Here is a 144,179-nt window from a genome sequence, read left to right as displayed (position 1 = left end):
AGGTATTACCTGCATGAACTGAGATCCATCAAAAGCAAGAAAAGGAATTTGTACACTGGTGTTGGGACTCTTGATGTACTCAGATACTAATACACAGGTATTTGTTTCTAGGGGTGAACAAATCCATACAACAGGATGTATGGAGCTGCTTAATTTAGTAGGGCAAAAATAATCACATGCCAACTCTGTGGCATATATTCACTGTACTGACAAATCTTCCTAGTGATTAGAATTCCTTCGTTTCCCCCAAGCTTCACTAGTTCTTTAGAAAAAAAAACTAGCATCATCTTGATATGAATTTTTACACATAGACCTTCTCAAACACATACTTTTGTTGGGCACTGTGCAGAACACATTACAAACATTAGCTCATTTAATTCCTGTAACACAATATGAGATAAGGTGGGCATCATTGTCCTATTATAGAGAGGAAGTGACTGAGCCTCAGCAAGGGTCAATAACTTGGTCAAGTCAATGTAGGTGTTCTGAGAAGAGTCAGGCTATAACCCACACTCCCTTCATCTCATTTTATTGCCAAATTGTTGAATCTCCAACTAGTGAAATATAAAGAAGTGTGACATCCATACTCGCATCTGTTATAATCACTTGACAAGACTCCGTTAGTCTTAAGACCTCTCACCATCCTTTTCCTTTCTTCTATGCTAGAAGCACAGATACTCTCTTATAACATGTTTAGATATTACAACATCTAAATTAAAGATCTATTACATATTGGGCCAAAGTACAAAACAATTTAATCAGATATGAGGCTTACTCTGCTGCAGTTTTTCACTGACATAAGGTGTGTGATGCTGAAGTGTGTGGAAGATGAAAATGTGCAAAAGCGATAAGAAAGTTTTTCAATGCTAAATTGGGTTAAAAGTTTCAGCACATTTCTCTTACTTATTTCCTTAAATAAATTTAAGAAATAAATGACCACCTCACCCTTTCACTTTTACTCTGAATCATGAACATTAAAAAATCTATGGCAAAGGACACTTGATTCTCATGCTACCCTTAGAATGAGAGGTGGGAAGACCCTCTTGTCCATTCTCAATTGTTGTACAATGAGCATTTGTCTCTCATAAAGCATGGCCTTTTTAATCTGAACGATGGAACAACGTCATCATTATTCTGTTGAACCTGGATTGGACACAGCTAAATAGCCACTCTTTTGGAAACATATATTGGTGGCCCCATGGTCTCACAGATCTCTGCAACCTGTTTCCAAATTCCATGGAATCCCTAATGATGATACAAATTGGAGAAAAATCATTAACATGGTAGATTGAATCATAAATTTGACTTAGAGTGACCCTCAATAACATTTAAGATAAAAATATATCATCTACTTAGAAACATGGGATGGACAAATACAATTTTACTTTTAGTTTCCTCATAAAACTATTGTGAAGATTGAATGAGGTAATAGGAATAAAGCATTTAGAGTTTCTGGCACATAGTAAGTGCTCAGTAAATGTTAGCAATGTTTTAACAGTGATCAGTTATATTCAAATATTTCCTTCATTTGGTCAGTAGCTTTTCATCAAATATTAATGACCTTGAGTATTACAGAGTGGCTTTAGAAAGTGGTTATTAGGCAACTATAGGCTGACTAACATGAAAATGACAGGCAAATATATTCATACCATTCATGTGAAAGTCAAGCTCATAGGCCTTTTTATAAGACACCTACCCAGAGGGCACAGAGTCAGTTTGAAAGTCCTTCCCTCCCAGTGGGAGTCTCATTTCTGGGACACAGTGGCCTGTCATCTCTTTCAGAGGAGCCACAGCAGGAAGCCTGATTTGGGCTTAACTAAAGGTGTTTTGGGAATTTCACTTAAATGGTCATTAATGCTTTGCATATATTTGCACAAGGTGAATCCATCCCATTTTTCAATAGGTCTTCACCACAATAGCCTGTGTGTTCATTCATCCATGTCACAGTTCAAAAAAGGTGAAGGTGGAATGAAAGGATAACATGGAGATTTCAGAGGATCAAATGCAGGGTCTGGCAGAAGTAATGCCCACTTCAGTGATGTTGGTAGGGTAATAATATGATTGTAATAACTTATAGTTTTAATTTGAACATCTCACCTTAAATATCATATGGTGTGCTTGAGTATGATGTTGTTATGTTGCAAAATTACATGATTATGATTTTCTAGTAAAAGATTTTATAATAGAAAGGGACATTACTTGTGCTGGGCCTTGTAGGTGCAAGTATTTAGAACCTAGACTGAATTATTGGCTGGATGTTGTTTATAGTGTTTGGTTAGGGGTAGAGGTGGGGGAAGAGTTTGTGACAACTTTCCTGATTAACATGCATTTATACATTTATATTTCACAAAATGAATTCCAGAGAACTACACCCTACCTTAAGTTTATTTCCTCATGTATATGTGTTGTACATAATAGCATTCTTCTTGATCATAATGCTCCCATTCGTTCATGCATCATGTATGTTTTCCCTGAACAAAACTTCACCTAAGTGTTAAAATTTATTTGCATAAAAGCTTGTTTTATAGTCTCTTGTGATTTGCAAAAATCTGTTTGTTTCAACAGTTCTGTTTTGATCATGTCTTATCTTGTATATTTTTGCTTTTTGCTTTATTTCTTGATTAAGCTAGCTATTGATTTGTCTATTGCTATTTTTATAAAAACCAGAATTTTCATTTATTCATTAGATATATTTCTGTTTTCTTCATTAATTTATTTTTTCTTTTTATTATTTTCTTCCCTGTGTTTCCTTTGGGTTTGCTTTGCTATTCTTTTTCTTGTTTTTTAAGCTGAGGTTTATATCATTCTTTCATTTTTACTGGTAAAAGGGTTTTATGCTATGGATTTTCCTCTGATCTCTGCTCAAATGCATCCTATATATTATGATATGTTGCATTTTTATCATTCTTTTCAAAAAATGTGAAATTTTAATTTATATTTCCTTTTTACTGAAGTGTTGATTAATAGAAGCTTATTAGTTTTCCATGTGGAAGGGCCTTTTATTTTTTGGTTTCATTGCTGTTGATATTTTCTAGTTTAATTTCATTTCTATCAATACATTGTTGTATTTCTACTTTATAGAAACTATGATTTTTTTCCTGTAACAGTTTATAATTAGTTTTTGTGAATGTGCCATGGTACTTGAAAAAGAGCTGTATTCCCTTTATCAGGGTGTGCAGTTTATTATATATCCATAAAATCTATCATATTGATTACATTTTAGATCTTGATCAGATTTTGATCAGCATTTAAACTTGTCTGATACTAAAATCATGATTTTTGTTGTCTTTTTTATTAGTTTTTCAATAAGATTTTTGCCAATCTTTAAATTTTCAATATTATGGAGTTACTTTTATATATGTGTGCTGTTGGCTTCCATGAATATAGTAGAACTGGGAGTTTACTTTGTGATCAAATATTCACATCTGAAAGTCATTTTCTTTGAAAGCATACATTTAACCAATTTAAATTTATTGATATGACATACATGTATGGGCTTAGTATTTATTTTTATATATCCCTTTTAAACAGTAAATGGTTCCCTGTGCTGTCTTTTGACATGCTTATAATTCTGATATCTAAGAAAAATTGAATCTTTCCTATTACCTTTATATTAATCTCAAAGCATTAGTCTATTAGGTGTTCATGTGAGCATATCTCTCCTCATCAACAAATCTCTTATATTTAATTTTATTTTCATGATCAGTGTTTAAATTTACATTTTAAATAAGTTTATACTTCAAGTAGTTTGACTGTATCACCCACCTATTTAACTTTTTCTTTTCTCAATTTGTGTTATCTGTGTAATTCCTATATTTTGATGCACATAATGCTTCTTTCTTTTCCATCACCTAGTTTTCATGTTTGTTTTAGTCACAGATCTACAGTTAAGTGTAGCCATTGCTACCGATGTTTTGCTATAGTTTCTGTAGTCATATCGCAATTGACTTTGGTCTGGAAGTAGCATTGTTAACCATTTCACATAAGAAATTGTTTCCTGAGTTCTTGCCTGTTAAAATCCATTTGTTTCTTGATGTTATAATTGATTGACATTTGATTTAGATATAAAACACTTGGGTCACTTTCTGTCTCCATGGAATTTGAAGATGTTGTGCCATTGTCTTCCTGTGTTGACGGTTGCTGTGGAGAAGTTGTGGCCACTCTTGCTTGCTTCTTTTTTCCACCTTTTATAAGTAGATTTCTTAATTCCCATGGTGCCAAAAAATTCTTTTTGATAGTGGAAGTCCAGTGCTTTTACTATGATATATTTCAGAACTGATCATTCTGATTATTCCCTGATACAGGTTCTATCTTTCAATATTTAGAAACAATAGTTTTAATTAAATGAAAGTGTTCTTGAGTTATATATTTCAATTCTTTTCTTGAGTTATATATTTGATTTCTTTTAATTTTTGCTTTTTATTTTTTCATTAAGTGTTTTGGTGATATGTAGATTGATTTCCATTATCTGTCTATTTTTCCTTATAAATCCTTTTTTACTTCTGTTTAATTTTGCTTTTATTTTTATTTCTATGTCATATAAACATTATTATATTTTATTTGTGTTACTTTCCATTATATCTATATATCTTTGATTAATTTTTATTCTATTTTATTCCTGAGCCACTTTAGCTTATAATGCCCACTTCCTATTATTGTCCACTACCACTTTCTTTAATTTATTATTGTTGTTGTTGTTATTATTATTCAACTTTGAAGCCAAGTTGAATATAATGTCTTTCTTCAATAATGGTGAAATATTTGGTCTACATTTTTATCTGTACCTGGCATCTCTGGTAGTATTCCTTTTCTTATTTGCCTTGTAATGTCTTTCTGTCTATCATGTTCTTGTTTCTTTTGAAAACCTTTACTAAAAGAGGTGAATTTATCTTATGTCAGCTATTTTCAGAGAGATCTTGTAGCAGTTGAGGGTTCAGAGACTTTTAGGGTAGAGTTGGGATTTTTCTTAAGATCTCGGTTTTTGTGCATGAATCTCTGGGATAGACAATTCTCTGAGCTAATAAGGATAGGTAGTTCTGTTGTTTCGTTTGTTTGCTTTTTGCTTTGTTTTTTTTTTTTAAATAAGGATTCTCTTCGCTTTAGTATCAAATTATTTTATAGAACTATGGCTGGTTTGTATGATTCTGGGTCTAGTATAATCATCTCTGCCTCCTAACTAAATTTATGGTGGGTCCTGTACCAGCCAACACAGAAAACTGTACTCTATTCTTTATTGAACCAGCACCTTCAAAATGCTGGTAATTACCAAATCCACTAAAATCACAAATTGATAAACTCAGTTCCCTGTAGGAGGTCATAATTTATCTTGTGTTACAAAGCACATAAAGAGAAGTGAATAAAACATCTAAAAAATAAAGTGGGATGAAACCTACAACATAATTTCAGAGAAATAAGGATCTCCTTGTCATCCTATGCCTGAACAGAAAAGATGAGATTGTATTTAAGCCCATGAATAAAGAAAAAAATAGAAAAAAATGAAATGGTGAATAACTGTTTCTTAGTAAGTCACTCTCTGCTGCATGTTTACTGATGTTATCTAACATCAATATCGTATGTGATTTTAGTTTCAGGTTGATATTTTGTAATCAATGCTCATTTAGACTTAGCAATACATTTTATTGATTTCTTTGCTCACTGCTGCTTCTTAAACTCCATTTTCTTCTTTAGGATCCATTTATTTTACTTGCTGGAATGTATGCTCTAGTAATTCTTTCAGACTTGAATTATGGATGGTTAAATATCCATGCCCTACAAAAAATCTGGAAATGTCTTTATTTTGCCCTAAAAATACAATAATAGGGTTCAACATAATTTTCTCTAAGAATCTTGAGGGAAGTGGGTTTCTTGCACGCAGTGTTACTGATGAGAATCGGAAGTCAAGAGAGGTTGCTTTGTTTGAAATCTTGTTACACTCTTTCTAGTAAGACACTCTTAGGGGATTATCTTTATATCTGTTTTCAAGTTTCATTGTGCTATTTCAATATGCAGCCTCCCTCCTTTTCTTCCTTCCCTCCCATCCTTCCTCCCTCCCTCCTCCCGGCTTAGTTCCTTTTAGTTACACAGTATGTGATGGGCTCTTTCAATCTAGAAACTTACATCTTTCTTCAGTCCTGGGAAATTTAAAATTTGTCTTTGCCTATTTTTCCCTCCATTTTCCTATGATCTCTTTTTAGAACACTATTTGCCATATGTCCAAATTTCTGCACATGTGCTTTTGTATCTCTGTCCTTTTATACTCCACGGGAGGGGGACCCTAAATTTTGCCTTGCTGAGAAAAACTTTTATTCTCTAGTATTTTGAATAGTCCACTAGTCAACTATTTAATTCACTTCTTTTCTTTAAGAATGAAGTTTTCAGTTTCCAAGTTTTCAAAATGAATCTTTAAAAAATAATTATACTACCCTCTTGTGTCTCTCAGAGGATTTGTTTAATATTTACTCTTGTTCTATTCACCAAATATATGTTCTTCCATTCACTGCATTTTCCGCCTTTCCTTCATGATGTGTGTGTCTCCCCAGATATTTGCTCATGCTTGGTTGTGTGTTTCTCTTTGTTTTAAGATCCACCGCTACCTTTCTGGTAACACTGTGCCTGTTTGCACAGACTGTGGGCTATGGGCCAGATCACACCACTGGTGTTTATATTGATGTTTGGGTAGAGTTGCAGCGAAGGGGAGTGAAAGTGTTCTTGGTGTGGAGTTACCCCATTCATCCTGCACTTTACCAGCCACACAAGTCATTATGACCCTGCTTCCTACCCTATGTGCTCACATTTATTATGATTGTTTCTGCATCACTGTCATTTATGGTTTAGATAAAAACGTGAGGGTGAGGAGAGATGCCATCCAAACTAATTCCCCTGCAATTGCTTAAATTCCACCCTGCACCTGACATCACAGTTTTAGAGCAAATTTCATTTTTTGTAGCAGTCTGGCTCAGGTTGTTTTCCATACTTTAGATATTATTCATGGTTCGTCACCCAGTGGATTTTGCCCTTCCAATATGGCTGTGGTTTCATTTTCTAATGGCACTATAAATTGGTGATGAAAATGGAGGCTGTGCTGCATGTGCTATCAACCCTCTTGAATTTGTGGAGGGATTAGATATAACACTCTACTGACTGATGTGGAGACATCTCTGAAACTTTCAGGATTATGTCACTTGTTGATGTAATGATTCTACCTAATTGTCCATTCCACTGAGAATAACCATTAACCCTTGAGAGTTTGATGTTTCAACCCTTCAACCTGAAAGGGACTGCTTGGTTACAAACGTTGTCATTTACTGAGAGACACTTGAAAAATCCATGAGGCATGCCCAGTGAGAACAATAATCTCCTTTCCTTCTCCTTTTTTAAATCCTCAACTACTGAAAGTCCTTTTTTTAAAAAAAAATAATCCTGTCACAATTAATGAGTACATAATGTAAACTATGCCCTAAATCCTCAATTCTTTAGAGCTTTTCTCCTTCAGTAAGTTTTCTCTAACCCATCAGCCTACATTAATTTAGGCAGTCTCTCCATCAGGGTTTCGAAGTCAGGAAAGGTGATGTTTGTAGGGGAGAGAAGGTCATCGTCATGCTTGTTGATTATGATCTTCCAGATGGCAATCTAATTGGAGGTTTTTCTTTTTAAATATGACATCACAAGAGAGGAAAGCTTTTGTAATGAATATGGCCCAAACTGCATTCAGTGGTGAAAATGTTTGCACTTCTTACTTCATCAATGTCTCCAGAAACAGGAGCACCAAACTCTACCCGTTTAGTCCATTCTGCTCTGCTCACTACATCAGTCCTGCTAACATTTTACCTAACTTAGTCCTTGAATATCTGTCATGACTCTTGGGAACCTGTGTCTCTGCCCTGTCACTGTTACTGCTATAAGCTTTTGTTATTATCTGGTTCAAACTTCTTCCTTAGCTTCAGGCACTGCACCTACTCCTGACATCACCTGAGACTGTGACTAATATGTACCCTGCATATCTACCTGGAAGGTATTTACAGTCTGTGATCAGGTCCCTCCCGAGCCTTCCTTTTCCAGATTTCAGCTTTCCCCAAAGGTTCTTGCTAGTTTATGGAGGTGTTTTCATTTTTTGTATATTTCTCTAGGTTTCTTAGTTCCTTGCTAAGAAAGCCAAATCATGCAGGATGTTCCAGGTGCTGTGGCATGTGGGAGGGAGGCACATGACCATTATCCCTCCTCACACTGTGTGTCCTCTTTAGAGTCTCAGAACTGATAAAACCGCACATAAAAATAAGCATAATCCCAGTCAACTAACCATGTTAATAAATCAGAGAAACCCGCCATTCACCGGCTGCTCCCGCTGCTCCCAGGGTCTCTGCGATATAATAGGGCATAATTCACTCCTCACAAACACTTAATACCGCATTTCCGCCATTTACAATCTGATAATATTCAAATACTATTGCTGTATTATGCAGCTCACAATTGCAGTTGCGATTCCATAACAGCCTCACACTTTGGCATGCATTATGTAAGTTGGTATAAAATTGCCTGTCTTAAAACTCTTCTTCAATTGCAACCCAATATCATCGTTTCACACACAGGGCTTCGGGAACATTAAAAATTTAGCTTCTTCCCTATTTAGCAGGTTCTGCAAAAGGGAGCAAAATAGACAAACAGATGTTCCCTCTTCTGAGTCCGCAGGAGGTCGGAGGCAGAGTAGAGAGACCCTGAAATGGAGACAACAGCAACGACACTGAAGATACATTTATTTGGATTTAAGGAGTGAGAGAGGGAGAAACTGTTTGTTTACTGTCTCCTCTGGAAAAGCAAGAGGGCTCTGCATTACACTGATGACGGCTGTTCTGAACGGAAGAGATTTTCCAGGAGGTTCTCACCTTATGAAACCAATTTCCCCACCTTTCAATTATTAACCAGTTCCGCAAGTAGTTTTGACGTGTACATTTTGTATTCTTAATAGCAGTTATTAGTAGCTCAGAAACTAGTGTCACAAAACACCCCACCCCTTCCTGCAATCTTCCCTGATGCTACATGCTTTGACAGGGACAAAATTTTCCATTCCACAACTCAGAATATACGGCTGAATATGAAGACACCCTCAGGGAAGGTGGTGCGAGGATCCTCATTCATCTTAAGTGGTGAAAGACAGATGTAAAACATTTTCCAATTGCAAGTTTTGATAGAAGAGGATAAAACCCACACTTCTGCTCTAATGTTAGGGAAAGCATATATAAAAGGCATAAAAGAGCATACTGTAAAGAGAAGATAATTTTTTAATAAGATACAATCCTAGCAAGAACACTAAATGAGGAAGGAGTCAGGATATGGAATTTCTAGCCCTGGCTGTCTTTTTAAGTAGCTCCACGTTTCTGGCCAAGTCACCTTGGGTCCTAAGTGTCCTTTGTGGGTAAGCTAGGGGACTTGGGTTAACAGCCCTCCCAGCCCTAGTGCACTAGGACGATTGTGTTGATGAGCAGACAAGAATATATAGCACAGAATAATTTTTTTGGGGGGAGGGGGGCTTAGATCAATGAGAATTTGAAAAGGAAAATTGTGAAGGTAACATAGGGAGATAACACATATAGACAGATGGTTTGCCAATTATTCATTAGGATTTGTTTTCTTTTCCCCCCTCTTGCTTTGCTGTCCTTTGCCTTTGAAGATGACTGTGCTAATGCAGCCAACTCTCCACTGTGGGTGTGGCTGAGATGAAAGAAGGTACAGGATACATTTCCCTTTCCTTCCTAGACCTGGTGGAGAGGATCTGTCTTCTCTGCTCCCACTTTGATTTATGCTTCTGGTTATTTGGAGACCAGTTAATCCTTAGTGACAGCAGCTGACCACGTCCACAGAACTTCAGAGCAATATGCCCAGCTACTATTTCTGGGAGGAGAGATTGCTCTGACAGTTTGGGAATGATTACCTTTGTGGGAGCGCTGCATCCGAAGAAGACGGGGAGAAGGCTGCTGCTACATTCTGATGGCTTCTCTGCACACCAAGTGAGGGCAGGGGAACTGAACGGGTGAAGCTAAATCAAATCTAAAACATAGGCCCCCCACCCCCCAAAAAAAGAAGAGGAAGAAGAAAGAAAAAAATGTAAATGGAGTGAAAGATTTACTTTATTTTATTTTTTAAATTTTGTCTAATTTTACCTGAAATTATCCACTTGCACTGTCTATGAAGATTTTTATACTTGGATGTTTTTCAATTTCTGGGCCTCAGTTTGCTTATATACATGCATTGCTAAAATCGATTTACTGTGTAGTGGAATTTGAGCATCCATACTGAAATGGTTCAAATCCTTCCATATTAATCTGCAATTTAGTTAAGTAACAACTAAAGTAAATTATTTCCCAAATGGTTGACTCAATATAACCATGTTTTACAGCAGAAAGAGACCTGGGTTGAGTGTGAGAAACCCCATGTTCCATCATTCCTTATTTCCCTGACTAACTATGAACTATGGGAGAATCATATTGTCCTGGGAATCTTGGGTCTCTAATCTGTAAAATAATGGTGCTTTGTATTTGGCCACTGAGAATCTCCCCAGTCATAGGGTTTGGACTTTGACCATTAACAGTCAAGTTAGCTGAGTAAAACTACCAAGGCAGTTGCAAACAAAGCAGAGAAATCTGACTGGATGGTAGAGAAACAAGGAGCACTAACTGTGCCACGGGTTACGGCAGTGGGTGATGTCCAGAGGATAAGCTGAATGCCACTGGTAATGAGACAGCAGGTGGTTGAACACTGACCATGTTTCCTTTTGTACAAATATGCCTAATGAAGTCAGACATCTCTACAACCTCATTCTTCTAAGTTGGAAACAATTAGAAAAACAAACTGTTTCATGATAAGTAAAAATTAAAAACTGAAAAAGCATACATATGAAGAAATCTTAAAATCTAAGATATTTTCTTAGAGGCTATGATTGATTTAACCATTTAAACTGTGCTGGGAACAGCACTTTAGAATGTGCTGTAGGAGACATTAAAACTAAGATGTAGAAGATATGAGGAGCTCAAAGCTTTTGTTTCATTTATAAGTCAAACTTTTGACTTCAAAGATACCTAGTTTAAAGTCATGTAAAACTCACTTTCATTGGTTTTTAAAATATGCATTTTCACCAATCTCTCCAGTACAGATAGAAATGAAGATACAGTGGCAATCTGATACAAACTCTGACACGCAGAAAAACCAAGAATGTGCAAACAAATCAATAGAGGTGGAGAAGGACTGAGTCGATAAGGTTCTTGATAGCTCCAAGGGCAGATTCAAATGAAGTGTCATGCAATCATTTGCTAAATCTAATAAAAATTAATGAAGTATTTCCATTCTCCATGCATTTATCAATTCACTTACTAAATAAGTATCGGTTAGGGAAATTAATTAGGTATAAGGATATCTCAGTGAACAAGATACATCCATGAGATAGACCCCTGTCTTCAAGAACCATATAATTTAACAGGGAGCATAGTCAGGAAGGAAGGATTTTCAGCTAGGGTCAGAATTGTGACAAAGCAAAGGGACAAGCAGGTTAATCACAAAGACAGAGAAGCGCCTCACCTTGGCTGTAGCTGGAAGGCATGGTTAAGGTGAAATGGGGATAATGGTGGGTGCAGGTTCCTGGGACCAGGTGTAGTCCATGAAGGAGAGCTTCATGGAAAGAAAGGCTGCTGCCTAGATTTAACATAAGCCAAAAAGCAAACTGTGGTATGCACGTGTGTATGTGTGTGTGCATATATGTGAATGAAATTAGAGGACAAAGAGAGCAGAATAAATGAAGTGACAGTTCCTCAGAGAGGTGGTGAAGCCCCCTGCTTTGCTGGGCCTTATCGTGTAATTTAGTAGACCTTCCATCGCTGCTTTACAGTAATTAGAGTACTGAGTAAAGTGCAGGCTCCGAAGAATTGATGTGAGTTTTAAGTACCTTATACCCTTGCAACCAAAAAATTGCAAAGAAATGCAGTCTGAAAAAGTTCACTATCAGTTGAGGATGGAGCTCCCCCAGGATGCACTTCAAGAACAGCTGGCCCTACTACAATGCACATCCACCCCACTGCCTTGATCCAGTCCGAGCTGCGACGAGGTGCGTCATTCCGAGCTGCGTCACTTTCCTGTGACGAGGAAAGTGCCGCTGGTTTTGTCAGGAGTGCCTTGTTCTAATGCGTGCATGGAGCCCTAAGAAAATCTCTAGTTAAGGTGAGAGATGCTCATAAGAAAGGGGGACTGGGTCTCCTTTCCAGGTTGGATGTCTACATAGGTAGTCAAATTATTCATCCATTCACCCCAGTGGTAGAAAAACAAACTGAAGAGAAGAGGCTGGCGGAGGAAGAAAAGTGGCGACTTTGATCCACACTAGTTGGCTTGGCAAAGGTGAGACGCCTCTAGATTAAGTGGCCACTGTAGAACCCTTTGGAATCTAGAGTTGACGCATTTTGCCTGAAGCCCACTCAACAGAGCTGCCTTCTGAGTGAATGTTCCCAAGTTGCGAGAAGCAAGCAGGGATCGAGGGTAGGTGGAGCATTCGGGCTGGGTGGTGTCCTGAGTGGCTGAGAGGCTACACTGGGCCCCGCGGTGGCCTGGATGAGCCCCAGCAGTGCGAGCAGCATATGGCCACATTCCACGCAGAGGTCCTCGGCAATGGCAGGTCAGGGCTAGGCAGAAAAGCAGCAGGCATCAACAAAACAAGATTAAAATTACCCCAGTATAAAAAGGACATTTTCCTGTGCCCTTCATTCTTTGGGCCTGTCCCTAATTCTTGGAAAACTGGAACTTAAGAAAGAGGCAATGGTGAGGGAGGAAATGGTGCCAGCTAGTCCTTGAGCCAGTAATAGCAGAAGGAGGGATTTAGAATCAGATAGAAGATCCTGGCTGGCTTAGCTCAGTGGATTGAGCACGGGCTGCGAACCAAAGTGTCTCAGGTTCAATTCCCAGTCAGGATACATGCCTGGGTTGCAGGCCATGACCCCCAGCAACCGCACATTGATGTTTCTCTCTCTCTCTTTCTCCCTCCCTTCCCTCTCTAAAAAAATAAATAAATAAAATCTTAAAAAAAAGAAAGAAAAAGAAATATTGAAAAAAAAGAATCAGAAGATGAAGCTTTTCATGTATACTAACCAATTTAATATCTGAAATAGCTAGAAAGCAATAGAATCTTCTCAGGATATTGTTAAAAGGCAGGAAAAAGGACAAGAGGAGTCACCTTAGCACAGTGTGAGGCAGTGTTTAGAAGAAATAAAACCATCTCATCTGATACCCAAGGGCAGTAAGACACCTTAGTGAAGAGGTTGGATCGAATTAAATGTGGCCATCCTCAGGATTCCCAGCCCAGACTCACCTCACTTCCTGCTGGCCTCTTGCTGCCGTCTAGAGTCAACTTGCTATTGGGAGAGATAGGTTATTGAGGTCTTCCCTAAACCGTACCTGGGCCCAGAAAATAAACAATTTGCCTAAGGTAAAAAACAAATATCCAGTGATGCCACTCGGCCCAGCACAAAGGCACTGTTTCACAATAAATGCAACAGAAATTTGGCTCCATTCTTCATTTGACAGTAGGGTCTTTGCTTTACATTAATGTGACCAAATGTCTCCTTACCAATTTCAACTCCTATGGGTTAGGTACCTTGAAAGATGGGGTCAAAGTTTTGCCTTTAAAGAATAATAAAATAGAATAAAATAAACTGAAAGAAAGAAAAATACAGTAAAAATCTGCCTAGTGTTTACAGTAACTTTTCCCTCAACCTCTTCTCTCTCTGACCATGAGCGGGAGTTGCAGAGGACTGACAGGTTTAACAAGCAAGTGCAATGCTGAACACGCTGAACTTGAGGTGGAGTGCGAACTAGGGGGCCAGACATTTGTACTTAAAATAGGTCTTTTGAAAAATTATTTTACAATTACAGTGGATGTAAATATTATATTAGTTTCAGGTATATAACATAGTAATTTGACGTTATATACCTTACAAAGTAATCACCCTGAAAAGTCTAGTACCCATCTGACATACAAACTTATTGCAATGCTACTGACTATAGATCTTTCTTAGAAATAGTCCCAGGAGTTCTCAGTGTATTTGTGGTGGCTGAAGCCACAGACATGGACGGCTGCCTGGGAAGCAGGTAAAGGATAAAAAAGGGGCCTAAAGTTATGTCTGAGTAAATTTTACACAAAAGAGCTGTTTTGTGCTTTGGCTAAAAACTTGTATTTCATTATTTTACTCTCTATAGGCAAAACAGACATAATGTTCCACCTTCTGTATTAGAAAATGGAGGCACATATGTTTAAATCTAAGTGGCAAATCCAAAAGGACAAATCAAACATCGTGTTTCTTGTCCTATGTCCTTTCCCATACAGCACAATAAATTTCCAAATTTTTCCCAGGTGGGGCAAGAATTTGAACTTAAATTCTCTGGATTATAGTTCTAAATCTTTGGTGGACTATCAAAGGAAGAACTTTTAAAAATCTAAAAATTTGTCTATAATCGATAATGATCTCAAGTATACTCTCATGGTGTGTTTGTGTAGCTAACTTAAATAAAGAATCGAATCTTTGATTTGATGCATATTCCAGGTGGTAATTTTAATAATATGTTAGGGTACCTTTTCCCATGCATCAGAGAATTCACAGGCATTTTAAACATCATTCTTCAACTACCAGCATCACAAAAGTGAAATACTGCCTCTAATGAGCCTAAACTCTGTGATCCGTTTAGGATACTACTTCGTTCAGCTCTATTTAGTACCAGTAGCAATGACACATTCTAGGCGTCCAGTCCAGTCCCATCCCCTTAACCCTAGCTGATGGGAATTTACACTTCAGTTCATGGAAGAACCCTGTGTTCATCATAAGGTCCTTGTTTCTATTCAAAATTAGGAGTGAAATGCCTTTTCCTGTATCAGCTGTCAAATTGTCAGAATGCACTGAGCTTGTTTGGATTTGGGGTATTGGAGTGGTGGGGAGACCATCTGTTTCTCTGACATGATGACTCCCCATATTTTGCAAGATGTAATTATTCAGTCCCTTGTACCCAGGCTTTCTCTGAGATGAGGCATTCAAAATGTCCACTAGTAAATGTTTTTTTTTTAATAGAAAACAGAATTTTATGATCCTGTAACTGTAGAACTAGTGGTTTTCTCCTCTTCAGCTTTTGTGATAATGTGTGTCTGTTTCCCCCATGCAGGCTATACTGTGCTTAATGTTGGTTCTGTAAAAAACTTTTTTTTTCATTTCCAAAGAGATCATGTCTGTGGAGGACATTGTATTTCCTGATAGAGCTACTTGGTCTTAACAGCACACTCTGCTCATCCCAGCTCTCGTTCGTGGTCGTTAGTATAAAAGAAGGAAACCAATTATAAATAAATCTGCAAGAAATAAGAAGGGAAGGGGGCAGATTTGGCATATATACAGAGAACAGCTGAGAAAAGGAAAATCTTTAAAAAGCAAGACATCTTATAAAATATTACTTAGCTACCAAGTTTGTTAGAATGTTATATATGCCCAGAGAGTCTTTGATCTTACTCTTCCAGACCATAGACGATGATCTAGCTTATTGCATAGATTTTAGTAGAACATACTATTACTGAAGTTAACTTTCTGGAACATAGAAGCTTGTGGATTTCTACCCACACAGAGTTTTGCAGTTAGAAGGAGACTGATAACCTCTTTTGACCTTTAGAGAGAGCTGTCAGCCTTGGGTGCTTCATTGTTTGTAATGCTTTGTATATATAAATGCCTCTGAAGGCAGAAGGTGTGTTCTGACACGTGTCCTCTGAATCTCTGTGACGGAGATCCTGGTTATAATGAGAACTCCTTGAAATTGCTCATCTGTGCCATTGTCGTGTTTGGCCCATTAAACCCTGAGCTCATGAAGGGAAGGAGTTACACGGAGTCTCTACTAGGTCAGGGGCATATACTTCCCTAAGAAAAGTGCTGGCTAGGAAGAAGTGATTGATTGGGTGTTTTAAAGTGTTTATATCAACACGTGAACTGGTTACATAGATATATTGTGCCTGTGGCCTGAGGAGACAGTAATGGAAGTGGCCGTCTGGCAGTCTGCATGCCGTCTCAGATTTGCTCTCTTGGAGGGCTGCTGATAGAGTTAGAGGTGACTTTCCTAGTAAATGAAGTCTGTGTGTACAAGATCATTTGTATTTAAGGCAAAGTAACCAAAGGGGTCATTTGCAAAGTATTTACTCTTTAGTGACCTGTTATTCCTCACTTACCTAGTGATGTGGAAATAATGCTCCTAAATATTAAAATGATTGGTTGATCACTTGATGATCTTAAAATGTGTTGTTTGACTTCCAAGTGAAACTGAAGCTTTTGCAGTCTCCACTATGGGCAAGTAGAAAACCTCTGCTCCCAGAGGGAGGTAAAATTGTGCTTTCAAAGCAAGTAACATGTTGTGTTCCATGGAGGAGTTCATGTTCTGCTGATGGGGAATGGAGGGAGGACTGTCTCCAACAAATATCATTCTCCTCAAGGCTATTGTAACAGCAGAGAATATCAAACATGACAACGAACAGCCACACAAGGACTCTGAGGTTAGAGAGAGAAGCTGTACTTAGATAAACAAATTAAGGTGCCATTTTGAGGTACATAATGAATTCTGGAAGCTGAGACTGACAATGACTCACCAGAGGTGATAATGATCTTGAAGCAAGGTGGTAGCTGCCCAAGGAAAACTTTCATGATACAGAAGCCATGTAGGACACAGGAAAACTTAGAAGATTCTAGAAGATAACTAACCAGATATACCCAGGGAAGATTCTGTTTTACTGCCACATGGGCAAAGATTTTCTCAGAGGTCTTTAGTGAGTCAGCAAAACAAAACTATATCACAAGTTTTACACATATCATATGTTCTGGGTTTGAGTATAAATACAAGATAAATATGTGCAAGTGTTCTGGGAAAAACTGTGTTTTAAATGTGTGCAACATGGGATATGTTACTGAAATGCTTCTCAGACTAAGGTAGATGATTTGTAACTCCAATTAAAAAATTTTTTGGATAAAATTATTTGTGGCATATATCTGGTGTAGGACTTGAAGATGCTGATTATTTATTTCTTTATGTATTGGAGTGGACACAGGTGAGTATTTATTTTTGGAAAAATTTTGGCTTGGCTTCACATCCCCACTTGGTCTATGTCTGTGTAGAAATAAAGATGTCATTCATGAATTAAAGAATCTTTATCATGCAACATTATTTTCTTAGAAAATAGTATCTCCACATTCTTCATTTCTTATTTAATTATATTCTCCTTATTCATAATGTCATGGTCTCATATTTTACATTTGGTAAATACCTACAAGGATAACTGCCTCTGTGACTTTGATTCTCAACCCTGATTCCTTCCTGCATATTGGAATTACCTGGGATGCAAAAGCCCCATACATACCCATTTCACATGCACATATAAACAGATATACATATATGACACATAGGGATCCACATATACACATGTATACAAATGTGTACATACACACGACAGGGACACAGAAAGAATCTGCTTTTGTATCACAGGTGGGGAACTGAACATTGGTATTTAAAAGTACTTCCCAGTGGAATTCTAATTTGCAGCCAGGGTTCAAACCCACTGGTCTATAGCATGTAGTAATCTGCAGTTTTGCTGAGGCACAAAATTGAATCACTTGTGCTTGGAGTGAGTGATTCAGTTGGTGAAGGAGGCCAGCCTGCTACTCAGCTTCCATACCTCTGGACAGCCTGGTTGTACTTTATCTGAGGCTTACACACACACTGACTCTTGAGAAGTAAATGCCAAAATAAAAATAAAAAACAAACAAAAGCAAAACAAAACAGTAATTTGTTTCCTCTCCTTTGTGGGAAATTGAACAGAAAGGGACAGTCATGTCTCAGACAAAAGGGAGAATATTATGAAGAAGTCTAAGAAAGCCCAATAATAGTAAATTTATTAAATACATTCTAATTAAGGAACTTTATATTACCTCTTCGACCCTTATCTATAGTATGACCCTTTTAGAGTTCTAATTTAATGCAAAAAGAAGGATTTGTTAGACTAGCAAGAAGTTAGATTTTATTAGCTTCTGGATGTCTAGGACACATTCATCATAGGAACTGAGCCTGGTTCTGGACTAACTCAATAATGAACATTCTAAGTTAAGTACAGACAAAAAGCAAGAAAACAAATAAAATGTCTTCTTTGTATTGAAACCACACCCCAAGCTATGTAGTGACTCACAACCATGACAGCCACCAATTGTCTCTTCATCTTAAATTAGATGTTTTTTCTCACAGAATTTTCCTTTATTACTATTGGCCCTTGACATTTTGAGACACTCACTGTTCATGAACTCTCAAGAATCTGAGCTAGTACATTTTTTAGAAACAATATTATGAAATTTATGTCTAGAAGAAAAAGTCAGGAACAGTTTTATTAAGACAGACTTTATTTTATTTTTTCTTGCTTGATTTTAATAAATCCAAATTCTATATTCTATATACAAAAAGACCCACTCTAAATACTGAATTCACACTTTTTGATGGACTCCCATTCACCTATTGCTTCTCCTTTCCCATTACTAATCATTCATTCACTGACTTTTTATTGGAATCGTTCATGGTCTTTGCACTATGGGAAGGCTGGAGAATTGGCTGACCCTATGTTTATGTTTCTTTGAGTCATTTCTTATCTTCTAGGCATTCTTTTATGGTATACATTTTGTCTCCCTAATAGTGCCAAGTAAGTAGATACATGAACCAACATGAGCCTCTTCATAGATATACCTGTCCTTTTCTTTCTTGAAAAAGTCCTTTTCACATGCTCATGAATTTAAGGTTCAACTGTTGTTCACAGTATTCAATTTAATTGTCAAATGACCTACAGTACAAGTTTTACTTCTAAAATCCTTACTTGGTTAACTGGGCACCAAGTATTTGCACACCTAACTGTTACAGTACTATACCTCTCCTCCCCACACCCATCACACATGGATTTGTCATATTCGGGAGCCACAAACTATACAAACAGCACCTCTGCTCACTGACGCCCAGAGACCAGCTCTTGGAATCCTTCCACTTAAGGAACTACATAAAACTAGCATCCCATGACCTCACCATCATCTATTTGTCCAGAACAGTAAGCAGCAATCTCGGAAAGGTTTTGCACAGCTCCCCTACTAATGCATAATTGCCTTCTGTCCTTGTTCTGCTTGTATTCAGCCTACATGTCATGTTCGAGTAGTCCTTGTCACTAAGACCAGTGAGACAATGATACCTCCATATCCTGTCCCCCTACATGTCGTTGACTTTCCTACTGCCACACTCAGGTAAGACCCATAATTGACCCTGATTATAAAAATGGCCCAGAGCCTAAAACCTCATCTGATTGCATCTGTAGTCCTGAATGTGGGTCTACACACAGCCTGTCCTCAAATGCCCCATTGCACCTGAATTGTGTCCACATTTATTTCCCAACTGAACTCCTTTGGGTAAATGGAACATGTCCAATCACTATTTGTATTTTCTCGAAATGATTTGCATATGATTTGAATGTAGTGGAAAATCTATATTAATAAATTTATGAAACCAAGTTATAATTTATTTAAATTCACAGTCCTCTCTGGGTACATTTAAAAATTTAGTCAATATGCCCCCACATACTCATATTTTTCCCTTTTATTTAGCTTAGTCATGTCTCATTTAATACTTCTGAAAACTTTCTTAGAATTTTATGATTTTAATTTCTTCTGAGCTGGAAAAACAGATAAGCAAGATTTGTAGAATTGGTGTTAAGTTAAATGGGATACACAGAATTTGTGGAACTTTCTTCTGTGCATTAAAAACCACCATTTTTGTAGCTGAGCTTTTGCATTAGGCTTTTTGGGTATTTGTGAGACATCACATACATTGCTTTTTCTTTTGCTACTTCCCCAATTCATTTCCTACCCCTCTCCTTCCTCCTCTTCCCCCCTGCCTTTCCTCTATCAACCCTCCTCCTCCTTCTCCTGCTTAAATTAGGCTACTATGCTTTAACGATAGGAAGCTGATAGAAATTTATACCTCTAGAAATATATCCCTTTATGACACTGATCATAAAATCTAGTGGTAACAATAGAATTTTTGACAATCTGAAATAGAGTAAAGAGAAATTGCAAAGGAGTGTAGAGGCTCCTCTATGTAAGCATCTAAATAGATGAATTCAGAACAAAGAAGACAAGTGAAAAATGTTGGCCTAATGTATTTCCTAAATATAATTCTAAATATCTTCAATATATTATCTGTGGTCCCTACTCCCTGATATGGGAATGAGTGAAGAGGATAAAATATCCTGTAAGTGATATTTAGTTAAGTTATTTTAACAGCAGTTTCATTACACCAGGCCATTGAAAAAGGTGGAAAGTGAACCCTAGGGATCTGTAATGACTTGACAAAGGTCATTTTAGCAGTAAATGACACAGAAAAGAGTGGTTCCCAGGGACCTGACCTCCAAACCCTGCCTCACCACTCCACTTTCCCCTGATACTGTCATAAATGCATATGTTATTTTGATGGTGACAAAACAATAGCATGCGTCTTACTTTATATTAAAAATGATAGTTTTTTGCTCAAATAGAGAGATATGGCAACACCTCAGAAACACAGGCATTGGTGAAATGTACCTGCCCCATAGAAAGAGACATAGAAACCTAAAAACTACATTCTTGCTCTGCCTTACAAGATAAAGTGTTTTTGCTTCTTTGGTCTTAAAAAATCTAAAAAACTTCCCAGTCCAGATCCCACACTAAAAAGGAAAAGGAAGAAACAAAGGAAGGAAATAAAGAGGGAAAGAGAGAAGAAATGTAAATGCTCATACTATTACCTTTCTTCATTTAGGACCACAGCTAAAAGAGTCAATATACATTTTGTATTGTCAAAAATGTTTTCAGCTCCCAACTGTTCTGGTCATTCATTACTAAACAGCAAAAATCAAGATTAAAAGGCATTCTCAACTTTATCTCACTATGTGGTGAGCCTGTGAGGTCCTCAAAGCATATTCCATAAGGAGAATGAAAGGCCACATCTTACCTAGATGTACGAAAGATGACAGTCACATGATACGATGTGAGAGGGAAATGCACATAAAACCCTGCCTCTCTGTTTATCATTCTCACATTATACATTTATTCCTTTGAAGTCTTCAAGCTTCAATGTAACTTTCTTTTCTGAAAGCTGCCATACTTAAAAGTCTTACTTCTATTTAATAGTTATCCCTTTAACTGGGAATTCATTGGCCAAGTAAAAACCAGAATTTGGCATAAATTTAAGGCATGATGTCTATTCACTTTAGGCTCAGATCCTAATCAGTTAGCTCACATAATGGGATGGGACTTCGGAGCAGGAAAAAACTGACATGTCTCAGTGAAAGAACACTTGCAAGTAGGAGCTCAGGTGCGCAAGTCAGTAAGTGCAGGTATTTGTGAGATTTCTGCCAGCCAAGTTGCCCAGTCTCTGGTGGGCTACAGGTGTGATGTTGCTGTAACATCCTTAACAGAACCCTTGGAAGCACTCATTTAAAGACATTTCTCTGTGCTGTGTTACAGTTAAAACAAAATAAAACAGAATCATTTAAAAAATCCCACTGTACATTATCTTCTTCAGAAAAACTCTGTTTATAGACAATCATAAATTAAGGAAGGCTATTGAATCACCATTTTGCTTTTTATTGGCTATAGAAACTCAATTTATTTCATTTTCTCAGGTATCCCCATAAGAATATTTTTTTCTGATTTTAGAAATGCATCTAATTTCCTATCTTTAAGTAATTATAATGGCAAAAATTCTAAACGTGAAATAATAAATTCAGAGAATGAGGGGATGGGTTTATTATATCGTATATCATGTTTCTTTATGCTATCCTAATTCCCACTGATATTTGTCATAATGGCCCTATATTACCAAATATAATTCAGCTAGAACTATAAGACAGCTAGAATTACAATACCAAATGCAAAATAGAAACCTGTCTTACCTAGAGATTTAAAATATACTTCTTGAATAGTTTGAAAAGCAGTTTGACAAATTCCAACTATCAGTGTATCACCTGACAATCTGAGTACCACATTGACCTAGAGTATAGAAGCATGAAGAAATAAGAAAGAATGTCTTAAGAACCTGAGGGTGAACTGGTCATTAGGCTGGGTCATGTGTGCTGTTGGACATGTTTTTCTTGCTCTCTAGTCTTTGGCTCCTGATGGGATGGCTCTTCTTGATCTCTTGTTAGTTATAGAGTGATGTGTCCAGTTCCTTGCAACAGGTTGTCAGCGTAAGTAAGATATCTGTGTGCCTATCCTAAGCCCTCCAGACTGCTTTCCTTTCTTGGAGAGGGCTCCAGAGTGAAGATAAAGCACAGAAGGTTATCCTCTTCTCACAGAATAAATATGTAGTATATGCAAGAAATAATCATTTTTTTCAAAACACTGATTTTTGTTACTGCAGCATGATCTAGCCTCTGCTGTCATGAGCAAAATCTAAACAACTATATATGGGAAAATTGTATTTATAATTAATTTATTGCATATGTATATTTCTTGATAAATATGTTAACTAAGTAGATAAAAAATAGACTTAACCTAAAACTCTGCCTATTTCAATCTCTGGGTCAGATATTCAGTGGGGCCAAATTCATTTGGTGGGCCAGGTATTCATCTATCAAAAATAATCAGACGTATCAATGGTAATAATTTCCCAGGACTGCCATAAATAGTTACCATTAACTGCGTGTCTTTAGGTAACAGCAATGTATCATCACCTCGTAAGTCTGGAGGCTAGAATTCTAAAACTCAGGGTTCAGCGTGGCCATGCTTCTTGTGAAGTTTCTAGGGAAGAATCCTCTGTCTCCTCCTCCTAACTGATTTTCTTTTGACAATCCTTGAGTTTATTGGCTTTAGCTGCAGAGATCCAATCTCTACCTGCATCTTTACATGGTCTTCTCTTTTGTGTTTGTAGTTACATGTCCTTTTTATAGGGATACCAGTCTTTCAATTTAGAGCCAACCACATTTTGAGGTTTTAGGTGGACATGGATTTTGAGGAGGGGACTATGAGACCCAATATACCAATAGTGCTCTAAGTACAGTTTTGAATTCAAATATGATCTATACTATTATTGGGTCAATGTCACAAACAAAAGACAATTCTGCCATTGAATTTTGTGTTTGTTCTTTTCTATTACTGACACTTTATATAGTGTAGAAAATAAAATTAATGACAAAAACCAGTTTTGATTCATTGTTGGCTTCTCCATGGTTAAAAGATATGAAATAAATATTTGTCAAATAAGTGGATTCAATACATAAAATTATTCTTGATCAAATGATAACTAGATTTCTAAAATGAATCCACAGGATTACTGATTGTATAATTCTGCTGCTATCTGAACATTAGAAGATCTGGAACAGGAACACAGTCTTGCTAATTTCTGCTGTAATTTTTTTATTTTATCTTGTATGCTATATTATTTTTTCTTTATGCAACAAATATAAGTATAGTTCAGATGACTCTATAAAGCTCTATCTGGAAATTGCCAATATCTGCTGCATCAGCATCATCATTAAATGTGAATTGAATATCTACTTAGTTTTGGTGATGAGCAGGTAGAAGGTGGGCAATTTGAGTCCAGTTTTGAAAAATGATCCACCAGATTCCATTAGGCTTGTAGAATCACACAAGACACAGTTATAAAGGTGGTAAATATACAGAATACAACTCTCTCAGAATATCATAGACCTGACATTAATTTCAAGGATTAGGATTACCATAGTAAGTGTCATTAAAAATAGTTTTAATTAGGACCTGGGTTAAGATGTTACACTGTCTGAGAACAGTAAGTCTTTAAGAAACTAATGCTTTATCTCATTTAGTTCTCTGACTAAATCTATTAGACCTTGAAGTAATGAGACTCAATGGTAAATTAATTTTGGTGAGAAGAAAGGAGAGAACTTAAAGTCCTTTTTGGTTATCAGAACCCTGAAATTTAGAATTGTTGGTTTCCACTAGATGATAGTTTAGAGACAAAAGGAGCTTAGTCAGGGTACCTGAAAGGAGAAGCTGTATGCCCTTGAATAAAATTTCATTTTTATTACAGTTTTGTTAAGGGCTGTCCTTAAAAGCTTCATAAGTCTTGGTTTCCTTGGACCTTATTTATTGCCTAGAGTAGTGCCATGTTGCACTCTCGTTTAGCATGGCACATCAGAGTGTATGATGAATTTTTTTTCTGCCTTAAATCCCTGCAGAGCACAATGATAGAGACATAATGCATTTGTATACACATGCAAGGTAGTTTGAATTTAATGCATTTCATATCATTAAAGTTAACATTTCATGTATTATATTTCCTTTTAGAATACACTTGCATACATCCATATCCATATAGATATATGCACGCACACACACAAAATCCCATTATGTAGATCAATTTACATGATCACAATGTTCATATCCATAAAGCAGTGAACTTCCCAAATCAGATGCATGCATAAAAGCATTGATGCATAAAATTTCCATCTTGCAAGTACAGAGAAAGTTCTAGTAGGCATTTAGTGCCATGACAGGTCACTTAGGTTATGACTAGCTATATAGGACATGCTAATAAGATTTAACCTTCTTTGTCTGTTGCTGAGGAAGGGGAAAGAGGGGAGGGGTGAGACCTTCTTATCTTTGAAGATATCAAAGAAAATTAAAAACAACCACTTTCCCTTTGATCTCTGTGGCTGAATGTTTTTGAGCTGAATAAATGAGGTATACACAAAAGGAATATATTTTTAGGGGAACAATATGAGATCTTAATCCATTTTCTACTGATCATAGCGTAAGTGACATTGATAAAAAAGAATTTGATGGAGTGTGTGCATAGAATTACTTCCATCTCTATACTTGATATGACTTTTCATCTAAAGTAAACTCCATTGAGATTAATATTTAAAATGGAAAACTAAAAACCCAAAGTGCCATATGACAACACTTAAGTGAAAATTTATTAGACTTGTCATTTCTGTTAATTATTGTCATTTCAGCTAATTACTAGCCATTCTTTTTGGTTATTAGATGTGTCGTTTCCCCTTCCAAACTGCCACATAACACCATCTCTGATTCTAGTTTAGTGCACACTCTCACGCAATGGGTCAGGGGCCAGCCCAGCAGTTCCACATTTCAGAAGAACAATTCAGAATCGTTGCCAGAAGACAGAATGCTTAGTAAAGAAATCCTTAACAGTTCTTTTCATTGTTGTGTTTTGTCTGATAGGGTGAGAGTGAAGAAGGTGGCATTATTTTGTTATAAACAGGACAACAAAAACAAAAGGTATTGTCTATAGACCAGAGATAATCTATAAAGAGTGTATCGATAACTTAACCAAACTTCCAAAATCTTCTCAACTCAGCAACATTCATTTCCCCAGAGTCTAACAATCTATATTGGACCGTAGACTGAGAGGTATCAGCTGAACAGTAGATTAGGAAGACCAGCCTGAGACTGATTTTTAATAAAAAAAAATCCTCCATCTGAAATGCGATCAGTGAATGTTGGAACACTATGTGTATGTTTGTGTATGAATGTGTTTATTTTTCCCCCAGGGAGTCATAACTATAATCTGGTAATGGGAACAGAGAAATTAATCTAGGAACTGCATCAATAAAATGAAATCTAGGTATCACAAGAAAAAAAAACAAGGAAATGCAGACCTACATTGGAAAGAAATGTCAATAGACTTAAGCATCCCTAAGCAAGCAGTATGGACACTTGACTTCAGTATCTTTAGGATTTGATTTCAAATTATGGCATGGTCTGCATGAATTAGGCCAGTTGTGCTATTATGAAGAATATTCATGGCAACTTTATTGGATAGCTGGATACATGCCTCTCATTACAGTTTGGTTTTGTACATAATCAACATAAAAATGGAAAATTAAAAAAAATATTTTGGAATCCATTCAATAGCCAAGCTCATCAAATAAATTATTTTGCTATGGATATTTTTCTTCAGCATAATCCAAATGCTCTATTATTCAGTTACTTCAATTTGCCATGTTAGAAAACTACCCTCCTACAAAGGCTGCACTGAAGCACACAACTCAATCACATTCATATAGACCCATCTCAGTTAATGTTATATCATTGGCTTCTCTCTGCAGGCACTGGACTAATGCAGTCATTTCTCATTTTTTCTGAAATGTGCGTTCAGTGTTAGCAAGGTAGCAGCATTTTGGTCCAGAGTATTATTACTAGTCAGAGTTCAAGAGCATCTTCCATACCTAGTGCAAAAGAAGGGAGGGAAAGCAAGGGAGTAACTAAGATCTGACATAGTCTAAAATAAACTCAGTGGGTCTAAATATACGTGTGACATCCTCGGACCTTACTAGATGCTTCTGAGGGAGCAGTGACAGTAGACCAAAGATGCAAGTGCCTTAGCCTGAAAAGCAAATCCAGCCACCTACTGGATTAAAATCAGATGCTTCAGAAAGTATCTTGTCCCATTAAAGACTGTGTTTCTACAATTGTCAGCAATTGAAACACTTTATAGAAGACAAAGATAGCAAGTAGGTTCTCGGTCATTAAAACAGTTGAAGTTGGTTTTCATTTCATATCCTTAGATGGCCAGAACTCAAGGATTGAGATTTGGATGCACACCATCAGTTTGCACACTGTGTGAGATTAGGAAACTCAGGGCAGTCTCTTCAGAACAAATTCACACAGACAGGAACAAATTAAACAGATGCTGACAAAATTTATGAAAGGTGCAAGAGCTTTTGAAGGCAGACAGGAATGTAATTGTTCCAAGGCAAGGATATCCATATTATTGTGGGGGAAAGAAGGTTACATGTAAGTAGAAGTAGATTTTTCTTGGGGAGGAAACCAGAGTGATAAGAATGATACTTTCTGAGTATATATTTTAAAAGTTAAAACCTACTAAATTCATGATAAAATTAAGTTTATATCTGGATTAGAGGCCAGTATGGTCATTAAAATGCACAATTTTTCTGTTCTGCTTAGTGTGGACAAAACAAAAGACAAGAAGGAGTAAGGAAATAATACAGGAATTTTATCCTAAACTTAATAGTTACATAATATCTAGGACTCCTTTCTAGACTGTCTCAAGAAACGAGAATAAATAACATGGCAAAGCAGGTGAAATTTCTGACTAGATGGAAATAGCCACTAGGCACAATTGAATTGTTTGTTACCTGCGCAAAGATTCCCCCTCAAGCTTGAGAACTTTGTTTCTATCTTCCCACCAAATACCTGCAATAGGCTACAGGTATTTGCCTGGAGCAACTCTGGGACAAATTGGAAAGGGAATAGAAAAATAACTTAACTGCACGTGAGTGTGCAGGCGTGCTTCACCACAATCAATCACATTTTCTCTGACATTGCTTCACTTATGGATTATTGAAAAAACACAGGAAGAATGTGAAAAGATAATGTTGTAAAGCCATCAGAATGAAATTGGTGGGAAGAACACATTTCTCAGTGTGTTCCCAAGCACCTCTGCACTCAGAATCCCAGCATTGTTTAAACCTCCATTCTATATAAGAAAGCTAATCAAATGACACTCAGGAAAATTGACTTGGGTTTTCAATCTAGTTTCAGATCTCTAGTGTACTTATTTCAAATGGCATTTGTTATTCTCTGCATATCCTTAGGAACATGCCCTGTCAAGAAATGCCATACAACTTCAAACCATGTTTTTTCCCACCTCTATAACTTTTTATGTATTCCCTTTTTACATTTTATTACAGCATAACATCTAAAAATGAAATAAAGATTATAGGCAATGCTTCAGGACCCAGAGTTCTATGCCTTGCCCTGAATATAAAACCGTGTTGATAGGAACTGCCGTTATACCTCTGTAAATTGCTCAAATCTCCCCACTGACCATCACTGTAATTATTTTTGCTTGGAAATGAAAGGTTTGATAGGCAGAGAGGTCTTTTTTATGTCTATCTTTTTCATTCACCTGAATTTCACATTTTCCCTTGGTGGTGAATTCCACAGATTACATCTGTATTTATTCATAATACTTATCTCTGGGAAGGGTTAATCTAACAGGAATCAAGAGGAAAACAAGAAACCAATTTTTGTAACTTTTTAAAGTTAACAATATGAGAATTTGCCCTTCATTGTTATGATTTTAATAACACCAGAGCAGTTGGGGTAGTTGCGCTCTCTGAAATTGTATACATTTTACAATTTGAGGAAGAGGGAGAAAGAGGCTGAGAGAGGTGTGCGTGGCAGAAAGAGACAGAGACAGAGACACAGAGAGTGATTGATTTCAAAGCATAAATGGAATTTCCTAGAGATGGGACAATATCATTTAAAAATCTCGAGGTTAATACAAAGTTTCTGCAGTCAGCTAACGTTAAAGGCATTGCATTTGTTACGCATTTCAGGGGAAAGCTCAGCAGCTCCTTTCCTGTAGGTTTCATATGTTGTGTCACATATCCACTGCCTCTTCTTTTGCCTCTGCTCCAACTTTTTAACATGATTCTCCTTGTTTTCCTCTGATTCAATGTTAGTATAGGATTGATTACCTTCTTTCACCTGAACACCATCCTTTCTTTCTGAGCATACCCTATGACCTGATTTTTCCTTACATTTTATTGGAAATGGCAAGCATTTCAAGATGGGAACGTGGTTCAATGGTGTGGGGTAAGAGGAGTGGTTGGAGGGGGTAACGTATCAGTTCTTACTCTGCCAGATACCAGCTATTTCCATTTCCTCATCTGTCCATTTGCAGGGATAGACTTAGCCATCTTTACGGACTATTTGGTGGATCACAGTGAGTAGAAAATCTCCCTTCTACTTAGTAAGAAGGTACTTAAGAGGTATTAGGGAAATAATTTTAATTCATAGTAAGACAAAATCATAACTGACAAGAAATCAGAACAATAATGAGAAATAGAGGAAGAGTTAGGTATCAAAGACATTTCATTCTACTTACAAGATGGAGAGAGATACTCTTGTCATAATTGTGGTTGTGTGAACTCATACACTCTCCCCAAAGTCCCAGAGGTCAGTATTTTTTCCTTTTCTTCTCTCCCCCGACCATTTTAGTATCCATCCTCCCTCCCTCCCTCCCTCCCTCCCTTCCTTCCTTCCTTCCTTCCTTCTTTTTTTTCCTCCCCTTCCCTCCCTCCCTTCCTTCTTTTATTTCTTTTTCTTCATCTAAACTAGATTTGATGACCCCTATCAAAAGGCAGTGAGCACAGCATACATTTCTTGGAAAGAAGACCCCTCTGAGTATGGAGTTCCCAAATCAAAGAGAAGGCCCAGTCTGCAATGTGGTAGATACTTTCTCCAACATCCAAATCTCAGGGCAGAGGAGGGATAAAGGTTTATCCAAGTGTTTTCTGTTTTTTTTTTTTTTTAAATACAAATGGAAAGGCTCTAACTGTGGTCTCAGAGGGTTTGCATGCCCTGAAACTGGGAATATATAACTTTATTCAATCATTAAAGTATCTAAGGAAGTCCTATACCATGCACATGATATCTTACTTTGATGTGTGACCTGTGAGTCTTTTAGACCATGCCCATACATGCCAAGTTAGGTAATGGGAATAAAAATAGACCTGACTGCTTCTTAGAATCATTGAATTTAGATGCTATCTTACTCCATTTTAAAGATGCAAAACTAAGGCAACTTGCTTAAAGCCACAGATTTAACCGTATGCAAAAGCGATACTAGAATCTTTCTGTCCATATACTAGGGTGAGTAATGCTCTATTTATGCAAGTAGAACTGATCTCATTGTATATAAACTTTAGATGAGCCTTTTAAATAGGCATCTGTGGAACACCATTAATTAACAGCAAGAGAGCTTTAGACTAATTAGTGGAATAGAATGCCCCAGCTTAATTTGACTATGGCCATGTGACTGACATCACCCTTGTTTTTTAGTAAACCAAGAATGCTTAGGCAATGACCAGAGCTCTAAGAGCATCGAAGATAAAAGCAAAAATGCTTGCTTGAAAGGGGGAAAGGGTGCTAAGGAAATTGTTAGTGTGAAATTGGGAAAGAATACCTGCCAGCACACCGATTTTCCCATGCTTTAGTTGACTTCAGGTTTAAGAATTGTTTTTGATATGCATATCACTGCCTCTTGTTCAAGTTAATTTGTTTAAACATTCATGAAGGGGAAGGTTTTTTAATAGAAATGTGCCAAATGTTTTTTTCAATTACAGACAAACTGGGGTGTTTGCTGATCCATGAACAATGTGAATATTCAGATTGTAGAGAGTTTTACTGCCTAGTAACAAAGTTTTTTTTGTGTTTTTTCCCCTTCTCTGTTAAATGCCAAGATCTTTAAGGAAAATGATAGGAAACACTTATCCTCAGCTTGCTCACAAATGACTTGTTTTGAATAAGGCAGAGATTTAACAGTGGCTTTGTTATGTTGGATAGCAAAAACAAAATAATGGTGTTTGGGTGAGAAGCACTGGAGAAAATTCTGTGGCTGCCAAAATCACTGAGGGTGTGGGGAGATCAGCCCCACTGCTAGTGCTGCAAGTTCATTCTGTGATCCAATAAATTGAGTCAGTGTCATGGGAAGTTGGGTCAGGGGCTCAAGGGAAGGTCATCATAGAGTCATCCCAGCTGACCTACCAAAAACAGTATGGGGGTTGGAGGTCAAGGAAAGCTCTGTAAGATCTGACCAGATTTCTACTCTGCAACCATCTTCTCCCTAACCCCAATGGAATGTCTGGCAAATAATAGAAACTATCAGTAGATAATTTTGAATGAATACATGAATGGTTACAGGCAGTGGACAATAGAAGGCTATCTAAGCAGACCAACATTTACAAATAGGAATATGCAATTGCAAATAACATGTACCCAATCAGAAAGACTGAAGTTCATAAGCAAGGTGCCTTTCTAAAGAAGTAAACAAAGGTTTGGGCCAGTGGAACTAGGGAATAATGTAACAATTCAGTTGTGATTAGACTGCAAGAATTTAGTTCTTGAGGGAAGAAGGACCATGAATGAGATGTACTTGTTGTTGAGTTGCTGAGCTTCTTAGGTTCCCTCAGCTTAAAACCTAGATTAATTCTAGAGCCTGAGAAGAAACAGAGGTGGGGGATGGAGCCAAGTGTGGAACTACAGAAGAAGCAGGAAACAGTAACAAATGATTTTTATTTGCTTTTTATGGAACTTCAGGACACAAAGGAAAACCACCTGACAGGTATTTCTTCCACAGAACCATCAGAGAAGGGTGACTTTGGTGTCCTGCCAGAACCACGATGGGCACCTCACTCAAAATTCCTTCCATCTAGGAATCTCTTATGATTTCATTGACTAAAAAATCTACCGTTCAGTTGACCCTCATTACCACAATATGCATCTTTTGCAGTTTCTGGGTGCTGCTGTCTCTGAGAGCAGTAGTATTTATGTCCAAGCCGCTGAAGTCTCTGCAACCAGCAGAGGAAGGCTTGGCTGTTGTCAACCATCTATCTCTAGTGACAGGCCATCCCTACTTCCCTCGTCAAGACATGATTGGCAGAATCTGCAAGAGAAGCTCTTTCCTTTTGTCCTTGGGGAAATGATGACTCTCTGTGGTATTTGCTATGTTTACAGAGTATTGGGCCCCTTCTCTCCTTTACACCTTTCAGGAAGCAGCCTCAGAATTATAGCTTTTCTCTGAAGACTGGGTCAGAGGAGGAGACGTTGGCATTTGTATTTTCTAATATGCAAATAATCCAGGTTAGGATAGGAGGGATTTACAGGGAGTCCAGGACAAATTCCTGAGGAGATTGAGGTCAGATGAAGCTAGGATGATGCTGGTTGGTTGTTCATACTCAAGTCAGTCTGATCAATGTTGAGACCTAGAATTGAAATACAAAGTAGTTCAGATGTCAGACGTTCCGGTAAAGGTGGGACATTTTTTTGTAAAGTCCAGATGCATCTCCTTGTGTTACTAAATACCACCAATATTTCCAGAAAATGTGCATCTTCTTGGGAGTGAGAGCTCTCTCTCCATAGAATACTTAGCATTAACAGAAGTGGTTAGAAAGTTTTGCTGTCTTTGAGTATATTGAACAGTGATTCTACATTTGCCTAATTCTTAACCTTGAATAATAGAGTTGAAAAAAAAGATAGAGAGATGGAAAGGAGGAAGGGGGAAACTGTAGCGAAAGTAGTCACAAATAATGATAGAAATATATGAAGAAATGACCCAAAGTGTGTGGCTTTGAGTTATTAAAATGTATGGGTCAGTGTGTATGTAAGCAGTTTGTAAAGGAATTTTTTTATACACACTGGGAAACCAAAAGAATGTGTGGCTCATTTTATTGTGGTATTTGCTTTATTATAGTAGTTGGAATCAAACCCACAATATGTCTGAAGTATGCATGTAGTGACTTTTCAGTAATATTGTGGACTCTTGAAAAACTGAAGAGAGATCTCAGAGTGAACAGTAGTCTCTGCTTCAAGCAAGTTTGAAGATAAGTTTGATGCTTCACTATTCTGAAAACATGTTTACATAAGACTGCTGAATCACTCTGTCATTTTTAATCACTCTTTTTAAATTCTCTGTCCCTATTCTGGCCTAATTTCATCTTTCCTCTCACTCTTGGACTCTCTATTTCTTCTTGTACTGTTCCATCTCCTTGATCTGGACTTCTTTTTGTCTCCTTATCTTCTTCTTGACTCTGGTTCTTTCCTTTACTCTCTCTTTCCCCATTCACTTTAACCATAGGAGTCAACTGGAGTGAAATTTATCCCTGTAAGACACAATTAGACACTAAGGGGTCTACCCCTGTTTATTATGCATGTCAGCTCCTGATAATATCAGGGTAAAACAGCATTAAGGAGAGTCCTTGTTTAGCCAGGTTTGATTATGGAGACAAACAATATAGATAAATAATACTCAACCTTAATTTATAAAAACACCCTTTTTCTCCTTTGTAGTATGTTTACAGGCCTTAATTTTTTTTTATATTCCTCCTTTAACACTTCATTTCACAATGCCTCCTTAAAAATAACTAACGTCTTTTTTTAAAGGAGGATGGAGACTTAACTTGGGTTGGTGAGCACACAATGCAGTGTACAGATGATGTGTTGTGGAATTGTGCACTGAAACCTGTATAATTTTGTTAACTAGTGTCACCCCAATAAATTAAATAAAAAGGAGAAAAAAGGAGATATCTTCCCAAGCAGCTGTCTCTCAAGATGTGTTGAAATCCCAGAAGGAATTGTGTTTTACACATAAACAAAATCTTTCCTGTGCATTATCTTGTTAGATAATAAACCCCTAAATCATGCAAAGTAGACAAGGAGGCAAAGCTCCTTCAGTAAAGGCTGGAAGGAACAATATACTACGCTAATTAAGGGCAGAACCTAGACCTGATACCTGTGAGTTGCATTAGAGTAATTTTATGTAAAAAACAGATATAAGACAGTGAATATGCAATAAGCACATTCACCCACCTTATTTTCAAGAAGTAACATTCACAATTACTCCATGGAAACTGGGATGGTTTCCCCTGGGTGATAGAGACACCCTTATTTTTACAGATCCAGCTGCATTCCTCTGTTCTTTAGTCCATTTAACTCAGTGCATCACATGGCACAAGTACCAGCCCCAAATGAGAACTAGTCTCTTTTTGTTTCTCCCTCTCTCTTTCTTTCCTTCCTTCCTTCTTCCCTCCCTCCTTTCCTTATTTTCTCCCTCCCTCCCTCCCTCCCTCCCTCCCTTCCTTCCTTTCTTCCTTCCTTCCTTCCTCTTTCCTTCCTTCCCTCCCTCCTTCTTCCCTCTCTTTCTCTCTCCATGCCTCTGTCTCTCTACTTTCTTTAGTTTCCTCTCTTGATCCTACCTCAACCCAAAGAAGAGATGAGAAATCCTGGATTCCCTGCGCTCACATTTTCTTTGTTTTCATGCTTTCCCCACCCCATCTTATAATGTAATGTCAATTATTAGAAAATATAATTCACTGTGTCTCACACTATTATTTATAATCTACTTGAGCATTTTCTTCACATCCTTAATATCCTTGGTGTCAGAGAGAATTACAGCTAGGAAGCTGACTGCAGGCCTCTGTGTAACAAGAGAAGAGAACATTGTTTTCACAGGTGGATTTTCTGTTGTCTGGTGAGGTTACATGATTTTTCTAGAATAGTTAGACATTTTGTCATGCAATTACAATTATTTTTGTGAAAAAACCCCCACTATGGTTAAGTTCTTTCCTTTTTTCATAGGAGTAAGAAAATAAAAATGTAGATTGATTTGGAGATAAATTTTTTGTGTATTTACAAAGATATCCAATAGATGATGATTTTTGGACAGTTTGGGTCTGTGATACAGCTCTGAACATATATGGCTCATTCTACACCTTTCACTCTAACTTTCCACAGCTCAGTTTCCTGTATTTCTCTATGTATGTATGTATGTATGTATCTATCATCTATACATCTATCTATCATTTGTCATCTATCTATCTCTATACACACAAAAACAACATACACTACTACATGAGGCAAACTCTTTGAAGATAAACATGTGAAGAAATGAGGTCCATATCTTTCCCACAAAATTTAGCAATCAACTTAGTCTCAGTCCTGGGAACTCTGGGTTTGGTGTTGTTTTGCCAAAAATAAGATTTATGAACTTAGCATAGATAGTCAAGACAAAGGTAGACAAAAAAAAGACAGATAGGAAAACATATATATTTTAAAAATAGTATGGTGCATAGGAAAGAAAGAACAGGAAAGGAAGCGAAGAGAGGCAAGGTAGACAGAAAGATCATTTCTTCTTAGGCATGCAACATGGCATTTGGTGACCTGGATATAAGAGAACCCCAGTAGAGTTTAATATTAAGAGCTTGTAGCCTCTGTCAAGCCCACAACACACACACACACACACACACACACACACACACACACACTTCTTGTGGCACTGGCCCTCAAGACTTTGTCTGTGCCCCTTCTTGGTCATTGCAGGCATGCACATACACTCGAGCTCTTTCTGCTGAGTAACTTGGGTGGACAGCCTCTTTAGTGACCTGCCTTCCTTCTCTTCATGTGCCCTACTCTTTCTGAAAAAAGCAGAGACATTTTACATTTTGAAAATCTCAGGGCTAATTATGATAGGAAAATACATATAAGTAATAATAATAAACTCAAAGCAGTTACCAACATTTTAAGATTTTATGTATGATCCAGTTCTCTAGTGTTCATTTTATAAAGTCCTCTGAAATTTATTCATGTAACTAAATGATACACTTACATACAATTTTTAATAAAATTATTCTGATTTTCTTATAAATATTTCTTTCATGTTGGGCCCCATAATTCAACTCATGAATCAGCCCACAATTTGGAGATTTGCTTTGTTTACTTGTATTTTTATTATAGTTAGACATGATACATTTTTCGATATGAAATACACTGAGTAGTATAAAATCAACCACTGACTTCATGAAACACCTTCTTTAGAAAGGGAGAGAAAAACAAATTCAATTATATTTAGCAATTCAATATCACTAATGCTCAGTTGTGACCAACTAATACTGTATTAATATTCTAGGATTACCATGGGAGACATTATAAACTGGGTGGCTTAATTAAATAGAAATTTATTCTCTCACATTTCTGGAAGTTAGACATTTGACATCAAAGTGTCAGCAGGGTTGATCTTTCCTTGGGAGCTCAGATGGGGAACATGTTCCATGTCTGTCTTGTAGTTTCTTAGGTTTGCTGGTAATGCCTGGCATTGCTTGGTTGGTAGATGCATAACTCAAGTCTCTGCCTCTGTCTTCAGGTGGCATTCTTTTCCCTTTGTATGTATGTATGTATGTGTCAAACTAGGACATGTGTCACATTGGTACGCATTAGGACATGATGTTCTTCTTATGTGTGTCTGTGCCATAATAGTAAGGCCATTAACCATTGGATTTAGGGCCCATCATCTTAACTAATTGCATACATAAAATGTTTATTTCTAAATAAGGTCACATCCTGAGGTTTCAAGTGGACATGATTTCTGTAGTACAATGTTCAAGGGTCCTTCTCCTTACCTGAAAGGCAAGCAAAAACACAATGGTGACATTGAAATTTTTATTCCCCTTCCACTTAGCCTCTGTTTTACTCTTCACAGAATAGTTAGCTTTACATGCATTTACAGGGTCAGCAAGTCCTGTCACTGGTGGCACACTTACCAATCTCCAGACCCTTCCTTGAAACTCATCACAAGGAATCAGAACCACACACCCTGTACCTGGGGTCCTGACAATGAAATGCACTCTTTTTTGATGTAAAGCAATGGATTTGGAATTTACATAATGAGACAGAACAACTTCTAAAATGGATTTTATATAGAAAAAACTAAATATGTCTTCTCTAGATCTACTTAGTAAAGCCCCTAGTAAAGAACTAGAAATAAAATATAAGGTATATCAATTAAAATTATTTCAAAATATCATTTCACTTGGTGGTAAACTACAAAGACATAGATATTAGACACACACATATCCAAGCAAAAAACATGAAGCAGGGTAATTTCCATAGATCTTACTATTTTATTCCAAAGGAAATATTTCATGTTCAAATTATGTAGTTTTGTACCTGTTTTGAAAACATACTCGCTTACTCTTTTATCCCTTGCACCTCAGATTCTTGTCACAGCAGGTTTTTAGTGAATCTAGTTAAAGTTTGGTGTCAAATATTCTCTTCCTCTGACCCCACCATGTGCTTGTAGTTATATTTCATCCCATAATAAAATCATTTGTGAATTTGGCTTAGAGGCAGCCTAGAGTAGTCATTAACAACAGTGATTCTGGAACGAGATGGCCTGCATTCAAATCCAGACCTCACCATTGTGTATGAATTTGGACTAGGTTCTTGACCTCTTTGTGCCTTAGTTTCCTTATTTGTAAGATACAGATGATGAAAATAGTCTATTCCTTATGGAAATATTATGAGAATTAAATGAGATAATTTGTTAAATAACTAATCGTCTTCTAGATCTGAGAGTGGTCCTTGTCTTGCATCTCTATTATTCTCCATAGCAACAAATACAGTGCTCTGCACTTAATGTATATAACATGCGATATTTATTGGCATAAAGTATAATTGAATTGAGGTGAGCTATCTTCAAAATTCTCCTCCCTGCACATGGGTTGGTTTTATGTAGGGGGAAGAAGAATATCTATCCATCTCAGAGGTTTATGTGAGGATAGGAACTAACTGAGCAGTACTCATCTAACATAGCACTTCATGTTGAAAATATCCTTTACAAGTATCTTTCCCAGCTTGTTTTAAACAAGCTAAATAGTCCAGCTCAAAACCTATCTTCTCTTCATTTTAAAGCCTGTTACATTAAGGTCAGAAATGCATCTGTTTCTATGTATTGCTCAACATTATTTGTGTTCCATAAAAATATGATTTATAAATGTGACCATTGTTGGTAAAACTGGAAGGCATGGCACGATTCTCCAGGCCAGTGGTTACGGCCAGTGGTGCGGATCACAGTCAACTGGGAGTTTAGATTTGTCTTTCAGTACGCATGACTGGGGTGACCAGAAATTTGGATTATATAAGGTGATAAAATAGTGGTTTAGTGTTTGATTTCTGAAGTCAGATAGGACTCGATATAAATTATGGTCCCTTTCACTTGTCATCAGACTGACACAGGAAATGCTTCTCAAACTTTAACATGCACACATATCACCTGGGGAGCTCGTGAAAATGCAGATTCTGGTTCAGCAGATCTGGGGGAGGGGGCAGGGGGGCAACACTGTAAACTTATAATAAACTTCATGATGATGCTCATAAAGAGAGACATACTTTGAATATTAAAGAACCGAAAGCTCATTGCTTAATATCTCAAAATCTCAATTTCTTCATGTGTAAAATAGAGCAGTTGTGAAAATTAAAGATACAATGTATAGAATATGGCTTTATCACATAGCCTCACACAGTGTCAAACATACTATTGGTGTCATTAGTAAGGCTAGCTTCACGGACTTGGACCTGTGCAGTTGAGCAGATCTCTGCCTTAAGAGGGCTCCAGTTTTGGTTCAATGCTCTACAGTCACTGTATTTGATTCTTAATTCTTAGTAATTTTGTCCTGGAATTTGTGTTTTGTAAGTGAAGTTCAATGGGCCAACAGGGCATACACATGAGGAGAGGAGATACTCAAAATATACATCATTACCAACATTTCTTGCAACAATTTGCATTTAAAATTCACAAGATACTAAGAGCACAGAATTCCTATGAACCCAAAGTGAACTGGAGTTCAGTAAGACTCAAAAGTACAGGGTACATGTATTACATCTAAGACTAAGTAAATGAGGCCACACTTTCCCCAAGAGACCATTCTTCCCATTTGAACCAGAACTTGCTTTGAATGCAGAATGAAGACAACTGTTGTTGAAGACTCATGAAAAATCCAGGATCCCTATAATATCCTTAGTTACTTGAGCTACTTCCTTGTATATTACCTAACAACTTACACTGGAAAAAATTTCATAGAAGAAAAGGGAAAAATAGGGCAACCCATAGTTCTTTTCTTTTCAATTCTTCCTTATCATTAAGCAGTAGGTAGAGACTATAGTTAAAGTATACGCATATGAAAAAGTGAAAAGCAGTTCGGTGTAGTGTGTCTATTGTTCTGCTAAGAGCAAAATATATATGAGCTCAGAATATGAATTGTGCAGTTTTGGTGATTCCACATGCAAGTTAAGTGTTTTTATATTTGCATTAAAAACTGGTATTGTACAATATAAAAATGAATACCAAAAGTCATACTAATAATTTAAATTTAAATTTTCACTAATGAGAATGACACTAAATAGAAAAAAGCAAAAAGCACATAACCATCATGACAGTTTGAATGAGAGACCATGAAGTCTAGGAAAAAATCTTTATATTTAATATGCTTAAAGGAAATTTTTTTCTGCTTTTCAAAATGGGGGACACTGTAGTTTCATTTTATACTGAGCTCCACAAAACATGTAGCTAGCCCTGCTGTCATTATTATAATATTATCAACAGGTCTGATCTGGGGCTACAGTTTGAAAATCCCCAATGAAACAAGAAATAATTTTGCATAATTGCTATTCAGATCAGGAAACTGCATCTTATCCATAGTGGAGCATAATTCCAGCCCTGTGATTTATTGCTAAAACTAAGAATATTATTTAATTGCCTAATTATTGGATTTTGAGGGATGTCAGATAAGTTATTTTATATTTTGTTCAGATTCCCCTCCAGGAAGAAAATATCAGCATAGTGTTTTTCTCATCTCATGTCATCTAGAAGTAATCGGCCCCTCCACTCTCTGAATACACACCTGTGTCCACACCTGTGACACACACTCCACTGTCACCTGTATTGAACTTAATCATGGCATCTCAGCTCCCCATCACTACTGAGCCTGGGAGTCCTTTCTTGTAGCACTCTCCACATGGGATAAAAGACCGCGTGATGCAATCTAGTCTTTTCCTGTGGAGTGAATGAGTGAATAGCCTAAGTAACTGAAAAGACTGTGAGCCCATTTTAATAATTACCAAGGGAAGGGGGCTCTGATCCTGAGGCATCATATTACATTCTAGTTTCACCAAAGAGAAAACAGCAATAAGTCAGTTAACCTAGAATATTGTCCTCATCTTTCTGGAATGGAATTGTTTGATTCCATTATTTTAATTTATTATTGTGAGATAAATAATAGTTCTCATAACTGTAAGTGAACAGGAAACCATTGGACATAATTTCCTTGACAGATGCAGCTTCTGCCCTATTTAGACATCTTCAAATACATATTCCATTCATATAGTCCCATTCTGGGCAGCTAAGACTTTCACCTCATATATTGCACAGCACAATTGACTTGCTGCTTGTGTGTGTGTGTGTGTGTGTGTGTGTGTGTGTGTGTGTGGCGGTGGGTGGGGGGACAGTTTGCTCTCCTCCAGTGCTTCATGTATCATCTGGTGCCAGAGGCAGTGAGAATACAACATTGATAGACCAATGGGCTGATCCAATATGGCAAATCCTATATTCCTGTTTGGGTACAAATGAATAACCTCATATACTTCTGCACACATTCAACAAAATGATGAAAGGGAGAAAAAAACAAATGGAATTTCCTGATCATTGCATTCCACTTTATTTCTCTGTTTTAACTTTGTAAGTGAATTCAATGTCTGTAGAAGGCGATTGATGGCTCTCAGAGAAAAGGAAATAAAAATGTTAATGCCCCAAACCACAATTTGAGCACTATTAGGCTTGATGCTTGGTTCCCTTCTGCTGAAATCCTCAGCTGGGGCCCTCTTCTCATGGCCTTCGAAGGTCATCTCAGCATTTTAAAGCTAAGGCATTCTGGATTCTGCAGGACAGGGTTGCAGCCCTAGGTCTGCTTCCTTTTATTAGTAGGGAGAGCGAAGGGAAGAGGGAAAAATAGGAAGGATTGGCTAGGTATATATGAAAGGAAAAAAAGCAATGCTTCAATATGTTTCCAAATCTCTCAAGGGATCGTACTCCATGCCAATCAATTCACCTTCTCCACAGCTCACCCTATACATATTTCAAATTCCAACTTTCTTGAATGCCCTACAATTTAATTTCTCTGTCTATCTCATTCTTGCGCTATATAATATTCATGTCCTACCTCCTGTATGAAGTCGTCTTTAATCAACCCAGACCATAATATTCCTCTGTCACTATGGGTTTCTGAAGGATTGATTATGTATTGCTTGTTTGTCATCATGTTACTCTGCGCTTTAATTTTTATTTGTCAAAAGTGTATGTTTCTCCCTATGAAATAAGTTAATTAGGGAAGGTCTAGAATTCCTTATCACCTATAATTCTTGTCAGTGCTTTCCATATAAGCTCATAATTAATATTTGTTAATAAAAATTAATATTATATTTAAGATAAGTATGTAAGCCATCTGTTTAAAAATATATACACATATATGTGCATATTGCTATATATATGTATATACATATATGTGCCTAAGTCATTTTCTCCATATATTTGTATTTTAAATATTCAATACAGATTTTTAAAAATCAGTTGATTCTCCTTCCACTCTGGTGAAAAATAGCAGAAAGACAGAACCTGTGTTTCCCAGTGCCAGTATTCACCATGCACAACCCTGCTGTAGGAGCCGATCTTTTTTCTTTTTTTTTTTCTATAGAGTATCTGAGGGTCAGGAAGTCTGATTCCAACTTGATTATACCTAGGTAGAGAAAGGAGGAAGGAGGATAAACTCATCCATCATAACCCAATCAACCAATTTAAGAGATCAGGGCATATTAACCAGAAAAGCAGACAAGAGTGAGCAGGACAAATGTGTGAAAGGCCAGATGTGCATAAACAATGTATGCCACGCAAGGGGCAATACTGCAGAAAGAGCTCAAAAATAATTGAATGCGAACGCTGTACATAAATCCAGATGAGATTCAAGCTGTGACCTTGAGGTGAAAAGGCTTCTTAAACTGCAACCAAAGCTTTCTATTCTAAAGGGATTAAATCTCTGAAAATCATTCCCTTTCTTTGCATTCATGTTTCACACTTTGTAGTGCTCACATAAAAAGGGCAGATATACCAGCAGTTGGGTGTTTACTTTCTTGTGTTTCTTTTCTTCCCAGATAGCTGGTATCGGCTTCACCACAGATCAGAGCTTTTTTCACTTCTGATTATGATTTGTAATTGTCAATACCAGGTTAGCAAGCTTTCTAATGGAAATTACCAATGCACGGAAGAATGATAAAGCAATCTGCTCAGGAGGGAGAAGTATAGGCTCTGGAGCTCCAGTAATCTTTTCTAGGGCTCACAATAATTATGAGAGCAAATTTAATAAACTTTTGCATGAAACTTGTAACAGAATATCCCCAGATTCTATTGCTACCAATCCATTGCAAACTAGAGAATACTAGCAAAGAACTAAAATGTTCAAATGCGGGCTAGGCAAGGCTTGTCCTGATAGCTTTTCTGTGGCCTCAGTGTAACATTCTTATTCATTTCCAGGGTGGGGTTGTCTGTGGCATTACACTTTGTCTTTTTCTTTTTCTCACTAGACAGGGGGGCAATGATCACAAAGCTCCAACTTACTTAGAATGGCAGCTACCACAACACACAGCGGTTTCTTAGTGCAGAGTTTGAAAGGATTAAAGCTGGATTAGGAGAAGGATGTATTCCCAAAGGGCAATATTTATAACAAGGAGAAGGCGTTTTTCCACCCCCTCTATAAGAATAGCAAGGAGGAAAAATGAATCCCAGCAGTGATTGTCAAATGGCAAGATGTGGGCAGGACGTAAGACGTACACCTTTCTAATTCCCAGGCAATTTATGTGTGTATGCCTAAGTATCCAATTAACAGACACAGATGCCATTTTTCATTTAAAAATATAGGGTTTTATGACTGCAAACCAGCTGTGTCCATAAATTTCACCAGTCCCTTTGCAGAAGTTTACCACAAATTTAGGCTTCAATGTCATGAAATTTCTTTTCCTCTGCATTAAAATAACTAAAGATTGATTGGCATGTTTTCGTCTAGTAAAATATTTTCCTCAGAGAAGAGCAGAAAATCACAATACATGTACAGTGGTAAGCCTCATGAGAATCAATAGGAAGAGATAATTTCTGACCCATGAAAACACTACATTCTAAACCAGCTCTGGCCCATGGAAATTTTTTACGAGAGAAATGTTTTGTATCTCCACTGCTCATTACAGTAGCCCATGCAGCAATTGAGCACTTGAAATTGTGGCTAATGAAATGTGGGGCTGTAGTCTTAATTTTATCCAATTTTAATTAGTTTAAATTTAAGTAGCCATGCAATTGGTTCCCATGTTGAATAGCACAATTCAAATCATCCTGAATTAGAATTTTACATGAAAGTTGCTTAACATCCAGCTTCTTCCACACCCAATAATTGGGAAGAAACTAAACAACACAACTGATGTAAACTAGGGTTTTTCTTTTGTTGATCTTTAATTTGTATTAAAATTATGATAAAAAGAGAAATTATTTAAAGGCTCCATGATAGAACAGTGATTATCATTGGTCCTGGAAGAAAAGGTGTAGACAGTGAACTGGCAGGGTGAGAAATAATAATAATAATAATAAAGGAAACAAAGTAGAGAATCATTCAGTGTAATGGGTTTTAAATTATGGTACTTATTTTACATTCTCAGCCTCTGTTATACTTAATAAATGTTTTAAAAGTTTAATACACAAAGTATAGAAACTTCTTTTCCAAGTGAAAGAAGTAATCCCCCTGTGAAGTCCTAATTCACATGGAACTAGAAGAGGAGCCAGCTCCCTGTTCCCCTCCATCCTTCCTTCCTGCTTCCTGGCCACTTTGGAAGAAAACACATCAACCAGGGGCTGGTTTCATCTGGTTTCTTCTTTATATTTACTCCCCTTCCCTCATCATGTTTTACTTTGCTGTCTCTTTGTCTTCTGTCTACATTTCTCTTTTCTTTCAACCTTACTCTTATTTGTTTGTTTGCTTGGATGCATTATTTTCTCTATACATTTTCCCTGGGTATGGTCAATTTAATTGAGTGACTAGGTTTTAAATGTTTTGACTAGTCATTTTGTACAGAAAGTTTATGCTTTAATTATGAATCCACAGGAAAGTAAATCACAGAAATTAAATATGTAACTAAAAGCCACGAGAAAATGATTGTCTTTTTTTAAAATTTTATTTTAATTGTTGTTCAAGTACAGTTTTCTGTCCTTTGCTCCTGTTACAGCCCACCCTCCCATCCCTTCCCACCTCCCTCCCATTTCCACCCCCCCTTGTTTTTGTCCATGTGTCTTTTATATTTGTTCCTGTAAACCCTTCCCCTTTCCCCCTGGAATTTCCCTGAAATTCCCTCCCCTCTCCCTTCTGGTCACTGTCAGCCTCTTCTCTATTTCAGTGTCTTTGGTTATATTTTGCTTGTTTGTTTATTTTTGTTATTTAGGTTCCTGTTAAAGGTGAGAGCATATGGCATTTGTCTTTTACCTCCTGTCTTACTTCACTTAGCATAATGCTTTCCACTGTCCTCTTTGCAAGTAACTCTTAATAAGATACGCTTGTTTTTGCCCATTTTGAGAACCTATATGACCCTAATGGACATTATTTTAAGGTGTGGAGAAATTGTCCATAAAGTCATTAAAGAACTTTGGTAAAACCCAGAGCCCAAGGTACAATTCTGGGAAACTCTGCCTCTTGTCTCCTGAATTTCCTTGGAACAGAGGATTCCAGAGCTGGTCCAGCCCATAGAACAGGAATCAGAGCTGTTCGGGTTACTAGGGAGCACAAAAGGTAGACACAAATACATTTCCAGGTCACACCAAAGTTTTCATCCTCAACTGAGCCCTCCACTACCTTCATTCTGAAAGTTTTTAGTAACTTGGTCTACTACAGCCAAAGGAGTTTCTATCTTTACCCATCTGTACACAGTACATACTGTGTTAATATTTCCAAATCCTGGGGATCAATCTCAGCCGAGCGCACCAATAGCTTTATCTAGTATTTTACATGAACAGTAGATAATCTAAATTATTTAATATTAATCTAGTTTATGAATGTGCAATAATCTCTTGAAAGAAGTTTATTGTCATGTTCATGACAGAATGCATGATAGGATTGTCTGTACAAGATAAATTTTCCTTTTGTAGACAAAGCTTTCTTTGCTGATTTTGTATCACTCATCTGTCTGTCCATCTAATCATGCTTTTAAAACTCTATAGGGTTGCTTGACTCCTTCTGGGTAAATTTTCACTGTTAACAAGCATAAAGATAAAGAATGAACCAACACTTCTCGCTGTCAGAATAACCCTAATACAATAAATGTTTTTCCTGAAAGTGGGAAAAATGACAAAGTCAAATTATGTCACTGCTGCACCCAAAGATCTAGGAGAAAGTGAGCATATTTTTATTTATTTTATTTTTTATGTTATTCAAGTACTGTTGTCTCTATTTTCACCCCACCATGGACCCCCACCCACCCATCCCCACCTCCCACCATTGAATCTACCCCCTTCGACTTTGTCCATGTGTCCTTTACACAGGTTCCTTGACGAACTTTTCCCTGTTTTCCCCCATTATCCCTCTCCTACCTCCCCTCTGGTTATTGTCAGTTTGTTCATTATTTCAATGTCTCTGGTTATATTTTGCTTACTTGTTTGTTTTATTGATTAATTTCCACTTATAGGTGAGATCATATGGTATTTGTCTTTCACTACCTGGCTTATATCACTTAGTGTAATGTTCTACATTTCTATCCATGCTATCACAAAGGGTAGGAGCTCCTTCTTTCTTTCTGCTGTGTAGTATTCCATTGCGTAAATGTATCAGTTTTTTGATCCATTCATTCACTGATGGGCACTTAGGCTGTTCCCAGCACTTGGCTATTGTAAATAATGCTGCTATGAACATTGGGGTGCAGAGGTTCTTTTGAACTGGTGTTTCAGGATTCTTAGGGTATTATCTCAACAGTGGTATTGTTACAGTCTATGGGGGGTTCCTCCCGACCCATCTTTCCTCAGGTGGTGTTTGTTTTGCCCACCACCTGAGGAAAGATGTCTCTTAATACCAGAGATCAGTGAAAAGGAAAGGAACTTATTATTCATTTGAAATAACACAAACTAAAGTTCCCCACAAATGCACACAGTCCTCCCAGCACCCTCCATGTGGAAGGTGGAACACATCCAAAGCCTCATGGTCCTGACTCTCACCCAAGCCTCATGGTCCCAACCAAGACACCAAAACCAGGTAGTCCTAAACAGAAGTGTGGTCCACAAAAGAGAGACCCCCAATGGCTGCTGTGCCTCCGTTTAAATCCCAGTGCTAATCTTCCTCTGCAGTCCCATTTCCAGCTCCTCTCACAATTGGCCACAGCTGCCCAGAATGTGGGCAGCTGTGGCCCTGTGGTGTGGAGCCAATTATTTCCAAGCTCTTCTGGACCCTATTACAGATCTCTATTTAGGGCTCCCCTCTTGGCTGCACCCTGTTATAGTATTGCTGGGTCAAAAGGCAGTTTCATTTTTAGCTTTCTGAGGAAGTTCCATACTGTTTCCCACAGTGGGTGCACCAGTCTGCATTCCCACCAACAGTGTAGCATGACTCTCTTTTCTCCACAACCTCACCAATACTTGATGTTTGTTGATTTGTTTATGATGGCCATACTGACAGGTATGAAGTGATATCTCATTGTGGTTTTAATTTGCATCTCTCTGATGGCTAGTGATGCTGAGCATCCTTTCATATGTCTCAGGGCCCTTTGTATGTCCTCCTTGGAGAAGTATCTATTCAAGTCCTTTGCCCATTTTTTAATTGGGTTGTTTGTTGTCCCGGAGTGCAGTCATGTGAGATCTTTATGTATTTTGGAGATCAAACCTTTGTCCAAGGTATCATTGGCAATGATATTTTCCTATAAGGATGGTTCTCTTTTCATTTTACTGCTGTTTTCTTTAGCCATGCAGAAGATTTTTATTTTGATGAGGTCCCATTTGTTTATTCCTTCCTTTATGTCCCTTGCTCTAGGGAACATGTCAGTAAAAATGTTTCTGCGTGAAATATCTGAGATTTTCCTGCCTATGTTCTCCTCTAGGACTTAAATATAAACCGTGACACCATTAAAGTCCTAGAGGAGAACATAGGCAGGAAAATCTCAGATATTTCACAATTACCTTTATCCATTCATTTGGCAGTGGACACACTTAGGTCGTTTCCATGTCTTGGCTACGGTAAATAACACTGGAATGAACTTGGGGGTACAGATATCTCTTGGAGATAGGATGTCACTCACTTTACAACCTAACTTTACACCTAATGAACAATTTATATTGAATACCTGTAGAGAGAGAAAGGAAACATCAACATAAGAAGGGACATACTTACCCAGCATTTTGCAAATGTTTAGGAGAGAACACTTCCTTATAAATAACGTAAAAAATGCACCCACGTGTTCGTGTTGGAGCTTCAAACAAATGGATCACAATGTAGAGAATATCTGAAGTATTTACATAGACAGTAGCAAAAGCCCTGAAACAAGAGGACTGTTTAATTGTGTAGACTAGAAGGAGGTAACAGCATGGTGTGATGAACCAAAAAGGGTCAGAGACCCAATGGCCGAAAGATCTTGGCTGGCCCAGAGAAAAGATTTTGTTTCCTGTGGCTTACAGATTGAGTTTTCCCCAAAGTCCCTAGGAAAACACAACTAGCAACTACCAAAATGCCCTTCTGCAGAGCCTTTGCATTTATGCTTTTCTGAATGCCTTATACATTCCATTCAGGTCTCAGCTATTGGGTTCTGTGGTTCTTGATACATTTTTATCATCACAAATTTTAGGTTAGAGACATCTAATGGGTTGAGATGATCTGGTTTGATTATAAATGTCAAGATCTTGGTGTTAAGCACAAACCCAGTGAAGATCATATGTCCAGGCTATGGCTATGGTTGAGATCGGGGTGCTCTTTTTTAAAAAAATATTTTATTTATTTATTTTTAGAGAGAGGGGAAGAGAGGGAGAGAAACATTAATGTGTGATTGCCTCTCATGTGCCTCCCATCAGGGACCTGGCCTGCAACCCAGGCATGTGCCCCGACAGGGAATCCAACTGGCAACCCTTTGGTTCGCAGGCCCATGCTCAATGCACTGAGCTACACCAGCTGGACCAGGGTGTTCTTTTATGCTTTAACTTGTTGCTACTTATTACACATGACCTTTTGGGAAGACTGGACAGCTTTACAGGAGAACATTGATTGAGATCAAACATGGAAAAGTCAAGAAAAAGAGGAGGATACCAAAAATAAAATATGTTACTGCTGTTTTCTGAGAGCTATATAGTAACTTATGCCTACTTAAGAATTCCTATATTTTTCATTCTGTCAATTTATTTCATCAGTTTTGGGGAAAAGGTTCTGCAAATATTATTTTCCCCATTCAACAGATGCATAAACTAATACCTGGAAAAATTAAGTAGCATGCTCCAGCATAAGGGTGGCAGAGAAGAGACTTAAACTCACTCACCTTTTATCTAATGAATAATTTTTCAGTGGTCTTGTATTTAATCATGCAGATAATACAATGGAGTAGAATCCAGTTAGGCTCTAGATAGGCGGGGACCCTCTCCTAGGCCCAAATGAAAACAGTGCTTGTATGCCAGGATGCAGGCCCTTGTTTTTAGAGTCTGCATACCTTTTTTTTTTTCTTTCCTTTTGTAGAGGTCATTAAAATGTGCCAGTAGTATCCTATGTGCTGACTGTTGGGAGGTTTCTAAGAAAGGCATTGTTATTTGTTATGTTCAGGAGGATTTGTGGAAGGATAAATTGCATACATAGTGTGATGGCAGCTGGCAGTCAACTGCGACTGCTGTTGTGCACTTCACAACATGTTTTATGTGGCCTGGAACATTTACATTAAGGTCAATTAGGTTGCCAAAATGGAGAATCGCAGCTGAGGGATGCTTAGTGGAGTGCATTGGTGTTTGGCAGGGGAAATGAAACTGATAAACCTACATGCGCATGGTCTGCCAGCTGGTGGGTGGTCCCAGCCATGTTGTTGCAACACCATTCAATTCAATTCAGCAAATATTTATTGAGTAACTAGATGACGCAAAGCACCAGGAAAAGTGCTGATGGGGTGTTAAGGCAGCACAGACCATGGCTCTGGTCTTAGAAGAGTTGCCAATAAACAGTAGATCTCAAGAGCAAGCAATGATTGCATGATTACATATGGTAGACATTGCTCTGTAGTTCAACATGTATTAACTATTGCAGTGTTCATAATAACCCTGTTTTGTCAATGAGGAAATTTTGTTAGGGATATATGGGGGTTATAAACTTCATTGGTCAGATATGATGCTTCTGAAAGTTTTCATAACATCTCCTTTTCTGGGGATATGTCACCTTAAAGTTGGCTGTGTGGCCTGTGATTTGCTTTAACCAAAGAAATGTGAGCAGCAGTAACACATGTCACTTTTTGGGGAATTGCTTAAGAATTGTTGAAGAGTGGCTACACAATTCTCCTACTATGGTACCCATTGACCTTCTGATGATGGAAACTCCATCAGCTTGGGTAGTAAGCGAGGATGAATTAGGGCAGGACCTCTTTGACACAAAATAGACACAAAACAGAGTGTTATTTAAACCTCTGAGATTTTAAAGTGGCTTATTTTGGCAACATGACCCAGCATAAGCTAACTAATAAGAGTTAAGAGTAGAGTAATAGATACATGAAATTAATTGAAAAAAAAAAAGGATAGCATATGACTAAGTCCCAATAAAAATAGCAATAATAAAAGCAACTGCCATTTATTAAAGTCTCAGCAAGGTGCTAAGCTTATTACATACATTTTCTCTAGTATTTGAAATAAACCCACAAAATTGTAATTCACATTTTACAGACAAGAAGAAGCATGGAGAGGTTAACTGAAATACTGAAGATGACAGAAAATACAGTCTATGAATTAAAAGAGGTCTTTTTGTTCCCAAAGCTCACACTGTTTTGATGGGCTAGAAAAAACTCAGATAACCTTATCCTTCAACTGCTCCACCATAGACTTGAAGTAATTATAAGCCTCTTTCCTTTCTTCTCTCCCCCCCTCTTACTTGCCTACACCTTTTCTTTCCCATTTCCTCTTTCTCTTCATCTTTCCTTCTTCTATGTCTCTTAAGTCTTGCCTTTTGCATTCCATTTATTTTTCTTTCCAGCTTGCTGCCTTTTCATTTTTCCAGATAATTATTTTACATGTTCTTCATGCCCATGTAGGGGGCATGGGATTTTCCTAAACTTTGCCTCCTCCTTACTATAACTTCTAGTGGGTAGTGACCATCCCACACTCTCCTGCACGAAGAAATTATCCAGGCTGAAATATCAATTGTGCTAAAGTTGAGACATCCTGCTGTCCATGATTAGTTTAGTACATACATCAGCAGCTCTTTTCTAAGTTCAAATCCAGGACTCCGTGACACACTGCAAGTCTCCTGGTTCACCAAAACTTCATTTCACCACTTGCACGAAAGTAAGACAAACATTTTGTTCTTTTTTCTTGAGACCTCCTCTCAGAGCTTTCCACTCTTGCTGGTTCCAGGTAGAAGATAGTGCATGGATCTCAAATTCTAGCTTAATCCTTCTGGTGAGGCTATATTGTACATTATAATCTTAGGATTTTAAGGCTTTACAGTATTCCTGCATCTCCAAAACTAGATTCACAGAAAACTAATCAATATGATGTTCATCTTCAGTGGAACAACAAATTTTAATATATCTTTCATTTGAAAAAGTTTATGATGAAATTTAAACAGATTTCTCTACTACAGGGTTTTCTGAGCCTTCAGTATATGCTATAGCTTGAGAACCTGCCACTTGGAAATGTTGGAAGTGTCTCTTTAATATATTTTATCTTTTGTTTTGTTTTTTTCAAAGAACATCTTTCTGGACTCTTGCTCTATAGTATATAATTGGCAAATTGTGGCTCATCCAACTTGCTCATTTGACTAAGGTCCAGAAAATAAAATGACTTACTCAGTTTAAAGGGCCAGCTCTTGCCAGAGCAAGAATCTAAATCTAAGAGTGCTGACCCTAATTCATTGTTCCTTTCATGAATGTTGTATATTAAAATGGCATATCAATTCCAGTACTTTCTTATATTGCAAGAATTTACATTTAATTCAATTTCTTTAAAATCATAATATACACACATTTATATGAAAATAACTATGCTACCCATTTTGTGTATTTTTATCATGTAATATTTAGGTTTACAAGTATGTTTTTAAGTGTTTCTTAATACATTTGTGCATGCCTGAAATATCTATAGTTTTGTTGAGACTGTCCTATATATTATCAACTAAGGAAGAATTGTATTTAGGCTGATGGATTTACCTAGCTCTATGAACTCATAATATTTTATGTTAATGTAAGAATTCTTTGAGGCTTTTATTTTGGAATGTGCTGAATCATTAAACACACCTAATTTTTATCTTATCATGGGTCCATTGAAAGCAGAACTTAGGACAAGGAGTAAAGGTGAGGAAAAAGAAAATGTGGCAAGACAAGATGTGAACAGTGGCATGTGATTTGCTTTTGTATGGCTCCACTTTGTAATCAGCTCCAAAGAGCCCTAATTATCTTTTCACTCATTTCTAGTTTCCTACATTAACCAATATGCATTCCTTAATTTGACAGATTTCTAACCCTTAAACATTCTCAAGATGTTCTGCTTTATTTCCAAATTAAAATGACAAATTTTAAGATTTTCCCTGACCAGTCCAGAACTGGACTTGATTAGACCCTTTTCTGAAATTTCTAAACATTTTACTTTAAACCATACATTATATTCTAGGTTTATGACAAGATTCCCTTCATGTGTGTGTAAAATTCCCATTAGATCATAGAAGGCTCTAGCTGAGCAAATAGATTACTTTAAAAATGTCTCTCCCACAATACTTAGCATAGATCTTGCACATTGTCCACTGTCAATATAAATTTGCTAAAGAATTAGTCATTTAACTTTGCTTACATTTTCTTTTGATATACAAATATATAGGCTTCTTGCTTTTCCAATCCTGACTTTCTTTTCTATTTTTTCAGTTAGTTCTTAAATCCTGTTGATATAAGGCAACAGAGAAAATTCAAGACAATAATTTTTCCTTACATAAAGCTTTTATAAAATTTGTTGAGAGGAATAATGTAATGTAGTTACAGCTGACCACCATTTCTAGTCTTTGCTTTCATGCTAATTAGCTAAGCAACCTTGAGAAAGTCATCCCACCTTTCCAAGCCTTCATTTTCTTATCTTTAAAATGAGCTATAGCATTTTCTATATGAGGTACTACACAGAGCTGTTTGAAGAAGCAAACAGTATCACATAAATACATTTTGGAGGTGCAGGGCACCATGTAATGGCAAACACTATCATGGATAGAAAATAATAGTGTCTCTGAGCAGGGCAGTACTTTGAAAGCATTTAGTCCTGTCTTCTCATGTTACTGATGATTAAACTGGATACTGGAAGCTTACAGAACTGCTTAAGAGTCACAGAACTGGTTGATGCCAGAGCCAAGAAATGAATGTAAAGATGGAATCACCTAATCTACTTCATTTAAAATCCTACTCCTAGATCCCCACTGCACTTGATTTCTCCAGATTATTAAATTGTTTCTATCTTTCCATTCCCAATGCATTCACTTTCTTTAGCACATAATTTTTTTTTCCCTCTGACCGCCGAAGAGGTCAAAATCAGTCTCTTTGACATTTGTGTGGGCGCTTTTTACTCCTCAGTGATTCTAGGTTTGTAGAGTTTGACTTTAAAATGGTGCCATTGCCAGGTCTCTGAGTGACTGACTACCTGCTCGTGTTGGTTGGCCTCTTCTCCCTCTGGCCTATCTACACAAGCCAAACTGCTTTGAAAACCACATCCAGGCTTCTGGACTTTTCTGATTCAATACCTTGCCTCCCACTTGATATGAGTTACTCTGTCCAGACAGAAGGTGCCTCCCAGCTCTATGGGCATTTGTTCAGTAGAGGTAATTCTTGTGCCTTTCAGTCGCCACTGCCAAGTCAGCTCATCTCATCATCAGCCCTGCCAATTCCCCAGGATAGTCTTCGGTAATCTATCACTCAGGTACTCCCAGAAATGGAAGATTAGTTTCAAGTTCTTTTAATTGCATAATATAGTTCATGATGTTTCAAGCAATAAAATTACATGTAATTTTTAAACAAATCCTAGCCTTCTGAGTTAGACATTTTTTTTTACTTAATAACATACCTTTTATTCTTTATGATCATTAGGGCTAGTATTATTTTCAAGAACATGAAAAATACAAATGCTTTATTCATCAACACAACTCAATTTGTATTTTTTCTTATTGTTGAAAAGGATGCTATATTAGCCGCCTTTGAATCTCATCAACTTATTATTTTCTTTGACAGTGAAAAAAGTATCAGAAAATCCAAGCCCTTTCTGCTGGCAGTAGTCAGATGAAACTCATATATACACAATGGAATGAAAAACTGTTTGATGAGCTAGACTTGAGGCAAGAGGACAGGCATCATATATCTCATTGTTTTATTTGCCTCCTTTGGTCCTCCAATAACTATTCCCAATTTTGTTTTGCATCATCTCTTCCTGCGAAATATACTCCTTAGGCTTTGATATTTATAGGCCCTTCTTTCCTTTTCATTCCTTTTATGCTCTTTTTTTTTCCTTTTTCTTCCCTCCCCAATTATTCTCCAGAGGTTTTTATTGACTTTAGCCTTTGATAGCTCTATGTATTTGAAAGCAGCCATTCACTACCTCCTCTGGAGAAGTACCAATAAAGTGCAAACCATTAGTGAAACCACAAAACTGTTTCTCAAAGTTTTGTCACATCCCAGACAGTTTCATGAAGATATGCTGAAAGGATTTGTTTTGTTTGTTTCTGCTTTAAGGATTGCTAAGGGCAACAGGAGATCTGGGAAAGGATTGTAAATCGTAAATTATTGTGACACATCTTATTGTTTCTGGGGCGGTCTGTTTTCTTTGGGCCAAGAAAATTCATTTTTGTTCAAAACTGTTTTCTAATGGGCAATGTCATATCAGAAGAAGAGTGCATGTTTTCTTTGAAATTTTGGAAACTCTCTAAATGATATTTTAAATGATTTCCAATCCCAGGTCAATAAGCACTAGCTTAAGTAGCTGTAGATTTTGATTTAAAAAAGAAAAAGAGTTTGTAGAATATTTGCAAGAAAACAACTTTCAGAAGCTTGTTATGAAGGGGAGAGAAGGAACTAGAGACTCTAAAAGCCACTCTCGTTGTGGTATGTCTTCTTGTAGAAAACTCGGTTGTGTTCAAATAGGCCACTGGGAGTTAGTGCTATTTGCATGACTTTGCTCAGATGTTCTGAGCCTCTGGTCAGAAGTATCAACAGTCCAGAGGCTTAGTTATGAAGGTACTTGTAACAATAACAGATGTTTGGAAAACAATTTATTAATTGTTTTTCTTTTGTTTTAGAAATCATTTTAAGAGAATTTAAAAATTTTTAAATTATAGTTGATTTCCAGCATTATATTAGTTTCAGATATATAGTGCTTAGCTATTTTATGTACTTTACCAAGTGATCCTCCCAATACCTGGGAGGCACCATACCTCCCAGGTGTATTCACCTGGCACCATATATAGTTATTACAATATTATTGACTATATCCTCTATATTGACTATGTTGTACTTTACATCCCCATGACTATTTTGTAATGACCAATTTGTACTTCCTCTTTTTTACCAGCTGTACAACCCCTTTCTCATCTGGCAACCATCAATCTGTTCTCTGTGTTTATGAGTCTGTTTCTTTTTGTTTATTTATTTTTTTTTTCAATTTCAAATATGAATGAAATAATATTGTATTTGTCTTTCTCTGTCTGACTTATTTCACTTAGCATAGACTATCCTGTAGATCCATCTATGCAACATCATGTGTTTAGAAACCTTTATTGAGGAGCCTCAAGATATTCATGCAGAGCATTGATCCATACTTCGGCGAGTCTGGAGCTCAAGAGGGAGATCACCACTGAAAGTATAGTCCTTTCTTTTCACATTAATGAAAACCAAAACAAAGAAAGTGTTCTCAATTTCAGGGAGTTTAGGTCTAGTAACACAGCAAGAAAATTTTAAGTAATACCTATCTTTTAGAAGGAGCTGAAGAAGAAGGAGTCAGGTGACAAGAAAAAAAAAAAGAGAAAAGTGGCATGGAATCCATGGAAGGGGTATGATTAATGAATAAGCAATTGTTCAACTGTATCTGCCCTTTGATTGGTTGTTTTAAGAACACGAATACTAAAAGGAAGATCATGAAGCCAGTGAAATTAGGTAGGTATATTTTGTGTTGTGGAAATGCAATTCCTTGTCCACATTAGGAGGACCCTATTAACAATAAAATTATTCTATCTGTAAGACAGAATAATTCTCTAAAAGGTATTTATAATACAGATTATTTTTCTCAATTTATAGATTTTCTTCAGAATTGCCTTGATGTTCATCCATGACTATCCATGGATATATGTGTATGCACTTTTATCACTCATTAAACATTTAACAAATCTTCACTGGTTGATTTATGAAACTAAAGTGAATATCTATTTCCACCCATTTTGTACAAATATCTTCTGACAGTGCTTCAGTAAAGATGTACCAAGGACTTTTTAACTATGTCCCATGCACAGGGCATGATGCAAACACTGAGAGGAGAATAAAGATGCATTAATCAATATACCTGAAAAAGTAAATAAGTTGAGAAAATAATAGTATGTGTGTATTTAATAGGGCTTGTTAGATGCATTGGTTCTTTTATTCACTAGTCCAATTATTAATGACAATTATATGTTTTAAGATGACATCTAAATTTTCTTCCAAATCTAAGAATCCCTGATTGTATAATTTGATTACTTCCAAATCATGCATGTGCCTAGGTTTGCCCTCAATTTTTTTCTTTCTTGGTGGTATATGCGATCCAAACAGCCTTAACAAAAGAAGTCAGAGGACATAATTTCCCAAGTAATTTTCTCTCCATTTCTACTTGCTAAATGACATATGAGCATATACACAAACAGGTATACATAAGTATATGTATCCTCTAAATGAAGGGTCAATACCTCACTAATATTTTATTTTGTATTTTGTCATAGATTCAGTTACTTATTCCAAACAGTCTCCTGCTAAACAATGGAATAAAGTGTATCATCCAGTGCATTTTGATATATGCAATTTAATTTAGCCATATTAATGTAACCATTTTTATTCAGGGGATTATTTGCAGATTTTTAAAAATTTTTAAATTTTTTTTAAATTTTATTTTAGTCATTGTTCAAATACAGTTTTAGATTTTTTTTAATTTGGTTTCATTAAAGAATAAATTCACTGTTTGTTATCTCTTTGCCTTTCATTCACCAGGAAGGACAACACGTAAGTGAAGTCTCTGATTATCAATCCATTCTTGATCCAAGCTCTAACACAATTCCATCTCTAAGGTGGGCAAAGGAACTTTACATTTCTCTTTGAGCATTCATTTCTTTTGTATTTCTGCCTATTTCCTGCCTACTCAAAACTTTCCATATTTTCCATTCAGTTTCAATTACAGAAGAAGTTAGTCTGAATAGCTTATTTAATGGCCATTAACCCTATTTGGCAGAGTCATTGATGACTGACCACACTTGTTCATCAAGCAAAATCTGGCCCTGATGCTTTTGGATCACAGGGGTGTCTGATCCTGACTCAGTCAATGGCTATTTCTGCTTGAAGAGCACTTCAGTACTTATTTCACAAGCACTGGTCTTTGGATAGGGTGGTTCATAAAGAAAGAGATACTGGGAATAACTTGGCTGGTTGTAGGTACTAAATACCTGAGAAAGTTCCAGTTTGCTTCTGCTCTCCCAGTTGTCCAGCTCACTGACATTTTCTCAGATGCTCTATCCTTCATGTTATTGGCTGCCATCATTCCACATGTATAGTTTCAAGGATGCTCCTGTCTAACATGATCCATGAGGACAAAGATAAACACAATCATCGCCCTCCAACAGGGAGGCAATTCAAAGACATTTCTGTTTACTTTATCCACAGGGAATATGACAAACTCCTTTAAATGCTGTTTGTCTTGGGATCCACAGTCTCCATATGTTGTATATTTCTCCTCTAATTCCATCATAATTCTACCCAGATGTTACCAGATTATTGATAAGCTATGGGCTACATAGTAAATTCAGCTACCAATGCAAAATCTTTTGTGTAGTAAGTAAAAAGGGACTAATTAGAATGTGCACAAACACACATGGACAATAGCAATTATAACTGGATGTAGATAAAAGCAATACCCTTCATTTATACTGCATATCACAATACCTTAGCTAGTATTTTTTTTATTTTTCCTGAGGCATTTTACAGTGTTTGACCTACCATAGAACTCCAGTTGGCCAGAACACATAGACCAATGATATAAGACACACTTGGTCATTGGGAATTCAGGACCTAGGTGCTCTTGCCTGTGAATGCAGTGATAGACTGCTTTAATTTCATCATTGATCATAGTTATATAGGAATCTCCATGGGGAATATCTCCACTCCTAAATTTACCTGGTACCAAAATTCCTAATATTTCTGCATCATAGCACATTTTTTTGCCCACTTTATAAAATTAAGGAGTTATGACTGGCTGACATTGAGCTTCAGTTTCCAACTTAATGAAATACTTGCCTTTTCCCTAAGTTGAGATATCCTTCTTTTGGTCTTTTGGCTTTTACCATTATAGAGGAACAGAAAATAAATATTTTGAGAGTTACCTTTTAAGAATAATCATGAGAGCTCCACGCTGGCAGTTCTAAAACATGGTCCCAAAACCCAAGTGTTGCTACAGGGAAAGAAAGAGTAGCAAATAACAGATGTTTTTTTTTTAGATCTGAGACCATATTATAGAATACGACTTATCGAGGAAGAAGTACTCATCTTTTCAGTAAGGAGTCCTTCAGTAGTCTGTGTTTTGTTGTTATGTTTTAAATTTTATATTTTATAATGACAGTGCCTATGTATGACAGGCTACACTAGTGAATTCCATTCAGATCAAGGTACTTCTGAAACATACACTATTGGTTGCTAATCCTAATACTCATTTTCTTATCCTACATTCTCCAAAGAAATCTACTTCTGTTCAGCCACTTACACCTTAGGGAAGATAACACTATTCCAAGTTCTTTATCTAAGCATGATAATTTCATTACACTTGCCAGTAATTGGTTTAGGGGTGACATATAACCTAATAGGTAGCTCCATTGAGGAGCTTGTATGGAAAAAAATTCTTATTCTTAAAAAGAAAGACAGGAAACAAATGATGTTTTCTTCAGTTAGATGTTATTGTGTTGACAGGGGATATATGTAAATTAATCAGTCCTTTGGTCTTTCAAAGAAGGTAGCTGGATTCACTTATAGAAACATGCTGAGGGTGAGACCTCTCTGGCAAGTACACTGCCCTCCTGGGGATGTGCCCAAAGTGTGGGCAAACACAGAGGAAGAAATAACCAACTCTCCCTTATGTATTTGAGAAATGTTCGAGAAAAGGTGACTTTAAAAAATAGGAACTAGTAGATAAATAGAAGGTCTTCAAGGGCAAGTATGGCGGGAAGAGGTGATCCAGGTAGATTAATAGAATATACAGAGGCACCGAAGCTTAGAAGATCATGTCATGTAAAAGGAGATTTTTTTTGTGAATTATTTAGGGGAGGTAGTCAGGGAATGAAATTAGAAAAATTGATCACAGCCAGATATTAGGGGTCATTTCCTTAGTTGCTTTAAGGAGTAGGAAATTCAAATGCAACTGATGAGGGGCTGCTAAGAGTACTTAATAATTACATGTTTAAATTCACATCGAAAACATATTTTTGAGAGAATGGGCAGAAAATTTAGATTTAGGAAGCAGAGAAACCATCAGCAGGCAACTAAAGTACTATAACATAGGCTAAGAGAAGTAAGAGAATGAATAAAAGACATGGTTGGACTTAATTTGTGGCCCTTTCCTTCCAGGGATTTTCATTTCCTACAGCTGACCCCATACAATGTGGATGTGAAACCTGCCTTCAAATCTGCCAATTTTGATAGCAAGTCTTTGTATAAAACTTGAACAAATATTTTATGACTTCACTTAGGAGCACTAATAACTCTATTTTTGATGTCTTCCCCCTAGTCTTATAGAACAGCATCAGTTGTCTTTATGTTGTTTTTCCTCTTTCCTAAATTACATTGGAAATTTCTGCCAAAGGCATAAAATCATCATTAAAAAAATTCAGTCGGCCCATCTGTTGCAGAAGTGCCACCTCCCTGAAGACCGCTAACACATTTTCCTCCCTCTCCAGCCATCGGTGTTGCTTCTAAATCCCCCCAATGGAGTCTTTGAGAGAATCTCTACTTCCTTCTCAATATTTTTGGTCTCAGTCTCTAAAACATGAATGAGATTTAGGGTTTGTGTATGGAAAAGACTTCTCATCACACTAACATTTCTCTCAAGTTTGGTATAACTTAATCTTTTAGACTCTCAAAATCGGCATCATTCTCTCTCTCCTGGACCTTGCATGCAATTTGCTCTCCACATCAGGTTATCCCCTGGGATCAGCTGCGATCTAATGACCAGGGCCCCATTGGTCTCAGGCAAGAGGAACTGTGAGCCTGGACCCAGCACCAGAGAACTCTTTTCTGACCCTCCATTCACATGCACCTTCACCTAGTGCTTGATGTGCATAAACCTGTGCAGAAGTGCTCACCTGAAGCTCCTGTTCCTCTTCTAGACCATGTTCCAAGTGTCTGAGACCTTGGAATTCTCTGCTAAATTGGCTCCAAGCCCACTTCTAAGGACTGTGCAAACTTCCAAGTCTCCTGAGGGAGTGGCCAAGGTATAGCCAAAGGGAAACTATTTACAACAGCTGTAGATGGAGTTTGATGTGCAGTCTTGAGTGTCCACACATGTATGTGTTCATTGCTGGACAGAGTCAGTGATTGAAAGAGAAGGGAATGGTTGGCTCTCCCGGCACCGCCATGTTTCTGGCCCAGAACACTGAAGAGACAAAGAACTCTAAATTCAAATGTACCCTTTCCGGTTGTTATGAAGATATCTTTTTCAAAGTAAGAGGATCAAATATAATTTCATAGTTTGTTGGCTTGACATAAAAATTTAAATATTTAAGCATATGTTATGTGGATCTCTATTTGTACTCTCGCCCCAGGAACTACACATGTTAGGCAGAACAGATGATGAGGTATGATTTGATGGATCCTAGATAGCTTTCTTGTTCTAAAATGTTCCTCTATAGCCAGTTGCTATAGCTGAAATACCATCATCATTGTTCCTTGTACAAATGCAAGTTCACCTGAGGGTATCGCTTCTGTGGGATTGACATTTCCAAATTTTCTCCAGATGGTAGGTTTGGAGAGCAGATTTTAATAAGTGGAAGATGAAAATGCTATGAAAACAGATGATAACTGTATGAGTCTGAGAAAAACTTGAGGGAAACTACAAAGGAAGGGACAGTAAAGGGAACACACAGAGCCACTCTGTGCAATTTAGTGAGCTTCCTGAGGTGCCGGTGTCCAATGTCTTGTAAGGTTTAATTCCATTATGTCACCATCCCTGACCATTGGATCCCATGTGCATTTTGTCATATTTTGCTGGGGACCTGGTCCAGCAATAGTGCTTTTCTTGAACTCATGGTGAGGTGAAACAGATGGGACATGTACTGCACACAATGCCATTCCTGGCACTGGCTGGTGACACAGCCTTAGAAATAGAACTCTCTGTCTCCTTATTCATGTTCTCTAGGGTAGAAATAATAATTCCCAACAAATCTCACCCATAAAGTACTTTCTGATTGGTTTGACCTGTTTTCTGTTTGTTTTGTTTTTGTGAAACTCAGATAAGAATGAACTTAAAGGGTTCTATAAAAGAAAATGTCTTGTATACGAATAAGCTATTAACATCCTTTTGTGTCTGACCTTGCCTTTTTTTCTCATTATTGTAGTGTTTTTGTGTCGTGTGTGTGTGTGAAGCAACCTTGGTTTTCTAATCATGATAAAAGCAGTGTGTAATAAGAATACTATATACCAGTGGGTTGAGGTTACTGTACTTCATATGGTGCGACTCAATAAGGGACAATTAAGTATATTTCCACCATTCCCAGGGGGATAGTGCATAGAAACAGAGTTAAAATTTTTCATCAAAAGCCAAGTCTCTGATCCTTCTTCCTAGACAAGCTGAAAGTTGGATACCATTCCTGGATAAATTCATCCTTCCAAGCACCAAATAATATTCAATATTTCTCCCTAGGTAAAGTCTCTGCTACCAGAACCATTGCCAGGAGAAAAAAGTTGGGGTACTGCTTGTCACTATTTAGATTGTAGCAGTCAGGGAAGCTGTATATACCCTGAAAAGATAAATGAGGTCAAAATAATACCTGAAAATAGCCAGAAGTTGTGAAGTCCCATTACAGGATGCTGTAAAATGCCATTCAAACAGAAGAAAAGGGAAATCAACCAGAGAAAAACAGAAATGCTGCTGATTACTTTGCTCTCATATAAATCATTTTGTGGGGCTTCGTTGGTATTGCAGTTTCTAGTGTGTGAGCAATGCTGGGAAACTCTGGTAGCATCTGAATAGAAAGGTGCAGTTGTCAGTGCATTTCTACTCTTTAAAAATGTGAAGTGATAAAATATCAAAGTCAATATTTTTTGCCAATCTTCCCTGCCCTTTGAAATCTCTCATCCCTCCGGGGGCCTGAAGCCTGCCTGTCCTGGAGCAGATCCATGTGTGATTGCCAACAAAGCCTCTCCGAGTGTTTGATTCCACACTGGGCAGACAAACATGCTCCCCTGTGTCTCCCCAGTGAGTGCAGGAAACTCTGAAGTCAGGCACAGTGATGGAGCACCAGGTTCTGCAGTAGTCAAGCAGAAGTTTCTGTTGTAATTTTATTTCCTTATTTTGTTTTGTTTTTCCTCCTCTACTCTTATTTTCCTTTTTGAGAAAGTTGAACAGAAGATTAATATATTTTGAAGAAAATGAAGGAAGAATTATTCAGTGCTCGAAGCATTGTCATTGAGGAAATTCTGCAAACTTCAGTGGAATAAAATCTGCCCCTGCTGATAACACTTTCAGAAGATTTTTGTTTCCTTCTGTTATCTAAGTATTTATACTAAAGCCTGGTTATCCTACCAGTGATCCTTGACCGGATAAACTCTCGGGGAATTTTGAGTTCTCACTTACTAGTTTTGTTTCTTTTCTTTATTTTCTACCGTTGCTATTCCCTTGATAAATGCTTTTGTTCTATATATTTGAAATATTAACCATTCATAAAAGTTTTATGACCCTTACTGTTTTCTGCACTCTGAGATCCTTATTTGGTCTGCAAGGAGGTTGGATCTATGACGAAGTATTCAAACTCTGCCTGTCTATTACAGTTGAGGCCAACTCTGAGTTCAGACTTGACAAAGATGAATAAGTTGCATGTTATCACTCATTGGTTTTGTTGAGTACACATGTTCCCAGAACAAATCCCTAGGATTCTGGTCCTGTATGCCTATTTCAGGGCTCAGTAATCTAATTGTTATCATGCCCTCTAAGTAACTATAATGTAGGTGATGCATGCACCAAGAATGCTGGTCTATATGTAACATTCAGATTCTTTAGTAAGTCATCCAAGGTTACTTCCAAACTTCCTCAAAATTCCATACTGCGCCAAAGTTTTTGTTCTCAAACATTCATAGTCCTTTTGTTTATAATAAGCTCCCAATCCAAATATTCAACCACAGGTGAACACATAAGCAAAATGTACATCCACCTAATGGAATACTACGCAGCAGTAACAAACAAAGTGCTGATATATAAAACAATGTGATTGGACCTTTAAAATAGCATGATGAGTTAAAGAAGCCAGGTACAGAAATATATGTAGTATATGACTACAGTTATATGAATTTCTAGAAAATGCAAACACTGTACAATGAGATCCATATTTGCCTGACACAGGGTATTCAGAGAAGAGTGAGTGAATTTGAAAGTGCACAGGAAATTGTTTGTATTGATGTTATTAATTGTGATGGTAATTAAATACATGTGTACAGTTGTCAATATTTAACAAATGTATACTTACACATGCACTTTATTGTGTCTACATTTTACCTCAATTAAGTTAAACTGGATTTCCTGTGATTGAGCAGAATTCAAATTCACTGAATTAGTTGACTATAACTCCAAATCAAAATTTTAATATATGAATTATACATTATGTCAATATAATCTTCTACTAATGGATGACTATATAATACTGACCTTAAGAAAAATAAGAGAAATTCGAATTATTTTATGAATTTAGTCAAAAACAAAAGGTTTGGTAAGATTTAAGGCTAGAACATAGTATAATAAATTTGTCTTTAGAACCAGGTGTGTGTGAGTGTCTGTGTGTGTAATAGAAATATAAGAAATTGGGTAATAAAAGGGGGGTATGGGAGCTACAAAAACTTAAAAAGGGCTAGAAAAAAAAGATGATCAAAGGAAAATAAAAGAACGTATGTCCCATTAATTGAAGATTATTTTGGATTAAGGAATACAATATGAAGATACGAATTTTACCCATTGCATAACCATTTAAATTGTATTATCAATATTCAACTTAACCAATAAAATCAAAGTTTGAATGTTATTTGGCTAGTGGGTAAAAATTCTGATTACATAGTAGTGAAATAATTTTGTAAGTATGATTTTTGATAGGAAGTACAGATACGAATATAATGATAGATAATTTGAAACTTAGAACTTTTTTTAACTGAAAGTGAAGAGTTTTAGACAGCAGTAGAAAAAATAGGATTATCAGCTTGCTGGTGGTTAGTTTTGCTTATTAACAACTTCACTTACATATTCACAACTTTCTATTCATTGATCTCTAACTAATATTTCTCAAAATGTGCTCTGGCTGCACCACAGCTGCAGAGAATCACATTTGCGTTAAAATTGGGATTCCAGAGGTTCCCTCAAGCATACTGAACTGAAATCTTTGTGAGTTTTCTGAGAGTCAATAAGAACTCATTATTGATCTGTGGGTACCCTAAAATTTGAGAACTCCAGTTAAGATCGTATCTATTTAAATCCTGAGGGTATTTTGTCAAGTTCTGTATCCCATATTATAAAAGTTAAATCATAGTTTTGGTCATTCAATTCATCCAATTTTCTGTAAAAGAGGTGTGAAAAAAAGATGAAGGAACCCCAGGAAGAACACCTGAGGAGTCCCTGCAGTAAGAGAATGACATTATAATTGTTTAATCTTGAGGCATGAAATAGCCTCAGAAAAAGGGTAACTGAGAGTTTTATGGTTCTTGAAACTGCAAAACAATATGAATGGGAAATTATATATATAGCATATATACCTGTATGTAAAACATATAGGGTAGGTTTATAGCTCTGACTGATGTTCTTTTGAGTTAATAAAGCTGTTGTGTTAATCATAACCTGCATGTCTTTTTCCTTATGAATAACTATAAACCTACATTTGTCCACCCCTGTATATAACATAAATACTCATTAAAAAATAAAATCCATCCAATGATTAGTTAATGAACAGTAGTATTGATTGATTCATTTATGTTTTAGCTATTCTCATCGTGCATTTATTGCCTACTTTGAGATTGGTATTGTGAGAAATAAAAAAAATTGATGTTAAAAAACAATGGAAGATATACTCCATTTAATGAGACCAAACTACTATATGTGTCTTTAAAAAACAATAAAAGTCACATGCAAAAATCTATAGAACTCTATAAATATACAAACAGAGAATAGATAAGCCAATGTCAAAATACTTGAGGAGAAATTTTCATGGAGGAAATAAGAGATAACCTGTTCTTTAAGGCTGGATAGGATTCAAACTAAGACATGTTTGATGACTGTTACTAGGAAATGGACAATATGAGCAAGTCATAGGATGCAGAAGGTGGTATGTCCTCAGTGGGTTTAGAGGGGTAAAGATGGCACACATCAATGGGCCAGTGTATTGGGGTTAAAATAGTACATAAAACTAAACTGCCAAAATTTTTAATTTATTGGAGAGACAAGTCATGTACATCCCAACAATGGTGAACAAACAACAGTCATTTGCAAAGGAAGATTATCTTGGGGAGGAAATCTCCAAGTTATCAAGGCTAGAGCTGAGCTTAGAAAAAAAAATCTGTGAGTAGGAAACAAACAAACAAAAAGCTGGAGGGCAAACAATATAGACACTGAAAAAATAAACATGTCCTGTAGACATGGACAGGGCCTCTTTGGGAAGGTGTCCTGGGGGTCATACTGAGTTTTCAGTTATCTGATAAGTCAGAAGGAACACTGAAAATTTTTCACAAGAAACTAAACACAACAGACTTATATTATGGAAAAAACAATCTTGCCACAGCATGGGAGGTAAATTGGAGACGCCCAAGTGAAGTTATTTGGTACAGCTAGGAAAGTACTGTGGCATCTTAATTCATATCAAAAATGGCAGTGATTTCTCTTGGGTGGAAGTAAATAAAAAGGAGGTTGTGTGGGAATGAAGAAGGCATGTTGGAGAAGTCACCCACCCTGTCAGGCTCTTATGTAGTTCTTATTCTGCCCTCTTTTTAAGAAAAATATTATTTTCCAATTATAGTTGGCATATTATATTAGTTTCAGGTATAAAACATAAACCTCATGTCATTCCTCCCTCTTTTGAGAGCAGAGTATAGGTGTACACAATAAATTAGTAGATGTTTTCCTTTGTTTCTTAATTTGTTGTACTATTAACTCTCTGGTGCCTATGTGTTTATGTAAGGTGTGTGTGTGTGTGTGTGTGTGTGTGTGTGTGTGTGAGAGAGAGAGAGAGAGAGAGATGGGGTAGGATGGGGATGCCTGCCCCCAAAAGAAGATCATTTTCCTGGATTGGTGTAGCATCTTCTTGGCTAAATGGAGATTCCTGTCATACTTCATTAATAAATATTAACGTAAACTTCCTAGCTTCCTACAGGAGGGCCTTTTAAGCATTCCATCATGGGCTTGCAGAGGAGGTCTGGCAGCCAGTCAGTCAAGAAGCAGCACGAACTGGCAGCAGAGTCTACAAGCACTATTAAAATATGCATTTATATATACAATTATACACTTTTTCATCTGTCGGCCAGTCCTAGGCAGCCCTCATCCGGATTTATTCACAAGTCCTCTCCACAGACAGTCTCTTTCCCCATGCCCCCTTCATTCTCCCCTCCCCACCCCGACCCCTCACCCCCCACAGCCCTCCCAGTGCTGGAGACCTGTGCAGTATTATTTTCTGCATAATGAAATCTGGAGTGACATTAATATAAGTGTAATTTTATAGAAGGGAATAGGCCAGGCTGATAGTTTCTACCTGCTGTGTTTTGATGATAGACATCGGGATGTCACCATCTGTGTAATGAAATTTCACCTCTGTAATGGTTCAGATTATCAAACGTTCCTCCAAGCTGGCTCTGGGAATTTATTTATTTATTTGTTTGTTTGTTATTTATTTATCTGCAAACAGCACTGTAAGCCTATTTATGGGTGAAGAGGGTTTTAGTGCACTAAGCAAAGTAAAGGAGAAATGAATCTAAACATTTGTTATTGCCCAAGAAATACATGGATCATGAGGTGAAGTTACTATTCCGAGCCCTGGACAGAAGGTTTTCTTCTATGTAAACTCCCAAAGCTCTCTAATTGGAACATATCGAATGGATGGGTTAATGTCAGGTGACCAGGTGACTGTAAAATTAAAGAGAAATATATTGAAAGTTTATTACATGAGATAATGTTTATACATTATCTCATTTAATTTCTGAGCAATGCTGTCAGGATGTGATGCATTAGCAGATCTAAATCTCCTGCAGACAAATATAAGACACAATGAATAGTGTTCACCCAAAGTAGGTGCTCTTACCCATTGAAGCAATAAAGTGAGACTCAGAGAGGATAATTAACTTGTCCAAATGGCCCAGGAATAAAATAAGTCTGAACTCATATCTGTCTGCCTCACAACTGTGTGCTCCCCTCATTATTCCCAATTGTCTCCCAGGCACAGAGGCCAGGCCAGTTTGGGGCTGGTAAGTTGAACTCAGTAGACCGCATCTCAGGTATGTCCTATTATGGCTCGAGATGTTCAAGTGGTAATATCAGCTCTCTGTGTCTCCAGTTGTCAGCAATGACCCAGAATTTGCTTGTGTTCTATTTTCTGAAAGTCTAGCTGAGACAATGTCATTTTAAAAAATCAAGAAGACAGGAGAAAGAATAAATATCAATATATAATCCTCTCAGTTAGATTGTAAAGTGCTTCTACTATATTATAAATCCATTTTGGTAAGATTACTTAAATCTACATTTCATATAATATCCAGCAGCTGAGTTTATATTTTTGATAATCAATTGCTAAATATTTTAGATGGTTATATCTTCTATCCTCTTTTTAAAATAAAAAATGCCAATAATATTATTTTATGATCATTCAGAGTTTTACCCTTTTTATTTCTAATTTAAAAAACTTCAAAGATCCAAAACTCTGTCTCAACCTTTTTCAATTGTTATAAATTCTTTAACTTTGAGGTGTACTAAAATGATAGATAATACAATAGTTACATCCTCGAAATTTTAAATTATTACAAGTATATTATAATTTTTACTCACTTAGAGTTATCCTATGATTTCTTTAGTATGAAAGAAAAGGACAGAATTCGTATCATTTTCCATGTAAAATCCAAAGTCTCTTTATTTATGTATGTCATGGCCTCTGGGAGTGTGGTATCCACATGAAAGTTATATATCAAGTCCAGGCAACATCCTGAGAATCGTAGATTACTTTATTAAGTGCAACTGGTATTTGAGCCCCACAATAATGTCATACTTTTTCATCCCCCCATCTCTCACCCCTTCTGCATAGCTTCTCTTTTTGTCATCACCCAGTTCATATCCCATTCAATGTGCTTGTCAGACACCCCCAATTTTACTGAAAACCCTTAAAAGTTAAGAGCCACTTTTACCTGTCTTTATTTTTACAGTGGTACCTAGCACAGTGCACTGAAAAATCAGGAACTCTGTTTACATATGTTCAACAACCCTCTTTTAACCAGTATTAAATCGAATAGAGGTGATTTAGTTACATATTTTGGGAGCACACCTACTAGAATTCAGATTTTCTGGCTCATAAGTGTTCTTAATGATTTATGTCATTTTCTTTGTTGTTGTTCTTAGATTCTCTTGCATTGAACCCTAAGCCTTTTCTCTTTCCCTGTGGCTGGAGATTTTAAGACATGGTCCTTGATCACTAGTTTATGCGGGCTGAGGGAAGAATCAAATAACTTAATACCTGGACAGGTGGCCCAAGAGTCACTGGCGTAGGAAATCCGCAATGTTTTTGTTGGTGGTAAGCAGATGGTGATCCACTCTGGAATAAACAAACCCAGTGGTCTAGGTTTGTTTGTCAACAGGGGTTAAGGATAGAGGTCGGGGACAAGCTTACTTTCCTAACATCTTCCATCTGGGTCTTGGGGAAAACACAACTCTTGCTAACTTGAGATTAAAATACTTCTTTTAAAAATGTGTTTTTGCTGTCCTTAAATCTTTGCATGGACCAAATACCAGAGCTTGGGGTATTGATTCTGAGTTAATGAGAGGCCCCTAATGTCCTTTGCCTGTATCTGGGTATGGCTATGGCCTCCAAAATCCCACATTACTCTTTACACTACTTGATCTTCTCTCCAAATCAAACCTAATTTGCATTTCAGAATAAGCAAGAGGCCAGTAATCAAGGTACTGTTCTGTGGCTATGAAAGTGAGATAAAGGGGTCAAAACTAAAGGTGCCTCATTAACTTGCTGTGAAGTTAGAACCAAGACCCCATTTTCACAGGCCTCAAATCACTGGGCGTTTGAGTTCATGCAAACTGTATTAGCATTAAGAATAATCTAGCTGCTTTTCCTACTGCTTTGAGTCTACAGTTCGGGCAGATGAAGGCAGTCAGTTTCAGTAAACTAGAAATGCAGGGGATATCTTTTAAAAAATGTCTAAAACTACTGTTATACTAAATGGTGAGAAACTCAAAGTTTTTCCATTAAGATTAAGAACAGGGAAAGGATGTCCCTTCTCACTTTTCCTTTTTATACTGGAATGACTAGCTAATGCAATAAGTCAGGAAAAGGGAATAAAAGGTATACAGATTGGGAAGAAAGAAATAAAACTGTTTTTGTCCATAGATGACATGGCCATCTAGAAAATGTGAAAGAATCATCAAAGGAAAACCTCTTAGAACTAATAAGCAGTTATAGCAAGGTTACAGGATACAAGATTCACACACATAAGTTAACCTCTTTCTTATATATCAGCAACAAACTAGTGGAATGTACAATTAATACCATTTACATTAGTACCCCTCCCATGAAATACCAAGTTACAAATCTAACAAATTATGGACAAGATTCATGTAAGAAAATGACAAAACTCTAATAAACAAAATGTAGAAGAATTAAATAAATGAAGAAATATTTTATATTCCTGAACAGGAAGAGTCAATAGTGTCACGATGTCAGTCCTTCCCAACTTGATCAATAAATCCAATATAATCACCATCAAAATTCCAGCAAGGTATTTGTGGACATTGACAAACTGATTCTAAAGTTTAAAAAAAGAGGCAAAGATCCAGTACTTGACTTCAAGGCTTACTATAAAGCTGCAGTAATCGAGACAATGTGGTATTAATGAAAGCATAAACAAGCAGAAAATTGTAACAGAATACAATGCCCTGAAATAGACCTACATCACTATAGCCACCTGATCTTTGCAACAGGATGCAGCTCAGTAGAGCACAGCCTTCTGTTCTCACCATTTCACTTTGTGTAGAATCTGCTCATCCAGTTTGGTGATGTTCTCCTATTCTGCATAGAGAAGCCAGGAATCTACTTGTGATCATAATGTCATAACTTCTATATATATATGTGAATAAACTTAAATAAGAAAAAGGTTTAGATTTAGCAGGAAACATAAAAGGCAATGGCATATATATTGTTTGAAATTGCAAATTTTATAATAAAACCTTGATCATTTCTTTATTGATTTAACATTTGCTCATTCCTCTTTAAAAGCCCATTTTTTTTCTTTTATTTATAAAATTTTTGATTAAGTTGCCTTGTTTCATGTCTCTAAACTGGGGCAAATGGTCCCAAAACTTTGTCATGATGGAGTATCTTGAAAGTAAGGATGTTTTGGTGTTTGGATGGTTGTTGTGTGTTTTTTTTCCTGTGGGTGAAAATGATACATTTATTTCATTTACATGTTCACTGAGACTACCACAGAAACAGCGTCATTAAAACAGGCAAGAACTGATGTTGGCAGCAACACAGTATACTTCTTAAACAGCAGCCAAGCCTCCCGGGTTATGTTTGCAATTTTTTAATCTTGTAAACCAATCAGGAAGCAGCTATAGGACAATTTTAAATGGTAATGTAAAACAAATTTCACTGAAAATACAGTTGAAATGCAACTGCTCTGAGCATTATGAAAAGGACAGATGCTCTTCTCCAGGACTGATCATATGTTAAGCCACATAATAAATTTTAATAAGTGTAAGAAAAATAAGATCATATCCAACAATGGTATTAAAGTAGAAATCCATTAGAGAATAAAACTCGGTAATTCACAAATGTGTGGAGATTATAAAACATGCTCCTGAGCAACCAATGGGTCTAAGAAGAAATTAAAAGAAAAATCAAGAATATCTCAAGACAAATAAAATTGAAAGTACAACATACCAAAACTTATGACAAAAGCAGTTTTGAAGGGGAGTTTATAGCAATAAACACCTTTATTAAAAAATCTCAAATAAACAACCTAACTTTGAATCTCAAAGAACTAGAAGAAGAACAAATGAAAACCCACATTAGCTGTAGGAAAAAAAATAACAAAAAAAATGATAAGGAAACAAAAATAATACTAAGAAAGATCAATGAAACTAAGTGCTGTTTTTTTTTTTTTTTTGGTTGAAAAGGTAACAATATAGGCAAAGCTTTGCCAGACCTACCAATAAAAAAGAGAGAGGACTCAAAAAATAAAATTATAAATGAAAGTGGAGATGTTAGAGCTGATACCACAGGAATACAAAAGTTTTTAAGAGGCTCCTATAAGCAATTATGTGTCAATATATTGGATGACCTAGAAGCAATGATTAAACTCCTAGAAACACACAACATGCAAAATCTGAATTATGAAAAAAATAGAAAATCTGAGCAGACCAATTATTAGTAAGGAGATTTAATCAGTAGTCAAAAAACCTCCTAAAAATGAAAACCCCAGGACCAGATGTCTTTACAAGCAAATTCCACCAAACATTTAAGAAATAGTAAGGGAAGAAAATCACAGGCGGATGCATGTTAAACTGTTTAGTAAATAGGGAAGCACTTCACAAATATGAGTCAGTGTATTTTATCATCTTTATTACTACACATGCATGTAATTATAAATCCAGCCCATATTTTCTCAGTAGTGAGTGTTCAGTGAGGATTATTTGCTGTATTTGCTACAAATTATAATTTCCTAAGTGTTTTTAGATACAATTTTCACCTATTTAGCATTAGTTGCCACTGGATTTTAAAAAAAGTAATTGGGTCAAATTTCCTTCATGCATTTATGTATTTTTATATTTATTGACTACACATACATATTAGTGGCTTGGATTTCATGAACAATAGTTTTATAAACTATATATCCAAACTGAGCTGTTACTTTGTGTGCTCCATCTCCCTTAAACTTCATAATTAATTCTATTGAGTCTATATAATTACTCTCATTTCACAGATAAGGAAAATGAAGCTCATTGAGGTTATTGTAAATGCTGTGTGTCAAAGAGTTCGTAACTAGCATAGGCAGGGTTTGAATCCAAGATGTAATTTCAGAAACAGCTCTTGTGTTTCACCATTGTTTTAAGCAGACAGTGTAGTTGCTCAAAATTCATTTTTGCACGAAATGAGTGAATGAATGGTTTTCTCACTGAGATCTGATAACCTTACAAGCTTACAACATTTCAGGAAGGAAAAAATATCTGGATTTGTATTGTGCAGATGGTTCATACAATGATTATTAATCTTAAATATTCCATCATTATCTTAAACAGGTACAAGTTGTAAGTCACTATGTTTCAAAGTATATTTGCTCCTTTTACCTGTGTACCCTGATTTAGTAAAGGTATGGCTATTTACCCAAACTGCCTACATTCAATACCTAAAGTCTTCTCTTTTCCTCAGTCCTTACGTTTGTTTAACCTATTTCTATATTATGTCAATTTTGTGAGGAATTTCAGCATTGGCCATTGTATATGTTGGCTCAGTTGAGTTAGCACAATAGATGCCTAACTGCTCTTCACACTGCTGCTATAGTGTCCCATCTACACATAGATTTGATTGTATCATATGTATGCTTTAAAAGTTAAAAGTTTTTCTAGTGCCCTGAAGACAGAGATCAAACTTCTTAGCCTGGTCTACGAAGATCTTCCTCACTTTTCCTTCTACAGTTCTCTTCAGTGGCCTCATTACTTGCTTCCTCACACTTTCCACCATAGAAATAATCAGCTGCTCATTCACAAACGGGACAAACTGCCAGTGCACCTCACAGCTTTTTCCTTCTTTTTCTGTCAGGGTTTCCATTCCCCGCAACTGGCCTAACTAATTCCTAAATGAAAGGACTGAGCTAAATAGTAATTTTCCCATAAGCTTTACAGACACAAACTCACCTAACTCTCCCCGTAATCTCCCAAATCTATCCCTAGTATGATACTATCTTATTGTATTAATTGTTTATGTGTCTTTGTTCCCACTAAGTGTAATTGACTTGAAAACATGGGTCAAGTCTTTTTTTATTTTTATGTCATCAGAGTTTAGCATTCCTGGCGTAGTTCTGATGTTCAATAAACTTTCAAATAATGTAGTAACTAAGCAAATGGATGACCACAAAAGAAAGAAGGAAAGATTGAGAGGGAGGGAGCAAGGGAGGAAAAAAGTAAGAAAGGAAGAAAGATGTATGTCTTCTTGCCCAAGAAGAGTATAATAATTTAATAAAGTCAGTTCTGAGGGTATAAGGATGGGATCAGAAACACATGCTACTGTAAGATGCAAGTGTATCTTAGAGAAAATAAATTACAGTGTGCTTTTTGTACAGCAAACTGTAAACCTATCACCTCCCACTGTAAATCTAACCCTCCATGGAGTAGATCTCTCCTATAACCTCAGTGTTTTACATAAAATTGCATTTTCTTCTTTAAAAGAGTAAAATGCTCTGATCTACAGTTCCAAAAGTTCAGTTTTCAAAATAAAAAGGAATTATTGAAATTTATAGATTTTGCCATGGCAAATGGCATTTATGATTATCAGATTTAAAACAAAATAAAATATATAACTTGTTGGGTTTTGCTTTCATGACAAATAGGCACTGACAAATACATCCTACATTACCATCCTTGATTGCTCTGATGGAACTCATTTTCATCTGTGTTCCTCTAATTACATGAAAATTGCATACTTTTTATGCATGACACATTTCGCACAGCTTTAGCAAAAGGTTGTGAAGAGAGCAGAAAAAAAAAACATTTATCAGTTTTTTCCTCTTTCACAGCAGCAATTGATCATCTTCCCAGCAATCAATCTTGTTTTATGGGCCCACTTTTCTCCACTATTGTTGTAACCAAGTGGCAGCAGAAAGGCACTGTACACAAAAAAAAATATGGTGGAGGTTTTTAGGTGTTTTTTTTTCCTCTGCCTTTAATAGATTAGATTTAGGATGCCCTTGCTTTCTAATGATGGTTCTGAGTTGTTTTCTTTGCTCCTCACTCTTCTTTCTGTCTGGATTTGAAGCTTTTCACCTTAGAAAGAATGATTGGGCTCCTAAGGATCCTACTCCACCCCTTATTTCTCATTGAAACTACTTTACATTTATAGAGGATATTTAACATTTTAGAGTACTTTCTTATCATTTTCTTTTTCATTTTAGCTTCATAATTAAATGGGATATATTTAGAGAAGATCATTTTAATTCGCATTTTAAAGATGGGAAATTGAATGATTATATGACTTGTGACTTGCTTAAATTGATGTGATTTATTTGTTTTGAATCTTTACGTTGACTCAGAAGTCCTGTCTTCCAGTCCCAGCTTCTCCCAGGACGTTTGACTCTCTTTATTAAAGACCTGGGAAAATAATTTTTCTGCTAATAACCCCTAAAATGTATACAAAGAATACATCAATAACAAATACCAGAGCAAATTACAGGCAATCAATTTGTTGTTTCTTTTCCCATTCTTTATTTCTATTCTTTCTGAGGAAAAGGCATTGGCATTCACGGGAAGCTCAGCGTCATTGTATGTAACTCAAAAGGGATTGTGGAAGGCACCTCTCATCTCTTGAAAATAATGACAAATTATGCAATTTTTGTCTTACCCAACTAGATTGAAAACGTCTGGGGAATAGCCAAGCTGCTGGCAAAGGGAGGTATTTGATGTTTGGGGCTCTGGAGCTGCAGGAGCAGCATTGCTTTTTGAACAGGTGCAGGTTCTTAAAGCTTCACTTTCTTCCCTTTTTTGGACACTCACAGAACCTGAACAACTTTGAGAGAAAAAAACCTCCATCTGGACTGAAGGAGAGGGGGGCTGGTCACTTGTGGGGCAGCAGAGAACATGGATCTGACTCTCTTTGAAGCACTGGCATTCTTCTTAATAACCTGCCAAAGTCTTAATTTAGAGAGAGACTCTCAAAGAAGGGGCATCTCAAGTATATCTGATTTTCATATCAAATCTACTTACTTTTCATCAGGTTTATTAAAACTGGTGATGTGTTAATTGTGAACCCTGCTTTTATCTGAATACGAAATACTGCCTTTAGGGTCTCCCTTGTTGTTAGGTTGGGACCTGGGATGCATTCACATTGCTGCCTTGGCTATGGGGTAATTGTTTCTGAGATAAATACTGTGATGCAGGGACACTGGGTTACAGTTGTTGCATGGTGAACACAAGGGGACTTTAGGTCCTTAGGATGCCTAATTAGACAACAGGAAAGGCATAGTGTGATGGCTTAAAAACACAAGCCTGGGAAGGAGTGCATTTTTCACAATTGGATACGACATGTGTGGATGCCCTTCATGTCTTTATTCTTATGAAGGAGATATCCTAAAGGAATTATCTTTTTAGAAAGTTATCTGAAAGATTCACTCTGGGGAAATATGTGAAATCTATAAAGCTATAGTCTCAGAGGAGTAATGAGTGCCATTCTGTTTGTAGGATATGCCAGTGATGTTAGTACTTACATTTTACCCAACTTCCACCTCACAGTGCCAATTTTAAAAAGGGGGTAAGTGATTTCTTGACTTATTAATTAGTATTGGGTCATGGACATAACCACATATTAAAGATACAAGAATCATAGGGTAGTTCTTGCTATAAAACAGTTTATCACCTATGGGAGAGAAGTAAAATCATCTGAGAACACAACTGTGAAGACAGAAATAAACATCAACAACAATCAATATGAAATTAGATTAAGACCATTTTAGTCAATGAAATAAGAAACAGTTCATAGAATTGCAGGTTCAGATAAATTTTGAAAGTGGTATAGAGATATAAAGGGAGGGATGTGGATGGTGTGTTCTTAGTGTTGATGAATGAAAAGAGAAACTGGGTGTAGGAATAAGCCAGCAGAATTACTAGTGGGGACACTGGCCAGGTCACAATAGGAGTTCCAGAATGGTCTCTGGATAAATAAAGACGTTTAGGCAGTTATCAGACTGGAACATGAACATAAAGATACACTTCTGATTGTAAGTAGAGCATGCGTGTGTGTGCACTTTCACCACACTCCTTCCTTCTCACCTTAACAGATTTTCAGGAGGTGCTGTACCCTGATACAGACCATTGGTCCATCATCCATATTCCAAAATACCCTTCCATCTTTTCCTGCATCACAGCAACCTTCTTCTTCAGAACCTGTTTTCAGCTGATCATGGGAGTTATCAACGAATGAATTTACACCAAGTTGTTATATATAAATAGATAGAGATACATAGATATCATATCTATGTCTGGCTATCTATCTATCTATCTATCTATCTATCTATCAATCATCTATCTATCTATGGCATGACATCTCCCAAGACTGTTTATATTTGCAAAGGGTATTCCTAACTCAAAGAACTAGTGGAATGTTTTTTCAAGGAATGGATAACTAAGAAGCACTTTTGAGGGAACTGGAGAACACCCTACTGTCCCTCAGTTCCCTCCAATCACAGAAATGCACCTTAGGACAATAGAGGACTTGTTTTCAGGCCCACAGACATCCATAGGCCAATGAACAATGGCTCTTGTCACATTGGGGGCTGGGGGGTGCAAAGGTGGACAAGGAGAAGGTGCTCACAAAATCACATCTAAAAAATTATTTACTATTCTAGTTTGTAGTTTATGCTTATAGCATCTGTAATAAATAAACATGCTCCAGAAGAAAGCACAACTTAACAAGGAGTAGATGAGATTGAATGTGACGATTCCAGCCCTGTACAAGAGGCACTGGCCCATTAAATGAATGTGCACAGCTACTTCTTAATGCTCTCCCTAAGTAATCAATTTCTGAAAATACCAAATAATTTTAAAACAGCCCTGTCTGACCTCAGTCTCCAGTCATGCTGGACCAGCCCTTGCTGATTTACCTACCTAGTTTTTAATCAATCAGAGTTGACATTTTGGGTTTATTTTTTGTTTCTTTCCCTTGCCTAACCTGCACCTTTTCTCTTTCCTTAGCAATATTAAATGGTATCTGCCCTCTTTCAAGGTTAGGGCCCCCAAATGTAGTTTAATATTTATAGGTTTGGACATTTTTTTGAAATAGCAGCTGACGAATCTAAATGCCATTGCAAGAGGCTAGAAAATCTGATGCTGTACCAGGATTTGATTCTATCCAGATATAAAGACCCAAGATGTCCAGAGTTTGAACACAGATGGAACTTGAGAGAGAAAAATTGTCAGTCTGAAATACCTTCTATTAGATGTTGGGACAGAATATAATTCAGGAAAAGGGGTTAAAAATCTGATTTGAGCCGCTTTTCCCCTTTTAACTGATTAAACTCTCCAGGTCATTCTAAAAAAGTAGTTTTCCCATTTCCCAGCTCAGAGGAGATAATAATTGTAAATTAGTTTTATAGCTTTTAATTTTTAAATATATGTTATATAATATAACCTTCCTATCTGTTTGTTAATTTCTGTCTGGTGACTTCCTCTTACTCTTTTTCTCCTTTCTTTATTTTCCATATCCTCTCATTCCCTCTTCTCTTCCTCCTTTCTCTTGTCATTGTCCTTTTTAAAAATATTATTACATGTATTTGCTATGGATTGAACAAGTGTTCCCCCAAGTCTATATGTTGAAGTCTCCCCAAATTTATATGTTGAAGCTTAGCTCCCAATATGACAGTGTTTGGAGGTGGGGTGTTTGGAGAGTGATTTGGTCACAAGAGTGGAGCCCACATTATTGGGATTAGTGTCCTTATTAGAGGCCCCAGAGAGGACCTTCCTCCTTCCTCTATGTGAGGACACAGCCAGCAGATGAGCATCTATGAACTAGGAAGCAGGTCCTCACCAGACACTGAATCTGCTGATCTGGAACTTCCCAGCCTCTAGAACTGAGAGGAATAAATTTTTGTTGTTGATAAGCCAGCCAGGCTGTGCTATTTTGTTCTAAATGCCTGAAGAGACTAAGTCATAATCATAATGTATCTTAAGCATAGAATACTAGGGGTGTAAGAAAGGGAGTTTCCATAGAGGGTCATGGGCATTTATGATTTCATATCGGAGAAGATGAAGAGGAAAGATTAGTAAAATCAATCTAGTAATATTAGGAAGATTAGAAGTGGTACTCTGTTTAAAAAATTAAAATGTTTTAGATAAGGTAAGAAATTGCTTTGACAGATGAGAAGATTGCAATTCAGGAAAAAATTTGGATTCTTAAGAAGCAAGTTGATAGTTACTGAAAAATTAATTGTGACAACACAGGATGTGCTTAAGGAGTAAATGGTTGTCAAACACTGGATCACACAGAGGCCATTTTTATTCTGAAATTGCTAGAAAAAAATGAGCTAAGATCTTTACCTATTCAATATACACAATCTTAACAAGTATTAGAGGTCAGTAGTTAACATACAGTAGAGAAGGTATACCTTAACTAGGGGTCTGGTGGACTTTCTGGTTGGAATACAGCTAGAATGACTGCTTGAGTAAGACAACGGAATGATATGAATAAGACAATGATATGAATTATGTTAAATAATACACCTACTAGGCAAAATGTAGATGGCAAAAATCTACACGAAGTTTATATAAAGTGCTCTCCAAGTAAGGATCTGAAACAGGTGATGAGCTATAGTAGACATCAGCAGACCACAGCCTCTGAACTAAATCCAGCTGTCTGCGTGTCTGTATAAGCTAATTGTGTGAAAAGTTTTAAATGGTTAAAAACAATCATAACACCTAAAAATTATGTGCAATTCTAATTTCAGTGTCCATGAATAAGATTTTATTGGATCACAGCCGCACTCGAATCTTGGGGGGATATGGGGTTGTGGGGAAGCACTATAGATGCTTTTATGCTACAATGGAAGAGTTCAGTTTTGGCAACAGAAACTAGGTGGCTTTCAAAGCTTAAAGTATTTACTATCTGGTCCTTTATAGAAAAAACTCCTCATCCTAAGGTTTTAATTTTGGAGATACTGGATCATTGTCCATATATTTAACTAAATTAAACAGATATTCATGGAATGTTTACTACTTCCAGAGATACTTCTTGTAATGTCTGAAATTATTTTACTGACATGTCTGTTCCTTTGGGATTTTTTTTTTGATAAACAAAAATTAGCATGGGATTTTACCATAACGAGATAAACAGATAAACATTAAGATGCTGTGAGAGTTTTCAAGTTTCAAACAATGGAAAGGGCATGCTACAAGGAGAGCACCCATGAGTTCTGGAGGAGAGATGTCAGCAAACATGGCAAGGTGCAGGAAATGCCCTAGACATGGCCTGTGTGCGAAGAGTGGCAGAACCAAGGTTAAAAGGAAAAGCCCGTTTAGTCAGATTATGAAGAACCTTCATGTGATGCTAAGAATTTCAAGTTTGCTCTCGGGAAAGGAAGGTTATTTTTATTTCAGGTAGATTCTGAAGGAGAGTAGGTTTGACATATGTTTCAGGGAAAAAACCAATGAACTTAGCTATAGGGGGATGTGAGCATTGAGAAGATACAGGGTGGTTCCTGAATGGGGTGCCTACAGGAATGATGGTCTTCATAGGGTGGTAAACAGAGGTGGGAGGGAAGCAGTTAGGGGAAATGAGGTCTGTTGTGGAAGGTTTGAGTGCCCTGAAGAATATGCATGGGCACACATTTAAGCCCATGGAAGAGGTGTCTCTGATTGAATAAGGATTGACAATTGAAAGTGTACAGTGGGAGCTGAAGCTCTGGGGTGAATGGAAAATCAGGGAAGACAGAACAAATACGGTTAGAACAATAATACTGTTAAAGTGCTCTCAAAGGGATACAATATAAAATCTTCCTTAAGCCTCCTTTTGACTTCAGACCTTGTGGAACTGAGAACTAGGATATGTATTTGAGTATATAAATGAAAAAGAAAAGGGTTTATAAATGGGTACATACATGTCATCTCTGGTGACGTGTATTTCATCTTGGTTTTGGTGAGAATCTCTGCTGTGCTGCCGATTCCTAATTATGAGACTCATTTCCTAAACACAAAAATAAACACCTTACACAAAGCAGGCTGATGTCACCTTGCCCACTCTTCCTGGGACAGCAATCCCTCCTCCAGCCCCAATTAGTTACATTGTCATCTCTTGATTTCTCCCCCAGTTTCAGAGGCTGATCATATTTTGTTTTCTACCATCTCCCTTTATTTCTTCCTTTGCCAGTTGCTAAGCACTCCCTTGTTGCTAAGTGGGATATGAGCACTTAATTTACTCCATTCTTTTTTCTCATACCAGATTTTAGAAATTGCAGATCCTGTTTAATCAATGTGTAAATGCAATGCTTTTGATGTATTTTTCCTAAGAGCAATATTTTGATCATTCTTAATGATACTTAATGAAGTCACCGCATGATTTCTGATTGTACCTAATTGAAGCTTGTGACTTGCATTTCAATATTATCATCTTACAGCTTTAGGTCTATGAGATGAAAAATTTCCAGGGTCCAAAAATATTAGAAAACATGAAGAACTGATGTTTTATTTTAAATCAAAAATAATTCTAGCATAGTTGCATGTGCATGTGAAAATACATACATACATATATAAGAAATAAAATGAAAATTGAAAAGAACTTCCCAAAATGATTTCTATATGTTGATGATAAAGAAGCAACCTTTTTTACAAAGAAGTAGTTTAACTACTCATTTTAAGTCAAACAAAGGAATCTAAAGGGTCTTAATAGTAGTATATTTTTATTTAAATCCCATGCTGAACATATGGAATCCAACATACAAGCAAATTTTTGGCCCTTGAGAAAGATAATAAACTGGGTATTTAGAATTCTTGAAGCCTCTTCTAGAGACCCAGTCTTAATGATTTCATGCCTGAAGCCATGGCACCAAAATTTTAACTAGCCTCAAAACTACTCTCATACTTTTAATTTCGCTCCTCTTTCATCAAAACGTGTCCATCATGTGCCCCATCCCCCCAGGGTTTTTTTCTTTGCTACAGGACAGTGGGGGGTAATGGCTTAATCAGAGACAATAACCCCTGCTAATATGTTAACTAGCTAATATATGAACCTTCCTAGGATAACACATTAGCCTTGACCCAGATTTTTTTAAAAAAGAAGAACTATAGCTCCGCAAGAAGCCCGTAAGGAATAATACCATTACTGCAACTTAACCCCATGGCAGGCCAGTGGGTGAGCTACTTAAAGGCAGCTTTTAACATCCCTGATATCATACTGCCATCTCCATGATGGGTCAATGTTGGAAATGAAAAGCAATTTTGATGCTGACAGAAATGAATTCCACTAGTTACTTCTAAAACCTCTCCCAGGGGTTTCCATGAACAATAATAAAGCATATCCAAAGCATACATTGTGCATATCTTTGTAAGTGTAGAGAAGGCCCCAGAGTCAAAGGGGGAAGTACTTCTATCATCATTTGTTTTTCTTCTTTTATGTTTTTCCTAGATATTGGGGTACACAAAGACATTTCTAATGAATTTTTTAAACCACCTTGTGAGAATATTGACAGTTCTTCTTATTTCATAAATAAGAAAATAAAGGCCCAGATAATTTGAATTAAATTAAGTTCAAAGAGTAGAAAATCCAAGACACTTAGTTCCAAGGCTGGGTATTCTACTTGTTTTAGTGGTATTTACCGCCCAACTTCTAGGAGAGTTTGGGGGGAGCCAAGTATCACCTTTAATAAACTCATACCAGCAGGATGTGCTTGATTTGTGGGCACTGCACCTTACCTTCACCTCCTTCCCATCTCTGTCTTCCAAACTTCTCAGAGAAAGACACTGATTCTATTGAGTAGAAGTCCACACAAGAGCATTAAATGGGTCTTCCAATAGAAAAATTATTAATAGAAGGTGGTTATGTGCTCTAGTATGACCAGTAACAATAACACCATGGTATTATCAGCCTGATTATTTCTTGGGTGTGCATTGGTGAAATAGGTTAGGATTCTACTGAAAAATGACAGTGATAAAACCATCTCACCTATGGGCATTAGACAAATAGCCAGTTCATAGCTTAAGGAATACCTGCATAAGTTAGTTCACTTATCATCAGGGCACTTATTGTATAAATACGGAGACAACATACAAAACTGTCATTTAAGAACCAAAGCAAACTTTCCAAATAACAGGCTTGGTAGGAATTCAGAAAAGGAAGGGAACATTTATGACATTTAAAGCAATTTTACTAAAATATTTACATTAATTATCTTGTTTAACTTTCTCAGTGAAACTAGGAGACAGGTACTATCATTATTCTCATTTTACCAATGAAGGAACTGAGAATTACAAGGTAAGCAAGTAACCCGAGTCACACTGGAAGTACAGAGCTGTGGAAGATTTGAATTCAGGCATCAGCCTTCTAAACAAAAATTGTGCCTTCATCCTCTCCAGCCTTGGCCCACATTCACTAGGAGATGAAATCCAACTGGTAGTAAATAAAGAGGGATATTTGTTAAAAAACAATCCTTGCAATCTACTTTGAGGGAGTGATGTAACACAGTTTAAGTTCCAGTGGCATAGAACTTGCCATATTTCTTGACTATATACAAGGAGTTTATTAACTGGCCACTACTGACTTAGAAGTAATTCTCCAATGGGCTATATTGGTTAATATTTTCTCAGTTCTGTGGATAATGATTTAAGAGCAGAGTTTCTCAATCTTGATGTGCATCACCTGGGTAATTTGTTAAAAGCAAATTTTGATTCTGTAAGTCTGGGATGGAGCTTGAAAGTCTGTACTTCTAATAAATGTCCAGATGATGCTGACATTGCTGGTCCATGAAACACTAATTATCAAGGATACGGAAGACATATTATTACCTGACAGGCAGATGTCAAAAGGCTGGTAGAAGAATGAATGTTTGAACCATTTCAATTATGAAAACTTTGAATGGCTTAACAAAATTTTTTTTAAAAACCTTAAATATCTGCAATAAAGGAGCACCCCAACTGGAAAGATAACATTTAACTGAGAGGTATACATGGTGGGGTATTTAGTGCATTAGTTAAAAACAATGCATAAGTGAAAAAACTTATTGATTAATAAACTTTCTCAAAGTCTCTTAGCCTGTGAATGGTCCAGCTGGGATTTAAACCCATTTAGATCTGAGTGCAGAGTTAATTATTATACCGACTGTGCAAACTGCCTATGAAAGGATACAGATTAGGATGAACATGAAAGCTTCATCATCGGACGTGGACAGTTATCTGATTCAATGGGATGTGAGATGAGAAATGAGGTATGATACCAAGAAAAGATAAATTAAATTAAAAATAAAATAATTGTCCTGTTGAGCCCTTCACTCACATTTATCAGACTCCATCATGAGTGTTGTATTTGGTTAAGAGTCATGGTTTCCATATGACATTCACAACATGAAATATGTTCAGATGCGGGATAAGTCATATCAGAGGTTGTAGAAATATGGTCAGAGACCTATTGAAAGGATCAGTGCTATTCAGAATGGAGGAGAATGCACTTACTGAGGGATATAAGAACAAACGTACTGATCATGTAGTTTAGTGGAAGACAGTGTAGAAGGGAATTATTCTATGCACCTCCAGAGAACATCATTAGAACTAATGCATAAAGTTGTAACAAAGCAATTTTCAGCTGAACATGAAATATTATCATTGGAAGTATTCAACCAGAGACACACCAAAATCTTCCAATAGTCACGTAGTTGAGACCTGAGTCCTGTGTGAGTGAGCAATAGATAACTTGTAAAGATCTACTTCTAAGTCTTTGTGTCTAAATCACAGTCAGTTCTCTCTTCAATCCTGTACTCAGGAAGCAGCTTAATGGTCAAAAGAAATTTTTTAAAAAGAATTCCATTATTTAGTTACACATCTGGAAAGATATTAGAGGAGATCTAATTTATGACCTCAAAAAAAAAACCCTGTAAAAATTACATCCTCCTCTCTCCAATTCTTTTATACTCCATAGCTGTCAAATAAATATGCTACATGTCCTTAGCCCTTAAACATAGGGATTTCTGCTCCAAACCAGCCCATATGGCATTGATATTCCTTTGCTCCTTCCTTCTCCTAGCAAAAAGGAATTCTTTTTTTTTCCTTTTTTCATTTTTAGAAAGAGGGAGGAGGGTAAAGAAAAGTTTCCTTTAGCTGTGTTGAAGGGACAAGCAGGCATCACTTGTAACTCTTTGCACGAGTCCAGAGTTTGAAGATTTGAAAAATCTTAGTCCTGGTTCGCTCTGGTTGAAGTGCAGTTTGGACCGCAGCATGTATAGGATTGGATGGAAGAGTGGTGTTGTAGGAGAGATTAGTGGGGGAGGCCTGTGGGAGAGCTGGCTTGTTTCCTCTCAGATTCATGGCACAGAAACACAATTATCACTAATGAAACAGAACCCTCCTTCCTGTCAACTCTACCACCTTACACACTGTCTGAAAAAAAAAAGAAAGACAAAATAGCAATCTAAAACCTTGTAGCTGCTGGATTGCCTTCCTTTTCTTCAGGATCTAACTCACTTCCTTGAAGAAATTGATCATTTGATGACCATAGAATTTATCCTGGCTATGAAACAGAATCTGCACAGATTGTGACAGTTTAAAAAATAACCAATATTTCAGTCAATTTGGTGAGGACTGACTATGTGCTCAGTCATTTAATTGGTGTTCTCAGAGGATACACAAGACAAGAGGGACCTGACTTTCTGAGGGCTCCACTTTGAGCTCAATACTAGCTTAGCAATCTTAAATTCTTGTTGTAAGCCTCTGAAAGTGTGTATTTCCTGTTAGTTTTGTGTGATTGTGTCTGTATGCATGAGTATGTTTGTGTATGTGAAATGGTACTAATGAAACAAAGGCAGAACCACACTATAGAATTTGTTTTATTAACAACTTGGTATACAAGAAATCAGTTTAAAGATATGAATCAGAGGCATTTGTTCTGCGAATCTCTTTGTCTCTTCAGCAAAAAGCTTCTGCTGTTTTTTGTCAGCATAATAATATCTAATAAACTGTTGCAGATTTCTTCATCACATTCAACTACTTGGCAATGTACCAATGTATGCATCTCAGCAGAAGTGGGGGTGGTATGTTTTATAATGGCTCTATTGATAATGGCAAAGGCACTATCACCAAAGCATCATATAGACCATGACAGATATACCTACTGTATACATAATGCTTATTGGATATTGCACACTGTAAGGAAAATGGCTCATAAAAATCCCAGATGTCTTTTTTGTCCTTTCCTCTTTCTCTTTTGCTCTGCTGTGTTTGCTTACAGTGTCACTGTGCTATGTAAATAACTGTACTGGGGTGCGTGATGGATGAATGAGCAGACAGATAGATATCCCTGTCATTTTTGTTGATAGTTCTGGGGACAATTTCCTTGAACAATAAAAAGTAGAAGTTTAGATGGTCCAATGAACAAAAAGTGTGTGCCAAATTTAAAAGAAAAATGAAGACAATGGAAAACATAACATTTCTGAGGCCTAATTTGTTAGGTTCTGTGAGACAGCTCATGATATAATGGATGATACTAGATTGGGAGTTAGAACACCTGAGTCCTTGTCCTGGATGGCTACCAGCTACTGGTGTGACCTTGGGCATGTTGCTTACATTTCTGAATTTCAAAATGCATCATGTGGTTTGTGTTAGTATCTAAATCCACTTCCAGTTTTTACTTTCTTTGTTTCAATATGTTGATTTATCAAGAAGTCATTCAACAAGCACTTACTTATTGATTTTTTTAAGTAGTGTTCTTTATGGTGTGGAGGATATAAAAAGATAGAGGGCATTGTTCTTACTTCACTTAAATCAAATTCATTAGATAAAATAGGAATCACAAGTATATAAACAGAGGTTTGTTCATGAGTCCAGATAGTATAATGAGTGAGCATTGATGTACCAGAAAGTAACGAACATAATAGAAATCTTCGTGGAAAGAGATTGATGAAAATAATTCAGATGTACCAAGTTCATGACTTCTCCTAGTCTAGACTGCAGAGGGAGACTATGAGAAGATTTGGGAGCTATATATCAAGTTCCCTGCCTCTGCTTTAATGCCCAGTGTCTCTGTAGAGTCTCACTTCTCAGCAAAGTAATTCTCTCTCATTCCTTCCCATGCCATGTATCCTGCTCACCAAAACACCTACTCTGATATGAGTCATTTATACTTTGTCATAAATATTAGAAATAATATTTCCAGTTTTTTCTTAAGACTAATTTTTTTAGAGTGGTCTTAATTTGACAGTACCAAAACTGAGAGGCAGGTACCACTCGTCCACCACTTGTCCCCACACATGCATAGCCTCTTTACTATCAACATCACTCACCAGAATAGTACTTTTTTTTAACCAAGGAGGAGCCTACATTGACATAACATAATCACCCGAAGTCTATAGTTTCACTTAGTGTTTGCTCTTGCTGTTTTGCATTATATGGGTTGGGCAAATATATGACATATATCCATCATTATAATTTCATACAGAATATTTTCACTGACCTAAAAATCCTGTGTTCCACCTATTCAGCTCTTCTCCTTGACCTCCCACAGCCAAACACTGATCTTTATATTATCTTCATAGTTTTAACTTCATCAGAATGTGATATAATTGGAGTCATACAGTATGTAAACTTATTAGATTGGATTATTTCACTTAGTAATATATGTTTAAGTTTATTCATGTCTTTTAATGGCTTGATAGCTCTTTTTCTTTAGTACTGAAGAATATTCTGTTGTCTAGAAGTATCATAGTTTGTTTGTTCATTCACCTACTAAAGGACATCATGATTCTCTAGCCCTTTAAAGTTTAAAAGTTTAGGCAAAAGATTGGGGACGCAATTTGGGAGCAAAGAATCATTATAATTCTAGAAATCACACAATGGAATCAACAGACTATTCTTTTTATCTATTATTAGGAAATAATTTTCTTGATTCCCAATTTATGGGTATAAATTAAATCCCATCCAGGATTGTAGTTCTCGCCCATGTTGAGCTGCTTATAAGCAGAGACTTTTTACTTAGTGATATCTTGTCATGTGGTGGAGTTCCAGAAGGCTGGTTCTACTGAACCAGAATCACGGAAAGGGAGGCCTTCAGTAAAGCCCTGGAAGATATATTATGGTCCCCTTTTAGTCAGAATCTGATGGAAGCTCTCTCAGGACCTGTCATAATTTTAGTGGAACCTGCAGTAGGTAGTCAATAAGGCTGTATTGTCCCTGGAAGTTTTTATATACCTCTTTCCTCCTCCTGGCTAGGAAGGTCACCTAACTTCCATCTCTTCTAGCATCTTATTCCTGATTGGATCAACAAGGGGTAATGAAAAACTCTACAGAGGTCCCGCAGTGGAATTTCTAATATGAATGAGAAGCTTTGCGTTTGCTAAAGAATTCTGTAAGCAGAAGAAAGAGGTCAAGTATAAGGTTTCTGGTTAGCTCAACTTCAACTCTTGGTTCTTATACTTATTAGCAGTGTGACCTTGGCAATATTATTTATATCTTGTACACCTTGAATTATTTATTAGTAATAGGAGATAAATCTACATTATAGAATTATTATGAGAATTTTAAAAGACTATTTATTTCAATAATTTTGACAATGCCAGAAACACCGTAACTTTGCCATCAACATTTGCCGTGAGGATGGCTATAATCTTTTCTGAGACTAGCGAATGGTTACTCCAAAGTTGAGCTTTCTGTGTGTATATAGTGAGATAGTAGGAAATACATGTTTGGTGACTACAGCTCAACCTTCTTTGTTTTTGTAAATTCCTTGGTATGATGGCCCTCTTGAGATTGATGGGTGGCTTAAGGGAGACCAAGGAAAGGGAGAGCCAGTAATGCTGGCAATCCATTGCAAAGGACTTACGAATCACATGTAAAACAATAGTAGGACATAAGTTAAACAAATAAATTATACATATAAATTTTCAAATATATATCTTTGTGATTAATAACATGTTCTACATGTATTACATACTTATTGAACATTGAAAACATATGATTAATGAAATATAAATTTACTTGGTTAATTACAGAATTATGTTATGCATACTATGAATCAAGAGACAAAAAGCAAACACCTGGTACCATATGGAGGCTCAAGCAAATGTGGAACATGCAAAGAGGATCCCTGAAATGGGTTTTCTGGAAACTTCTACTAAAGGCAAATGTCCCAGCATCCTCTGTGAAGATACCCCATTGTACTATTTTCCATGTCATTAGAAAGGATTCTTCTGAGGACAAAAAGATATGACTACTACTGAGGCAAGTGCTAGAGTTATAAAATTTACTCCATACAGCTATAGGCCTTGCCAGTGTGGCTCAGTTGCTTGGAACATCATCCTGTACACGAAAAGGCTGTGGATTCAATCAGGGCACATACCTAGATTGTGTGTTCAAACCCCAGTGAGGGTGCAGGTGAGAAGGCAACAGACTGACGTTTTCCTCCCATATGTCTGTCTGACTGTCTCTCCCCTTCCCTCCTTCCTTCCTCTCTCTCCAAAAGTAATGAAAAATGACCTCAGGCAAGGATTAAAAAAAATATTCCAGCTATCTTTGCTCTGCATAATCTGCCTAATGCTTAGGTTTGCCAGAGAAGACAAAAACTAAGGGAAACAGTTGTTTTGTTTGGGTTTCACTTTTTTTTCTTGCTCTGTTGACATACAGCATTTGAAAATAAAGGGGATGACATAAGTCATTCATTTCTTTTCCTGCATGGTACATACAGGGAAGGAACTTTGAAGGATATGGCTACAATAGGAGAAACAGCTCACAGTATTATGATGTTTGGAGTAGAGTTAAAATTTTGTCAAAATTCTGCTGATTGAGATTCCGAGGCAAGAGTCTAAAGTTGACTCCAATAAAGAAAACTATGAAAAAGTAAATGGTTTTTTCATATATGTATTGTACCACTCTGAATCCAGTGGTGAGTTTTCTTCTCCTGAAGATATTCAAGCTGAGATATCCTAAAGATGTTGGTATAAAGCTAATCCCATTCCAGGAGAGTCTAGGCTGGATGGCATGTTAGTGAGAATTTTACTCTTTAAGTTGGAGAAAAGGATTGGGAAGAGTCCAGAGGAAATAATTTTTCAGTTCACCTTGAATTGACCATGGCAGGAGACTTTATGATTACCATTAATCACAGGCAAAGTGAAGTATGGATCAGTGGCAAAAACTCATAAAAGTTAACCAAAAGTACACCTGTTCTTAAGGAAAAAATCAAATCTATTGATTACTTCTTGGTCGGACTTAGATTAACAAAATGATTACAATTTACAAAGTGATAGTTTGAGATCTCTCTTGGGAGAATATTCAGTCTTGGAAATCCTTTTATGGGAAATTGTGGACAATGAACATGGTGAGATGGTCTCATAAATGTCCAGCATGCCACACTGAATCTACCTGCCCTGTTTCTAGTTCTTTCAACCCTCTGAAGCCCTGCTGTTTCTTGCTGATCCCAAAGGTCCTAGAAAAACCATGCCCATTCATAATTTGTGGTACATTATACTTCCATGAATCTTAATTTGCCAAAATAATAAATAGAAGCAGGACTGCAGCTTGAGGCATTTTTGTTGTTAAAAATATTGATGAGCATTATTGGAATTTGGTGGTGGGACATTAAATGAGAGACTCATCTATTGCCATGAGTAGAAAATCACATGCAAAAAACATATCCCAGGTCCTGCACAAATGTCGAATGCCTCCCCAGTCTTTCATGTATATAAGCATAGACTTTAGATCTGTTTTATATATAAAGTCAGCTTTAATATGCACTGGCTTTTTAATAAATTCAAGTATTCTGTAAATCAAAGGAAGATCCTTTTTTTGTTTTGTTCAGAACTTTTATCAAGAGTTTTTTGTCATTTCAGAAAATCATTTCACTAGTGACAATACCACTCCTGCTGTTTGAATACAAATAACACACACTGTATTAGCATAATTTATAGTTGATTCTTTCATGAAGATTATATGTGTAAATGAAAGCAGCCTACTACTTTATTACATTTCCTAGTATAGTTATGCCTGTGCATTAAAGTATTTAAATATATATTACCTTATTGTATGTTATATACCTTTTATTATTCTTAAAATTTAAGTTTGAATATTATTTTTTAAAATCTGCATGTTGTAAGCTATATTATTCATGGATTTCATTATAAGTGTACTACGCTAGATGGTAGAAAATATTAATTTTAAACAGGAGCCTTTTGTAGCTTTTAGCATTGAGAACAACTACTCTAAATAATTTCCTGTTCAAGGTACAAGGTTTTGCCAGCCTTCCAAGCATCTAACCACTAAGACAGAAATTATAGATATATGATAATTCTTATCCCTGGGAAACAGATTTGTGTAAAGCCTACTTATATTAATAACTTGCCATGTGATCCTTCAAATTTGTTTATATACTCCTTGAGAAATTATGAGGTGTAATCATGCCAAAGCACATTCCATAATATGCCATCCCAACTAGAGAACCAGCTCATTGGTTTTTGGGTTATGTCATGCCTGAGACCCAACTATTTAAAGTGTCAGCTTTGCATGGCTTAGGTTTACCCTTGCTAAATGAAAAAGAGCAACAACTCTGAAGTGGGAAGATGGCTCAGAAGCAGATCTCAAGCACCAAATAAACCACTTGTTCCATAATTTGATCAAGGATGAGCATAGGGTTAGTTAGTTAATGAAATGAGAAGGAAGAGACAGATGAGAGAAGAAAGGGAGGAAACACTCCTACATTGAAATTGAAATTGCATAGAAGCGTTTGGTTTCATCAGCACAGTAAGACAGAGGCAAGCAGTAGATGTATGTATCATTTCTTCTACTTCTCAGTTGTACCCTATGTGATTAGAGAACATTTCCTCTTAGCTTTCTTCTCTTATAGTGAAATTTAAGTATATGTGTATACACACACATACATACATATATATAAAACTTTTTAAATCAAGTTTCTTTCTTAGTTCTTAAGACTTTGTCTCTTTCTCCCTCTCCCCCCAAAACACACACAAACATATATATACCACAAAGACACAAATACTTTTACTTTCACTCAAGACTCAATCATTTTCTTTGGATTGATTTTAGGCTACATTTTACCTGCTTTGTGTACTCTGTATCTCTTATAATTATTCTCATTCATGACATGAAACATATTCAAACTGCATCTCTACTAATTCATGTATTTATTCAATATATCAACTTAACAATCAGTAGGTATTTATTGACTCTATTAGGAACAAAACATTCTGCCAGATGCTGTAGGACTCTGAAATATATAGAGCTTCATTTCTTAAAAAAACATATATTTAATTTGGATAGACCAGGGCACATGTAAGAGCAGTAAATCAGTTTTTTCTTGTTATCGAGAACTGTTGTGGACCTCTCTGTAGATCCTCACAATTGCCGTCTTCACTTTGCAGGTTAATGTAATGAAGCTCAAAAAGATTAACTGAGGTTCTTAAGGATGATGGACAAACAGCTGAATTCCATGTCAGTTGATACCAAGTTTTAAGTTAATTCCACTGTTTATACTGCTTCTTAGAAAGTACTAAACACAAAATAATACCAACAGGTAGTTTATAATTAAGTTCCAACTGAGGACCATCAATAAGGACTCTAGGAGCTCTGAGAAGAAAGACACCACTATAGGTCTGAAGAGTCAGGGAAAACCTCCTGAACCCAAAGGAAATCAAATTAATCATCAGTTTCAAATGTGCAGGACAGGGGAACTGTTCAAACATAGGGAAGAGAGTGTAATAAAAAATACTGAGGCAGGAATACATGGCACTTACTTAAGGAAGAAAGAATACCTAATGTCAATGGAGCCCTTACTCTGTCCAGATAGCATGCCAAAGTTCTCCAAAAATAATCAGCTTTCTACAGGGAAGAGATCTAAGGAACAATAACTCATTTAGTGTCCAGTAGACCAAGGGTGTGAATTCAGGAAACCTGGTTCCAGAGTCTGTGCACTTGTCAGCTATGGCCACAGCACTCTACTTCTCCAGCAGCTGGGGGGCGAATGTCTACACAAGAGCCCCTCCATTTATGATGGGTTTATTCCCCCATAAACCCATCCTAGGTTGAAAGTATTCTAAGTCAGAAATGTATTTGATACACCTAATCTACTAAACATCATACTTAGTTGAACCTACCTTAAACATGCTCAGAGCACTTAAATTAGCCTACAGTTAGGCAAACTCATCTAACAAAAAGTATATTTTATAATAAAGTGTTGAATATCTCATGTAACTTATTATGTATATTTCTTTAGCACCACTGTGAAATAGAAAAAAATGTATGTTAAATCATTATAAGTCAGGGAGCATTTGTAGATGTGAAAAAAATCTAGAATATAGCCTCAGTTTACATTTTTTTGCCCTCTGAATTTATTTGTAACTTCAAAATCTGTACTTGCATTGTTTTAGATATAGAGAAGTTATTTGGTTGCCTTTTAAAACCATTTATCCAACATATTCATAGGTAATAATGCATTTATTTCTGACTATACTCCTATAATACAAAAAATCACCATAATATTTCCGTTTTCAAACAAAGATAGAAAAAGTGACATATCTAGGGGTTGTGTAGTACCATCCTTGTTTTCTGCTTTTCTGTCTACTGGAAGAAGTTGCCATGTCAGGTTCCTCTCACTCTGTCTTTTGTTTCTATGTTTGGTTCCTCCATAGGCCTCCCAGTACACTGTGTATCTGCAAGAAGATGCAGATGCATTCACTTAAATTGCAATTCTGAGCAAGATGGAATGGGAAAAGATAGGGAAAAGGATACCTCAATTTTGAAAAGGTTCATTTGCCAGCAGCTGGTGGCCCTGAGTGATCAGTGATTGCCCTATTTTACCAGTGTATCCTGTGACAACATTCCACTGGGCAAGGGAGAGACCCCCACACAAACCTGCAGGGAGAACAGTGACTATTTAAGGGCACAATAAGCTGCATGCCTAAGCTTTAGACTTGCTATTGACTCAGTTGGCTATATTCCCTATAGAATTTCACATTTTAATTAATAACAGAAAGAAAGGGAGGGAGGAGTATAAAACCTTTGGAGATTTCAAGCAATAATGGACTTTTACCCTATTAGCAGGTTTAATTCTCAGGAACCTCCCAAATCTGTCAGAGCTGTTTTTCTTTCCTTTCCTCTCTTGAAACAATTACAGGAAAGCAGTCAAGAAGGGTGACCAGGCCCAGCTGAATTGTTCCTGGAGGCCGAGGCTTCATGTTCGGGGCAAGCCCCAGGTGCTGGGAACTGAGTAAAGGTTTTCCATCTTCACACTCATTATGACATGAGCCTCTTTAAGGCAGAAGGCCCACCAAGCCCCAAATATGCATATCCCATAATGAAGACATATGTCCCCTTGAAGTGAGTTCAAACTGTAGAATACATTTTGCTATGGACCTTTACTGTTGTCTAATAAAGGTGACATTTGGTCAACCTTGTTATACCTGCAGTCAAACCAGAGACTTGGAGGTAAAGCCTAGATATGCCCAGCACAAGTACTCTCTTCCAGATTGTGTGAGTAGGGGTGGATAGCAGTCCTTTTTGATAGTTTTCATCTTCACAGTCTGATTATTACTGGGGTTACTAGTAAAAGATGCCACTAGAAAATGCTTTCTATATTCTGATCTGTTTTTTTAATTTTTTTATTAAATTTATTAAAGTGACATTGGTTAATAGAATAATATAGATTTCAAGTATTCATTTCTATGGGTGGTGGGCACACAGTGATCTGTATTTAAGATGTGATGAGTCTTGACGCAGCTCTCTCCTTTTCCTGAGAAAACTTAGGGGTGGACACCAGGGTGGGCTCCTTCCTAGCTCTCCTTCCTATAGGACCAGAGCTGTGAGGGTGCAGATATGGCAAGCACCCAAGGGATGGAACCCTTTCCTATGAGAGATGATTAGCAGGGAAGAAGGAACACAAAGCATTTAATTTGGTGACCTTCCTTCTAGAGAACACAAATCACAGCATTTAAGTTACATGGAAATAAATATTTAGGGCTTTCCTTTGCATGTGGAATCCCTTTATTTTGTGGAATTCAAGTGCCATAGGGTCCAGGTAGTAGATCTTCAGATACACCTGGGAAGGCTAAGAAAAGAGAAAGGACATGAGCTATGGGGTATATATTACAATCCCTGGGGCTGGCATCTTGGTCTCTGCACTCCCGTGTTCCATGAGTGAAAACTCATGGCCCTCAAAGGGCATGTGTCAACTTTGGACTCACCCTGGATTCAATTGGATAATTTTGTCAGCAGGTCTCTGGTCTCAGAAGCCAGCTCTGCCCCGGTACCCCCTCCACTCCAGAATTTTGTCTTTGCCCATCCTTGATCTGCTCTTCCCCTTCCCTGTCCTGATGCCTTTATTTCTCTCCACAATGAGTGGGATTCCTTGGTATCCAAGGTCAATCACAAATGCACAGTGCACAATGTACCAGACAATAGGGTATGGGTTACTTACCCAATTCTTACAATTCCAATTTCTTAAGCAACATTCTCATTCATTAGTGCTCTTAACATGTTAATCATAATTATTTTAAGTTTCTGGTCTGATAATTCCAACACCCCTGCCATCTCTGAGTCTTGTTTTGATGCTTGCTTTCTCTACAATGGTGTATTTTACCTTGTATTATGCCTTTCAATTTTTGATGAAAACTGAACATCATGTACTGGGTAAAAGGAACTTAGTTTAATAGATCTGTAGTGATGTGATGGTTAAGATGAGGAGGAGGGAAGATTCTATAGTCCAAAGACTAGGTCTCAGTCTTTTAGTCAGCCTGTGCTCCTGGTCTGTGTCCATCACAAGGGCTTCTCAGGTTTTTTGTTTATTTGTTTGTTTGTTTGTTTGTTTGTTTTCACTTCTTTAGATGAGATAGGATGGCTACAGTGGGCTGGAGGTGGGTATTTTCTTTTTCCCAGGTTTGAAACTGGAAGTGTAATATCTTTCAACACCATGCTGGTTCAGTTTTCCAAATCCCCCAGGTTCCCTACATTATTTTTCCTCATATGGTTAAAAATGTGCACCATCTATGGGTGGCACTAGAGTCTCCAAAATGATGCACCTGCATTTGTTCCTCACTTCCTTCTGTATCGCCAGTTACAGAAGTCTTCCCTTGTGATGTGGAAATGATACCAGGTATCTGTGTAATTGAGTAAAGCCAGGCATATTTGAAAGTATGGAAAGAAAAAATATGCCCAGTGGGGCCCAAGATTACTCTTACTTAACATGAGTAAATTTATATTCTGCATTACCAATGCAGTACCGAGTACTGTTATTGGAGCACTTATCCTACATGGTGTTAGATACAGACTTTGATTCTCAGGTTTTCTGTGGGTTTACACACTGGAGTCCAAGTGTGGCGAACTTAAATGCCTATATTGTGTCCAGGCGATAATGATTTAAGTCATCCAGGGAAGGTCTGGGAGAATCCTGGCCCTCACACTCTTCCCTGAAGAGGGCAGTGCTATTCAGCTAGAAAGGTTATAGTTTTGAAGGAGGGGAGGCTGGCTCTTGCCAGACCATCAGGCTTTTCAGGAGAAGCTACAATTATAGATGTTTTTATGTTAAATCTTTAAATTAGTCAAGGAATCAACTACTTTGATTATTTTTTTAACTGAGCAAAGCAAAACATACCTGTAGACTAGAGTCCCTTAGTGGGCCCCCTATCATGCATCCACAGTCTTAAAGCACTGTAGCAAAGATGTAAGTACTTTTCCCACTTGGACTATCAAAGAAAATGCTCTTTAAAGACTAATTTATTTCTCCACGTTGAAAACAGTTAAATCAATCGCCTGCTACTCTTAAACACTGTACTTAAGAATGAGCTGTGTTTACCTAATCTCCAATTACATTGACAAAGAGCCACGTCACTAGATAATTGTGCACTGACCAGCGGCTCATTCTGTGTGGGGCTGCAAATGTTTGTTTTAAAAGTAGGAGGCAATCATGGTGGTATATGTACAAGATTAGAAATAAAACATGGTCCTTTATTGATTACTTTGTGCATATCAAATAGTGGAATATTATACAACTAAAAAAGAAGTCAAGAGAGGTTTTCTGTTTGTTTGCTTTTTATATCCTGATACAAAACAATCTCCAAGATATAAGCTTAAATGGGGAAAAGTGATAAACAGTAAGTATGCTGAAATTTGTATTAAAATGGGGAAGAAATATATATTTGGGGGTTTTGTAGACATAGGAAAAAATCTCTTAGCACACAAAAAAATTGATAAAACTGTTGCCCTCGGCAGAAGAATTGGGAAGGTATGGGATATAGCATAGGAGGAAGACTTTTTGCATTTTGTATCAGTAGAATCCCTAAGTTAGGTTTAGTCTATTGCCGACTATGTGAATAAAATGGCAAAGGAAAGATATCCTTTTTAAAAATATCTAACGGGATTCTTACGGTCACTGACCAAGTTATATAACATTGAGGCAGACACAGAGGGACACATTGGAAGCACTTTCCCCTCCACTCCTGTAGGAGACCATTCTGCGTGGTGTGGGCCCTGTTCCCACTCAGAGATGCACAGGACCCACACCCATGGATAGGTTCTCCCGTGGGGAATCAGGTCTGCTATGTATCTAGGCCGCTTCGAGTCTTGCTTTTGCTAAAATACTCCCTTACCCTGATTTTCAGCAAACATTTACTGCGAAGTAACTTCCTAAAATCCATGTTAAACCTTCTAAGGATGAGTGTAAGTGGTTCAACTACTTTTACCTTTCCATCTGCAAATATCCCTCTTCTGTGATGTGATTACTGGCATTGGCTCCTTTGTTTTCCATAAAAGGTAACCACCTAAAGCCGACAGGGGCATAGTAAATGAGGACCATCATATAATGTGACTAGAAAAAGAAATAAAGGCCTGTCATGGCAGAGGCCATGGCTTTTGGCTCCCCTTGAGAGAGAAGCCACCCGCCCTTTTCCTCCACAGGACTTGGTAGTCCGTGTGAGTGTCTCTCCCCCATCCACAATGTTGCGGACCCCTTGAGCTGGGGTCCGCATCAACCTCAACAAACTCATACATTTTAAAAAGTCAATAAATAAATGGAAAATTAACAGTATGCAAATGTATTTCAGAAGAAAAGATCTCCATGGCCCAGGCAGCTTTTGTTTGCAAGAAGCCAGCATCTTAAACTGTGATGCAAATCCCAAATTGAATTTTCTTGGTCCCCAAAATGTATTCTGGCTGCCCTGATGGTAAGAGACCACAGCAGAAATCTCTTAGTTATTCATAAATTCTTCCTCATAAAAAAAAGAAAAGTTGTATAGTTGGTGTTGTTTTAAACACAAGAGTGGAAATGAACTCTAGAGCTCAGAAACTATTTTCATGCAAAATCAGGCGGCTCAGTATACAAATAGAGGCCTAGCTGGGAACCTTGAACACAGCAGCATAAATACTCGCATCTGTTATAAATAAACAACAAGATACATTGTTTTACGATTAATGCCCAGCTCATGAATAAGTACACACAATGGAGATAGAAATATTTAATTTTGTGTTGTAGAACATAATTAGAAATTATTAAACAAAGTCAGAACACCATAGAGACTTCTCAAAATCCATGGGCCCCGGGTGCAATCTAGGTGTATTTGGAACCAGTTTGGTCCAACATCCTTTTTTTTTTTAACAACAATCAAGCAACACCACGACTATAGTGTTTCATTAAATAGTTCATGAGTGTCTCTCGCTTGCTCTCGCTTTCCCCACTTCCTTCTGGGAGTTTAATGCACTGTGATAAGATAAATATCTGCCGTTTAATGATGATCACACCATATTAAAATGTCTCACCCTGTTACCAATAATGCATGAGATTATGAAAGATGAAAAAAAAATTAAAACTCTCATTTTCTCCTTCCTGCTGATGCTGTTGGTTTACCTTTGGCATTTTTTCTAGCTTAGACAGTGATACAACAGCAGCTAATTTTACTGGATTTCTGTTTGTTCCACTTTAATTTCTCACAGAGAAGAAATCCCTACCAGTTATTTATTATTTATTTATTATTTTCTTCTTAGATCAACACTTGTAATTTTGTTTCATTAAACTTGACTGGATATATTAAGGTAGCTTGCTTTAATCAACCAGAATAAGATTGGATAAAACTAGGACCAATTGCCAGGGTTCATTAGAATAAAAAAGATTGCCCAGTTTTGAGGTGGGGGTGGTGACAGCAACAGATCAGCAGCCACCATCTCTAGCAGATACAGGCAGTGGTGTGTGGTCACCAACACATGGGCTGCACTGTTCAAAGGATCCATGGAGTGATTTTTCTTCTAATTCTAATTCTTAAGAACTGCTATGAATCAGAAGCAGGTGGGAACTTCGTGCAGACATTATTGTTAAATTTTAGCAGTAAGCAAGTCAAGAAGAAAGATGGAAAATAAACCAGTAGACAAGGAGAAAGAGTTCTACCACTAGATAACATAAGCCCTAAATGGTGTGATTCTCGCCTTTGCTTTGCCAGGTAATAGAAAGCAAAGATAGGACTTTTGTCTTCAGAAAGAATTGTCCCCTGCTCTGACTTCTGTCTAAATAACCTTCAGAGCTGATTTATCTCCTTCTTAGAGACCAAAATGATAAAAATGCTGAATCTCTCCTTCCTGGCCTTTTCTTGGACTCCCCTGCCAGCAACTTAACTCTTATTTGTTTTGAAAATGAGCTGTTTAACAGGGTATTGTCTTTCCTGGCTATTTGTTCTACTGACCTATGGGGGAAGCTGAAATTGGTGCTGCAAATGCGCTCCTCTAACAGGTCTGTTATTGCATTATTTCTTTATGGGGGCTTCTGTGTAATTACACCAAATGTTGTTATAAATCCCACCGGAAGCCACCTCTCAGCTGAAGTCTAGAGGACACTTTGCGTGTATATCTCCCTCATCTGCCATTAGCACGCCTCCATGTTCTTCCCAATATATTAGAGGACACGCTGAATGGGGACGAGGGCTGCATGATCCAAATGGAGAGTGAGTGATTTGACAAGAAGCCAACCGGCACTTCAAGCAAAACTACCATCAAAACATTTCCTTCACAACAAAGGTTGAATCAAAACCCTATTCCCCTAGCATATGAATTAGAAGAACAATTGTCTGATTATGATTAAAAAAAGAGCATTACATTTTATGTTCAGCCATAATTGGTATTTATGACAATTTATGTAAACAGTAATGAAGCCTATGTGATTTTTGCGGGGAAATTGCATTATGACACCAATGATCGTTACTGTTAATTTTCCTGAAGATGATGGCAATCAGCAGGCATAGTTTCATTGTAAATAGGTTAATTTAAAATTCAAACACTGCTGGTATTTCAAAATGAGTTCACATTTGATTTCTAAAAGCTTCGGCCCAGTCTTTCTCAGTGACAAGATAAAAGTGCATGGATGATAGGTGTCAATACATAAAATTTGTTCTTCAGGATTGTATGTGTCTTCCTTCATGAATACATACACGCCTTAATACTACACATCCTTTTCATTTTGTTCTGGTTTTGTGCTACAAAAGTGTGTTTCAAAAAACTTACTATTAATATCATGAATTTGTTAGCTTTGTAGTATACGCGAAGAGTGACATCCAGGACATTCTATTATTTGCAGATTACCTAATCAAATGTTTAACAAGATGTAAAAACATAAATGCATCTCTCTTTATTGACCGTGGGTTTCTGGCTAGTCACCGAGCTAAATTGGTGTCTGCCAGTGTGTATTTTCAGACCACATTAACTGCTTAATAATTTTTCTCTCCTTCTAAGATGTATGTTTCCTTGAATTTAGATCAATTCCTGCCAACTTCTCCAGGCAAAGTGAAAGTGTCTAATTTTCACCTTTTGACACTTTCAAAGATGGTAGCTACCTTAATAGTCTTGCTTTTATATACATATATATGTGAGATACAGACATACAAAGTGCAGCAAAAGTAAGTTTACACTTGTTTGTGTTGGAAATAATATAATATGCATAAATAATAATATGAGAATAAATTTTGCTTTGCATACTCAGAACTGTAAACCTATTTTTGCCCCAACCTATGATAGTATATATATAATATGTAACAACAAATATCACAAAAGGATTTGGAATCATAGGAAAAAAAAGAAGAAACATTTTAAATGCTGTTCTGTGTCTACTTATTTTAAGCAAGATTTAAGCAATCTAATAATGTATTTTCACAACTCTTGTAACTTTAATAATATAAAAACTATACTAATGCAAGTTACTAAGTCTTATTAAAAAGTAAAATCTTGTGGACTATGTGCAGTGTTGCAATAGATTTTTTTGACAATTAAAGTGAACCATGTCTGTATAGCTTTCCTCTCTTTCTTTTCTGTCTGTCTCTGCCTGTCTCTTCCTTTATCTCTTTAAGAGCAACTTCTGGATGGTCAATCAATTGCTTAGTAGTTTGTTATTCTAATGAGAGAATATGCAAAATATGTTTTGACTTTGACTACATTAATTCTACCAGTTTGATCTTAAAAGTTTCATTCTTTGTAGAGAAGTATGACTGTGCCCATCTTTTTATGTAAGTAGATTTAATTGAAATGTCATTCAAAAACACATATGCCAGTAGTTTTACCCTGGGCCATTCACTTAAAGGAACTGGGATTGGAAAACATATTTAAGCAAATAACTGGAAAGGTAGAACAAATGCTTTCAAATTTAGATATGTATAGCCCTGAATTTATATTGCTTCGAACTGAACATCATAAAATATCAATAATTTTGTATGAACTAAAAGTACATTTATATGAATGGAGCAATACATATGGCTATATACACTTTAAAATCTTAACCAAATACCCATGCTTCACTCAAGAGAGGGAAATAAAAGATGTTGAAGAGGCTTGTTTTAGGTGTTTTCCATATATTTGCCTCAATATTCATGTGTGACTTGGTTCTTCATTTGAATAGCTGTTGTTCACAGACTTGCAGTAGGCGCTCTAATGTTTTAAGGAGAAATTATGGAAAGAAATCTTAAGAAAATTATGTACATTTATTAAATATTATGGGCATTAGATGAAGGCTATTATTTGAATTACTTTCTTTAGAAGGTATGTCTTCTATATGAGTTTATATTAAGAATTACTGCTCTAAAATATAGTCAAAATAATATAGGTGTGTTGCTGAATAGATTTTATTAACCATTTTTTAGTCTGATCAGCCATCCTTAGCTGATGAGGCCAAATTCCTGTTTGGTGCCTGGGTGATCCCCTTATTGTCCTTCCACTTTTCTATAGGCAGAGTAGTTCTTGGATCCAGAGACACTCCTTAGTCAGAAAAAGTGACTTGCTTAACACAACCCTTCCCCATATTTTAAAAACAGAATCAATAGAAGAAAATAAAACAAACTAAAATATATATCCTATAACTGATAATTCATCATGAAAAGGAAAGGAAATGTTTATTTAATGCTATACAAACCTAAAGTAGTGACCTAATGTCTTCATCAAAATCCCAAAGTCCCTTAAAATACCCACAAACACACACAGTACTTCCTTCCCCCCTTTGCCCAGTCTGGAGTACCATATCTCAGGAAAAGAAATAGAAGTCCTTGGCTCAGGCAGCCCCCGGTTCTTCTCAGTAATCCGTCTCAGCTGGGAGGCCTCCCTCGGTTCCCGGCACCGTCAGCTGTGTTGCCGGGATCTCTGCTAAAGCCGGGTGGTAGTTCCCCCTTCTAAAGCTGCAGGGGTCTCCACTCTGGCAAAGCCACAAGGTTCTCTCTCCACTGCCCCAGCCACGTGGTTCTCTCTCCCAGGGCCACAGGAATCCCCACTCAGCCAAAGCTGCGTGATCCTCTCCCGCAATGGCTGCTGAGTCTGGGTTTAAATCCCCACGCCAATCTTCCTCTGCAGCCCCATTTCCAACTCCTCCTATGATCAGTTACACCTGCCAGCCCTCACATATTCTTCCAGCTTTACTGGGCAGCCATCCTGAGTCTGGGCAGGTGAGGCCCCATGTCATGGAGCCAATCTTCTCCAAGCTCTCACGCAGGCACTGTAACTCAGGGAACCTGACCCCTAGTTACATCTTGGTGGGGAAGTTACTTCCATTCCCCTGGCTCAGAGCATGGCCACAGCTATTTAACATATCTGTGTAACCAGTTAAAGGTTATGTTAACCAGTTATAGATATGTTAAATGACCACCCCAGAGGTTAGCTGCAAAGCTGTTGCTATGCAGAACAGCTCTCAGTGGCCCTGCTCCATTTGTCCCTTCCCCCAATTCACACCTTTGGCGGGGGATGAGGGCATCCTAATATTTCCTGGATACCTTGTGTTCTGGACCCCATTTCAAATCCCTATTTGGGACCGCCCTCTTGGCTGCACCCTGTTACATCAGCCCAAATACATTTAGAAGATTAATCATAAATTGTGCCTGTAAAATGGGCCTTTAACCAATCCAAAAATCTCACCAAAGAGTATGGGTTAACAAGAGAAGAAAGTATGGCATTAGTCTACAGTCATCCCTTCGATTAAAAAACAAACAAAACAAAACAAAATTTAACAAACAAAAAAGTTCCACTACTTATGCTATATAGAATAGCAAGAGAGATCTTTTCTATGTGGATTTGTTTGTGCAAGACATCACCTCCCATGCTTTTGAATTTTTTGCAGGCATTTAACTAGCATACTCTAGCTGTGGAAACAGATTTAACACCTGCACCATCCTATACTCGCAAGGTTCTTGCCTTCTTACCTTATGGTCTGGACACTATGGTACAATTGGAAGAAACACAAAACTAACCATAAAGATTTTTATCTATGTATCTCCTAATGACTAGCCCATTATTAGGATTTCAAAAATGTTTGCTGATTATAGCTGATGCATTACACAAATGTTGAAGGTTTTGGCTCATGAGAGGCCTTTAAAAATGCTATACTTAGGTGGAATGAAAGATAAAATACCACCAGTTACCATGGATTCACCTTCTTGAAAAGATACGTGCATCGGGTATAGTGTGCAAACAGGCCTACTGACATTTTCCATAGATCATATCCACACTGTAGAGCTGACCTGCCAGTTACTGACACTCCTAATTATGTTGGGGTAGGAGCACACTAGGAGTTATGCAAACCTCAGGCTCTCTGTTTCTAATGGAGAAAAATGGCTGACAAACTAACTGATTTACCTCTGGTGTTTTTGATCTAAGGATAGGCGCAGAGAGAGAGTCTAATTCTGCTTGTTAGTATCTATCTTTTATCACTCAGGGCTGATGAGAAAGAAAAATGCTCAAAGAACTTTCTTTTATTTCCAAAAGAAAAAGAAATTTGACCACAAAGATAACAGAGTTACAATTCTTTACTTTCTAGGGGAAACCTTTGGAGGGTGACTCCAGCTCTGAAATTGCAAACATTGCTTTTTTCTTTTGTACTCTATTAAGAATTGTGCATGAAACCTCTCAAAGTAGATGGAGTCTATAGGTCAGCAAAACAGTTAGAAAGGTGATGAATAGCAATTCATTTCACTGTTTGTTTTCTGGATGATGGCTGCCTCTTTCTCCTGGTGTTCCCATGTTTCTGGGGTGCTACAACACAATGACTTCTATGTCCTTTAAATAGGGGCAGAGCTGACACAGTGTAAACTAATAAATAGCACAGTTGAAGTTTTCTTGGTCATGCAATACAATGGATTCCTCTCAGTTATTTTATTCCTTCTCGCAATTATCTTTTCTAAAGAAAGAAAAGAGAAGTTATTTTGTGACTTGATTCTGACATTTGTGGATTTTGTTTTAAATAGTGTAGCTTCTCTATACATTTCATGAAGTATAAATTTGAACCAAATTTGTATTATGTTTGTTGAATTAGTTTTAAAACCTCCCACCTTAAGAAAATGTCTAAATTCAACTCTTTATTTAGTAACCAGTTTATTTCTGATGCATTACTGTCATACTCTAATTTTCTTTTTGAAAAGTGACAACTGAGTGAGAAAGAAATAGAGCATTTTCTACCTGAACATACGTCTAGAGATTTTTGAAGAATTAACCCAATAAGGATGTCAAATGTACTTCAAAGATGGAAAAACTTCTATCTAATCAATACACTAATTTCAGTTGTCTTTGCAACTAATATCTGTCAATCTACTCAAACAGATCCATATTGATCTCTAAGATTTGCAGAAAAGCCACTAGGGAAAAAAGCAGCATGCCACTCTATGTGAATTGTACTCCTATTGACATTTTCTAAGTTCCCGAATGTCTAAGATAGAGACAAGTTACACATTAGAATGCCAAATCCAAGAAAAGTGGTATTATGGCATTGATTTAATCAGAGAATACTTCTGGAAATGTTAATGATCATTTTTCCTAATCAAATTCTTATATATTTTCTAGCTCTTCTTCTCAAATAGCCCTATTATAATACTTGCTGATTTTAGGGTCAATACAGTTCCCAAAATCTCATGTAAAAATTTAACCCCTACTTGCTTTGCATCCTTTTTCATAGTGCTTAAATTCCATTGTCTATCATTGCAGTCACATGCTTTCTTACCGTAATAATCTGCAGTAGATTGTATAACAATTAAAATTAGTTACTAATACTCCTCGTCTGATGAGTATAATTTTTCTTCCTCATTAATGTCCAGCAAAATTATGTGATTTTTCTTTTGGTCCAATGAATGAAAACTGGAGTGACCTCTAGCATTTCTAATTGGAATCATATATATGTGTATATATAATTGTATTCTTTTTTCTTCAGCCATGAACTTAGAAATGTCATAGAAATAGCTGTCAACTGAGTGAAGAAATTGTGAAACAGCCACTCCTGACCCATAGTGAACAAGTAAACTAAGCAAGAAATAACCCTTTGCTGTTGCAGACTCCTGAGCATGTAGGAGTTGCTGGATACTGAAGCAACCCTTAGCCTGTGCTTGCTGCTGTGTATATTGATACCAGGAGAGGACCGCTCTTGTGACTTAACAAAATACCTACAAGCTGGGACACTGAGCCCATGGAAACAAAGGTAAGGAAATCATTAATGAGATATAAAAGTGTTTTTGAAATGCTCAAACTTTTGATCAAATATTCACCTGCAGTAACTTGGAAGACAAGAAATATGCCAAGTGATCATAGGCATGATCTAAGCTAATTCTGTGAACCAGAGTTTTATTAGCATGCTTTAGTTGCCATAGACTGTAATTGACAAGGGACTGTTACAAAGAGATAGATGACTTAAGAAAAAGCAAACTAAAGATAGCTGAGTGTAAAAAGGAAAAACAAAGCGGCGGGCACTAGAAAGAGTCCAGAAATTCAGGAGCTTCTAATATTGAAAGCTGCAACTACATGGTCATTTCTACCAATGCAAGAAAAACTAAGTAAGCCTTTGAAAAGCAAAATGTACTCATTCATGATTAATTGGAAAGGAAGAGAAATAGTGCAAAAAGATTTGTGGGCATGCCAGTTGGTAAACAGAATTGTATAGAATCAAAGAGTTAAGAGACAGAGCACATTTTTTAAAGGAGCTACCCCTTAAAGAAACAAGTTATTTGAGTTGTAAGTTACTACTGGGACCCCTGACTTTCTAAACGCAAGAAAAAGGATCAAAGAGCTTCTCAGACAGCAATAAAAAACTTTCCCCAAAGAAAAGTGAATTAAGGAGAGACTTTGTAGGCAACCAAACCAGCTATCAGGATACTCCCAAAGCCCAAGGTAAAGGCCCCTCATAATTCGGCCCAACAAAATATCATGACTAGTACAGAGCAGTGACACTACATGCCTCCACTTTTCCCCCTTGAATTGGGAATATTTATTTCAGTTATCATATCCCTGCCTCTATACCATATATTGTACATGAGGGGGCTAGACAACTGGACTTTTAGGGTCATAAATCTGAAGCCTAAAGAATCATAACTAATACAGATATCATCCTGCGATCCTGGACTTGAGACTGACATTGTGATTTGGTGGGACTCTTGTGGTTTCTTCCTTGTGGTGAGGCAAGTAAAGAGATTTTATTGAAAGAGAAGATTGGGTTTAAACACGTGTCCCTCTGTGCACTTTAGTTGTTTATATATCCGTGTGTGTTTATGCTTCTCTTTCTCCTTGATGTCAGGCTTAACCAGGTGCTTTGCCTTGGCAAATAATATGAGAGCCAATGTGACATGCCACTTCTGGGTGCCAGATTTGAGAATGTACTTCACCACAGTTTCTTTTAATTTTGTCACAACACTAGAAATTTCTCTAGCAGAAGCTGCTCCATAAACTTGGGCATTAGAATATCTACCATCTCTGACTGTAAACCGCTGAGTTATATACACTTTATTTTACTTTTAAGCCTTTTTTCAGTTTTTTAACTTTTCCATTATAATTTACATTCAATATTATTTTGTATTAGTTTCTGGTATAAAGCATAGTGGTTAGGCAATCCCATACTTTACAAAGTCTTCCCTCTGGTATTTCCAGTACCCATGGGGCACCATCCATAGTTGTTACAATACTATTGGCTATATTCCCTATGCTGCACTTGACATCCCCATGACCATTCTGTAACTACCAATCTGTGCTTCTCACTTCCTTCCCCTTTTCACCCAGGCCCCCAAGCCACCTCCTCTCTGGCAACCATTAGTCTGTTCTTTGTATCTATCAGTCTGTTTATGTTTTGTTTTCTTGTTCCTGTTCTTTAGAAACTTTAACTCTGAATTTATGAAGCTGTTGTCCTTCTCCTCACCAGTTTTCTCTCTGCTTTTCTCTACTTGAGAAAGGCAAATGATGCAATTTGTCATTCCTCTAAAATTCATGAACATCCATCCACGCTGGATGATCAGTACTGTGGAAAGATCTTACTGTGAGATTCATTTTCTAACTCTTCATAGTAATTGCTGGGTTTTTTTGTTTTGTTTTGTTTAACTTTACAAAATAGCTTTATTGAAGTATAATTGGCATACACTCAACTTTATATAGCATGCACAGTGTAATGTTTTCACACATGTATACATTTTTTAAACCATCACAACCACGATAATGAATAATTCATCACTCACAAATGTTTCTTTGTGATCATGTGTAATTCTTCCCTCCTGCCCATTTCTCTATCTAAAAGAGTCACTTATCTGCTTGCTTTTAACATAGATTAGTTTGCATTCTCTAGAATTTTATAGACATTTAACTATTCAATACAGAATCATTAATTATACAATATAGAATCTGGTTCCTTTTGTTCAATTATTTAGAGATTTAATGTTGCAGTTATTTCAATAGTGAATTCTTTTTTGTTACTGAATAGTATTCTATCACATGGATATATCACAATTTTTAATCTATTCATTTGTTGATATTTGTGGGGTTGTTTTTCCTCCAGTTTTGTTTTTTTAGATGAAGTTACTATAAACATTTAGATATGTCTTTGGATATGTTTTTCTTTTATGCTTGTGTAAATACCTAAGAATAATACAGAGAAATCATATGGTAGGTATGGATTTACCTTGCTCAGGAACTGTCATAGCTGTTTTTCAGGGTGTTTATAATGGTTGCACAATTTAAATTCCCATCAGCACTATGTGAGAATGCCAGTTTCTTGGTATTCTCTTTAATAGTTGGTATATTCAGTCTTTCAACTGAGGCATTCTAGTAGGTGTGTAGTGATACTTTGTTGTAGAGAAAGGTATGGATTAAAGTTCATTATTTTGTATATTAATACCTGGTTATTCTAACATCCTGTGTTGAAAGTGTTATCCATTCCCCACCCAGTTGCTTTTGTAGTATGGCCAAATTTCAGCTGTTCTATATGTGTAGGTCTATTTTTGGACTTGATATTTTTTTGGTTAGATGTTCTAGTTTTTTAATATGGCTACTAATAATGCATATATTTGTTACTGTAGCTTCATAATAAGTTTTGAAATCAAATACTATAAGCCCTGTAATTTTGTTCTTCTTTATTAAATCAGCTTTGGTTATTCTGTACCTTTTTAATTTTTAATTATATTCTAGAAACAGCTTATTAGTTTCTAAAAAAAGGCTGTTGAGATTTTGTTGAATCTATGGATCGATTTGGAAAACTGATAACAAAATTATATTGTTTTGCAATCCATGAACAAGATATATCTCTCCATTAATTTAGGACTTTTGAAATTCTTGTTGGTAAAATTTTCAAATTTTTAGTACATGATTTGCACATCTTTAATCACATTTATTTCTAATATTTTGGTGCTACTGTAAAGGTGTTTTCATTTCAATTAATTTCTTCATTGCTAGTATGCAGAAATACAATTAAATTTTGTATATTAGACTTAATTCCTGTAATCTTTCTAATTATATGCATTCAAGTTAGTTTTATGTATAATATCAGATTTTTAATATAGATAAACAAGTTTCTGAAAATAAAGACATTTTTATTTCTTCTTTTCTAACTTGGGAATACATTTTATTTTTTCTTGCCCTATTGCGATGGATACATTCTGCTACATATCAAATAGATGTGGTGTGAGAAGATATGTATTTTTTGTTTTTGACTGTTGAAAAAAACATTAGTCTTTAACAAACAATCTTATATAAGTTTCAAAAAGTATTTGTCTTTAAACATTAAATATAATGTTAAATATAGGTTTTGTAGATACTCATCAAGTTGACAAAACTATCTTTTATTCCTAGGATGCAGACAGTTTTTATTATTAATGCATATTGACTTTTATCAAATATATTTTGCATATATTGAAATAACCATATATTTTTAGTTTGTTAACTTCTTTAATTAAACTTGTTTATTTTCCCAATGTTAAGCAAACCCTGAATTCCTAGAATAAACTTCAGTAGTCATATTATTTTATCATTTTTATGTCATTTTGATTTGCTTTTCTAAAATTATGTTTAGAATTTTCTCATCTGTATTCATGAGGAATATTGCTCTGTATTTTACTTTACTTATAATATCTTTGTCTGGCTAGTATTATCAGGCTAGTGTTATCCTATCACCCATAGGGTAATGCTAGCCTGATAGAATAATTTGTAAATCAGTCCTTTTCTTTATTTTTCTGGGAATTTCTGTAGAATTGCTATTATATTTATCTCAAATGTTCAGTGGAGTTTGCCAAAAAATATGGGTTTGGAGGGTCTTTGTGGAATAGTTTTAAACTACAAATTCAATTTATTTAATAGAAATGGGGCAATTTAGTTTTAACCTCTTTTTTTTAGTGAACTTTGGTACCTTAGGTCTTTCAAATAATTTGTTCATTTTGTCTATATTATTGGAAGTATTGGCTTAAAGTTACTCATCATATTTCCTATCCTTTTAATAACTGTAGAATAATTTGGTGTGTTTGGCTATAGAAACACTAGAATCATTATTGATGTTCTATCTCTTATGCCTCATATGGGTAGTCTGTGTTTTTTCTAAATTTTTCCTGATTATTTGGATTAGAAGTGTATCACTTTTATTGATTCTACTCAAAGAATCAATCAGTTTGGATTTCACTGATTTCTTTACTGTTTCCTGATTTCTATTTTATATTTCTGGTCTGATTTTATAATTTTACTTGTTCTGTTTATTTCTAATTTATTCTTCTTTTCTTGGTTCTAAAGGGGCTCAAAATTTGAGACCATGGCTTTGCCCTAATATAGCCACTTAATGCTATTTTAAAAGAGGTTTTTGCTCATTATAGAATTATAGGTTGGCAGTTTTTCTTCCAGAGCTTTAAAGATGCTTCCCCCCTCTTCCTCTTTCATTATTTCTGAAGGAAAACCTCTGTCATTCTTTTTTATTTGTCCTATTTTCAAAAATTAACTTTTTTCTTTGGCTGTTTTTAAAAATATGTTCCTTGTAAGTTCTTTTAAACAATTTGATCATCATATGTCTTGATATAGTTTTCATGCTTCTTTTGCTTGGGGTTCATTGAGCCTTTTGAGTGTGTGGCTTTATAATTTTCAACAAACTGGAGGAAATTATGGCCATTATTTCTTTTATTTCCCCTCCTCTTTTCTCTTCTTGGGGTACTCCAGTTACATATGTGCTAGGCCAACTGAAGAGATCCTATAACTCACTGTTTTTCTCAGTATTTGATTATTTTTTCTTTCCATTTCATGGAAATGTGTAATAGAAACATTAATGTTTCTATTAAAGTATACTTAATCACCTTGAGTAGTCTTATCTCTAATCTTCTGTTGTTCACCTAAGAGCTGATTTTCAGAGAAATATCATCTGACATCCTAATCTCAATCGCTTTCCTCAGTTATAAGAGTATTTCAATTTTTATGTTTATAGTATAATATTTATCATAGCTTACATATGTTAGAGTTGTAGTAGAAGGTATTTCTTTACACACAAGTGCTCAAAATACAATAGTTCAAATGACAGAGATGTTTTCTACTTAGACTCTGACTTTGCTTTTTGGGAGGAATTTTTTCATTGTTCTCCATGACCCTTATATCTATACTCTGAGAAATAAACCTGCACTTACTACTTTCCATTGCCATAGCAGAAGTAGGCATTTTGCAGAGTCCTCCTTGGGGATATACAGCATTCACACTTCACAAATTTGATGGCGTAAAACTTGTTATTGTTTGTTTTGTTTTGTTTGCTTTTTCATAATGACTCAACATCTTTTAAAAATCTTCAGTTCAGGCTTGTGGCTATTTTGTTAATATAATTTCCTCAAAAAGCTAGTAGGCTTCTGATCTATTTGCTTTTTGAAAGGTTTATGGTCTGTTACATGTTGGGAAGTATTCTGTATACGACTATCACAATTGTGCACACCTTGAAGCAAAAGTCATGGCATACCTTTGCTCCTGGAATATCTTTTCCAGGATGTTTGTGTAGCAAAGAGATTTGGAATGTAGAGAAAGTATTTGGCTCTGAAGGAAAGAGCAGATTCATTTAAAATCTTAAAATAGAGATAGTATCTTTTTTTAAGCAGCAATCTAGCAGGCTTGCTACCCATTATAAAATATGTTGGTTCCCACAGTTTAGGAGCCTGTAATGTAATGCAGCCTACTTTGTGTACAGATGCTTTCATATTGCTCTGCGGAAACTGGGACACAGGGAGCTGATGGGGGAAAAAAGCCAAATCTTCAGCTATAACTATTGTTGTGAGTAAAAATTTCCTTGTCTTTTACCTGGAATTCTTCTGCCAGAATCCATGAAACTGTCAAATTGTTAGCTCCTAAGCAAGGTAAGATCACAGCCTCTTTACAGCTATTGACAGTACGTAGGTGCAGCATTTTCCTACAGCATGTTTCTTATGCTCATCCATTCATTTGCTTCACCATCCTCATACCTAAGTCTCTTAGTTTAATAGCGACTTAGACAATCTGAAATAAAAAGCTTATTATGAAAATAAAACTTTTATTTTACTTTGGTCTTTGATGCAGAACTGAGTCATTTACTTCAGCTCAAAAGCCTTCTTGTGTCATGTTGACTTTCAATCTTCCTTTTTCTCTCTGGAGTCCAGAAGCTATTGGCTGTCCCAACCCTTTAAGGAGGGTAATACTCTTTGAATCCTTCTTCAATTCTGTGTGAAAATCAGTGATTTTTTGCATTGCTTGAACCCATTTTTCTTATAACATCTTATTAAAGGCAGACAATAATGGCCATGTCACCCCAACTTTCTGGCTTTTTTAACCGCTTGCCTTGTAGCTATAGTCTTAATGCACACATTGCCTTCTTGTAAGTTATTGCAAAGACAGTTTTACCAATTGTTTTGCCACCACACAGCATGGATATCTATCTTTTTAGCCAGTGGAAATTTTCTTTCACTTCCTGTTACTCAAGTGCTCAACTACTAATGCAACATCACATATTTTAGTATTATTATTTTTCTTTTATGGCAGCTGCTTACTTGAAAGTCCAAATTTATGTATTTTCTAGGCATTATTAACTACTGACTTACTATAAAAAAATGCATAATGCATTTCTCACTAATACAAATTCCAAGTAAATGTTTTAACCTGAAGATGGCCTTTCTCTAAGAAGTGATTCAAGGACCCAGGCTCATTCCATTTCTTGACCATAGCATTTTCAATGCATGACTCCCAAAATCACTGTGTCCCCTATACTAATATGGTAAATATAGAGAAATCAAAAATCACAACATTCATGGGAGACTTTTATGGGCCAGAACTGGAAGCTGTGTATATTGCTTTCAATTTTATTATACTGGCCATCTAACTGCAGGAAAATATGGAAAACATGATCTAGCTATTTGTCCAGTAAGAAGTTTGCCAATCTCTTCAATGACATGCATGTTCAAGGCCTATCCAGAAAGTACCTAGCCATGCAATATGAAAAATAGAGACATTTACTGAAGAAGATACAAGATAAAAGAAAAAATGTACAGAGAATAATGATGCCTCAGTCCCCTTAAAAGTAGGCACCTTGAGACCTCACACAGTTCTCCCATTCACCATCAGCTGCCCCATTGTATTTTTCTGAATCTCATAGGTGGTCTGAAATCTCTTCCCTTTCAGAGGTGATTTTACAATAGTTTTTGGAAAAGCCAGAAGTTGCAGAGTGCCAAATCTGGGCTGTAGGGGGTTGACTCACCTGGGTGATTTGCTGTTTTGCAAAAACACTGCATAAGACATGATGCATGAGGTGTTCATTGTCATGATGAAGCTGCCAATCACCAGTTGACCATAGCTGGGCCTTCGGAATTTTGCAAATACTTCCCATGAGGAATATTCAATCTTAACACAAAATTTGATGCAGATTTGTTGCTCTACTTGCTCAGTTATTTTGAATGCAGTCACCCAGTACACATGCTCATTCAACTGCATCTACCACCTCCACTAACTAGTACAGTGAAGTTGTCATTCATACATGCGCATTCCAGTCCACTCTCCTTGGCTGCCAGGTTATATCGATATTGTACAAACTGTCCTCATGATATTAAGGATGCTTGGACTTTTTCCAGACAGACTTCAGATATTTATTGGTATGGTTGTTAAATGTTTCTCTCCATAACTAGATTATAAGTTCCACAAAGACAAATTTTACATTTGTTTTGTAATTATGTTCAGTATATTATGTTCAATAAAATATTTGTTAAAGGAGTGAAGGAATTAAGAAGATTTAATATGACCATACAATTTGTGATAATAAAACATGGGCTACAGACTAACCTCACTTTCTCATTTTATATAATTCTGAAGTTTAGAAAAGATTCTAAAACCTAGCTCTATAGATTACTCCTCAATATTCTAGGAAATTTTATAAATATTCATCAAAAAGTTGTATTGTCTAAAATTATATTTATATGCATATCAGTGTTTAGAAGTATAGCAACACAAAAATATTTGCATATGAAAAAATGTAGGTTTTATATACAAAGGGCTTAATCTTCAATTTGGATAGATCATGCCCCAGATTTGGCTCCTCTAACATGTAATGAGGATGTGCTCTGCCCAAATACCTAAATGTTATCGTGAAAAGTCAGTTTGCACCCAATTTTTCCAAGTTGTACCAATTGTTCAGCCCAAGAATGATGGGCCATCTTAAAATTTTTTCTGTCATCTACCTTTCCTTTTAACATCAGGCTGACTTTATATGTACATGTGAGGTTTATTTCCTGCATAATATAACCCTTTAATATATTCAAGGAGTTTTCCATAGGTGGAGGTAGTGTGTTTATTTTGATATTTGACAAAACAGTCCTCCAAAGACAATGTCACCTCCTGGCCACTGTAGCCACAGTAGTTATACTGATATGAAAAATTGTGTGTGCTTGGTATGTTTTGAACATTAGTTAAGAGCAGTGATGTATTTCCACATCAAGAAAAGGGTGATGAGAAAGTCTGGAAGATAGTTCAGACTGAAGATTGTGGAGCACTGTCTACATTTCTTTCTGACAAGGTCGACTTCAAGGGCGACATTAACAACTTGTTCTCCATCTAATGACACATTTAGATTAGAGTTTGCAGTATACACAGCCTCCATTTTTTTCTCATACTCATTGCCAGATAAGATGCTTGATAGGTATCACCACAGTAACCTTTCAGAATTCATTTATTTAGATGAACCAAAATAATGAAATGCCAAATAAATTAAGAATGATATTTTTTACACTAACAGAAAACAATTTAAATGGTCCATATGCATAAGCTCTGTGGCATGAATGATCTTTTCATTTCATGGTTTACAAAAAGGAAGAATTTGTTAGTTACTATTGCTGTATTTCTGTGTGTGGAAGGAGAGAGAAATGACTGCATACAGGGAATTCGCTGCTACCCTTTTCCCTAGGAGTCTCATTAGACCCGCAATAGCCAGGAATATGATACGAACTCACAACTGGAAGGTTGATTTAAATTTTCGATGTTTAAAAAAGTAAAATTATAGAAAGTTATATTTTTCTTTGTTTTTTTTCTTTTTGAAAACTTTTAGCTTAGATTTCAGGAACATGTAAAGTAAAAACAAGGCCAATAGTTCTAAAATTGTTGTATGCTCATGATTTGTGCATACATACACACCAAAAAACAAAACAAAAACAAACAAGAAACCCCTAAGGCATCATTATTTGCATCTTTTTCCTTCTACTCTGTTCTGCCCTGGTTCCCTTTCCCTCAGGAGTCCTACCTGCCTAAGACAGAGAGTAACTCAGCAGCTGCCCGCCACTAGTTTTCTGGCACAGGGTCCTCCTCTGTGAAAGCTCCTACAAACATGTTCTGTGTGTGCTTCCTCTTGGCAAAGTCTCAGTAAGTGCACCATGGATTTGAGCACTTCGCATAGACTTTAAATTGTTTCACGTGTATGTGTCTTTAAAATCTCACTTGGATTTCCTTAAGCAGTCACTATGGAATATCTTTCATTTAAATCCCCCAGAGCAGTTAATACAATGTTACATGCATGGCAAGCATGCAATAAAGAGATATCAAATTGGGTAAGTAAAATAGAATTGCTATTTATAACTCTTAAATTGTCTGCCTTATTGACAAGAAGAATGGAATAAATGAAGCCGGATATTTGTTAAAGGGTTGCTGAATGCCATTTTGTGTAACTTTCCACTTATTCAAGATGGCTCCCGGCATCCTTTCATGTTTAGTGGATAACTAACAGGGGACCACAACAAAGAAGCGTGGGCAGATGAAACGCCATACTCATAATCATGTGTAAATGTCAACAGAGTTCATGTTTAAAAAAAAACACCTTTTAATGTGAGACTAGGCATTGGGCCATGCTTCCTCATGTACCATCTGTCACGTCACCTTTGAAGTCCTACTAAATCCTCATCCTTTGAAGTTGGACACTCATCCCTCCACACAAAGGAAGCTGCTATATGCAGCAGTAATGAGATGAAAGAGTGTGTCTTAGCTATGCTGACTATACTGTGGATGTTTTAATTTAAAGAGCTAATTTTGTCACCTTTGACACAGAAAATTGGCCTCAGGTTATAGCTCTTCTTGAACTGTATTTGGGAGCATATTAATAAAACCTTTACAGGGTTTCTCCTTATGTAATTGTTTTCATTGTAAACTATTCTCATAGATGCGTATTATAATAGCAATCATGATAAACAGTGTTAAAAAATCAGTAAAGCTGAGGGGTAAAAGAAAAAACACTCTCCTTGACCAAATTTTAGAAAAGCTCCTCCAAGCCCTCTTCTCAACTAAGCCTTCTCCATGGGTCCTATCTTCTGACTGCTGAGTAGAGTTTTAGCCATAATATTGTTAAGTCAGTTTAGCAAGGTTCCCCACCCTTGACATCTGTTCAACCTCAATACCTATCTGGTCAAATCCTCATCTCTCACTCTAGATATCTGATGACCTGACTTGTCTTTGGCAAGAATCTTATTAAATGTATTTAGTAAGAATCCCCTTACCTTTGATGGCTCCTCTTAGTAATTTTCCATCCACTGACCCCTTCATTCTACTTGGTTATAAGTCCCAAATATCTCTGCTAAATTTAGAATTGAGGCCAGTTCTATAGTGGTTTCTTTTTTCCCTGTTGCAATAATTTCCAATAAAATCTGTTTTTCCACTTCTGGCTCTACTTCCCTTTTTAACAAAGCAAATACTTCCATTGTAGAGATCAAATGACTGACAACAGATATGGTGTGCTCTTTGTAGTGGACTAACATAAGGTAGGATCTCCTTCTATAGTTGTGTCTATGATATTAACATTGCTTCAATTTTTAGGATAGAATTAGGTTTTCAAAGAAATATGTGTGTTCTGTATATTTTATTTTTCTACCAGAGCAGGGACTGCTGGTCAGAATACATTTTTTGGGTTCCCCCAATGCATTATGCAATGTGCCTGGGTACAAAAAATTAAATACAAGAATATCTAGTCCTTCTATGAATACTTTGGTGACAAAATAAATTAATAAACATACAAATAAAATATATAATATGGACATGCAAGGTAAGATGCCACATACATTGATGTCAGTTTTAGGTAGGATTATGGAATTAGAAAGAACAAAAAGGAAAGGGGGAGATGAAATTAAGCATATTCCAGGCATAGGGGCAGAAAAGAAATCATGAGTATAAAATGGATATAAGCTGATGAGTCTCTAGTGTAATCTTTGGACACCCTTTGGATTAGAATCACCTGTGTTGGTAAGAAATACAAAGTTTTAAGTTGTCCTTAAAACTATAAAAGGAAACTTTCTAATTAATAGTTAAAAATAAGACTTGTATAGGTACTTTCTGTTTTATTCTTATAAAAATTAAGTTTGAATCATTGGCTTAAGACACAGAAAAATGCATGCTTGTCCTCAATTCAATTCAAAATAAATAAAGAACTAGGTGATTAAGATTACTTTTGAAGGTGTAGGAGCTTCCATTTTGTTTTCATTTTTTAAAAGAAAGTGATTCTCTATAAAGATTGGTAGAAATATGGAGGACTAAAAACTTTGAAGGAACATGGGGGAAACATTTCTGCAAATGTAACTCTGAAAGTGTTTCTGAGCGAACATGAAAGCAAAAGAGAACTCTAAGGGAAAATAACAAAATTTTAAAACCTCAGTAGGGAAATAAATGATAATTACTTAAAGAAATAAGAGATTGTAGGCAAAGGAGACAATAAGCCTAATGTAAATGACACCGGTTCTGGGATCCACAGAACCAGTTTCTGGTTTCTGTGATGTTAAGGAGATGAATCTGTGGTGGAAATATTAAACCGATCTACTAAAAGGAAATAAAAATAGTGGCAGGTCCAGTGTCACACTCTGGGTCCCAACAGAACACAATGCAAAAGTTTCTGGAGTAATATGTCCAGCATCCCACAGATTAACTTCAATGAAGTATAATTCCCAACTCAAAATCACCAAGCATATAAGGCATCAGTGGTAATAGCTATAAAATAGTAATAGTTATAGGGCCAATTTAGACTATACAGATTGAAGATATTAGAATAAATTATAAATTAATTATGCTTGAAAGATTTATAGAAAAAATATGAAATTAAAAAATCCACAAATATTATATGTATTCAACATTGTGAGATAGTTGCAACTCCTAGACAAATCTATAAGCAAATCAAATAATTAGGTATAAAAATTAAAAAATAATGAAACAAATCTCTCATAAATCAAAAGTAATATATGATATACTACAACTGATATATTGGAAAAACTACATTCAGAAGAAAATTTAGCAAGATGTCTAGATATAAGTTCAATTACAAAATTAATTGATACTTTAATATATCTTTAACAAATTAGCTTCAACATGTTGATGTTATTTACAATGAAATTTAAAAAATAGAGTCATAAATCTATTAATACATTTATCATAAGTTCTGCATGGGCTTTCATAGAGATATTTTAATATTTGATGGAGAATCATTGGAAAAGACCTAAAGAGATAAAAAGATATAACATGGTTATGTTAACGTAATTCTAATTAAAGTACCAAGAGGTCTATAATACACTTGCTAAGTTCTTTCTAATATATACGTATAAGAACAAAGTCCCATCAATAGCCAAGACACAGATGAAGAAAAGATTGTTTTGTTTTGGGCAGCAAATTATGCTCAGAGACCGAGTTTGTCCATTTATTTAGCACAAGTTCATTGTAGGAATTTCACAAGCCAAAAGCATGCAGGGTGATGTCTCTTAATAAGCCAATAAAAAATAGCATACTCCAATAATAGATTAATTACTCTATTGTTCCAGGCAAGAGGAGATAAAAGAAATTAAGTCCCAATTTAGTTGAGGTGTTTGTTTTCTATAAGATTGGGTCTCCAGAGAGATGACTTAACTAACTGCTGGCTGACTTTCAGCTGCCGGGGCAAAAACATAAATCCCCTGTTGCTAGCACACATTGCTTAGGAACTGAGGGCAGCTAAGACATTCTCCTTCTCTGGCCTTGCTCAGCTCTTGCCAGGACCACTGCCAGTAAGAGTTGCCTTTACCACAGCAGCAGCTATTGCCCTAATGGTCTTCACAGAGCTTTCTAGGTCAGCAACTATTTGACTTACCCAGACAGAATGCTCTTGAATAGGTCCACACAAACTCTTGTTATTTATAGTTTAAATGTCCCCTGGCCATAGTGGCTGCTCCACATATTCCTGTGGATATCCCAGCAGGGCCCCTCAACAGCCAAGCTACAAGTTCTTATTAATGACAACAAGTGAGAGGATGACATCCTGACACAACTACTTCATGTTTATGTCAAAACGACCTTACTTCTAAAAATAACTTTTTTTATTGTTTGTGCCATAAACCAATTACCATAGGAAAAGGAAATGCACAGGCACTGTAGAAAAGAGAAAAAATCAAATTAGACAATAAATATAACAAAATATAACATTTTTTACCCACAAATCCATAAGAAACTATCCAAAATTTATGAGAATGTGGAGCAACGAAAGCACCTTCCACCATAACTGGTATTGGTGTTAATACAACGCCTTGGAGGAACCGTTCGATACCCTCCCATCAAGTCATGCCTGTGCATGGATGTGACCCATCAGCTCCTCTCTCAGGCGCATACTAGAGCCTCTTCCACCTATGCACACAAGAGATACACACAGGAACATTTATTCTGTAATATGAACAACAGCAACATAACAACACAAAAACATGAAAGACACCAAAGTATTCATCAGAGCATAGATGTTTACTCAATAACTTTTTACTCAATACTATAAAGCATTGGAGATGTGTAAACAAAAACAACTCCCAAATGCAATAAAAATTGGAGACACATTTTGAAACAAATCACACATGGTATAGAACTGACACATTTGATCATGCCATACAAGAGTATATGGGGGTGAGAGGGCCTCATAGTCTCCAATGAAGTCAGAAAAAAGTTGGGAAATGCAGGCTCTGTGTAAAGCTTAGTTCTTGATTCCTAAGCACACTGGCGGGTCTCATCTTTCCTTAGTGGTCTGATGAGACCTGGTCCACACAGATTTTCTGACAAATAATTTCCCTTAAAATGAAGACCAAAATAGTTCACGTAACATGAACAGAACCAAATTCTCTGACCACATAATGATCTCCTATGGTTAGCGAAAATAAGTATCAAGATGAAGCAGACACATTTATTTTCAAAGCGGGAGACTATTTTTCAATCACAATATCCAATTTTGTTTTCATTAATGTTATTAGAAAAAACAATTTATGGCCAAAAATAAAAAGTAAACAAATAAAATTAACAAGATCCCCATGTTGTTAAGCTCAGTGGGCTTCCAATTTAGGGGTTAGTTATTCCTAGCTGATAGTGTTCCTAGCTGATAACCTTCCTAGTTAGCCAAAGTAGCATTAGAAAAATATAATAGTTTGCAACAAATGTTGCCTTTATAGTTTTTTGTCAACTTCGTGTTTAGAGATTGCTTTTCTTTAAGATTTTTCGAAGTAGATTTTAATGACTCTGTGCTCCCATTGCCTGATAATGGTGAGTTTTTACTTGTGCTGCACTGAGGAGATGAGATTTATTTGCCCATTGAGACACAAGCAAATAATCAGAGGTGATTAGATAGGCAACCTTAAAATGCTTGTTTTAAACTCTATTTTGAGTTTGTTGTCCTTCCTTTTGTTTAGTCTTGAATACTGGTCAATTGCTTCAACTTTTCACTTCAATGCCTGCACAGATAGAGCCTTAGATAACAGACTCCCAGAAATGCTGAGCGATTCTGAGATACACCACAGAACAGTAAGTGTGGTCTTTCTCTGACACAGGTAGATGTTATGCAAAAAGACATTTTTATTCAAATATGTGTAGCTCACTAGTGGATAACTAGTTATCCATTGTTAGCAGAAGCTGTGAAATTTGGAAATTTAGAAACTGAGGTTTCTAAAAATCCCCATCAGTGTGCCATAGTTCTGTGTGTGTGCGTGTGTGTGTGTGTGTGTGACGCAATAAATAAGCAACACTTCCCATCCTCAAAGAAGATTCTACATGTTATCAGCTTCTCTTTGAAAAGATATAATTATCCAGCTCTCACATTCCATGTTTAATTGTACAATTCTAGAGAACGGTTCATAATGAATCACTATATTCTTAACTTGTATTTCTTTCCAGGTCTTTTACATTCTTTGTGTGCATCTCTTAAAAAGTACTCAGTTGGGCTTTCGTCAATATGTGAAATCCGGTATGCCACGGTGTTGGTATACAGAGTTATTTTCCTAATATTAATAGCATACCCTCATTGTATCTCACCCTTGTTCTTACTTATGATTCATGTACCTTGACCATGAGTTTTCCCCTAATTCTGAATGATCTTGTTCAATCCTTCAAATCAAATTCATCCCTCAAATTTAACCTGAGGTTCACCTTCTTTGTGTTAATCCTCTTACTTCTCAGGGCCCTCGGCACCTCTCGCTTGTCCTACAGTGTTGATTTCACTCACTGTTGGCAGATGCACGATGTGTTTGTGCCTGATCTCATTAAAGAAATTAGAACCTCCTCAAAAGTCAGTATTAGCTGAGTGTTTTTCTCTGTGGTCCTCTTAGCATCTAGCACATAAATAGTCCCATGTTGGGACACACCAAGTTCAGAGATTGAATTGAATGCATATGAATGAAATATAATTGAATTGCATGGAAACACTGATTTTCAATAATAGTTTTCAAGTTGTGTTTTCCAGATTTTATTTTCTAGAGTTATAATGTTTTTTTACACAAGAAACTGTATTTTCTTACTAGTTGATTTCATGAGTGATTTTTGAATTGATTCCTTTACCATAGGATCAATACCCCTAGAGAAATCCATAGCCAGTGAATACAGCAAAACAAGAAAATATTTACATTGAGTAGAAAATCGCCTTTAGTTCAACATCTGTGCATTATATGAGATTTGGATGTTAGCTACTGTATCTTTTTATTTCTCTGGTACTAACTTGAGATGACCTTTTGTAGGATACCAGTTACTCAATGCCTGTTTGATGATCTCCATCTCTCTAACATATAGCCTCTGATCTTTCAACCTTGAATGCAGCAGAAAGCCAAAGGGGATACCCCAGCTCTCAGAAAGCTTTCAGTAACTGATTTCTAGTATTATTCATCTTAGGGTGCTTACTTGGAAGTCCTTCCATCTGAGTCTCTTTACAATGCAGTATACACTCATTACTAATCATGAACAGAACAGCTACCATGCCATCATGCATTACTTTTCAATCCTTTTTTTTCTGTGCCCACCTTACTTCTTTTATTACTCCTACTTAGTATTTCTCTTTTCTCTGGTTGTTTATTTTATGTCTATTGTTTAGGTTTTTACAATTGTTTGTGCTTTTTCTCCTTTTCCCCACCTCCACCCAGCCTCACCCTCGTCCCTCCCTAAGCCAATCTCCACCCCACTTAATATATTTTTTCTTTCTCTCTGTCCCTACCTTGTATTCATGCTAAAATCTGTAAGGGAAAAAAGAACACACACACACAAAACCTTGTAATTATATTAATGGGCAAGGATGTGTAGGAGGACCAGAAATATTAAGGTTCCTTGTCTCTGGAATCCTAATCTATCCTACTCCTACAGGCAGTTAACTTACCTTTTCAGGGTTTTAGCTTCTCTTGTAATTATAATTGAATTTCATGGTCTTGGCTGTCATATTTATGTCTAATGGTTCATGAGTCTAAGTTGCCTCCTAGTTCTAGGATAGATCTTAAAGAAGGATTTGCCTTTGGGAAACCTGAAAACTAGGTAGAATTTATTTTTAAGGACCCCTATCCCATTTGTGTTCGGGGCTCTTGTTCTGAAATCATTGTCATGAAAGTAGTGCCTGCCTGTTTTTTTCATCCTGTCCAAGGGCCCACATGAAACCACTGAACCAGGATTCACTGTATCTGAACAACTAATCTCCATCATAATAATCCCATCTTTTTTTTTCTTAACATCAGGACAATTCTAGAAACTTGTTAATCCCAGAAATCTAATTTACGATAAACTCATAAAATGTAAATTGCCATGGGAAAAGTTACAGTCAAAGTATAACCACACAAGCAGAGGGGAGCCTTGCAGGTAACATAAGTTTCCCTAAGATCCCAGTTCCAGCTGGTGAATTTTCAGGTTTTGTGTCAGATCTGCAAGGGAGGAGATAGTTTGGCTAACAAGGAATGAGTGTCTTCCCCTGAGACCACTAACCTCTTCTTCCCCTAACAGATCTAGTGGGTGCATTGCTACTACAGTCATTACTGAAAGTGCCATAGGGTCTTTAATGAATGCAGGGAAGACTGAAGGGCATGGAGCTCTCAAACCTGAGAGCCTCTGAAAGGAGATATTAGAGTCCACTTGCCCCAGTTGAGAGATGTGCTTTTTAAAATATGTTTGAATTTATTGGGGTGACATCAGTCAATAAAATTATATAGGTTTCAGTTGCTCGATTCTTGAGTACATCATCTGTATTATATCGTATTATGTGTTCACTACCCAAAGTCAAGTCCCTTTCCATTACCGTTTATCTCCCCTGTTACACTCTTCTACTTCCCCTCCCCCACTTTCCCTCTGCTAACCACAATACTGTTGTTTATGAGTTTTTTTAAATTTCTGTTGAATTCCTTATCAGAGATATTTGTAGAATAGTTAAGGCTGTGAGCTTTGTAGACAGATCTGGGTACAAATCAGGCAGCAATATCTCATGGAGTGGCTTGGAGCTGTGAAAATTCCCAAATACCTATCAATTCTGTTCTCATAATCAAAGCAAACCCAAATAAAATGCAAGGTAAAGTTATTATTGTTATTAAAATGCAGTTTTAAGACACATGCACCAATACAGCATTCCAACCAGATTATCTCTGTCCTCTACAAATTCATGGAGCCATTAACTCCTATGTTTTAATTCACTGCTATGTCCCATTAATATTCTGGAGTCTTGCTACTTCAGTGGGAAAATTGCCAACACCATCATTTGTTTGGAGGTTTTCTCTGAAGCAGAGAAAGGGTACTCTGACTACAGTTATTGCCACTCCTCCCAGAAGCCCTCAATTAATGACTAGGTAGAACTGGTATATACATATCCCAACTCTCTCCCACCTGGACTGGTATAAATCTGAGGAATGTAGTCTGCTGTTGCAAAAGTTTCCCCACAAGATAAAGTACTGGTCAATGATTGTAAGTGTCTACTTGATAATGCACTGAATGTTGGCCACCATCACTTCTACTTTTCAATCCCCATCTGTATTGCCATTTCCTATACTTCCCAATGAACTACTTTTATTGAGACTTTGACTAGAGTCTTCTTATAAGGGAACCCAAACTAAGACAGCCTGGTTTTTCCAGTTATCAAGATTGAGCCCTTGGGATAGTCACTGCCTCTCAGCCTCCGTTTCTTTATCTTTAAAATGGGAGGATTAATAAATCTGCCTCATAGATTATTTTTGAGGACTTACTATAAATAGACCAGTAAATTATTTAGCATAATAGATATAAAGTATATTCTAAGAGTCAGTAAATGTTAGATCAAAGGGTAATCATTACTGTTATCCCTCTCACAATTAGAAATTTGGCATAGCAAACTTAGTAAGGGCATTCAGAAGAAGTACATGTTAAATATGTGCATGTGTAAATAGGAGCCACTGCTATGCTATCTCCAACTACACATTTTTGTAGGGCTTCGTTATTCATGTTATCCATGTTCATAGTCCAATGGACATGTTTGAGATGAGATTTTTCTATGTGCTCCCAACTATACTGATCAAGGTATCAGCAGGTGGTTTCCTTTCACCAAGGCTGCATAGGAAGCAACAGGTACTACAGTGTATCTCAGACTCCAAGGTGTAAAGTCCCATATGCTTCTGAAGAGAAATGGGGATAGCATTCTGCTATTGTTAAGTACAAGAAATATTTATGGGTCCATGGGTTATGCTTGCAGATTTCTTGGTCAGGATACTTTCAATTCACAACACTTACTTGAGTTGAGAATACAGGAAGAAATTCACTTCTGGTAAATATATCCTGCTACCCAGTCTATTGTAAAATTGTATTCAACACAATGCAGTAGCACACAATGGAAATGGTATTATGTTGTTAACATTTTCAAAAATTGTTAAGAACTTTGAACCAGTATAGATAATCCAAAGATATGTGTGTGTTTAACTGAAAAAATAATAATACATTTATATAATTTAACTGGCCCATTGAAACCTCTGTTAAAAACATATTTCTACCTGAAATATGGAAATACTGATTATTGTCATTGGAATGTTATAAGTTGTTTGAATTATCAACGTAACTGCAGCAATTTTCTAGAGCATTCTCCTTGTAGAGACCTGCCTATGTAAAATGTCCAAAAAGAGAATACTTATACTTTCATACAATTAAATTTACCTGTCAGTCAATGGCACCTTCTCTTGGGAAAATTCAATGGTAGAAAATTAATTTTTAAAATATAGATTCATTTTGAAAAACGGTGAACCTGTATTGAGAGACAAGTTTTGAGACTAAGATGGGATACCATTTTGAATCACATTTAATTTAATGTCAGTTATTTTTTCAACATGATTAAAAATATGCTTTTAAAAAACACATCAAAGATATTGAACTTCAGTCTTGTAACCAATGCAAATCTTTTTAAACTGTCTTCTAGAAGGCAGCACTAATTTCTATTGATATACCTATACTCCCCACCCATATCATAACCTCATTATTTTATAATCATACACACTTGAGAGAATTAATCTCTTACTCTTTAACAAGAAATACTGGAATACTAACCCAGGCACACAAGTATAATTCCTGTGGAGCATTTGATACAATAAGGGTGTGTGTGTATGCATGTGTTTTATAGAAATGGGCAGAGAAAAATCAGATAATTTGAGTTTGTACCATGATATAAACACACAAAGAAACATGAAAAAAAGATTATAAACAGATGGTTATATGTGCCTCTATAGCTCATCTATATGGCCATATGCAAAATCGAAGAGAGAAATGATGACAGTTTCGATTTGAAATACACTTTCACCTGATATTCAGGTCAATAACTGAAGCAAATGAAGTGATTTCATTTGAAAGACATAAATAATAGGGTGGATTCTCCTTATCACTACATACTGGGCCTTCACTGTGGTGTGTGGGGTTGATAGAAATCTTTTGGAATTATACGTATAAAGAATGAACGTGAGGTGAAATTTTTGTATGTCTGCAAAGCAGCCTGTTCTTTTGGTTTGCATTGTCTTCACTATTGTGTTTTCATTTGCATGAGTTGGCTTCTGTATGTGTATGTTTTATGGGTATGAGGGCAACAGAGTCCTTACAAAGGAAACACATATGTTTGTGGGTGATTAGATGAATAATAGTTTTATTACTATCCGTTAGAGAGAGTTCTCTGCCTTGTCCCCCCAAGGTGTGAGTGGGAATTAAAGAGATTTGGCAATTACAAAGCTCCTGCTGCTGAATGCGAGAACAGGCACTACAGTTATTGGCAGAGATTACTCCCCCCTTTCCTTCTTTCTTGAGGCTTAAGACAAGTTTGGAGGCCAGTCGTTTCTCCTCTGCACTCTACTGGCTGTTGCAGCCTGAAGCTAGCTTGTTATAACCTACTTAGGCAGTAGGGAACTGTCACTCACCACTTCAGAATCAATGGTTGCAGATGGAAGCTTGGATGCAGTGCCATTTCCCCCTGCAGTAACAAGCAGTTAATAGATTTTATTATAATTATTTTAACTGCACAAGCTCAGAAGGAAATTTAGAGGAGGTGTGCAAGTTTGCCAATCAAAATCACATACACTCCCACACAACAAAGGGCAGTGGAATCTTTTGAAGGCATCGTTCTCAGAGCTGAGTAATATTAATAATGATACAAATAAAAAATTCATTCCATGGGGAATCTGTTTGTATGAACCTGAAATGTTGGTTCATCAGAATTTTGCTAAAGGAAAGAAATATTCACCAAGCTGTCATCAAGGGAGTGAGGGAGTGACATTTTGTTGATATATGGGCACACAGGACTATGTCTCTATGGATGTGTGTGTGTGTGTGTGTGTGTGTGTGTGTGTGTATATGTGGTTGCCTTCATATAGTTAAATTTGTTCTTATTTTTCTCAGGAAGCAGACTGTTTAAAGAATTTTAAAAACTAAGGGTCACATCTCAACTCAAATGGAGAAAACTCACATATTCTGTTTCCCTTTCTAAATTTATAACTTCTAGTCTGGAACTTGCCTTAATCAGTGACCCTTCTCTTTTGTTGGGAGAGGCAAGGCAGAACTTTTTCCATAATTTTAAGGCTATATTTACTTAAAATTGTCTGGTTCAGTTTGGTCGTCACATTATATCACCTTTGCTTTCTCACTTATTTTATGTTGGGAATAAATAAGAGTTCTGAGAATGATCCAGGAAGTGAAAATCAATAATAGAAAGAAAAGGATCCATAGAAGGATTACTCTAATATATACTTTTAGGGTTAATAGATCAATAAATCCTCCTTATTTAAAAAAATCTGTGGTCTTTGAATCTTAAATTCTGCTAGTAATTACTTAGTTGTTCTAAGTTAATGCCTTTTGTTTTAAGAAACATGGCATGTTATTGTATTAGCCAGTTTTGTACCTGGCTAATACCTTCTCTTTTCTCTTCTCAAAGTCAGCATCTCAAGATGGAGGCTGCAAATGCCAGATATATTCCCAGCCCTTTCAGTCTAGAGCAGTGGCACATTGACCCAATTCTAGTCAATAAGACAAGCAGGAAAGTCTGCTGGAGACAGCTAAGAAAAGTTTACCTCCATTATAAACCATAAGAAGACGACTCTTGACCCATGCCCCTTTCACACAGCCACTGCGAGGATGCAACATTGTCGATGCTGTCTAGTGGCCAAGAGAAGATCTCACTCACTCATTGATTAGGCAATTGAAAAGATGAGACAAGGACCTAGCAAAGATGTTGGTGAACCAGTACACAAATTCTTGGAACCATCTATCTCCAGGGCAATTTTTTGGACAAAACATTTCAGGAAGCCTTTTTAGATTTTCTGTCTCAAAATTGAACAGGTTAAATCAATCAGAACTATAAAGTTTAATAGATATCAGTCAAAAATATAATAGTGCACAATCTTGTTAACAATGTTATTTAAATACAAAATATGTTAATTTATATGAAGTCAAAGACTCTGTATATTACATTAAATTGCAGGGTTGTTTTTTTAATGTGGTATTTCATTCTCTCTACTTCTTTTGGACCTAATTTGATGCAGGCTATTTCACAATTAAAATATTTTAAAAATTTTGGAAAAGATACATTAGATTGGGGAACAGCAAATTTAGCATTTATTGTTATAATGTTATTAATTGTTAACTCTACCATGTGATTACCTAGGCCTTACATTCCTTTTGTGTCTGAGAAAGAGGAGGGAGTGTTCACTAAAGGGAGCAACTATAATATGATTGGTGAATATAATGTGACTCTTCACACCTAACTTACACACACTGACAACTCAATTACTTTCTTTCTGACAGTGAAAATAGGAACAGGGTATAGACAAATTAAAACAATAATATGGCTAAAAGATAACATTTCTCTTAGTAATATTTCTTTTTGTTCTGCCTTTTGAGAAAATACAGATATTATAACTAAAATGTTTAATTTACTTTTTAAACCTCAGTAGATATTGTCTTATTGAGAGTCTGCAATTGATTTTAATATGTACCTTTGACTCTGTAATAAGTTACATTAAGTAATACATTTAAATTTTATACTACTAAAAGGAAGTTATACAAAACCTTTTTCTTAACAACAGAATGTTGTTAAGTGTGCCAGTATTTGGGGGTTCATGGTTTGACTGGATGTCAGATCTACCTCTGAGTGGTCACACTTTCTTCTTCAGTCATACTTCTCATCTGAGTGACATCCCATCTGAAGAGAGAGATGAGAGCAAGAACCCAAATTGTATGCTTTCTGGAAGACTCTTATGCTACATAACTAGGTTCACACCTTACCTATACTCTAAAATTGTCATCAATAGGCCACCAATGATCCAATCATAGGAAATGTTTACTTTGTTTCCTAAGAGGGTGATCATTTCCCAATCAGAAATTCATCACTCATATGTAGCCTCACTCACTCACTCATTTATTCTGTGATTTAAATAACATATCTTTATTGATTACCAACTGTGAGTGTTATACTCTAAAGAATACGATGATGTTGTAGGCAAAGCCTCTATTTTCAATGAGCTTATTGTCCAAAAAGAGACTCTGACATCTGAAAATGGGTAATTGATATCCCAAGAGTGGTATAGATTAAAAGAAAATTAAGAATAATAGTAACGAAGAAGAAGAAGAAAAGGAGGAGGAGGAGGACAAAGAGTAAGAGAAGACTAAAAAATACATGAGAAATTATATTGGAACAGCCATTGCTACCTTACTTTGCCATCATTTTATTGCAGATTTAGAAAGTTCTCCCACAGTAAATTTAAACAGGTCTGAGTGACTGCCAAAACAGAGTACAGAAAGCTTCCAGTGCTTTCTCATATGCTAGTGGCTCTCAAACTTTAGTGTTCACCAGAATCTCTGGAGCTTACACACAGATTGTGTGTTTGATCCCTTTTCCCACCCCCAGAATTTCTGACACAGTCAATATAGAATAAGATCCAAGAGTTGCATTTCTATCAAGTTTCCTAGATGCTGCTCCTAGTTTGTGAACCCCAATTTGAGAGGCACATTCATCCTCTTGCTTATTGTAACTCTTACAATCTTTAAGATTTTGGAGACATAGGCAGACATAGGAATGAGATCTGTAGGAAGGCCTTCTTTCCAGGCCTCTCTGTCCATGCTGGGTCCCTGTTCTCCTTATGTTTCTGAGAAACTTCCCAGAAGCTAGTTGGGCTACCAGTAACCTAGTAAGACTGTGAAATGGAAAAGAAAATTATTAATGAGATTAATTAGCTGGTAGAGTCCCTAAAAGCAGGGCTATCCAAATATGCCAAAGGACATCTATATTTTAGAATATAGAACATCATTAATCTGTATGCATTATCTGTATTTTCTATAGTATTATGCTCTCAGATAGGAGCATTATCTACCCTTTTATTAACTAGTTCCAATGTACAAAATCAAACAAATATCATTTATATGTTTCTTTTCTTCCAGTATCTGCACCTCTTTCATGCACAGGTTGCTGTTCTATGTATCCCATCCCATTTCCTATAAAAGAAGACTAGTTCTTGCTTATTTGTTTTTTTCTTTGTCATTTAATTTACTTGTGTTTCATTTTCTTCATATGTAAAGTGAGGATAAAAACAGAATCCACTCTAAAGTATCCTTGTAAGGACTGAAAGTGCTTTTACATGTAAAGCATTTAGAATAGTGAAGGGCACATAGTTATCTCCTAATCAATTTTAGCTAGAACAATATATTTAACTTTTTAAACATTTTAGGATAAATATTTTTAAACATATAGAAAAGTTGAAAGAGTTTTATAGTGAATCCCTTGTATGAACCATCAAGATTTTTAAGGCATTTCAAAGTAAATTTCAAATAGCATTATACTTTCCTCTAAATATTTCATCATGCAAATGATTAATTACAGTGCAATGCTTTATAGATTTTTACTTTTGAGCAAAACTTTACATCTAAAGAAATTTTAAGAGTACATTAACTGGGTTTTGACGAATGCATGCACATTTATAATCCAAACCCCTATCCTATCAAAATAGGGACCATCAACCACACCCTAGAAACTTCCCCCAAGACCCATCTAAGTCAGTCCCTGCCTCTGTCCCAACTCTTCCACACTCCCCAACCCCATCTCTCAACCCTTGAGTTCTGGATGCTCAACATCTTTGCCAACATTCACTGTTGACCATTTCTGTAACAAGTTGGTACATAGATACTGGTGTTTTGTTATGATTTTAATTTTAATTTCTCTGAAGACTGTTCTATGTTGACCACTTTTCCATGTGTTCAGAGGCCATTTTTATCTTTTTTTGCAAAGTGTCTGTTCAAATACTTTGGCACCTACCAAATTAAGTTGTTTGTCTTTTTACTTTGAGTTGTAGAAGTTCTTTACTCATTCTTGATACCAATCACTTGGCAGATATTTATCTAGTGACTATTTTATCTCAACCTGTGACTTGCTGGTTCATTTTCTTAATTATTTTGATGAGCAAAACTTTTAAGTTTTTATGAACTGTAAGTAATCATTGCATTTTTTAAAACTTATGGTCATTGTTATATATCTTACTTAATATAATTTTGCCTATTCCAAGTCAGGAAAATAGGTTTTTCTGTTTTCTTGTAAACAGATTTGTGGTTTTAGCTTTTACATTTATGTCTAAAGTTCATTTTTATTTAATTGTTACATATGATATGAAATATATACAGTAATACATAAAGAATGTAGAGATAGATATTCATACACAAACATACATATACACAGATTTTTCTTCTTAAAAGGATATCTAGTTATTCTAGTACCATTGGTTGAATCTTCAGTACCCATTGACATGCCTGGCTCTTCAACTGCAAAGCAAATGATAATATAAATGTGAACCTATTACTAGATTCTTAGTTCTTGTATTTTTATCTATCCATCAATCTTTATGTAAAATATTTAGCTGGCAGGCTGTACATACCAGAAGTGTATATGAGAGAAGAAACAGACATGAGTCAGGAAAAATGAGTAAATTATTAAAAATCCACATATACACATGTCTGGCATCCATAACGTCTCCAGTCAGTTTACCATTATGACCCAGAAGTTGAGGGGTTCCATGTCTTAGCTGCTTGAGGACTGTGTGATCCAATTTCTTGTTCCATTTCTATAGTTTTTGTTTCAGTGGATATGACTAGAGGAAAAGAATCATTTGAACAGTATTGCAGGTAATTTTGATGCACCGTGATGTTTTAGAACTGGTAAAATAATGTAATTCCTTTATTTTGCATTTGCAGAGAAGTAAAATAAGTTGTCCACAGCTAACATTTAACTATAAATTGAGCTGGAATTCAAGCTAAAGCTTTTTTAAAGTAACATATGGGTAGTAAAATTTTATAAGCTTTGATTTAAGGGGATAGGATAAAGTCTTCAATTTTACCATCCAACAAGTGGAACTTTCCTCCCTATCATTTCACCAATATGAGGGGGACCCCAAACCACTGGAATTATCCTCTGGAGAGTGAGCCCCTTATAGTATAGACTTCCCCCCAGATGAGTGTCCTAGGAACCCATCTGTAGCAGTGTAGTAGCTGGAATTTTTTTGAGAGGCTGTGTTTGGCCCCAGTGATTTTCTTTAATACTCTTTCAATGCATGTCCCCATTTCATGATGGGTGATTTACCAAGTGCACCTGCCCACACTGCACTGAGTGTTCAGCAGTTTTTTCACCAAAAACAGCATGATCCCCATGCCCCACCCTCTCTATTCACCTAGTATTACCCCAAGTAAATTTTTTTGGTTTCCCAGCATGACAAAATTCCTCAAAGCGAAACATTTAGCCAATGTGGAAGAGGTGAAACAAAAACAACAGAAGCACTAAAAGGCATTCTAAATGACAAGTTCAAAAACTGTGTTGAGCAGTGGAAATACATGTCTCAGTAGGTGCATTGCATCAAAGGGAGAATACTTTGAAGGTGACTGAAGTTTAAATATGTAAGAATAAATACACAAATTTTTGTAAATAAATTCCAATTTGGTGGGTCCTTCCTGGTAAATGTAATGATAGGAAGCCCTTTGAAAGATCAAGAATTTATGAATTAAGACAAAATACAATGATGGAATGAAGGAGGAGGTCACATCTTATATCTTTATAACATAAGGGTTTTAATGATATCAGAACACATTAATCATTAGCAATACTGTGCTGGTTAAACATCTAGTTTGGCTCCTCTCCCATCCATGCATCCCAACTCTGTGTGTGTGTGTGTGTGTGTGTGTGTGTGTGTGTGTGTATGCGCGCGCGCGTGCACGCACAATATAATGCATATTTCTGTTATAAATTTTAAAAACTAAATAAAATATGGCACATAATTTACAAATAATGCAAATATACAATAGTTATTGCAGATTCTATATAGCCAAATGATGCTCTTAAAATTTTTTGGTGATCTCTTATAGCTGAGTTCAATCTATGATCGCAAATGACTAATTAGTAGAGTTTGAATTTGATACAGGTTGGTATTTTGTGTCTATCAAAAGTAAGAAGAGAGTGAAATACTGAAGGCATGAAGAGATTTCACTTTTTCAAAAATGACATTCTTCACTTAATTTGATAATAGTTTTCAAATAATGTAAAAATATTTCCTCAGTTTTATGCTATTCTCAATATAAGGGCTACTGACACAACACATTTTTAAGTTTAATCTGTGTAAATAACACTTTCACCACTGTGTTCATTGCAGCATTGTTTACAGTAGCTGAAATATTGACACAGCCTAGGTGTCTATTGCTAAATGAAGAATACAGAAGATGTGGTATGTGGAATGGTATATATGTGATATATATATATATGTGTATATATATATATATATATATATATATATATATATACACTCAGCAATAAGAAGTATGACATCTTGCTATTCATCACAGCAAGGTGGACCTAGAGGGTATTATACTCAGTGAAATAAACCAGACAGAGAAATTCAAAGACCATATCATTTCACTTATTTGTGGTATCAAATAAAATGAACAAAACAGAAACAACTCATAGGTACACAAAACAAACTGATAATTACCCTAAGAGATACAGATAGTGTGCTGCATGATGGTGAATAAGAGGTACAAACTTCTACTTATAAAATAAATAAGCCATGTAGATGCAATGTACAGCATAAGGAATATAGTCAATAATATTCTAATAACTTTGTATGTGACGGATGCCAGACTTATGCTGATCACATCATAAGGTATCATTATGTTGTACACCTGAAACTAATATAATATTGTAAGACAACTATACTTTAATAAAAGAAACTTCAACTTCAAAGAAGCAGTAACACTTGCTCCATCACTTCCTTAAGTCAAGACAATCAACAAAGCAATAAATCATGTCCTAATTTGTAGTGTTTACTCATTTCTGTAGATTTCAAGCTACCCATGTGATACCACTGACTGCAACTGAAGGTGGGCTTGGGAAGAAATGGGGTGCAGTACACCATCATATTGCATTGCCACTGTGGAGACAGAATAAATATAACTATCCTCAAAAGCATAGAAATAGAAACATAGTAAAATATTTAGGAAGCTATGTGTTGAGCATTCTTTTATTGTTTTTAATATACTATATTTAAGTAAAGTGAATGTAATCTAATGTTAGTAAGTACTTTTTTTTAAAGGTTGGCTTTCAAAATTCCTGAACATTTACAAATTAGTGCATATCAGCCAGTACACTCAGTACAACACAGGTTCAGTTAATCCTTCGGTGGTTAATATAAAGAAAGGAGGAACACTAAGATGAACAATGAATTCCACCAGGGAAGAAAAATGATTCTCCAAGCAAAAGTTGTATGCTGTAAGATGATGCAAGGCAAGTTGGAAGTAGAATTTCAGCATACAAATTTCTCTTTTAGGGTCCTTTTCTTCCTTCATTTGGAGGTAAAGTGAGGTCACTTGACTAAACTTAGGAAATCATATCTTCTTTCTGGAAGAATAATTTCTTGGCAAGCCATGGAATCAGAAAAACTGTAAGAAAGTTGGAGATAAACATGATACAAATACGTCCTGGCAACCAGGCTAAGCTTCATAAGGTGACTACCGTTCCTGCAGCCCCTGTATTGATCTGTCGTTGACATCCTGTTCCAGTTTGAGAGTAAGTTATATTTTGTGAGGTTTAATTACAGATGAAGTTTACTCAGTACCTTCCATCCCCATGCTTGTCTGCCTGGAAAAAAAGGGGCACAGCCCGAAAGATGGCCTTTGTTACGACTGTTATCAAATTTCAAAAGAATTCCTATTAGTCTTTAAATGGGATATTGTTTAAAAGGAGTAGACCATAAAGGGAGGATATATGTTTGTAAAGTTTTCTGTCAATTTTTGACTTTATGAAAGAAAATTGTTTTAAACCATAAAATTCATCTACATGGTTCAGGGGCATTTGCAGGAAAGGTAAATATCCTAAACATTTAATCAAATTAAAAAGATTGAATGCCTCAAATATGAAGCAAGTTTATGGATAGAACCCCTGTGGAAAAGTTAATGCTAGTTTGTTTTGTTTTTCTAGTCTAAACAGAGGTATCTGTTGATTCCTTAGGAGACTATGCTGTGCATTGCCAGAAAAATCAAGTGTCCTTTGGAGATTTCTAAAGACCCAAAAGAAGGGAAAATCATATTTCTTGCCACAGAGGAACTAGTAATCCAGTTAGGGAACTCAACTAATTCACAAGAAACTACTAGAAATATTTCAGGTCAAGATATAACTATACTCTAAATTAAATGCTTAAGGGCAGACATTATATGGGATGAATGATATTGTTTGAGATGTATGAGAGTGCTAGAGACCTTCATACAGAAAGAAAACATTTGTACATGTTAGTGAATGAGAGTGTATATAAAATTTCATAGGTAAATATTCATAGTGGGTATTAAAACTTAAGTAAGACATGTTCTCTGCCATTTGGGACAGTACCAGCTGGCTGCAGGAAAAAAATAAGCGAAACATATACACAAAATAACTGAGCAATGATAGACAACGACTGTGTTTATCTCTTGTGTTATGAGGTAGTACTCACAGTGTGTATTAGGAAAGCAGGTCATCTTGGGTTGGAATCAGCCGGGAAGTTGTAGCAGAGAAATAAGGATTCCGTTGAAATGTGTAGGCTGGTTAGTATTTTCTCTACTCAAAAGAAAAATAAATCCAGGAAGGAAGAACAAGGGAGTCAAGACTTTGCATTCTGAAATGAGAGCAGGGTGTTTGAGCTATAGTGACGATCAACTGAATGGGCAGATGAATTGTGATTTAAGTATTAAGACTAAATGTGCGGCAGAGGAATATACTCTAGTGGATTTTGGAAGCTAAGCTAAGAAGTCAGTTCTTCATCTTCATGGGCAATGAGAGGCCAAAAGTAACAGTTTCTTCTAGAGAGGCATTCAAAGTTAACCATATCAATGCTTTTTTTCTAAATGTCTTGGGGTACTATGACTTTTTCTGAGCTGATGAAGGTATCTGGTGCACTCAGTAGCTCTCTTCACCTATCCTACAACAGTATGTGGTTCACTGAAACCTTTTCTGCTCTCTGACCCTGTAGTGCATGTCCAGGTTGAGCACGAATATGCGGTGACTAAGATACTCACCTCAGGAGCAAAATGTAAGACTCATGAAAAAACTCACTAATAAAGATAAATATTTGTTTTAATGTCATATTTTTTAAAAAGCAAAAATCAATGCTAAATTTCCTATGAACATAGTATCAAAAATCAAACACATGTTCAGCATTCACCATACGTATCTGCACGCTCTGTCTCATGTGATCCTAACAATCAGCACGTGAGGACCACAGACAGTAATTTCTACTCCCATGTCATGCCACTGGCATTGAAAACTCAGAGAGGTTCACTCACTTGCTAGAAACATGGAGAACCACAATTCAAACCCAGATTTTTCTATAGTAAAAGGAGCACTCTGGGAGACTGGCATGTCCTTTAAGAATAACCTCTGAACAGAATTGCAGGACAATTCAGAGAGCTCTGAACACTTCGCAGTGCTCACTAATTTAAGCCTAGGAGATTTGTGGTTCATGAGGTGGATTCCAAGGATACATTCTTTCACCTGAGTATTTTTGTTAAGACTTTGGGGGAAAAATAAAACAAGTCTGGGGAACAGCTGAACAAGACCATCCCCCCCCCAAAAAAAAAATGAATTTTCATGTGAAAAGAGACTGAGCAAAGAAAGCAACAGAGCCTAAATAGAAGAGTGTGAATTACATGCTAATCATATGCAAATAATGTATGGCCCTACAATTTCATGCACCTACATTTGACCCTCAGGGATTAAAACTAGCTGAATCCATTGCCTTTTCAGGGATTAAAACTAGCTGAATCCACTGCATTTGGGCATATTCCCTGAATTGGATTTACTAGTAAAACCAGCTCAGATAAATGTTTATTTATTATTTAGGCAATGAGAATGTTTTCAAGGTCACTAATTAGCAAGTTCAATCTCTCTAAACTCCCATCACATTTGGATCCAGGGTTCTGGTCTACACCTTGTGTTCCCATCTGTATTTGCTTTGATTTTCCACTTGGATATTCATACCGATCCCATCTGCACAATGTTCTCTGCCAGCCTAGAAACTGGTCAGTTGTGTTAGAGGGAATGGATGCTGGGCCTGGAGATGGCAGTGAGAACTGTAGGCAACAGCGTCTGTGTACAGGAGGCCAAGGACTTCAGCCAGAGCTGATTTTCAGTCTATTAGGCCTAGGAGTCGGGACTGAAGTGCTAGGTGCACGGCAGGTGGACTGATGAGATTGCCGGGCAGCGGCAGCTTGGAGTTGGCAAGGCTCTGCTCACAGTTTGAGTGTGGCAGCCTTATTAGCATGGTTGAAGCAGTGACTTAATCCACTGAACTTTCCTGACAAAATCATTGTCCCACTTTCAAACTCGAATAAAATCTCAACAGGAAAGCAAGCTCCTGTGTGTGGAAATGTATTGCTCTTTGACCAAGCACTTTGCTTCCAGTGGGAGAGAGAAGAGGACATTACTTGCCCCACAATGTTACCAATCATCCTTTGGTTATCTGTTATCCCCCCACAAATGGAAATAATGGCCTTACAATACTATAAATGGATTATGAAAATGAAATGAAATAATATTCATGACACAGCTTTAAAAAGAACAAAGCCTAATATCTTAATAGTTCTCTTATATTAAAAATCATATTTATTAAACAAGTAGAATGGGTCCTTTTAAATTTTTCCTGAAAAGGTATTTGAAAAGTAATTTGAGTCACTATTAATCTCACACCATTTACTTCTTGGGCCCAGATTCCAGCAAAGGTTTGATTTTTTCTATTCCCTGATCATAAATAATCCTTTGTATATTTTCCTATTTTCATGCTGCAACTCATGCTATTTTTTTCCGCCAGGAAAACTTGAATTTTATTCACCTGAGTCAAAACTTTATCCATCTCTTAAAAATTCACCTTTAATGTTATTTTTTCTTGAAAAATGTATGCCTCCTCTTACTACTTGAAACTTTGAAAACACAGTCTTTGAATTTTGCCATGCTACAACCTGCCCACTTCTTACAATGGAATCATTAATGTCCTTGAATTATTCCTTCTCATAGACATTAATCTTTGGAACAAGACACCAGTAAGGCCTAGGGAAGGTCTATACCCATACAACTCTTCAATAGATCTTGTTTGTATGAAACAAAGACTCAAACACTTGGTCCACAAATTTCCTTTGGTAAAATACATAAGCAAATCCAAATACGTCTTCACTGTTCCTAAGTAGGAATATTTAAATATAGTAAAAATTTCATTTTTTGCTTTCTTTTTGTGAATGAAGATGGCGATATAACAGGAGTGATTTCTGAAATAGAAATCTTTCACCGACCATGAGAAAATTGGCAGAAAGAGCCCTGAAGAGACTTCTTCCTGTGTAACCTTAATGTCCACAGTGCAGTGGGAAGCCTGCAAGGTGGAGAAACAGCTTCATCTGACTCACTTGGTAAGAGAAATTACTCAAATCTCAAAATGTTATAAATAACTGTGGTATATTTGAAAGGCCTAGCATATTTCTGATACCCAATAGGTATTCAGTACATGATAAATTGAAGACAAAGGAAAAAAAAACTAGTAAGCCTGCCTTTCATATACCAGAGTGCTAAGTAGAACAGTGGAAATAATGATGGAGAAAAGACAAACTCAGTCGATCAGCCCTCCCTGCGTGAGACCCAGGACACACCCACACACACCCAGGGAGTTGAAGAGTGCTTACATATACAGATCGTCATGTCTTTCATTGACAAGTTGGCTAAATCAGAATGAATTATTCATGATGGCTTGGGTTGCCCAAGGGGAAGCCATGCTGTCAAAATTCTTTACCATCTCAAGTCCAATGAGAAGCTGGGAGAATGCAACATTAATGTCATTTATCTGAGGTTATCATTATGATGTGAATTATCTTCAGACCTTGGGCAAAATGATCGGTACATATTATCAGATTGTACTAAACCATTTGTTCCAATACATTTCTAACAGAATGCTTGGTTTCTAGTGTCGTGTGACACTTAAAAGGCATGTGACCAAGCCATGCAAGTCCCCTACACCTTAAGACAAGGGTGACAATTTGTTCCTCATTGCCTGTCATAGTCCCTATTATCACTGCTTAATTGTTAATAGTATAACTCTTCATTCTCAAAAGTGTCTACACATGAGTAGTAAAGTATTTGGTCACCCTACCTATCAAATAAGGATTGTGGACCAATGATTTATAAAGTCTTTGGCTCCTGTAGATTTCTACAACTTTAACTAATTAAATGAAAACACACATAAAATGAAACAATTTAACTATATATATACACACACATATATAATTGAATATCATATTATACCCACGTACCTATATTCTATATGTAATACATTCACAATACTTCAATGTCTTTGTAGAGTTACACTCAACCAAGAAAGCTCAGTGATATTTTAAATCCTCTACTGAAATTTTTTGATAGAGGAAAATGGACAGGCAATTTTACAAACTGATGCAAAACCATATCCAAATATATTTTTTCTCCCTATTCTCATCCTTTCTATCTAGTCTGAATAAAAGTTGTGCTTTTCCCTCTGAAAGTCTTGTCTTTGGGAGTTCATTGGGCTTCAGTCTTCCAGAAGTAATGTTTCCCAACAAAATAAAATTTATAATAGCAAGAAATGTAAATTTAGTTTGTGGATAAGAATGAGAGCATTAAAATAAGAAGGGTTGCCATGAGTAGAGGTAGGTTAACAAATGCTACTGAATGAAGGAGAGATAAATGTTAAAATATGAAAACAATGAAAGAATGCATTCCGATTTGCTAGGTCATGTCCTTGACTTTGGATATTTATCAGATATTGTGATAGCTGTACCTCATAGAATGATTTTTGGAAATAGGCTATTGTATATGTTTAAGGAAGAATTCATATGCCTAGTCAATATACTGGAAGTAGATATATGAGGGAACATTTAAGATAGAGCAAAGAAATCTGAGGAAATGATAAGGCCAAGCCGTGAGTACAGAACACCTCTCCCCTTCACATACGTACAACACACCTCAGAACATGCTCTTTGGACATGCGTTTGGGTGACAACCTTTAGTGCACTGAGAGGAAGAACAAAAGAAAGACAATGAGGTATGATGTCTTTAAGATTACTTTAACTTTTGCCTGTGTCTTTGTCTCTTAGATTGCTCTTTTTAATGATGTTAAATAATCTCAAGTATGCTTTGAAGTTGAGTAACTCACAAAGCTCTTCTTCCGAATGGCTTTGAAGTTAGATTCTGAAAAGCCTCCAACTGAAGTATAATTCAGGAATGTTGAACGTGGTATACATTTTCAGTCACTGTTATATGAAAAGTGGTCAGACAGAGGTTGCCTCTGGGAAGCACAAAATCAAATGGGCAGTTGAAAAATTCCCCTGCGAAGGTGATCACTCAATATGATTAGATTAATATTTATTACTTTATTGATGTGTATTAACAATGATTACCAATATGTTAAAATGTGTGTTAATATCTCACATTTTGGGGAGTGATAAATGAAAATTATGGTATACTTCCACTTAGACTAGAATAAAACAAAACCTGCAAGTAAAAATTAAATTGGTAAGAGGTAGGAGAAATAGTGAGGGTTTAAAACAAAGTTGACTGCTCAAGACTTCAAGTTCCTAAAAAGCAGAAATTAAGTAACATGCACTTATTCTTGCTTTGTGCCTATCATAACATCATATAAACTCAGACTCTTCCTATCAACTTTCCAGTTTAGGAGACAGACACAGGAAGTCATAAAAGCCATTTGTCTTACAGAGGAAACTTGCTGGCAAGACTTCTGTGGACACTATTTAGAAAAACCCAAGGAAATGAAAATGAGTTTCTGGCCTTTTTAAAACCAGAATAGATGTGCTAAGAAAGGACATTAGACCTAACGACAATGTGGCATACTCATTAAAAAACAGGTATATGTGAGAAAACATGAATAGCCTTTAAGTATGTAAGGTGCCCAAACCCTTTAGTAACAAAGGTAATGTAAATAAAACCCAAAGCATGTTTATATTTAATGATGTTTAATTGGCTAAAAATAATAGCTGTATTTCCAAATTTTAAAAGATCCATAGGATTTTTTTAACACTGATGGTAGGAGTATAAATTGGTACAACCACTTTGGAACACAGTTTGATATTATCACAAAATTGAACATTCACATAACCTATAACCCCAGCAATCTGACTCCTTTGTACATACCCAGAGAAAACGCTGTGCATATTTACCAGAAGATATACAGCAAAATGTTCATAACAGCGCCATTTATAAGAGCAAAAATCTGGGGAGAAGAAAACATATATACAAATTCTCACTAAGAGAAAACTAATATAACTTGTTGTATAATAACACAAAGGATAGTATGTGACTGTGAAAATGCACTACAGGCACATGCCACAATTTGAGTGAATTTAGTTAAGAAGGATATTGACTAAAAAAATTAATTCCTAAAAGTTCTATAGTAAGAAATTAAAAAACTGCTAATACTAAATTTATTTGGGTATGTTTAGTCCTAGCTATGTGTGTGTATATGTGTGCACAAATATATAAAATATCTGTACATGTGGTTTGATCATGCATTTTACCATTCAAATATCATCTTTGTCTTATTAAAATTTCAACCTCCTAGACCTGTTAAAGTGCACATGCCCCAGGGTAAATCCAATGCTTTGAGAATGAAGTGGCATTAAAATAATCTAGTAAGAACAATGTCTGGCTGGAATAAGACAGGAAATCAGGGTGTCTGAGCCCTAGAACATTAGGGCAAAGCCAGTGTGAAGAAGTTTGGAAAAGCATCCCAGTCAACCTTTCTGTGTTTATTCTCCCAAGAGCTGCACTGCAACATGGCTTTAAGAGCTGAACTTGGATTTACTTCAGCAGTACAGTCTTTCCTGACCAGGGTGAGCCAGGCCGTATCCCTATTTTGGTGCTTAACCTAATTTGGAATCCTCCTTTGCAAAACACCTTTACCACCTGCCTGAGGTGAAAGGAACAAAGCTCATGCCAACAGAATGTGTTCTGCAAGGCTGAGTTAACAGGGCAACCTTACTTTATCTTTTGCTGAATAAGGAGATTTTCCCCAACAGTGAAGGCTGCGGATGTACTTTTCTTTATTCTTTTAAATGAAACTCAGGTTAAGTGGAGAACAGCCAAAGCAGCAGATTTCACACCTTGGGGGTGGTAGTGATGTTCTTATATCCTGAGGAATGAAAAGGTACCTGGGAAAGGAAAGTAAGTGTGTTCTAAGACCAATACTAGAAAACCACACAACTCCCTTAGTGGAATAACCTCTATGGAAGGAGTAATTTTCCATGTGATAGCAGCCACGTGATTAATTACAACATTCAATATACACAAGTCCTCCTAACTCTGCTGGACCACTGTGATGATCTTTCCACTCCTGTACCCGAAACATAACCTTCACTCTGTCACCAAGTTTATCTTACCCCCTGTCATCTACTTCGTGTCTCTCTAGGGCTCAAAGACTTTCGGGACCTCTCCAACACCTACAGGATGATACTTGGAGTTAATCTGACATTGAAAGTCTTTCCACATGCAGGCCCTGGTTCACTTTTATAAACAAAAGCCCAGCAATTCTCTTTGCAAGTGTTCTTCTCTGGTTAGTGTTTTGTGGCCAGTTGGTTCTATTGACTGACATTACTTTGCCCATTCTACTGTTTCTTTCATGTAGTTTCACCAATAGAATATGTCTTTTGTAAAATCTTATCTACCCTTTATGTCTTCCTGCTCCTTCCTAAAATCTTCCTGATTACTTCAGCATGTTCCACTTTGCTTTTCTCTACATTTTTGCAGTATTCATGGCCAAGAGAACCCCATACTATGTACTATGTCATAATATACTTGACTTATCAGGTGTATCAAATATGTTTATTTTATTCATTTAATCAACCAGTGTGATTGGATTATTACTATTTTTCCAAGTCCAATTCCATTGTCTTAGGCTGATTTCTCCCTTTCCATTCAAACTACTGCTGTGGCTATATCTATATTGACACTTAAAAATGATTTTCTATTAATTTAAACCATTAAGAAAAATAATGAAAATCGTCTTCATTAGATGCACTATAAAATTCACATTGACTACAAGAAAGATCAATTATGGGTGCAATTCTTAAGAAAATCAGATGTTTTCAGCTTCAGGACAGTTGGTACAAAGGTGCTGTAACATTTTGAATAGTATCCATACAAACATCTGTGTCCACTCAGAAATTCAGAATATGACCTCATTTTTAAATAGTGTCTCTGCAGTTGTAATTAAATAAGTGAGGATGAGTTCACTGCCCTACTATGGGCTCCAAATGCAATGACTGGTATCCTTACAAGAAGAGATGAAGACACATGGAGACACATGCAAGGAAGAAAGCCATGTGACAATGAAGACAGAAATTACAGCGGTAGTGATGTGGCTAGAAGACAAAAAAATTCCAAGAAGCTAGGAAGGATTCTTTGCTAGAGTCTTCAGAAAGAACATGGCCCTACTGACATCTTGATTTCAGACTTCTAGGCTCCAGAATTGTGAGAAAATAAATTTCTGTATTTAAAGCTACCTCATTTGCAGCAATTCACTGTGGCAGTCCTAGGAAACCAATACAGATGCTGGGTGTTATATTAAGTGTCCTGAATGTGAGCGAGGCATATCTTTCAGAACAGAGATTTTAACACTCTCTGAAAAACAGTTCTGTCGGGGAAAATCTCTTTCTATAGAAAGCTTTAAAAATGAAAGGGCTTCTCATTTTTCTAGGATGGTTTTGGTGTGATCCTACTTGAAAGGAGGTGAATGAACCAAGTGACCTTTGAAGATCTTTCTCCAATCCTTTGATGCTTGGATTTTATGAACTCCTCTCACTTGATAATCTGGGCCAGCTTTACTTATGCGTTTATATTTCCAGAACAGTTCTCCATCTCAAAAGTTCTATTTGAGACAAACAGATTTCTCCACGGCCCCTTCCTCCCTCTTTCTACACATACACACTAGAGTGTAGCCATATCTCTGTTCATCCTGATATATTTCTGCTTATTAATCTCCTTTGCAGACACGAGTGTTAAGGTTCTTATATGCTGCTTTTGTGCACTATTTTAGGTGACATTGTTTGAGAACTTTTTTGTTTGTTTATTTTTATCTATTGGTATCTAGCGTTCCATCAGACTAGATCGTGGTATTTTTAGTTGGTTTGGGCTGCTATATCAAATTTCCACAAACCGGGTGGCTTATCAACAATAGAAGTTTATTTCTTATAGTCCTGGAGAAAGTCTGAGATCAGCATGCTGGTATGATTGAGTTTTGGTGAGAACCAGCTTCCTGGTTTGTAGGTGGCTGTCTTACTGTTATAGCCCAACGTGGCAGAGAACAGAGAAAAGTAGAAGCAAGCTCTCATGTCTCTTCTTATAAGATATTTGTTGTAGGACTTCCGGCAAGATGGAGGCATAGGTAGACATGCTGTACCTCCACACACAACCAAGATTAGAACAACAATTTAGAGGCAGAATAACACCCAGAACTGACAGAGAATTTATCTGAATGGAAGTTGGACAGCCAAGAAGTTGAAGCAGACCCGTTCATCCAGACCGGTAGGAGGGGCGGAGAAGAGCAGCCAGGTGTGGGTTGCAGCATGCTGAGAACAAGGAGAATTGGGTACATAAGGCAATTGGAAGTGCTTAAGGCATCTGGGGCACACAAGATCGCAGCGGGTGGACCCTGAGTACGCAAGTGGCAGCTGGCAGACCCAGTGAGGCGGTGATTGTGGAACAGGGCAGAGCGCACAACCAGGGATCCCGGAGAAGGAACTAAGGTCCCAGGGGAATGGAGCTACCGCCATTGTTCCCTCCCACCCCCACCCACACATGCAACGTCACAATCTAGCTACTGGGGTGCCCAGCCCCAGTGAACACCTAAGGCTCTGCCCCTCACCGTAACAAGAGTGACCAGACCAAAAAAAAAGAGAGAGAGAGAGAGAGACAGAGAGAGATGTCTCAAACAGAAGAACAGATCAATGCCCCAGGACTCATCCTTTTGAGAGACCAAGAGATAGCCAATCTATCAGATGCACAGTTCAAAACACTGGTGATCAGGAAGCTCACAGAATTGGTTGATTTTGGGCACAAAGTAGATGAAAAAATGCAGGTTACCATAAAAGAGATGAAGGAAGATGCATGGGGAACCAATAGTGATGGGAAGGAAACTGGGACTCAAAACAATAGAGTGGACCAAAAGGAAGAAATAAACAACCAAACAGGAAAGAATGGAGAAATAAGAATTCAAAAAAAATGAGGAGAAGCTTAGGAACCTTATTTTAGGACATCTTTAAACATTTCAACATCCGAGTTATAAGGGTACCAGAAGGGGAAGAGGAAAAGCAACAGATTGAACACATATTTGAACAAATAATAAAGGAGAACTTCCCCATTCTGGCAAAGGAAATAGACTTCCAAGAAATCCAGGAAGCTCAGAGAGCCCCAAAGAAGTTGGACCCAAGAAGAAACACAC

The sequence above is a fragment of the Phyllostomus hastatus genome, unplaced genomic scaffold (assembly GCF_019186645.2).
Source record: "Phyllostomus hastatus isolate PE091 unplaced genomic scaffold, TTU_PhHast_1.1 phas_contig_80, whole genome shotgun sequence".
Taxonomy (NCBI): Eukaryota; Metazoa; Chordata; class Mammalia; order Chiroptera; family Phyllostomidae; genus Phyllostomus; species Phyllostomus hastatus.
Note: the sequence above shows the minus strand (reverse complement) of the source record.